We start from the raw sequence: 144,179 nt of genomic DNA on the forward strand, positions 1-144,179 counted from the left end.
TACTTTTTAAAAGTGATTTTAATATAATATATTTTATTTTTAATCAACACTCTATGAAATTCTTGCTCTAAAAGGAGAGTCAAGCCTTCAAAAATATTCCATAACTCAAGTCTCCAAAACTGAACAAACTCCCAGAAACTTATTGAATTCTAAAATCCAATCCCCTTCGTGTCACTCATAACCCCCCTGCAGCAGTAGAACCAGAGTCCACCTAGACAGCGTAATCTGTGTTTAAATGGATCTAATTACCTGCCAATAATAGATAGGAATTTGTTACATACCTCTTAGATGCGTTCGCCTTAAAAATAAAGGTAAACTGTTTAGTTCAGCTATACGAGACTTTGATCACTCCACGAGACTCCTTGAAACACATGTAAAACTATTATTAATAAATAACAAAATGATTGTAATTGATAGATGCGACATGAATATCATGCTTAAAAAAAAGTCAACTTAAATTTTAATAAAATGGAAACCCACGTTAAGGCTTTGATTTTCCCATTTTCATGAACAACCCTATTAATCTGTTTGTAAAATTGAAAGTTTTAAACAAAAAAAAAAAAAAAACAAAACAAAAAGTCAAAAAACGATAGTTGTCTTGAAAGAGACAGATAAACATAGAGAGTTAGTAGCTCAATCTTCAATGTTTAATGTTTTGCCAAAATCAAATCTCTAAATCCACACGCCGCCCGCCTTGTTTCACGCTCTCAACGTGATTGACGCCAACTCTCCTCTCCCCTCTTATTATTTTCTTTTTATTCATCCATACGATCTTTATTATAATATTTTATCTATTTTCCCTTTTTCTTTTAAATTTCCTCTTTAAATAATTTGCTTTTACTATATATGTACAAGGCGGTTCTAAAACTTTCTATCAAATGAAATTTGTTTTTTTAGTTTATTTGTGTATTCGATAAATAAAAAAATATGACAATTTTAAGAATTAATGATGTTACTTTTTATTTTTTATTTTTTAATGTTTGAGCTGTTAATGCTTTCTTTTATTATCAAAGAAAACGACATATGTGAGTAATGAGTAACTATTAAGTCAAATTTATTTAATGGAGAACGTAATATTTTTAATATATTAGATTTATGAGTGGATATAAGTGTTAATAGAGGAAATTATTTTTCATTCATAATTTAACTTGGGATTGGTGGAGAAGTATATCTAGCAAATTTCTGAATAGAGTGGAATAGAGGCTTTTGAGAATGGTGATGCAATTTTAGTGAGCAATGGTACTGGAAGGTTGGTGAAAAAGGTAAGGCGTAGATTGGAGGAGCCGCTGGATCCTGATGATCCTGTGGTAAATGATAGAGGTATGAAAGTAGACTCGGTTGGGTTCCAATCAATATCATGGAAAGATAAATTGTTAAGGGGTACTACCGCTAAAAAGGTGGATGCTAAAAAAGAAGATCATTTTCAATTGCTTAAGGGTGATGCCAGGACAAAGATAGTTGATGGTATCCCTACTATCACATTTTCGGAACGTGTACACCAATTTATTGCAAAACGAATGGCTCAAACTATGATTGTGAAATTACTTAGGAGAAGGATCTCCTATTTTACCATGGTGAATAAGTTGCAAGCAATTTGAAGGTCTAAACAATCTCTATAAGTCATTGATTTGGAGAATGACTATTTCTCAGTCAAGTTTCATAAATATGAGGATTATCTCGAAGTGTTGTCAGACGAGTTATGGAAAATTTTTGGGCACTATCTCACAGTTCGTCTTTAGACACCGGCATTTTCAACAGATCAAGATTACCCAAAGAATATGATAGTTTGGATTAGATTGATCGGATTGCCAGAAGGATTGTACACGAAGAGTTTACTCAAAGTCATTGGAAGTGCAATTGGCCTTATTGCGAAAATTGATCAGAACACGGATAATAACTTAATGGGACAAATTGCAAGGCTCGTAGTCTACATAGATTTGGGTAATCCGTTTGTTTCAAAGGTTAAAATTGACGGCAGAATTCAATGTGTGGAATATGAATCACTGCCTCTAGTTTGCTTCGGTTGCGAGAGGGTTGGTCACACGTACGATTCATGTCCACATAGAGTTGAACAAGGAGAAACAACTGAAGGAACAATGGTAGAGAATCATGGTAGAGGTGCAACGACGCAAGAAGATCGGAGGGAGAACAATTTGGGCCATGGATTTTGGTTGAACGCAAACAGCGTCAGAATCGCATGATGGTGGTCAAAGTAAAGGACGTTAACAGTGACTAGAAGGCTGAAGGATCTAGGTTTGAAATGCTTAGTGAAAATCACGAGGGGATAGAAGATAGTGAATCGTCTGATTTAAATGATAATAGGGGAAATTTGGATTCTGGGACGGTGATTGCGGGGATAAACGAGCTGGCTAAGGAGAAGACAGTTACTCAAATTAAGTCTAAAGGGTTTAAAAAAGAGAGTAATATGAGTAAAGATAAAGGGGTGGTTGCAAATAGGTTGCGGGCTAATTCAAATATTCTTAAGCCCAATAGTAAGCAAGTCTGTTTTACTGGATTAAATGAAAACCCATTCGATGATGGGTCAATGATAGGCTCAAGAATTTTGGACAAAGGGATAGACTCAATTGTTTTTCAATCGTTTGGACAGGGGTTAAACAAAAGGAAAAATATGGTAATGAAGATATTATATTTTAAGGGGGATTGTGGTGGAGTGGAGAATCTGGAAAGAACAACTAACAAAAATTAAAAGAGACAGTAGGAGAAGTTTTCGGACAATGTCCTGTTGTTACGCCCAACAATCTGAGTAGAAACACCGATCAAGGACGGATTCTCCTACCGGAAGGGGCCCCCACATCTCTTCTGATTTCTTAAGTGATAGACGGTATTGTCCAAGGTCTCAACCAGGAAATCCAAGGTGTTACGACTGTTGAATGGGGTGTGATGGAAGAGAACGGGGTTAAAGATGTAACTTTAGAGGAAGTTTTATCTGCGTGAAGAAGCTTGGGTATGTAATTTCATCTCTCTTTTTTATATGATTAATACAAATTTTAAGGCTTTCTTTTGGAACTACTAAGAGTGTGGTCCGTTAAGGTTTTGTAATTTCTTGAGGGAATATAAGCATGAGTTCGAGCCAGATTTACTAGCACTCTTTGAAGCCATAATCAGTGGGAGCAAAGCAGATTCAGTTGTTTCTAAAATGGGGTTTGATAATTCTTTTAGAGTTGAAACCATCAAGTTTTCTGGTGAAATTTGAGTACTTTGGAATGACAGTATAGGTATTGAGATTTTAAAAATTCATTTACAGTTTATCAATATGTGAGTTGGGGATAAACAAAATCATACATCTTTTTTGTGCATTGTTGTTTATGCTAGTCCCCATCGAAGCACGAGGAAACTCTTATGGGAAGATTTGGGAATGATTGTTGCAGATATTGAGCCATGGTTTATAGAAGGTGATTTCAACGCCATTTTGAGATGCGAAGAAATGCAATGTGGGTCTGAGTCCCATAAAGTAGGGTGTAGTAGATTTAATTCCTTTGTGTTTTAGCATAGATTGATAGATTTGGGATTTCAGGATCCTATGTACACTTGGAATATGGGGAATCTTTTTCAAAAGTTAGATCGATCGCTCTGTAATGATCATTGGCAAATGGTTGTTCCTAACACCTCTGTTCGTCACTTGTATAAACTTAAGATAGTTCATCGACCACTCCTGGTATTGGTTAATCCAACAAGGAGAAGAGAAGGGGAAAAACCCTTTCGATTCCTAGCCAGTTGGTTGGTAAATCCGAAATTTTGAGATGTTGTCAAAAAGTCTTGGAAAGATAACGACAATATTGTTAAAAATTTAGGGAATTTTACGAACTTGGTAAATGATTGGAATAAGGTTATTTTTGGAAATATTTTTATCGAAAAAGAGAAGCAATCAAGGAGTTCAACCGTGTTCAAAAAACCTTAGAATAATGCAATTCTATACATCTTCGATTGAAGAAAGTAGATATTCGGGTGGAAATTGAAAATATTTTAAGTCAAGAAGAGTTACTGTGGTTTTAGAAATCTAGGTATGAATGGATTGCTAGCGGAGATCAGAATACAAATTTTTTTCATAGTCGTACTTTAAGTAGGAGGAAACATAATAAAATTGAAGCACTTAAAATTGACGGATCAGAATGGTGCTTTGATGATAATCTCTTACAACGTCATGCTATAGAGTATTTTACCAGTCTTTATACTATGGATACGTATTCAGTAAATGACTTCCCTGTTAAGGGGCGATTCCCAAAATTAGAAGATGATCTTATTAGCTCTCTAAATGTTGAAATCAGAATGGAGGAGGTTTGTTAGGCCTTATTTAGTATGGCACCTTTTAAAGCACTGGGGGTTGATGGGTTCCATGTGAAATTTTACCAAGCGAATTGGGATATCGTGGGTAAAAATGTCTATACTATGGTTCATAAGGTGTTTATGAGGGGGAAGCTTGGATCCTGAACTTAATCGGACATTATTAGTTCTAATTCCTAAGAGTATTGGGACAAACACTATAAAGCAGTGGTGATTCGCCTTCGGAGGTTGATGCAAATTCTTGTTAAGCAAAATCAGTCCAGTTTCATAGCTTCACATTTTGGACAACATCATAATTGCTCAAGAAGCGATACATACAGTGAAGAACACCAAGAGTAAAAAGGGTTGGATGAAAATTAAATTTGATTTAGAAAAAGCTTACGATTGGGTTCAGTGAGACTTCCTCCATGATGCACTCACTGATGCTGGTTTGACGGAGTCTTTTGTAGATTTAATCATACGTTGTGTATCTTCGGTATCTATGTAACTTTTGTAGAATGGTACACTTTTTGAGACATTTTTACCAACCAAAGGAATGCGATAGAGAGACCTCTTATCTCCATATATGTTTGTTCTTAGAATGGAACGTTTAGGAGACCTAGTCGATGCTGCTAATAGACAGAAGCTTCGGGAACCACTAATGCTCTATCGACATGGTCCAGGTGTTTCACAGTTATTCTTCGTAGATGACTTATGATGCGGTCGTTGAAAGTACCAAAAAAATCTTATCCCTAATAAATAATGAAAAAGAATAGTAAAAGGAAAGTAGGCTGAAATCCTCAGGGACTAGATTTGCACAATATCTTATTCTGTAGAATCCCAGGCAGAGTCTTGCCCAAGACAACCTACGTTCCTGAAAAAAATAAAAAAATAACAGAATTAAAGGTTCAGATCTGGAATGAAGAATAAAATAAAAACAAAATTAAGAATATTGAATCGAAAATTTGAGAAATTGAAAATAGAGTTAAGAGAAAGGAAATTCTTATGGGAGATTCTAGCCTCCAGTTGTCTCGTTCCACCGTGGGTTCAATCTTCGACTTTTAGATGATCCTTCCCAAACCGAATAAGCCAGTTATAGTGGAAGAGAACGCCTACGACCACCAGCTCCAAGGATTTAGACTTACAATTTAGTGAAACCTGACTCTAGCCAACAATCGCTTCTGTGAGATCTTCTTATACTAGATCAACGCTTCTCAATGGCGAATCCCACGCCATTTTGTCTCTTGGGCTCGCCAACCTCTGACGCAGTAAGCTAACGAACCGACTGTGCAACCTTCCCAAAACATACAAAGCGGCTGCCTTTGCATACGTTAAAAAACTTACTTCTTAAAGGATATGGACAGAAGCGTCAGCCCCGTAGTGCGGAGAAATGATGAATACTCAGCGAGGAGGCTAAGTACGGATTCTAAGCCTCATGAACCCTTTTAGGAATTTTTGACAACCTTCGACTAGATGGGTTTAGTGGCTCATGGTTGTGATAGAAAAGAAAATAAATAAAATAAAAATAAAGATTTTATTGAAAAGAAATATGAAAAGAATAAAAGCCTAGACTTTTGGGGAGAGAGTGTTTACAGAAAAAGATGGGATCCCCTTTTGAGTCACTTCACCCCCTATTTATAGTGTTAGGGGAGATATTCTAATCCTACTTAAATTCCTAAAAGATAAATAAATTTAATTGAAGATAAATAAAGATAAAATAAAATCCTAAAAATAATCCTTAATAATTATTTTAATATTAATTATCCTAATATAATTAAAATAGAGTTTAATAGAATAAAATCTCTTCTTTTTGCATTTCAACCCTTGTATCCTCCATGCTTGCACTTTTAGCACCAACTTTTCCTTGTGTTGCACATTGACTCATTTTATCTCTAATTCACGCTTTTGGCCCTTGATTTTACTTTTGCCTCAAATTTAGTCCTTATGAGATAAAAGATCATAAACAGCTCAAATTAGCAGGATTATACTCAAAATAAATACATAATTAATACATAAAAATACGTTATTCTAGAGTGTTATCAACTTAGTATTCTTCTACAGAGCTTATGAGAAATGAGTGAATTGTATCTAACATGTTCTAGAAACTTTCTGTCATTACTCCGGCCATCGAGTTAATCATCAAAAAGCCTGAGCTTTTTTTCTAAAAACGTGAGGGAAGAGGAAGCTACAAGCTTGTGTGATAAAATTAGTTTTATTAGAGTAAATGATCTGGGGAGGTACATGGATGTACCTTTTTTTCACAATAGAGTTGGGGTTAACACGTTCCGGTTTATTTTAGACAAGTTCAAAATCGGCTTAATGGATAGGATGTTAGGAAGCTATTGTTAGCAGGGCGACTTACTCTAGTAAAGTCAATTCTGATGAGGATTCCTAATTACTTTATGGCTACGACAAGTATCCCAATTTTGATTTGTAAAGAAATTGAAAAAATGGTTCACGATTTTCTATGGGGGTCTTCTCACTCAGGTAAGAAACGATCACTTGTTAGCTGAAATGATTGTTGTAAACCTATGGTGAATAGGGGGTTGGGGATTCGAAGAGTACAAAATCAAAATAAGCTTTTTCTTTTGAAGATTGGTTATAACCTCATTGTGAACATTGAAGCATTATGGGTCCGAATATTGAGGAATAAATATAAGATTCATGGGAAAATTTCGTTGGATATTCGTCGCAGCAATTGCTTGCGTTTATGGAGATCTTTAACTAAAATTTGGGAGGAGGTCAAGAATGGTCTTATCTGGTCTGTATGTGATGGAAGGCTGATTAATTTTTGGAATGATGTTTGGGTGAGAGGTATGGAACCGTTAAAGCAAAAATATATTGGTTAATGGGAGATAGATGAGACAATTCGAGTTTGTAACGTTGTATTACCAAAAGAGGGTTGGAACGTACAATGGTTATCGTTCATTCTTCCTCAAAAAATTGTTGATCTCATTTTGGCTTGTAACATGCCATTGGGAGAGATGGGGTCTGATCAACTTAAATGGAAATGGATGTCAACATGAAAGTTCTCGCTTTTGGAGTCCTATAAATATCTTTTTCCTGTCAATGATCCATATCTCAATAAGCGACACAAGATAATTTGGAAAGTGGCTGCACATCAAAGAGTTTGTGTTTTTTATGGTTACTTGACAAAGATAGACTTCTAACCAATGAGGAACGAACAAGACGGGGTATGACTCAGATTCTTTATTGTGATCTATGTGGAAGTGCAATAGAATCTACAATCCATGCTATAAGGGACTACGGGTTTGCAAAAACTGTTTGGAAATCTATTGTTCCTAAACGTGGTTGGAGGGACTTCTTTAATTCAACTTTAGAGGTATGGGTGTTGTGGAATATCAAGAATGAAGGTAATTTTCTACTACATGAGGGTCAATGGGCTACTTTATTCTCGATTATCTGTTGGTTCATTTGGAAAAGCAGGAATGATTTTATCTTCAATAATTCTAATCGTAATAGTTGTGAGCTTATCACCTCGACAATGGCTTGGACAAAGTCACTGGAAATAAAAGGAGTAATGGGACAATTGTCGTGCAAGTCAATGACAATGAAATGATGGCAATTACCAACCTCTGGTTGGGTGAAGATAAAATGTAGATGACTCGGCATTAATGAGCAAATTAAAGGTAGCAGTAGCTGGGGTGATGAGAGGACCAAGTAGAGGCTGGCTAGTGGGCTTCAGAATGATAACAAGTATGTCAGATATCTTTAATATCGAAGTTAAGGCTGTTCTAGAAGGTCTGAAATTAGCTTGGGATAGAGGATTCAGGCAAATAGAAGTTGAAAGTGATAACTCATTTTTAATTAATGTATTGCAGAATGATCTAGCAGTAGTAAGTAGTATTGATGAAATTAGATTGATACTTGATTGGTACTCCAAGGATTGGCAAGTTAAGTTTCGATACATTCAGAGGGATAGCAATAAAGTTGTTGACCAATTAGCTAAAATGGACAGAGGCAGAGTTAATTGCTTGGTTATTCATGAAGATCCACCTCATTCTGTAAATTGTGAAAGGTTTGCTGGAGGAGGATATTCGTCAATCAATAATGGATAATGATAGAAGATGTTAAGTCTGTTTATTTAGACATGGTCTAATTTATTCTTGTACCAAAAAAAAAAAACTTGGGATTGGTATAAATGAAGAATTGAACATAGGGGTCAGCATTTGATCGTATCGAGTAAAATTTTTTTAAGTTAATCGAGTTGGTAAGTCTCATTTTATCTTCCTAACTCGATTTGTTTTTGAATCAAGTCGAGTTGAATGGAATGAAATTGTTCAAGTTAAATTAAAAAATTAAACAAGTCAATTTAAAATCTTGTTACAATATAACTAATTTCATATTAGAGCGCATAAATTTGAAACCATATATTTTTGAAAACTCTTTCAAAACAAATAAGAAAAAAAAGATACATTAATATGATATACTTGAATTCTTAATTTACTTATTTAGGTCTCAAAAATTATTATTTTAGAATTATTTTATATAATCTTTTAGATTTTTAATATTTTTAAAAATTTTTATAAATTTTTCAAAAATATAAATTTTAGAATTTTTATAAATAATTTGAATTTTAAAAAATATTTTTTTTTAATTTTTGTTGAGTGAAAGATCAAATTGCTCATTTTCAAAATTGATAGGGATCAATGTCATATTTGCACCAACCTGTTATTTGAGCTATTTGAATTGTAAAGTTGAACTCAACTCGAACTTAAAACTTGTATTACTTATTTGAGTTGACTCGAAAAAATCGATTAACTTGAAATTCAAAAAAATTTTCGAGTAAAATCGAATTTTGTTCACCACTACTTAAACATAACCCTTTTTTATCACTTTGATCGTAAAGTTTAAACTGTGTCGAATAAGTTAATGCATAGTGTTCGGGTAGAGCCCCACCTTATGGATCATGCCCAAAATTGTTCTGATTTAAGTTATATTCATTTTATGCTTTGTAATAATTAATTCTATTTATAGTAATTCTAATATATATTTTCTTTGAAATTTAATAACAACTTTTCAAAAAAAAATCTTCTACAATTTTAATTTGTGGTTCAGGTTTTTTTATATCTATTTTGTGATATATGATAATTATTTTGAAATTAATAATTATCCTTTTTTTAAATGTGAAACTTTCCAAATCAATGTGCTATATCTTCTAGCTGATTTCATGTATATCAAAGTCAAAAATAGGTAGCAAAATGTTTTTACATTCAAACTATCGACGTCCAAGATCTGGAATCAATTAACTTTCTATAGCATAAACTCCCTTTTTAAATAAAATTTTTTAAATGATTGATTATATATTTATTCCTATGCAATTCAGAAAGCTCAATTGATTGTTATTTTTGAATTAAGGGTCTAATTAATTGCATTTTTCAACCCGGAGCCAATTGATTTTCAAAAGGTTTTTTTTTTAGTATTTTAGCCTTTAGTATTATATATATTATATTGATTAGAAATGTAGAAAAATAATATATAATATATAAAAAAGTTTAAAAATATTTTTTAATTCTAAAATATATAGTTAAATTTCTAAAAGGTTAAAATAATATATAAAAATGAAAAAATATCATAAAATTTTAAAAAGCTACTTAAATTTCAAGTAATTGCAAAAAGAAACTTGAAATTTAAAAACAGTTTTAGAAATTCATAATTATATATTTTAGGATTTTTATAAAAAAATATTTTAAATGTTTGTAATAATGTGATTAATTTCAACTAATTTATTTTCAATTACTTTATTTTCTAAAATTATATTTTCATTATTTTTTATAATTATATGTTTTTTCTAGAATATATATTTAAATTTTTATATATTTTTATTTGTACATACATTTAATAAAAAAATATTTATTTTTTACATAAAGCATCATGGCTTTACAAACAGATATTTTTTTAAAATTTAAATAAATTAGGCAAAAATGTCGAAATAAAAAAAAACTAGAGAATTAGATAAAAAAAAATCTCAAATTTAGAGAAGTAAGCCAATTTTGAAAAAAGAAAAAATAAACACGTATGAGGAAAAGCCACAAAACACATTTTATTTTAATATATTAGGTCTTTTGGTCAGTTGTCAAATGGTAATGGTTTTATTTTTGAGTCCTAAGTTAAATATATTATTTTCAAAATTTTAAATTTACCTTTATAATTAATAACTCTTTTATGTATATAAATAAAATAATAAATATGTGATTATATAATAAAATATAAAATATTAATTAAAAAGATGAATTAAAAAACTTGAAAATAATATATTTATTAACAAAAATAAAAAATAATTAAAACAATATTAAGTAAAAATTGAATCAAACCCGAGATTCAAGGGCAAATTTATTAACATTTAACCATTTGACAAAAGAGTTAATATATTAAAAGAAAATACATTTTGTAGAGTGTGTTTTTCAAGACACGTTCTCTGTTTCTTTCTCCAAAATCGATCTATTTATCTAAACTTGTGAAATTCAGGACCTAATTCTTTATTTTTTTATTTCGACATTTTACCTAATTTTCCCATTCTTTTTCGTAATTTACCAGTTGATTTGGTGCCATTTGAAGAATATGAATAAATAATTTTACGAATTATTACTAGATACATTGTCGGTAAAAAAACCAAATTCTGTAAAACTAGAACAATGACAAGTATTACTTGTAATTTTTTTTATATATTTTTTGGATGTAATAATATAATTTTCGTAAGGTTATAATTTTAAAAAAGTATTTAAGTAATAATATAATAATTTATATGACAAATACCAAATAAAGCACCTCACAAATGACAAAACGCAATTCCCATATTTAATGAAAATATGAAAATCAAATCTTAGCTTGAGGTTGGTTATTCCATTTTTTGGGTCAATTCAGTCCCAATATATTTATATTTTTATTATAATATTGAAAAAGGGTACATGTGATGTCTACACATTAGACTATAACTTTAATCATTACTACAACCCAATTGTGCTACAAAAGATTATATTAAAATCAAATTGATTTTAAGTGTTTTTATACTACTTTATTTTTTATTTAAAAAATAAATTAATTAATTTTTATAAATTAGATAAAAAAAGTAAATTAATTTTTTTTGTTAAAAGTTTTATTCATATGTGCGGTTAAAAATTAGGAGATTGACAAAATAATGAGACAATGACATATGACATGTAACTCATGTTGACATAAAGACACAAATTTTAAATAACAAAAGCTAAAAAAATTTCTAAGTTTTTAGTAAAAAAAATCTCTTTAAGTTGATCTCTTGCTCATTATCTTATTGAAGTGTAAACATAGTATCAATTCCGTTGGGATATGATGTAGGAGAATGATATATCTATATATTCTGCAACCAGAAGCATCATTACAATGATTGAAAAATGTAAAATGTGATTTGTTGGAAATGTATGGAATAGACGAAACCACGATATCAATCAAAAGGGATATACTAACGGCATATTTGCAGTTAATATGACAAACACTGTAGATGGCTGTGGGTGCACATAAGTTTGCAAATAGATTGTTGATGGCTGTGGTTTGCACAGTAAAATTTACAGATGAATTGTCAATCCTTCTTCTATACCCCATGCAATGTAATATGACATAGTTATAATAGATTAATACGGTAGCATTTAATATACTTTTAATAGATTAATACGGTAGCAATCAATATGCTTATAAAAGTTCGGTGCAATAGAAAATAATATACTTATAACAGATCAATTCAGTAGTAAAATATATGCTTATCATGTGTTCGATTTAACGGTAATATACAACATGCTGAACATACAATAAGTAATACAGATGCAATAGGCATATATTGTTCACATATCATGCATATACAATAACAACTCCGTCATTCAGATCATGCATTCCAGTACTCATACTATCATGGGTTCAATTAAAGGAAATATAACTCTTAAAACAGTTCGAGGACTATCCAGGGACTAAACTAATCAAATCATAAAATTTTAGGTAAAACTGTAAAATCTGAAAGTTAGAGGTCACTTGGTTGTGTGTCCAGGTTGTGTGAGAGGGTTGAAGTCGTGTGGCCAGGCCGTGTAACAGATTGTGGCCGTGTGGTGAATGATGTAATTTCCTATAGTAGGCACACAGTTGTGTGCCAAGCCATGTGGAAGGGTTATGCCTGTGTGATAAGCGAACTAGCCTAGGGTTCCAAATGTACATGGCCGTGTGGTCCACAAGCTCGTGTGACCTTAATTCTAGGCACAATTTGCCTTAATTTGCTTGTAAAAGAACACATGCTTTTCACCGAAAACCCGAACGACGTCCCTTGCGATCAAATCTGGTCCGGTTCTCCTAAATAAAGTCTTTCAAACGATATTTACACAAAAATTAATGGTTGATTTCAAGATTAATCAAGATTTTTGAGAGATGTGTCAAGAACCGATAAAGATTGATTAATTGTTTCTTGGCAATGATCGGATTGCGATTATCGTCAATTACAAAATCAATGGAAGAATAATTAAATGAGAATGATTTAATTCGTGGAAGTAAATATGTTCAGCAACAAAAAGGATGTAAAATTTGATGCAAAGAGGAGGAAAAAATAGAAAGATGAGATGAAATAGGGAGAGAGAAAAAGAAATTCTATTTGGGGTTTGAAAAGAAAACAAAATCCTAATTCTATTGGGAAAAATTGGATTAAATAGCTAGATTTTAAGAGCCCTAAGAGTGGCATGGTAATTTCCCCTACTCTGCCATTAAATGGAAGGTACTTGGGAACTGTGTGGCTCAAACTTGGTTTGATTAAGGGGAAGAATAAATGCTTAATTATTGAGCTATTACCCATTTCTTATTAAGTGTTCACTCCAATAATATTTGTTTTAGTGTGGTTTCCACCCTACTTGGCTGAAAATAAAAAGAAAAAAAAATGAAAAAGAAGTATCTTGAACCTAAGATCTCTAAGAAATGCTTACATTAATTAACCATTAAATCTATTCAATTTCTTAATTATTTATTTCAATTAATCCCTTACGTTTTGGGGTGTGACACTTAAATTTTTTATTTATGTCTCCAACAACAAATAACAAAAATAATTAAATTTTACATTAACACATTATTTCACCTAAGTTCAGATAAAAGTGCCCCAAGTGCACATTTTATAGTAAGCCCAATAATTAAGTGCTAGGCAATAGCTTATAAATGTTTATATAAACAAAGAATTGTTTATTTAAAATTTTTATACTTTATAAATGTTACCAACGCAAGATTATTAATATTGCAAACTATTAACATGTTTTGATGTTGAACTTAATGCTATGGTTGTCATTAGTCTCATCTCTAACAATGCAACTCATAACAAAAAACTGTCTCTTGATTGATGGTCATAGGATCCTCCCTATTAAGTTTGAGCACACTTCTATGGAGCATATCTTCAAGGAGGGAAATACCAGTGTTGATGGCCTTGCAAGAATAGCAATTTTGAACAGCTATATGTATATGTTATGTACCCTTGACTAAATTTAGCCTCTTTAATGTATCAAACTATATTTTGAGTTATTGAATGTTATGTTCTTGACTTAAAATATCCATACAATGTTTCATATATACAGAACTTTCGCTTTTAGCTCTACTGTACCTTTAAGTTTGATCAACTAAAAAGTTTATGTAAACTCTCCAAGGGTTACTTGTTTCTAAAATTTAAAATTCACTATGAATAAACAATGAAATTTTATACATGTCCAATTGTCACGAGCAGTAGATCGAAGTCTGTGATAAATGAACACAAAACGTTTCATGAATGTTAATTGATTAAATGGAATTCATTTAACTCATTTGAATTGGTTTGATTCTTGAAGTCTTGGTGGCCCAATAAAACACTCCAATAAAACTAGATTTATCAGGGTTAATATTTATAAATTTTAAGGGATAAGATTGTATAAAGCTTAAATCCCGACTTGTAAAGAGACTTTTATCTTGACCATTGATGTAATTTAAACTGTATCGTTGGATTTGTGAGAACTTAACTATAAATAGATATATTCCCTTCATTTGCAATCACTTTATTGTTGAGTAATACAATACATTTAAAAACATTTATTCAAATACGTGGTGTGATTAATTTTCTTATAGCTTTTCTATCCGTGTTCCTATGTTTTGGACAATGTCTAGGTGTTGTTAGTTTGCTTTGATGATTAGTTGAAAAGTAAAATAAAATCCCCAACTAAATTTCCGACTTATTTGATTAACTATAGTACTCTTATCTATGAGTGACACATTGATCGAAACCTGGAAGGTTTTTAAGGTTGTTACTATTCTATAGCAACCTCCTGCCTACTACTTAATTACAACCCTCCCAACTGCTTTGTCCTATCAAACCCATCAAACATTATTATTGCCAATGGCAGCATCCCCAAAAGTAATCTGAACAAAACATCCAACCGTTTCTGCCTCATTACTCCCATGTGTCACACATCTAACGGTTGCTATAATGCTACAAATAGTTCAACATTTTACATGATGTTTGGTCCTATGTAAATCCCTTCTCGGCTTCTCCTCCTCTTAAGTTTGAATATTAAAAAAATAATCAGTGTGTTTTTTTTTTTCTTTGGTCTGTCTTGAAAATGGTGTGCTTTTGTTTCCTAGTGGACCAAAGGCATATGCTGATGAGCAGCAAGCCGGCAGCCGGGACATGCTTGCGGTGCCGCAGCGGAGCAAGTGTCGGGCTCATGAAAACGGTTACCCGTTTTTGTTATGTCCCAATTTATTGGAAATCTTGGAAGGCTATAATCTGCACATTTTGTGGAGCTGTTCTTAAATCATACAGATGATGAAGTTCACTGCTTTCTATTTGTGTTTCAAGTTAGTTAATTAGGTTTTTGTTCTTTAGATATAAAAAAAAAGGGGAAAGGTTTGTTTTGATACACAAATTTCTCTTTTTTAAAAAATTTTAAAATCGGGTTAACATGTAACTCATAGAATATATATATATATAATATGTATTATTTTCGTTGATTGTTATTATGTATTCATCATAAGTAAAATATTATCGAAAGTAATTAAAGATCTTGTAAATATATATTAAAAATTATATAGGTCATACGTAAAATGCTACTAAAATTGATTGAAGACCACCCTATAAATATGTGTATTGAAAGTTATATAGTCTGTAATGATCAAATAAAAGGACTGCTAAATGTAAAGAATTTTTGTTTTCAGAATATTATTTGACATATATATGGTTGTTGATGCACTAGACCAACAGTTGTGAAAAAAGATAGAAATGAGTGGTTTTATTCTTGGATTGAATCATTGGGTCGAATCCGGATGAATTATTACATATTTTATTATCAGTGATTATTTTCCTCAAAGCCTTAAATCCTTTTAGGTTGATGTAATGTGTTATTTGAACTAAAATAATATATACTAATTATTGAAATGTATATTATGGTATGATAAGATGATGTGAAATTATTAAATTTGAATTTAAAATGTAAAGAATAAAAAGATAGAAGCCCAAATGGGCCTAGAGGGCTGTATTACAAGGGCAATGTCCGTACATAGTATTTCAACAAAACACCACATTATATATAATTAGATCAATTCTTATGTTAAAGTTTGATCAATTTTTTGTCGAAACCTCAAAATCCAATTATCTAAACAACATTTTTGATTAGGGACTAGGAATTAATTAGTAATAATGTAATTAAGGAAGGACTTTAGTTCTAAACTCCAAGTTCTTGAGGTCCAAAGATAAAAATATGCAATTAAGAAGTAAATAAATAAAAGTAGGAGGATAAAGGTATGGAAATTATACAAACAAACTCAAAATAAAAAATAAAAAATAAAAAATCTTAACCAGAAATAAAAACAATGGGGCCATTTTGCTTGGCGGTGTTTCCTTCTCTGAAGACAGATGAAGCAACATAGCATGCTTGTAAACTTCTGCTGCATAAATTAGTGATTTGGGAGAAAGGCAAGCTTTTGAGTTAGTGAGAAGAAAATCCCAAAATTTTAGGTTATTTTATTTTAATATTTTCAAAAATATTAAGATATATCTTTAAAATATTAAGTAAGAGATTATGATTGTTTATATTTTCTAAAAGTAGGGTTAATATTTGGGACATTATTAACAAAGTTTTTAGATTTTATAAATAGAGTCATAGGATTAATAAATGTCCTATAGAGGGATAATAAAATGTTAAAAAATATTTAAAAAATAGACACATAACAATTTTTAAGGTTACTTTTGGAATGGAATAAAATAAGTACATTACTGGTATATTAAATATTAACTCATATATATATTGGAAAATATTTGGGACACTACCAATGGAGTATAGTAAAATATTAAAAAATAAATATATAAAAAAAAGAGACACAAAGAAATTTTTTTTAAGGTTATTTGTGGAATAAAAAAAATGCACTACCAATGTACATAACACGTGTCTATTTTAATTTCCTTTTCTAATATTCCCTTAGAACACATGGCAACATTTCACTCTTGCTTGTGGAGTTTTTTTTAACTTCATTAAGTGAATTAAATAATTTCTCATAAATTAATTTTTCGGAGGTTAAATTTTGTTATTAATTATTGTAATATATGTAAGTTGAAGATTTAGTATATATATATCAATTTGATTATTATGAATTAATGCATTTTTTTATTTTCGAAATTTTAATAATTGCATAAAGAGTAGGTTAAATTCATTAAGTTAACTTTTTTTTTTGTTTTAAAAATATTATGCGGTAAATATATTATTACAGTATTCACAAAAAAATCACATTATTTTATTTAATAAATTTAAAAAATTTTAAAAAATAAAAATAATTAAATTAATTATTAAAAATTAGATCCATAATTTATGAATAGTGGAAAGTTAATAGCATAATTTAACCTGAATTTTTCTGTTATTTTTTAAGTCATTATGGATATTGTAAGATAAAAAAGAAATTATTTTAAGAAAAAAAAAAGACTTATTTCCCTAAGAAGAAGAAAGGAAGTCCCAAACAGTTGTAGGGAAGATAATGTGACCCACATGGCATTTTGGCATCTTCCCATCTTTTGCTTGACAGTTCATTCTCCATTTTTCTTCTTCTTTTCCTTCTCCAAACATATATAGAAAAGGGGGAAAATATAATTATGATGATAGTTCCCTTTTTGTTTTAGTTTCAAATGGAGAAAAATATATAGAAAAGGAAAATTAAAATTATTTGTCTTGTTGAGTTGAGTGTATTAGTAATAGTATCCCTAAATATTGAGAATTTTATATTAAAGGTGTTTATATTTTTTAATTTAATTTTTAATTTTTTAAGTTAAATTTGACTTTTAGTTTTTTTAAAAGAGTCAAATTTGACTATCAACCATTTAGAAAGAGTTGAATTGCTGTGTTTTTAAGAGAAGAAATTTGGTACACTGCAAATGTTATTTTTAGACTCCACAAGCAAAATTAAGAGTTGACAAGTGTTTTATAGGAGAATGGTAGAATTGTAATACCCAATTTATGCCCGGCCCATATACATCACATATATAAACTAAATAAAATAAAATAATAGTCTAAAAGTCCAATTAACATGTCCAAATTACAACAGCCCAGTAAGCCCAAACCCTACTAGCCCTAAACAGCTTCCAGAAACCCTAGGGTTTCTGGAACAGACCAGGCGCCGCAACTCCCTCGCACAGCAGACCCAGCCGCCTCACGCCTCCAATCTCCTCAGTCAAGCACGCACACTGCCACGTACGCCTCCGTGCACCCCACCTGGCCCCCGTACGATCATACCTGCGCGCAAACAAACAAAGGCAGCAGAGACAAAGAAAAGAGAAAAAATCATTGTATTTCGTTTGGATCTATTTTTATTTCTATTCGGCTATAAAAAGAGCCAACAAAATCTGTAAAAGGTTCTTCCTTTTTTTGATATCAACACACGCATGTTGTATCACACACACACAATATCAAATAAAAAAAATCAAAAGACAAAAAGACTGAGTTTTCGAAGGTGATTTGCTTCTTCAAAGTTTTTTTTCTTTTCTTCTATCTTTCTGTTCTTGTTTCTTTTTTATACACTTAAATAAAAAGAGAAAAAGACGAGAATTTTACCTTCGCAAAGGCAAGCCGACGAGGCCCTGTTTACTCTGTTCAGATTGGAGTCGGAGGGGGTTTCACATTCGGAGGCGGCAGAGGGGAAGGATTCAATTTCTAAGATCTGCTTAGAGTGGCTAGGAGGTTAATGATTTAGGGTTTATTTTAGCCATTTGTATATCATTCGAAACGGCACCGTTTAGAGCCAAATCAGTGGCTCAAAAACGGCGCCGTATTGGCAACGCAATTCACCAACCCGATGACCCGACCCAGATGTGGCGAGATCCGCGTGCTCTGGCATGGGGAGGGATATTTGCACAAATGGTCCCTAGATTATTGTAGCGTGTTTAAATAGATCTTTTTATTTCCTTTAAATTTTGCCCGCATTTTATTATTTTGTTTTTAATTAAGTCCGCATAAAACGTTGCGTTTTGGGAGGGAGGAAATATTTTCTCATTTGGCCCTCCATGTAATTCGCGCGTTGTATTTTAGTCCTTTATTCTATTTTATTTTATTTTTTTAATTTCGTTTTGACTTCAATTTACTCCTTTTTGTTTGGATAATTTCTTCTATTGGACTTTATTAATCCATTCCTTTATATATATATATATATATATATATATATTTATTTATTTTTATATATTTGCTTTAAAATTTATTTTGATATTGTTATACTACTTCATATATTTAATCACCATTTTACGTATATACCCTATTTTGTGTTATTATTTAGTATTATTTTAAGTTTTTAACATTTTCATACAATACTATTTTATACCTATATACAATTGATATTAATTCATTTTACTAAACATATACGCATGTATAATATGTTATTGAGTTCATGTCGTATTTTTTTATTTATCTATACATACATATAATTTGTTTTTAAAAAAGGGACCCTATTTTAATTTATTTTGCTTATTTCAACTTTTATACATATATTGTTATACATACTATTATTTATACCAAGTTGTTCACTCCATGTGCATTAGTTTTAAATTAATACATGCATATTATTGATTTTTAATTCATTAGTTTTTTAAATGTTAGTATTTTCATGTAACCATTGCTCCTATGTATTGTATTGCTTATTTACTTGATTATTCTTCATACATTAGTGTATTTTTTTTAATTTACGAATTATCACTTCGCGTTGCACATTATCGCTCCATCACGCTTTACTCATTTAAAAGGTTACGTTTAATATCGTTTGAGTATCAAAACCAATTTATTCAAAAACTTTTAAGATAACGCAAAGTTCGGTATTTGGAATCTTCGAAAGAATTGAACCCTAACGTATTGGGTTTCAATTCTCCTCGTTGAATCTAAATAATCGAGAATACCCCTTTTAATTAAAACATAAATAAAGAGCTCATTCTCGGGAATTCTACATGTTGTGTCCTAACGCATTGGATATGAAATGTTGTTTTCTCGAGGCAAAGATTTTTCTAACAAATAAAAATAAAGGCAATATTCGATATTTAGGAATATTGTGAAATCGAGCCCTAACTTACTGGGTCTTGATTTTATCTTTTAACCCAAATAATCGGATGTTTTTTCTCAAAATGAATAGGTTTTAAAAGTCAAGAGATAAACTTAATTTTGAGAATTTTAAATGTCGCACTCTAACTTATTGAGTGTGACGATTTATTTCTTTGAAATAAGTGAATCTCATCCCCCAATTCATTTTACTCAAGTTTTCTTTTCAAAGGATCGTATCTTAAAATCTTTTCAAAATTTCAACATTAAGACATTAAACAATCGATTCGGTACCAATTTTGGGCGTTACGATGGTGCTAATCCTTCCTCGTGTGTAACCGACTCCCGAACCTGTTTTCAAATTTCGCAGACCAAAACCATTTTCAAGGTGAACTGACCACACCTTAATAAAGGGTCGGTTGCGACTCCCACTCCATTTTAAAAGGTCAATCCCGTTTTTTTTAAATTCAAATTAAAAATGGTTTCGACAAGAATATTTAAAAAATATTTATTTTAAATAAACAAGACACATATCAATTTTTCAAAGTTGCTTGTGGAATGAAAAAAAAATACATTGTCAGTGTACCAAATACTCACAAAATTTTTTATTGAGAATATTGACTAAAATTTTAAACATAGTAGCTTGCATGGTATTTCATTGTACTATGTTATTTTTTTTTAAAAAAATTATAAACTATATATATTAATTTTTAATTTTTTGAATATTTCAAAACTATTTGTTGAAGTGACATATATAACAAATGATGTCATATTAGCATGTAGTACTCATAAACTGTCATGTGGGTTGTCAAGCTAATATTGCTAAAAGTTTAATGTTTTAGTTAATATTTTCGTTAAAAAAAGTGAGTTGACTATTTTTAAAAGGTTGATGGTTAAATTTAACTAAAAAAATCTAAATTAACAAAAAATACAAATGTAGAAAACTACCAAAATAATATAAATTATTTATTATACAAAAGCATAAATGTAACCTTTATGGTTATTTTTCAAATTTATGAATAATAAAATTGAAATAATAAAATATTGACTTAAAAGTATTAAAAATATATTAAATATTTGTGTTTAAAATTTAATAAAAAATATAATGATAGTAATGTATATATGATTAATTAAAAGTAATTATATTTAAAAAATAAAAAAAATAGATGGACATGTTATTAAAGAGCTTATGTTAACTATTTACAAATATAAATAAATTGAATAAAATTTAAAATTCATATTTTATATCGAGTGAAACTTAGGTAACTATGTATATATAGTGTTGTCTAACCCAACCCTCCCAATGATCTCTAGCTAAAAATCACATGGATCTTTAAAATATTAAAAAAATTATTACTTATTTTCATAAAAAATTTCAAAAGTTAAATTTGTCAATTAAATATCTATACTTTTAAAATATCTGATATAATATTTATACTATCAAATCCTTCTTGATTTCGAAAAATAAAATCATTTATAATTTTGCATCTAACATTAACACTCTTAAATACAGGCCAAGGGCCTCGCCCCTTAAATGGTAAAACTACCATTTAATCCTTTCGTATTTTAAAAAATTGTAATTAGTATAATCGTAAAATTGCCTTATAATTATCTTTAAATTTATAATTCATTTCTAAAAAATATATTTTAAAATTAGAGTTATTATAATGAATTTTCTGTTAAGACCACATATAGATTATTGATGGGTGATACTTAGACATGTTCATAGGTCGGGCTTAAGCATGATATTAACACTCTATATGTCTAAGTCTGTCCCAGCTTGAAATATGGGTGTAAAAGTTTGCCCATATTTGCATATGGCTAACTAATCTCATTTTTAAGTTTGTCCATATTATTTTTAAAAAATAAAAAATACATATTTATATTATTTTAATTTAATATTTAATATTTAATCATTTTTTATATTTTTTATTTATTAAAAATTTATATATTTTTTATTGTTTACGTTATAGTAGTATTATATATTATTATAGATTTAGTTTTTATATGTTATAAATCACATAATACATATAAAAATAACATAATATAAATTATTACAAAATTAAAACGGATTGGGTCGGACTCAGGCCTTGAATGTACAAATTCGAGCCTGATTCATATTTTAGATGAATCTATTTTTTTACCTCAACCCTCTTCAATTTCGGACAGAATTTCAAACCTAAATAGATAACTCAACTCATGAACCGGTTTAGTGATATTGCTATCTTGAGGGATAAACACCGAGTTTCAATCGGAAAATTTTGGGGGACCACGGAGAGTGCGGAAATTCGTTTGGCTTGCTGCCCACAACAAGCTATTGACAAATGATAACAGGGCACGGAGGCACCTAACTGTTGATTCGGCTTGTAGTGAGTGTGGCCACCCAGTTGAGGACATGGATCACATACTGCGAAAATGTCATCCTGCAATTGGCTTGTGGAGCCAAAGAGTGAAGCTGGATAAATGCAAGAATTTCTTGAAATAGATTTATGTGAATGGATTCGGTCTAATAATACTAATCTGACTTGGTTTGCGATGCCAATTGAGCATTGGGACATCCTGGCTGGGATGGCCGACGAAACAACGATTTTTAATATGGGCTATCTGACTGGAATCGGTGGACAAAAGCATGAGAATGTGCAATGAATTTATTAAAGCCCTTCAGGACAAACAGGAATTATGCAATAAGGCATGTGAGAAGGGAGTGCAGGTAGATAGGGTGGAGCTAGCCACCTGAGGATTGGTTAAAGGTAAACACTGATGGAGCAAGGAAGACGAATACGGGCTTGGCTGCTGCAGGTGGTGTACTACGCGATCATAATGGGGGTTGGAAGGCTGGCTTTGCACGCAATATTGGGGTCTATTCCATAGTCCAAGCTAAATTATGGGGCATACATGGCGGACTTATCCAAGCTTGGAAGACGGGGGCTAGACGGCTCATATTAGAGACAGGCAGCTTAACGACGGTACAACTGATACAGAGGAGCGACCAAGAAGAATCGGCAAATGCAATTCTTAGAGAGATCAAGAAGATGTTGCGATGGAACTGGACAACTAACCTGATTCATACTCATCGTGAAGGCAACAGAGTAACTGACAAAATGGCTACTATAGCTCTTACCAAGGATCTCGGGATGTATTATTTTAGGTAGCTACTTGATGAAGCTCTACGGGTCATCCATGAAGTCTTTGGATGGAGTTACACTGCCAAGAATGATACATGTCTGTTTAGTTTTGTTCTCATTTTCTTTTTTTAAAAAAAGAAAAGAAATATATTTTAAAAATTATATTTAAAATTTTAATACTTTTTAAAAGTGATTTTAATATAATATATTTTATTTTTAATCAACACTAAATTCTTGCTCTAAAAAGAGATGTTAACATTAATGGAAGACAACATTAATGGCAAACAATACAAAGTGGTGCAAGTTTAGCACCCTAAAGTTGACTTTGAAAAAGTGGCATGGGATAATTTTTTTTTGGTCCTTGAGATAATGGGCTATTTATTGTTTGGTCCTTAAACCTCAACTATAAATAGGCCTTCTCATTTCTCATTTCAATTCATCCCAACCAATCTTTCTCTCTTAGTTTTCTCTCTTCTCCCATTTGAGAATTCTTAAGGAATTCTATTTGTTTGTAATACTTTGGAGATAGTAAAGTTATCATCTGGTGTTAGTGCCCGAGGACGTAGGTATAATTTACCGAACCTCGTTAAATCTCTTGTGTTCTTTCTTGTCCTATTTTTCTTTCAATATTTGAGGGTATAATAGTAGTATTTAATTGTGCTATTAAATTACTTTAGAAGTGATATTCTGTCTAAGGAAAGACTTGGTATTTAAGAGATCCATGTGATCCACCTCTCTTCCCTGGGAATTGAACTTTGTGTGATTTTTTAGTACAATAATTTACACGCTTCCGACCCTATTGGAACAACAAGTGGTATCAAGAGCCGAAGGTTAATCGTAGTATGCTCTGTGGTTGCAGTTTGAACTGATCTTCCACATCAGAAAAGATTTCCTTAGGTATATTGAAAGATTATGGAGAAAACGGTCGGTGTAGGAGCTTCAACATCGTCCATGTGGACAAGACCGACAATTGCAAATGCAAGATTGGCCGTGGAGATCTTTGATGGCACGGGCCATTTTGGTATGTGGCAAAGTGAGGTTCTAGATGCCCTTTTTCAGCAGGGTCTAGACATTGCCATTGATGAAGAGAAACCAGATGATGTACAGGAGAAAGATTGGAAGGCGATCAATCGGTTGGCATGTGGCACAATTCGATCATGCCTTTCTCGAGAGCAGAGGTATGCTTTTTCAAAGGAGACTTCTGCAAATAAGTTGTGGGTGGCACTTGAAGAAAATTTTTTGAAGAAAAACAGTCAAAATAAGCTCCACTTGAAGAAAAGACTGTTTCGCTTCACATACGTCCCAAGTACCACAATGAATGATCACATCACCAAATTTAATCAGTTAGTCACTGATTTGCTGAATATGGATGAGACATTCAAAGATGAAGATTTGGCTTTGATGCTATTGGGGTCACTTCCTGAGGAGTTTGAGTTCCTAGAAACTACTCTACTTCATGGTAGGAGTGATATATCTCTGAGCGAAGTCTGTGCGGCCTTATACAGTTATGAACAGAGAAAGAAGGACAAACAGAAAAACTCAATCAGAGATACAGAAGCTTTAGTAGTCCGAGGTCGTTCATACACTCGGAAGAAAACTCAAAAGGGGAGATCAAAGTCAAAGTCCAGACTCGAGAAAGATGAATGTGCTTTTTGTCATGAGAAAGGCCACTGGAAGAAAAATTGTCCAAAGCTGAAGAATAAGGGAAAAGCTGCTGTAGATGCTTGTGTTGCTAAGCATGATACTAGTGACTCTGAACTATCACTGGTTGCATCATCATCGTCGTTCCATTCAGAAGAGTGGATATTGGATTCGGGTTGTACCTATCATATGTCCCTAACCGGGAGTGGTTCTCTGATTTAGTAGAACTAAATGGAGGAGTTGTTTATATGGGCAATGACAATGCCTGTAAAACTGTTGGGATAGGTTCAATCCAATTAAAGAATAAAGATGGATCAACCAGAGTTCTGACTGATGTTCGGTACGTGCCCAGTTTGAAGAAAAATCTCATCTCATTGGGAGCCCTGGAATCCAATGGTTCAGTTGTTACTATGAGAGATGGGGTTTGAAAGTGACATCTGGCGCACTTGTGATATTGAAGGGCATCAGGAAAAATAACTTGTATTACTACCAAGGTAGTACAGTTATTGGAGCAGTCGCTGCAGCTTCCGGTAACAAAGACTTGGACTCAATGCAGTTGTGGCATATGAAGTTGGGACATGCCAGCGAAAAATCCTTGCAAATTCTGGCAAAGCAAGGATTGTTGAAATGTGCAAAGGCTTGCAAATTAAAATTTTGTGAGCACTGTGTTCTGGGAAAGCAAAAGAGAGTGAAATTCGGCACTGCTATCCATAATACAAAAGGTATTTTGGAATATATTCACTCAGATGTGTGGGGGCCTTCCAAAACACCTTCGTTGGGAGGAAAACACTACTTTGTTACTTTTGTTGATGACTTTTCCAGAAGAGTTTGGGTGTATACCATGAAAACTAAAGATGAAGTGCTTGGAGTTTTTCTTAAATGGAAAACTATGATCGAAAACCAGACTGGCAAGAAAATCAAGCGGCTTAGGACGGACAATGGAGGGGAATATAAAAGTGATCCGTTCTTCGATGTGTGCCAAGAGTATGGTATTGTTCGACACTTCACAGTTAGGGATACACCACAACAGAATGGAGTGGCAGAGCGCATGAATCGAACATTGCTGGAGAAAGTTCGATGTATGTTGTCCAATACTGGGTTGGGCAAGCAATTTTGGGCTGGGGCTGTGACATACGCTGGCCATCTTGTTAATCGTTTACCATCATCTGCATTAGAAAGAAAAACTCCTATGGAGGTATGGTCTGGAAAACCGGCTACAGATTATGATTCCTTACATGTGTTTGGAACCACTGCATATTACCATGTGAAAGAGTCAAAGTTAGATCCGAGGGCAAAGAAAGCTCTCTTTATGGGAATCACTTCTGGAGTGAAGGGATTTCGTCTTTGGTGCTTAAGCACAAAGAAAATGATCTGTAGCAGAGATGTTACCTTTGATGAATCTGCCACATTGAAAAATGTAGCAGATAAAGATATTCAGACGAGCAATACTCCACAGCAGGTGGAGTGTACTCCAAAACAGGTGGAGTTTGAGCAGATGGGGATTTGCCCAGTTAATAAGTCTAATTCTCCAGCCACAATGGAGGAATTAGAGGTTGAAGAGGTTCTGACCCAAGAACCACTAAGTACACCAGAACCAGTTGCAGTTGCAAGGCCACGGAGAGAAATTCGTAAACCTGCTCGATTTACTGATATGGTGGCCTACGCCCTTCCCGTTGTTGATGATATTCCTATCACTTATCAAGAAGCAATGCAAAGCTTAGAAAGTGATAAATGGAAAAGCGCCATGGATGAAGAAATGCAGTCTCTCCGGAAGAACAATACTTGGGAGTTGGCGCAATTACCAAAAGGTAAAAGGGCAATCGGATGCAAGTGGGTATTCGCAAAGAAAGATGGATCTCCTAGCAATAAAGATATTCGCTACAAGGCAAGATTGGTAGCTAAAGGCTACGCTCAGAAGGAGGGAATTGACTACAATGATGTATTTTCCCCTGTTGTGAAGCATTCCTCCATTAGAATTTTGTTGGCCTTGGTAGCATAGTTGAATTTGGAGCTAGCTCAACTTGATGTTAAGACGGCTTTCTTGCATGGTGAGTTAGAAGAGGAGATCTATATGACTCAGCCAGAAGGATACACAGATGCTGGTGGTAGAAATTGGGTTTGTAAGCTTAACAAATCGCTATATGGATTGAAGCAATCCCCGAGGTAGTGGTACAAGCGATTTGATAGCTTTATGAGAAGGCAGAAGTACACAAGAAGTAAATATGACAATTGTGTATATTTGCAGAAGCTGCATGACGGATCTTTCATTTATCTACTCTTGTATGTTGATGATATGTTAATCGCTTCGAAGAGCCAAAATGAGATAGATAAGCTGAAGGCTCAGTTGAATCAAGAGTTCGAGATGAAAGATCTAGGTGAGGCCAAGAAGATTCTCGGCATGGAGATAAGTAGAGATAGACCGAGAGGCAAGCTCTGTTTAAATCAGAAGCAATATCTGAAAAAGGTATTACAATGTTTTGGTGTAAATGAAAACACAAAACATGTAAGTACCCCACTTGCTTCTCATTTGAAACTTAGTGCTCAATTATCTCCGAAGACTGAAGATGAAAGAGAATATATGGCGAAAGTCCCATATGCTAATGCAGTTGGGAGTTTGATGTATGCGATGGTGTGTACGAGGCCTGACATTTCACAAGCTGTTGGAGTTGTGAGCAGGTATATGCATGATCCTGGAAAAGGACATTGGCAAGCTGTGAAATGGATTCTACGGTATCTTCGAAAAACCGTAGATGTTGGTTTAATTTTTGAACAGGATGAAGCACTTGGTCAGTTTGTAGTTGGATATGTTAATTCCGACTTTGCTGGTGATTTAGATAAATGTCGTTCAACTACGGGGTATCTGTTTACTCTTGCGAAAGCCCCAGTAAGTTGGAAGTCTACCTTACAGTCTACAGTAGCTGTGTCTACTACAGAGGCAGAATATATGGCAGTTACAGAAGCTGTTAAGGAGGCTATTTGGCTTAATGGATTGTTGAAAGACTTAGGAGTTGTTCAAAGTCACATAAGTTTATATTGTGACAGTCAGAGCGCTATTCATTTAGCAAAAAATCAAGTCTATCATTCAAGAACCAAGCATATCGACGTAAGATATCACTTTGTGCGGGAAGTCTTTGAAAAAGGAAAAATTCTACTTCAGAAGATTCCGACAGCAGATAATCCCGCAGATAATCCCGCAGATATGATGACCAAGGTGGTAACAACAATCAAGTTTAATCATTGTTTGAACTTGATTAACATCCTGAGAATTTGAGCACCTTCAGGTGTATGGCGCTCGAGAGTGCATTTGTAGGCACTACAAAAGATAACTTTATCGAATTTGGGGAGTTGAAGGAAGTGTGTGAAGATGTGATTATCCTAATCAAATCTTCAAGGTGGAGATTGTTAACATTAATGGAAGACAACATTAATGGCAAACAATACAAAGTGGTGCAAGTTTAGCACCCTAAAGTTGACTTTGAAAAAGTGGCATGGGATAATTTTTTTTTGGTCCTTGAGATAATGGGCTATTTATTGTTTGGTCCTTAAACCTCAACTATAAATAGACCTTCTCATTTCTCATTTCAATTCATCCCAACCAATCTTTCTCTCTTAGTTTTCTCTCTTCTCCCATTTGAGAATTCTTAAGGAATTCTATTTGTTTGTAATACTTTGGAGATAGTAAAGTTATCATCTGGTGTTAGTGCCCGAGGACGTAGGTATAATTTACCGAACCTCGTTAAATCTCTTGTGTTCTTTCTTGTCCTATTTTTCTTTCAATATTTGAGGGTATAATAGTAGTATTTAATTGTGCTATTAAATTACTTTAGAAGGGATATTCTGTCTAAGGAAGGACTTGGTATTTAAGAGATCCATGTGATCCACCTCTCTTCCCTGGGAATTGAACTTTGTGTGATTTTTTAGTACAATAATTTACACGCTTCCGACCCTATTGGAACAACAGGAGAGTCAAGCCTTCAAAAATATTCCATAACTCAAGTCTCCAAAACTGAACAAACTCCCAGAAACTTATTGAATTCTAAAATCCAATCCCCTTCGTGTCACTCATAACCCCCCTGCAGCAGTAGAACCAGAGTCCACCTAGACAGCGTAATCTGTGTTTAAATGGATCTAATTACCTGCCAATAATAGATAGGAATTTGTTACATACCTCTTAGATGCGTACGCCTTAAAAATAAAGGTAAACTGTTTAGTTCAGCTATACGAGACTTTGATCACTCCACGAGACTCCTTGAAACACATGTAAAACTATTATTAATAAATAACAAAATGATTGTAATTGATAGATGCGACATGAATATCATGCTTAAAAAAAAGTCAACTTAAATTTTAATAAAATGGAAACCCACGTTAAGGCTTTGATTTTCCCATTTTCATGAACAACCCTATTAATCTGTTTGTAAAATTGAAAGTTTTAAACAAAAAAAAAAAAAAACAAAACAAAAAGTCAAAAAACGATAGTTGTCTTGAAAGAGACAGATAAACATAGAGAGTTAGTAGCTCAATCTTCAATGTTTAATGTTTTGCCAAAATCAAATCTCTAAATCCACACGCCGCCCGCCTTGTTTCACGCTCTCAACGTGATTGACGCCAACTCTCCTCTCCCCTCTTATTATTTCTTTTTATTCATCCATACGATCTTTATTATAATATTTTATCTATTTTCCCTTTTTCTTTTAAATTTCCTCTTTAAATAATTTGCTTTTACTATATATGTACAAGGCGGTTCTAAAACTTTCTATCAAATGAAATTTGTTTTTTTAGTTTATTTGTGTATTCGATAAATAAAAAATATGACAATTTTAAGAATTAATGATGTTACTTTTTATTTTTTATTTTTTAATGTTTGAGCTGTTAATGCTTTCTTTATTATCAAAGAAAACGACATATGTGAGTAATGAGTAACTATTAAGTCAAATTTATTTAATGGAGAACGTAATATTTTTAATATATTAGATTTATGAGTGGATATAAGTGTTAATAGAGGAAATTATTTTTCATTCATAATTTAACTTGGGATTGGTGGAGAAGTATATCTAGCAAATTTCTGAATAGAGTGGAATAGAGGCTTTGAGAATGGTGATGCAATTTTAGTGAGCAATGGTACTGGAAGGTTGGTGAAAAAGGTAAGGCGTAGATTGGAGGAGCCGCTGGATCCTGATGATCCTGTGGTAAATGATAGAGGTATGAAAGTAGACTCGGTTGGGTTCCAATCAATATCATGGAAAGATAAATTGTTAAGGGGTACTACCGCTAAAAAGGTGGATGCTAAAAAAGAAGATCATTTTCAATTGCTTAAGGGTGATGCCAGGACAAAGATAGTTGATGGTATCCCTACTATCACATTTTCGGAACGTGTACACCAATTTATTGCAAAACGAATGGCTCAAACTATGATTGTGAAATTACTTAGGAGAAGGATCTCCTATTTTACCATGGTGAATAAGTTGCAAGCAATTTGAAGGTCTAAACAATCTCTATAAGTCATTGATTTGGAGAATGACTATTTCTCAGTCAAGTTTCATAAATATGAGGATTATCTCGAAGTGTTGTCAGACGAGTTATGGAAAATTTTTGGGCACTATCTCACAGTTCGTCTTTAGACACCGGCATTTTCAACAGATCAAGATTACCCAAAGAATATGATAGTTTGGATTAGATTGATCGGATTGCCAGAAGGATTGTACACGAAGAGTTTACTCAAAGTCATTGGAAGTGCAATTGGCCTTATTGCGAAAATTGATCAGAACACGGATAATAACTTAATGGGACAAATTGCAAGGCTCGTAGTCTACATAGATTTGGGTAATCCGTTTGTTTCAAAGGTTAAAATTGACGGCAGAATTCAATGTGTGGAATATGAATCACTGCCTCTAGTTTGCTTCGGTTGCGAGAGGGTTGGTCACATGTACGATTCATGTCCACATAGAGTTGAACAAGGAGAAACAACTGAAGGAACAATGGTAGAGAATCATGGTAGAGGTGCAACGACGCAAGAAGATCGGAGGGAGAACAATTTGGGCCATGGATTTTGGTTGAACGCAAACAGCGTCAGAATCGCATGATGGTGGTCAAAGTAAAGGACGTTAACAGTGACTAGAAGGCTGAAGGATCTAGGTTTGAAATGCTTAGTGAAAATCACGAGGGGATAGAAGATAGTGAATCGTCTGATTTAAATGATAATAGGGGAAATTTGGATTCTGGGACGGTGATTGCGGGGATAAACGAGCTGGCTAAGGAGAAGACAGTTACTCAAATTAAGTCTAAAGGGTTTAAAAAAGAGAGTAATATGAGTAAAGATAAAGGGGTGGTTGCAAATAGGTTGCGGGCTAATTCAAATATTCTTAAGCCCAATAGTAAGCAAGTCTGTTTTACTGGATTAAATGAAAACCCATTCGATGATGGGTCAATGATAGGCTCAAGAATTTTGGACAAAGGGATAGACTCAATTGTTTTTCAATCGTTTGGACAGGGGTTAAACAAAAGGAAAAATATGGTAATGAAGATATTATATTTTAAGGGGGATTGTGGTGGAGTGGAGAATCTGGAAAGAACAACTAACAAAAAATTAAAAGAGACAGTAGGAGAAGTTTTCGGACAACGTCCTGTTGTTACGCCCAACAATCTGAGTAGAAACACCGATCAAGGACGGATTCTCCTACCGGAAGGGGCCCCCACATCTCTTCTGATTTCTTAAGTGATAGACGGTATTGTCCAAGGTCTCAACCAGGAAATCCAAGGTGTTACGACTGTTGAATGGGGTGTGATGGAAGAGAACGGGGTTAAAGATGTAACTTTAGAGGAAGTTTTATCTGCGTGAAGAAGCTTGGGTATGTAATTTCATCTCTCTTTTTTATATGATTAATACAAATTTTAAGGCTTTCTTTTGGAACTACTAAGAGTGTGGTCCGTTAAGATTTTGTAATTTCTTGAGGGAATATAAGCATGAGTTCGAGCCAGATTTACTTGCACTCTTTGAAGCCATAATCAGTGGGAGCAAAGCAGATTCAGTTGTTTCTAAAATGGGGTTTGATAATTCTTTTAGAGTTGAAACCATCAAGTTTTCTGGTGAAATTTGAGTACTTTGGAATGACAGTATAGGTATTGAGATTTTAAAAATTCATTTACAGTTTATCAATATGTGAGTTGGGGATAAACAAAATCATACATCTTTTTTGTGCATTGTTGTTTATGCTAGTCCCCATCGAAGCACGAGGAAACTCTTATGGGAAGATTTGGGAATGATTGTTGCAGATATTGAGCCATGGTTCATAGAAGGTGATTTCAACGCCATTTTGAGATGCGAAGAAATGCAATGTGGGTCTGAGTCCCATAAAGTAGGGTGTAGTAGATTTAATTCCTTTGTGTTTTAGCATAGATTGATAGATTTGGGATTTCAGGATCCTATGTACACTTGGAATATGGGGAATCTTTTTCAAAAGTTAGATCGATCGCTCTGTAATGATCATTGGCAAATGGTTGTTCCTAACACCTCTGTTCGTCACTTGTATAAACTTAAGATAGTTCATCGACCACTCCTGGTATTGGTTAATCCAACAAGGAGAAGAGAAGGGGAAAAACCCTTTCGATTCCTAGCCAGTTGGTTGGTAAATCCGAAATTTTGAGATGTTGTCAAAAAGTCTTGGAAAGATAACGACAATATTGTTAAAAATTTAGGGAATTTTACGAACTTGGTAAATGATTGGAATAAGGTTATTTTTGGAAATATTTTTATCGAAAAAGAGAAGCAATCAAGGAGTTCAACCGTGTTCAAAAAACCTTAGAATAATGCAATTCTATACATCTTCGATTGAAGAAAGTAGATATTCGGGTGGAAATTGAAAATATTTTAAGTCAAGAAGAGTTACTGTGGTTTTAGAAATCTAGGTATGAATGGATTGCTAGCGGAGATCAGAATACAATTTTTTTTCATAGTCGTACTTTAAGTAGGAGGAAACATAATAAAATTGAAGCACTTAAAATTGACGGATCAGAATGGTGCTTTGATGATAATCTCTTACAACGTCATGCTATAGAGTATTTTACCAGTCTTTATACTATGATACGTATTCAGTAAATGACTTCCCTGTTAAGGGGCGATTCCCAAAATTAGAAGATGATCTTATTAGCTCTCTGAATGTTGAAATCAAAATGGAGGAGGTTTGTTAGGCCTTATTTAGTATGGCACCTTTTAAAGCACTGGGGGTTGATGGGTTCCATGTGAAATTTTACCAAGTGAATTGGGATATCGTGGGTAAAAATGTCTATACTATGGTTCATAAGGTGTTTATGGGGGGAAGCTTGGATCCTGAACTTAATCGGACATTATTAGTTCTAATTCCTAAGAGTATTGGGACAAACACTATAAAGCAGTGGTTATTCGTCTTCGGAGGTTGATGCAAATTCTTGTTAAGCAAAATCAGTCCAGTTTCATAGCTTCACATTTTGGACAACATCATAATTGCTCAAGAAGCGATACATACAGTGAAGAACACCAAGAGTAAAAAGGGTTGGATGAAAATTAAATTTGATCTAGAAAAAGCTTACGATTGGGTTCAGTGAGACTTCCTCCATGATACACTCACTGATGCTGGTTTGACGGAGTCTTTTGTAGATTTAATCATACATTGTGTATCTTCGGTATCTATGTAACTTTTGTAGAATGGTACACTTTTTGAGACATTTTTACCAACCAAAGGAATGCGATAGAGAGACCTCTTATCTCCATATATGTTTGTTCTTAGAATGGAACGTTTAGGAGACCTAGTCGATGCTGCTAATAGACAGAAGCTTCGGGAACCACTAATGCTTTATCGACATGGTCCAGGTGTTTCACAGTTATTCTTCGTAGATGACTTATGATGCGGTCGTTGAAAGCACCAAAAATATCTTATCCCTAATAAATAATGAAAAAGAATAGTAAAAGGAAAGTAGGGTGAAATCCTCAGGGACTAGATTTGCACAATATCTTATTCCGTAGAATCCCAGGCAGAGTCTTGCCTAAGACAACCTGCGTTCCTAAAAAAAAATAAAAAAATAACAGAATTAAAGGTTCGGATCTGGAATGAAGAATAAAATAAAAACAAAATTAAGAATATTGAATCGAAAATTTGAGAAATTAAAAATAGAGTTAAGAGAAAGGAAATTCTTATGGGAGATTCTAGCCTCCAGTTGTCTCGTTCCACCGTGGGTTCAATCTTTGACTTTTAGATGATCCTTCTCAAACCGAATAAGCCAGTTATAGTGGAAGAGAACGCCTACGACCACCAGTTCCAAGGATTTAGACTTACAATTTAGTGAAACCTGACTCTAGCCAACAATCGCTTCTGTGAGATCTTATACTAGATCAACGCTTCTCAATGGCGAATCCCACGCCATTTTGTCTCTTGGGCTCGCCAACCTCTGACGCAGTAAGCTAACGAACCGACTGTGCAACCTTTCCAAAACATACAAAGCGGCCGCCTTTGCATACGTTGAAAAACTTACTTCTTAAAGGATATGGACAGAAGCGTCAGCCCCGTAGTGCGGAGAAACGATGAATACTCAGCGAGGAGGCTAAGTACGGATTCTAAGCCTCATGAACCCTTTTAGGGATTTTTGACAACCTTCGGCTAGATGGGTTTAGTGGCTCATGGTTGTGGTAGAAAAGAAAATAAATAAAATAAAAATAAAGATTTTATTGAAAAGAAATATGAAAAGAATAAAAGCCTAGACTTTTGGGGAGAGAGTGTTTACAGAAAAAGATGGGATCCCCTTTTGAGTCACTTCACCCCCTATTTATAGTGCTAGGAGAGATATTCTAATCCTACTTAAATTCCTAAAAGATAAATAAATTTAATTGAAGATAAATAAAGATAAAATAAAATCCTAAAAATAATCCTTAATAATTATTTTAATATTAATTATCCTAATATAATTAAAATAGAGTTTAATAGAATAAAATCTCTTCTTTTTGCATTTCAACCCTTGTATCCTCCATGCTTGCACTTTTAGCACCAACTTTTCCTTGTGTTGCACATTGACTCATTTTATCTCTAATTCACGCTTTTCGCCCTTAATTTTACTTTTGCCTCAAATTTAGTCCTTATGAGATAAAAGATCATAAACAGCTCAAATTAGCAAGATCATACTCAGAATAAATAATAATTAATACATAAAAATACGTTATTCTAGAGTGTTATCAACTTAGTATTCTTCTACAGAGCTTATGAGAAATGAGTGAATTGTATCAAACATGTTCTAGAAACTTTCTGTCATTACTCCGGCCATCGAGTTAATCATCAAAAAGCCTGAGCTTTTTTTCTAAAAACGTGAGGGAAGAGGAAGCTACAAGCTTGTGTGATAAAATTAGTTTTATTAGAGTAAATGATCTGGGGAGGTACATGGATGTACCTTTTTTTCACAATAGAGTTGGGGTTAACACGTTCCGGTTTATTTTAGACAAGTTCAAAATCGGCTTAATGGATAGGATGTTAGGAAGCTATTGTTAGCAGGGCGACTTACTCTAGTAAAGTCAATTCTGATGAGGATTCCTAATTACTTTATGGCTACGACAAGTATCCCAATTTTGATTTGTAAAGAAATTGAAAAAATGGTTCACGATTTTCTATGGGGGTCTTCTCACTCAGGTAAGAAACGATCACTTGTTAGCTGAAATGATTGTTGTAAACCTATGGTGAATAGGGGGTTGGGGATTCGAAGAGTACAAAATCAAAATAAGCTTTTTCTTTTGAAGATTGGTTATAACCTCATTGTCAACATTGAAGCATTATGGGTCCGAATATTGAGGAATAAATATAAGATTCATGGGAAAATTTCGTTGGATATTCGTCGCAGCAATTGCTTGCGTTTATGGAGATCTTTAACTAAAATTTGGGAGGAGGTCAAGAATGGTCTTATCTGGTCTGTATGTGATGGAAGGCTGATTAATTTTTGGAATGATGTTTGGGTGAGAGGTATGGAACCGTTAAAGCAAAAATATATTGGTTAATGGGAGATAGATGAGACAATTCGAGTTTGTAACGTTGTATTACCAAAAGAGGGTTGGAATGTACAATGGTTATCGTTCATTCTTCCTCAAAAAATTGTTGATCTCATTTTGGCTTGTAACATGCCATTGGGAGAGATGGGGTCTGATCAACTTAAATGGAAATGGATGTCAACATGAAAGTTCTCGCTTTTGGAGTCCTATAAATATCTTTTTCCTGTCAATGATCCATATCTCAATAAGCGACACAAGATAATTTGGAAAGTGGCTGCACATCAAAGAGTTTGTGTTTTTTATGGTTACTTGACAAAGATAGACTTCTAACCAATGAGGAACGAACAAGACGGGGTATGACTCAGATTCTTTATTGTGATCTATGTGGAAGTGCAATAGAATTGTTGAAGTCAGCTCCCATGTAGCAGCAAAGGTGGCCATGCAAGGAACGTGCTTCAACAGCAAATTGATGCAGCAAGCTGAAGCTATTCATTTGGTTTCCTTAATTGAATGTTTTGTATTTAGTTAGGATCAAACTTAGTTGGTAGCTGCATTTTGATGTAATTAGGTGCTGAATGACAAGCTTAGGTAGAAGCTTTTTGTTTTTCAATCAAGTTTACCAAGTTACTAGGCATTTTAGTGGTGTTAGGTATATTAGTAGGTGATTACTTGTTTGTTTTACTTATTGACTGATATATGTAATGGCTTAATGCCTTGTTCATGAGTTAATGAAAAATATCAGCTCATTTTCATTCAATCTCTTTCTCTCTTTTCTGTTTTCACTTGCTAGCTTCATCTTTCTGTTTTTTCTGCTTCCGAGTTTGCTTCTTCACCAAGCCTCGAGGCTTACTACTCAAGCAAGGCTAGAAACAGCTTGCTGCTGCCTCTTGCACCAACAATTGGTATCGAGAGCTCTTGTCTTAGTGGACCTGTTGCTTCAAAACAAGGAACTTGATGGCTTCTTCAGGTTTTTCACCAGCAGCCCCACCAGTCTTCAATGGAGAAGGCTTTCACATATGGCTGGTCAAGATGAAGACTTACCTACAGGCCTTCGATCTGTGGGAAGTTGTCAACACAGATACTGAGCCAGCACCACTGAGGGCTAATCCCACAGTAGCTCAGATTAGGCAACATGCTGATGAGAGGACCAAGAGGCACAAAGCCATGTCCTGCATCCAGAACTGTGTGTCAGATGTCATCTTCACCAGAATCATGGCCTGTGAGACTCCAAAACAGGCCTGGGATAAGCTTAAGGAGGAGTTTCAAGGCACTGAGAGAACAAGGCAACAGCAGCTGTTAAACTTGAGAAGGGATTTCGAGAATTTGAAGATGAAGGAAGAAGAAACAGTGAAGCAGTACTCAGATAGAATTATGGCAGTGGTTAACAGCATAAGGCTCCTAGGTGAGCACTTTGATGAGGCAAGAATTGTGGAGAAAGTCCTCTCCACTTTGCCTGAGAGATATGAGGCCAAAATATCCTCTCTAGAGGACTCAAGAGACCTTGCTAGCATCTCTTTGACTGATTTAATCAACACCTTCTATGCTCAGGAACAAAGGAGAGCTAGCAGAGCTGAAGATCACCAAGAAGGTGTATTTCAAGCCAAGGCCAGAGAAACCTCGAGCACTAATGCTCAACGAGGCAAAAAGCCTTGGAAGAACAGGCCTAAGCCTGATGCTGCAAGGAGCAATGACCAGCCCTGCAGATATTGCAAGAAGCCTGGCCATCCAGAAGACAGATGCTGGTTTAGGCCAGATGCAGTATGCCAACACTGCAAGAAGAAGGGCCATGTTGAAAGGGTCTGCAAAAACAGAAGTAAGCCAAGGCAGAATCAACTTCAGCAGTCAAAGGTTGAAGCTCGAGTAGCTGAGGACAGTAGTGACCAAGAAGAACAGGTCTTTGCTGTTTCTTGTGTAGCTTCTGAGAAGAAATGCTCCAAAGGCTGGTTGCTGGACAGTGGTTGCACTAACCACATGTCACCAGATGCCTCCTTGTTTAAAACCTTGGACAGAAGTTATAAGACCAAGGTCAAGGTTGGAAATGGTCAGTTTATAAGGGCTGAAGGAAGAGGAGAAGTGCTGATATGTACTCCCACAGGTAATAAGATCATTCCAAATGTGCTGTTGGTACCTCAGATTGACAGAAACCTTCTCAGCATAGCTCAACTGCTCGAGAAAGGTTATTCTGTTGTGTTCAAGGATAAACAATGCCACATTACTGATCCAAGTGGATCAAGCCTTATGACAGTCACAATGACTGATAAATGCTTTGAGGTTCACTGGGCAAATGACTCAAACTCAGCATACACAGCCTCTGTTGAAGACTCCAAGCTTTGGCATCAAAGGCTTGGACATGCCAACTTCAGATCAATGGCTCGATTGGCCAAAGAGGGCATGGCAGAGAACTTCACCAGCTCAGTGGAGCATGATGATGTGTGTGAAGTCTGCCAAATGGGGAAACAGGCAAGACTGCCATTTCCTACAAATTCAGCTTGGAAAGCTACTGAAAGACTGCAGCTGGTGCACTCTGATGTATGTGGCCCGATGAGGACTGAATCACTCAGCAAAAACAGGTATTTCATCCTCTTCATTGATGATCTTACAAGGTTTTGCTGGATTTTCTTTTTAAAACACAAGTCTGAGGTAGCTCAAGTGTTTGTGAAGTTTAAAAATGCTGTAGAAACAGAAACAGGTTGCAAGCTGAAATCGATAAGGACAGACAATGGCACTGAGTACACTTCAGCTCAGTTTCAAGCCATTTGCAATGATGCTGGTATCAAACATCAGCTTACAAATGTCTACACACCTCAGCAGAATGGGGTAGCTGAAAGAAAGAATAGAAGTCTGATGGATATGGCCAGATGTCTGCTGTTTGAGAAGAAACTGCCCAAGACCATGTGGGCTGAGGCAGTAAACACTGCTGTTTACCTTCAGAACAGGCTTCCTACTAAAGCTCTTGCATCCGAGACACCTTTCGAGGCTTGGTTTGGTTTCAAGCCTTCCTTGGCACACCTGAAGGTGTTTGGTTGCCTGTGTTATGCACAAATACCAGCAGCAAAGAGAGACAAGCTCTCTAAAAGGGCTCAACCAGGTGTTCTAGTAGGCTATAGCTCAGTCAAAAAGGGCTACAGGGTTCTGGATCCCTTGATAAACAAAGTCCAAGTGAGCAGAGATGTCATCTTTGATGAGAAAGCCTGCTGGAATTGGGAGAAAAATGAGCCAGAAGCAGTTTCAGAAGACCTAGTGCCTAACCAAGCTGAACTTGAGCAGCTAGGACCTGAAATGGATGTTGATGATGTGCCTGTGAGAGGCACAAGGCCCCTAGAAGATATTTATGAAAGGGCACAGGTTGCAACAGCAGAACCTAGCAGTTTTGAAGAGGCTGAGGCAGATGAAGGTTGGAAACAAGCTATGGTTGATGAAATCAACATGATTGTGAAGAATCAGACATGGGAGTTGGTTGAAAAGCCTGCCAACAGAAAGACTATCGGTGTAAAATGGGTCTATCGAGTGAAGCACAATGCAGATGGAAGCTTAAACAAGCTAAAGGCCAGGCTAGTTGTAAAGGGCTTCAGTCAAAGGTATGGTCTGGACTACATGGAAACTTTTGCTCCAGTAGCCAGACTCGATACAATCAGATTGCTGATTGCAGTTGCTGCTCAGAACCAGTGGACAATCCACCAAATGGATGTCAAGTCTGCATTCCTCAATGGATTTCTAGAAGAAGAGATATACATCGAGCAACCCCCAGGTTTTATAGTGCCTGGTAAGGAACATTTGGTGTATAGGCTAAGAAAGGCCTTGTATGGCCTAAAACAGGCCCCTCGAGCCTGGTATGCTCGAATTGACTCATATTTGGTCAGTTTGGGATTTGAAAGGAGTGCTAGTGAGCCAACACTCTATGTTAAGAGGAATGGAGCTGAAACACAGCTTATTGTGTCACTATATGTTGATGATCTTCTAGTGACTGGAGGAGACAAGTTTATGATGGTTGATTTCAAAGCAAGAATGAAGGAAATGTTTGAGATGTCAGACCTGGGATTAATGACATATTTCCTAGGAATGGAAGTCAATCAAATAGAAGGAGGAATCTTCTTGAAACAAAAGACATTTGCCTTGAAAGTGCTGGCTAAATTCTCAATGGAGAATTGTAAACCAGTGAGCACACCAATGGCTATTGGCATAAAGCTATCGAGCCAGGAGGAACATGAATCTGTCTGTGAAACAGATTACAGAAGCCTTGTTGGGTGTTTATTGTATTTGACAGCAACAAGACCTGACATTCTGTTTGCTGTAAGCATGCTATCAAGGTTCATGCACTGCTGTAACCAGCAACATTACAAGGCTGGGAAAAGGGTGCTAAGATACATTAAAGGTACCTTAAACCATGGAATACAGTTTAGAAAGGCTGAAGAGTTGAAACTGATTGGCTACACTGATAGCGATTGGGCTGGTTCAAAGGATGACATGAAGAGCAGTTCTGGCTATGCTTTTACACTTGGCTCAGCTATGATTTGCTGGAGCTCAAGAAAACAGACAATGGTGGCTCAATCGACAGCAGAAGCAGAGTATGTAGCAGCTGCCAATGCTGTTAATCAAGCTATGTGGCTGAGAAAAATTTTGAGTGACTTGAATCTACAGCAGAATGAAGCAACTGTGATACATTGTGACAACAAGTCAGCAGTTGCTATTGCTAAAAATCCTGTCTTTCATGGCAGGACAAAACATTTCAACATCAAACTCCATGTGATAAGAGAAATGGAACAACCTCGAGAAATCGAGCTAATCCATTGCAGTTCTGAAAATCAGATTGCCGATATCTTCACAAAGCCTCTCGGTGTATCAAGATTTCTAAGCCTGAAGAGGAAGCTAGGAGTCTGCTGCATAGAAGCTGAGGAGGAGTGTTGAAGTCAGCTCCCATGTAGCAGCAAAGGTGGCCATGCAAGGAACGTGCTTCAACAGCAAATTGATGCAGCAAGCTGAAGCTATTCATTTGGTTTCCTTAATTGAATGTTTTGTATTTAGTTAGGATCAAACTTAGTTGGTAGCTGCATTTTGATGTAATTAGGTGCTGAATGACAAGCTTAGGTAGAAGCTTTTTGTTTTTCAATCAAGTTTACCAAGTTACTAGGCATTTTAGTGGTGTTAGGTATATTAGTAGGTGATTACTTGTTTGTTTTACTTATTGACTGATATATGTAATGGCTTAATGCCTTGTTCATGAGTTAATGAAAAATATCAGCTCATTTTCATTCAATCTCTTTCTCTCTTTTCTGTTTTCACTTGCTAGCTTCATCTTTCTGTTTTTTCTGCTTCCGAGTTTGCTTCTTCACCAAGCCTCGAGGCTTACTACTCAAGCAAGGCTAGAAACAGCTTGCTGCTGCCTCTTGCACCAACAAGAATCTACAATCCATGCTATAAGGGACTACGGGTTTGCAAAAACTGTTTGGAAATCTGTTGTTCCTAAACGTGGTTGGAGGGACTTCTTTAATTCAACTTTAGAGGTATGGGTGTTGTGGAATATCAAGAATGAAGGTAATTTTCTACTACATGAGGGTCAATGGGCTACTTTATTCTCGATTATCTGTTGGTTCATTTGGAAAAGCAGGAATGATTTTATCTTCAATAATTCTAATCGTAATAGTTGTGAGCTTATCACCTCGACAATGGCTTGGACAAAGTCACTGGAAATAAAAGGAGTAATGGGACAATTGTCGTGCAAGTCAATGACAATGAAATGATGGCAATTACCAACCTCTGGTTGGGTGAAGATAAAATGTAGATGACTCGGCATTAATGAGCAAATTAAAGGTAGCAGTAGCTGGGGTGATGAGAGGACCAAGTAGAGGCTGGCTAGTGGGCTTCAGAATGATAACAAGTATGTCAGATATCTTTAATATCGAAGTTAAGGCTGTTCTAGAAGGTCTGAAATTAGCTTGGGATAGAGGATTCAGGCAAATAGAAGTTGAAAGTGATAACTCATTTTTAATTAATGTATTGCAGAATGATCTAGCAGTAGTAAGTAGTATTGATGAAATTAGATTGATACTTGATTGGTACTCCAAGGATTGGCAAGTTAAGTTTCGATACATTCAGAGGGATAGCAATAAAGTTGTTGACCAATTAGCTAAAATGGACAGAGGCAGAGTTAATTGCTTGGTTATTCATGAAGATCCACCTCATTCTGTGAATTGTGAAAGGTTTGCTGGAGGAGGATATTCGTCAATCAATAATGGATAATGATAGAAGATGTTAAGTCTGTTTATTTAGACATGGTCTAATTTATTCTTGTACCAAAAAAAAAAAACTTGGGATTGGTATAAATGAAGAATTGAACACAGGGGTCAGCGTTTGATCGTATCGAGTAAAATTTTTTTAAGTTAATCGAGTTGGTAAGTCTCATTTTATCTTCCTAACTCGATTTGTTTTTGAATCAAGTCGAGTTGAATGGAATGAAATTGTTCAAGTTAAATTAAAAAATTAAACAAGTCAATTTAAAATCTTGTTACAATATAACTAATTTCATATTAGAGCGCATAAATTTGAAACCATATATTTTTGAAAACTCTTTCAAAACAAATAAGAAAAAAAGATACATTAATATGATATACTTGAATTCTTAATTTACTTATTTAGGTCTCAAAAATTATTATTTTAGAATTATTTTATATAATCTTTTAGATTTTTAATATTTTTAAAAATTTTATAAATTTTTCAAAAATATAAATTTTAGAATTTTTATAAATAATTTGAATTTTAAAAAATATTTTTTTTAATTTTTGTTGAGTGAAAGATCAAATTGCTCATTTTCAAAATTGATAGGGATCAATGTCATATTTGCACCAACCTGTTATTTGAGCTATTTGAATTGTAAAGTTGAACTCAACTCGAACTTAAAACTTGTATTACTTATTTGAGTTGACTCGAAAAAATCGATTAACTTGAAATTCAAAAAATTTTTCGAGCAAAATCGAATTTTGTTCACCCCTACTTGAACATAACCCTTTTTTATCACTTTGATCGTAAAGTTTAAACTGTGTCGAATAAGTTAATGCATAGTGTTCGGGTAGAGCCCCACCTTATGGATCATGCCCAAAATTGCTCTGATTTAAGTTATATTCATTTTATGCTTTGTAATAATTAATTCTATTTATAGTAATTCTAATATATATTTTCTTTGAAATTTAATAACAACTTTTCAAAAAAAAAATCTTCTACAATTTTAATTTGTGGTTCAGGTTTTTTTTATATCTATTTTGTGATATATGATAATTATTTTGAAATTAATAATTATCCTTTTTTTAAATGTGAAACTTTCCAAATCAATGTGCTATATCTTCTAGCTGATTTCATGTATATCAAAGTCAAAAATAGGTAGCAAAATGTTTTTACATTCAAACTATCGACGTCCAAGATCTGGAATCAATTAACTTTCTATCGCATAAACTCCCTTTTTAAATAAAAATTTTTAAATGATTGATTATATATTTATTCCTAAGATGTTATTGGGTGTCATGGGTGTAACATCTTCAATTATAAGCACCCAATTTTGCTTTACATCTGTATCAACTTCTTTTTTACTTTTCTAAGGGCTACTCTGAACGGGCGAGAAGGTAGTGGTGAGATTAGATAATATTGTAGCGTAAGATAAAAAGATTGCTAAACACATCACATTAAAGATAAACACCATCTAAAAGGGTCCTAAATTAAATTAAAAAAAAGTTATTAACAAAATTAAATAACCATGTATTGTGGCAATTGCCAATTCACTCTACTTCTCTAGATCAGTCGTAATCAATATTTTGTTATCAATTAATCATATAATTTGCATTGTGGCATCTCTTTCAATTTCAATGTTAAGTAAATCAATCTTCTATAAAAAATCAAAACAATTTAATCATTATCAATTTCGAATATAAGCAATTAAATACAATTAATCACAATGTTAATGATTTTGTCGATTTTACATTTTTATTAGTATAATAACAGATTTAGCTTTTAAAGTTTACATATTCTGTTAATTTGGTCTGACTTAACAAATTTAGCCTATAACTGTCATCATTTGCACAAAATATATAAACATCAATAATTAAATTTGTTATTACACTAACAGAAATTCTATACAATTGATGGAAAATATTAATATCGTGATTACTTGTCTTTAACTATTCACTTTCCAAATTAATAAAGATTAAAACATAATATAATATATATTAAGAGAAATTGTTTGAAAAAGAATGTCAAAATATGAATCATTGTGATTTGAAAAGTAAGAGAAATTCGTTGTAGAAAACAATGTATCTTACTCATAACAAAAGTCCAAAAGATTATGTTAAGAATAAAATAAAAAAGAACCCCCAAATCCCAAATGGTTTGAAAGAATTGACTTGTAATTAGATAGATGGTTCCAGCTTAAACACCTAGAAAAATTGTGCAACAAAATAATTTTAAAAATGATATTTTTATTTAAAAAATAAATAGCAAATCTTAGAGTTAGAAATAAGAAATAAGAAAAAAAGAAAATTTGTTTTTATATAATTAAAAAAAGGAAGCAGATAGGGACGTTAGTGATGGTGGCCATGTGCGCGATGCGGCGGATTTTAAACATAATAATCAGACCTTTTTCACGCCAATTTTGAAGGTTTATTTATATTCCGTTAACAATGTTTTGTTGACGTCGTTAACTCCTCTTACAAATTCTTTCAAATATCATTTTTATTTTTAGATTAAATTATGTGAGAGTAATTATTTTTTTATTTTTTTTTAAATTTAGAGTCGCAATTACTTGAAAAGATCAAATGTATCTATGAAATTAAATTATAAATTTATACTAGAATTCAAATACATATTAAATATTTAGATTTTACTTTCAATTGAATTATATACTAATTTTGAGATAAATGCATTATTTTATTTAAAATAATTAAATTAATATTATATAAAGTAATTAAATTAGATTACATGTTTGTTAATAATAATTAAAAATTTTTAATACTAAACATTGTTGGAAAACGTAAAATTGATAAAATTTGTATTATACAATCAAGGTGATTTGAAAAATTAACATTGTGTTTAGTTAAATTTTCTAGTGTTTTTAATCAACAATTTCTCAAGATCTTATACTTATAAATCTTTTTACTAAAAAAAGAAAAATCCAACTAAAATTCACTCATCATGAGGATAAGGGTTATTATATTCAGCTTTCGCTTATAATTTAATGGTTAGAGATGTCGACCCTTTAAAATTTATTTGGATTCGACGTGCTTTATGGTTTGTAGGAATAACCTTATGTTCGCTTCCATTCCCATATTTTGCTTCACTTTTATTTTGTATGTGTGGTAGTGGGACATGTTTTGGTGGTTTTTGATGGGGAACCACCACTATAAGTATTCCCAAGCATGAAGTACATAAGCATTAAAAATAAATTCTGAAAATATTCTATCTAGTGAGATTTTCGAGTGCTTAGAAGATTTTTGGTGGTTTTCAGTCTTTTGTACGGTTAAATTTGACGACCTTGTCGGTAGTTTGACGTGTTCGACAATGGTATTATATCATTTGAATTTTAACATTTGATTCAAACAATAACTGAAAGCATTTATATTTGATCTTTCTCGCTGCTTTATAATATAAAACGTCATTTATGCTTACATTCAAGAGAATAATTAAAAGATGAACCATCATCGTTAATTTGATATGACTAAATGTAGGGTTGAGTTTCCAATCCACTTTGGATCTTTATGTGATTATGTTGCTCCCTTTTCTATCTTGGTTGAAAAGCTTGCATACCCTGTTCGCACATGAACAAAAAGATAATACGCATAAAGAGTCTTGAAATTGTGTCCGAGCATATTGTCTATCAAGTTTCAAATTCTCTTACTTTGATAATATATGTCTTCTCATTTGTAAACTCAACCACAAATATAGTGACAAAAAAATTATATTTAAATTTCAATTATTATCGATTCAGTTCTATTAGTCGACAAAATAACTTGTATTTGGTGAAGGTTTTTATACTAAAAGTTAGATTATATTTTGCTTTTCTGCTTAGAAAATAGATAAAATAGTCCTTGAATGTTAGATCAATGAGCAAATTAGTTCTTTTTGTTAACAATCTTATTAATTTTTATAATTAAAAATTGGAATTTATGACGGAATAACCAGCAGTGACATGTGGTCTGCCATGTGTACCTCATGCTGACGTACATAAACTAGTTTTTAATAGTAAAAATGGATGAAATTTTTAAGCATACATGGATTAATTTGACCATTTTTTTAGTAGAAAGGGAAGAATGCAATCCAACTCCTAATACAGGGACCTTCATGATACTTTTACCATTCCTATTCCTTACTCATTATTTTACTTGTTCATGGGCTGGACCACTCGTTCAAGCTTGAAGACTTGCTTGAAATTTGGGAGGATTTGGACAAAAAAATTTGGTCCATTTAAAATATGGGTCGGACTTGGACTTGAACATTAAAGGCTCAAGTCTGACTCCACCCGACCCATTTTTAAATTAGTAATGTTTTATATTATATTATGTTATTTTTATATATTATGTAATTTATAACACATAACAATTAAATTTATAGTAGTATTATATACTATTATAATGTAAACATTAAAAAAGTTAAGATAACTATATATAAAAGTATTAATTATTAAATTAAAAATAATATAAATATATTTTTAAAAAAATTAAAAATAATATGGGTGGACCTAAAATGAGCTTAGGTTAGCTATTTACAAATACGGACGGGCTTGGGAAAAATTTTAGGCCCATATTTCGGGTTGGGCCAAGTTTGGCCAAGATAAAGTGTGTTAATATCATACATAAGTCTTTTTGGAAATTTGACAATGAACGTTGATGTCTCTCTCTCGACTCAAAGTAATGAACGACCAGGATCTCCTATCTCATATGGGGTAGAAAGAGCAATAAGAAAGTAAAAAATAAGTAGAACGATATTGTAGATCCAATGGAAGAGACTAGCATGGAGACTAGAATGTCATGGAAGGATACTCTAATGGCTAATCTACATTTGAATGATGAGCAATGGACACTGTCATCTGATGATGAGTTCAATGTTTTAGACAATGATGATATTGAAGTCCTAGACAGCGATGTTCATGTGTCCTATGATGGGCCTTATTTGGAAATCTCTTTTTCTAAACGTGTACATGACCTTTTCGATAAGAGCATGGCGAATGTGGTTATTATTAAGCCGCTTGGTAGATCTATTGGGTATAGAACTTTGGATGGAAGACTCAAAAGCCTGTGGAATCTTCAAGGAGATTTCAAATTGGTTGATTTAGACAATGATTATTTCATTGTGAAGCTAAATTCACCCAAGAGCTATAAGAGAGTTTTGATGGAAGGATCATGGATGATATTTGATCATTATATCATGGTACAACCTTGAAGTATATATTTTTCAACCAAAGAAAAACATCCTACAAAAGCTATTGTATGGATTAGATTGCCATGTCTCCCATATAAGTATTATACTAAAGGCATGTTAAGGGTTGTCATGGAGGTGTTTGACATAGTGGTGAAAGCAGATTACAATATGACAGATGAGAAACGTGGGCGATTTGCTAGGATTGTAGTGGCTATTGATATTGATAAACCACTAAGATTATGGGTTGGAATTGATGGAGTTCCTCAGGCTATTGAATACGAAGGCCTACCTACCATATGCTATGATTGTGGTACATATGGTCATACTCATGAATCATGTCTAAAGAAGGCGAAAGAACATGAAACACCAGAGAAGAATGATGTTAATGTGAAGAATAATGGTCAAAAGGAGGCAACAAACAAGGACAATGACCAAATTGTGAAAGGAATAGAAGGAAAATCCTTATATGGTCCATGGATGCAAGCTCCATCTCGTAGAAGAAGACAACCTAATTCGAGAAAGTATGGCACGAAAAGAAAGGAGAATGTTTTAGAAAATCATGGCAATCAAGGTTCAAGATTTACTACAATCTCAAATTTGGAGAAGGAAGAAAACCACATAATTTAATGTGCAATGGCAATGAAGTCGAGCTGTAACGGTTGATTTTTAGTAAAATTGGAACAGTGACTTTGGGATCACAAATTTAGCCAGTAAACATTTATTTTATTATTATTTTAATGTTTATGGTATGTTAATAGGGTTGTATAAAAATTTCGTTAAGAAATTTTGACGTTTGCATGCTTAATTAAGTGAAAAGAACTAAATCGTAAAAAATGTAAAAGTAGAGTTCTAGCAGCTAAAGGTATCAAATAGCTATGAAACTTTAAAGTGAAAGGACTTAAATGGTAAATATACCATTGAGATAGTTAGTGGACATTCATGGATTGGTTTTATTGAAATTATTAAAGTTTTTAAAGGTTATTTTGGTAATTAGGTAAATTTAACAAAACAATTTCTATTTTTTCATTCATTTTCTTATTTCACCAATTTTAAATACTAAGAACACTATTTTAGGATTTAAAGCATTCGACCAACTCTCTTCGCTTTCATGTAAGTGAGATTTGTCCATTTTTAACGATTTTTATGTTTTTGAAGTCGTAGCTTAATCTTAGCTAGTCCAGGGACTAATTTACAAAATTTTTAAAGGTTTAAGGTTTTTACATGAACATTTTTGCATGGTTTTTTGAAGTTTAATGGAAGAATATGAATCTTTGTTGTTAAATAAACAAGTCTTGTAAAGTGATTTTTGATGAAATTATCATTTAGGGACTTATTTGTAAAAGTAGTAAAATACCATGATAAATTTGTGAAATGTTGAATTTTATGAGGTTTTATAAGTTCCTAGGTAAATCAGATAGCATGAAATGTGGATGAAATTGCATAAATGTCAATTTACGAGCTTAAGGACTAAATTGTAAAGAAGTTAAAATATTAGGGGCAAAAGTATAATTTTACAAAAGTATGAATTTTGGACTAAATTGAATAGTGTGAATATTAAATGGATTGAATTTACTTATTTAGATGAAGATAAACCTTGTACGGATCTTGATTGAGGAAAAGCTAAAGCCTTGGATTAGTGATCTAGTTCTTATGTCTTTGTAATCAAGGTAAGTTCGTATGTTTAAATAACGTTTTAATGTTATTTTGATATATATGCTATTGTGATATTTATCACGTCATGAAACGATGGGATTCCAACAATGTTTCGATGATTATCAAGCCTCGTTTGAACCTTAGGAATATATAGGATACAAATGACATGTCATTAGGGTTACCATGTTCCGGGTGTTGGTCCTGAATGTTCTGCCGATGGATGAGTTCTGGCATTCGTTGCGGATACTCGTCAGCTTATGTGAGCGGCATCATGTAGCTTATATTCCGACTGCCAGCTTGTGTGAGCAGACCCATTTTATAGCTTGAGTGAACAACGATGTAAAGGAAAAAGAAAAAGAATGGTTTTGACCATATGTTTAGCACAATTTGTGTGAGTTTTCCCGCGTATCCAATATTATTCTAAGTGGTTCAACTAGCAAGTAAAGGGAAGGAACGGTAAGTGTACTAATCAACTATGTTATGAACTTATGGAAATGTATGAGATGAAAATGTTCAATGTATGCATATTTATGGTTATGGAAAGTATGAATTCAATGATACTATGTTCACGTAAATTTTACCTTACCATGTGATAGTTTAATTGAATTATGTGTTAAAGCACTAACTATTGTTGTTGATGATGCTTAGGCTTGTACCAAGCTATTGGTTGGATTGTATCATGTTTAATTTTAAAGTTACGCATTGAAATGGTAAGTTATGTTCATGTTTTACGAACTTATTAAGCAATATATGCTTACATAGTTTTCTTTCCTATGTTTATAGATTATTGGACGCTAGATCAATTTGGAAGCTCGTCGGAGACCTGTCACACTATCCAACGATTATATCGGTAGTTTTAATATTTTGGCCAAGTTTATAATGACATGTATAGGTGGACTTATGTTTAATGGCTAGTTAATGTTTATGGCATGTAAATATTACTTTGAATTTGTGGTACTTTTAGTTCTTTTGATTCTTTGTGGTTGGGTGATAATATGGTCAAGTTGATGCATGATTTTATGACCAAAGTGGTAAGTGATGGTATGTTTGAAATATGGTTAATTGTGGTATGTTTTTGTATGGAAATAAGTTAGATGTGTATGGTTGATGTATGGACAAATATGCATGTGTTTAGACATATTTGATGATTTGTGATTGAGGTGATTTATTGGCATATTGGTTGTATGGATTAATGGTATAGTGAATTGGTTATTTTATGCATGTTTTGGGCATGTTTTAATGTTTTAGTCATATGTGCAAATTGTGTTTAGGTACATGCTTGAATTGGGTGAAGGAAATGGCTTGATTTTAGCCAATTTCTTGTCCACATGGTCATGCGACACTACCGTGTGTCCTCTATAGATTTTATAGGTTGCAATTCAGATAGTTACACGGCCTGGCACATAGGCGTGTGGCTTGTCCGTGTGACCCAACTCAAAGAGTTACACAGGGACGGACATGGGCTGGGACAACGGCTGTGTGTCCTTATTTCAATTATTACACAACTTGAGACACGCGCGTGTGTCTTAGCTGTGTGAGTCACATGGCCTAGCCACACGACTGTGTGATCCCTACAGTTTTAAATTTTCTAACTTTTTCCTTAAATTTTCAAATGATTCAGATTTAGTCCCAAATTATTTCTAAATGATTCTAAGGCCTCGAGGGCTCGAATAAGGGGCGATATGAATGTATATAAATGGATTATGCTATGTTTATTGTAATGTTTGGAAATGAATTTTTTAGGTTATGTTTTTACGGTAATACTCTATAACCTTATTTTGGCGACGGATACCAGTTAGGGGTGTTACACGAGCAATCAAGGGGTGATAATAAGACAAGTTCTGGATCTAAGAATAATTGTTGATCCTAATAGAACTAAAGCTATGGGGAAAGGAAAGAAAGTCGAATCTCTTACTATGAAAAAGAATTTTAATGTTTTTAAGAAGGGTCCTACATAGAAAGTGAATGATGGAAGTGGGTCTAGTGAAAGAAAAAGAAACAAGCTTAAAAAGTGGTATACATCGGGCTGTATCGATTAAAGAAAGGAGGCTACGAGTTCTATCTCCATGCAAAATCTCAAACAGGATACGTTAAATGACATGCAAAATTCCTTTACACCTTATGAAGCCCATGTTAATTCTATGTAGTTTAGGGTTAAAAAAAGAACTATAAGGCTCATAAACCACCTAGCGATGAGACGAATGATGACCCACAAGTTAGAGAATGGATAAAGGCCATGACTAATGAAATAAAGAATGTGAATGATGATAATAAGTCACTTAAAGAATTAGACACGGGTGATGATGATATTGCTCTTGAGGGAGCAATGGAGATGTAAGTCTGTCTCTTTTTTGTTCTAACCTTTTTTAAATGGTTAAAGTTTTTTTCTGGAATGTTCAAGGTGTAGCTAGCTCGAAATTCAATCGTATCTTGAAGGATTTTTTAAATTTTCATAAGCTGAATATAGTGATTCTCATGGAAACTTAGGTAAGTGGCTGTAATGTTGACAAGGTTATTAAGAAAACTGATTTTAAATACTCTTTTCGTGTTGAAGCACATGATTTTTCTAATGGTATATGGGTGTTATAGGGAGATGATATATACAAAGATTTTGGATGTGGAATTTCAATATATTCATCTGTCTTGTATCAATGTTTTTAATAAAAAGAAATGGCTTATTAATGCTATCTATGCTATTCCGTCGTCTTCTAAAAAGAATAAACTTTGGCACTCCCTCTCCTATCTTACTTTGAATATAACACTTCTGTGGATTCTTGGTGGGGACTTCAACACTATTTGTTCCGTAGAGGAGCGTGACGGTGGTGTTGCCAAGAAGAACTGGAACCAAAATATGTTTAGTGACTTTATCTTTGACACGGGTGTTGTTGATCTCAGATTTAAAGGGCTAAAGTTTTCCAAGCGTTGGGGTAATCTTCACCAAAGACTCGATCATGGTCTTGATAATGATCGATGGGTTAATGAAAACCCAAATACAACTATCACTCACTTGGAATGTATTGGTTTGGACCATCAACTGTTTTGTTAAACTCAGTGGCTTTGACAAATCAGAGTAAACATCGTCTATTTCGTTTCATTGTTGCATGGCTGAAGCCTGAGCAATTTGTTGAATTTCTCCAGTGTAATTGGAGAAAATGAGCTAATATGATTGTGAATCTTGATAATTTCAAAGAGAAGCTTCATGATTGAAATTTCAACATTTTTGGGCATGTAGGTAGGAAGAAGAGAGAAATCATAGCTAGACTTGGAGGAATTGATCGTGCATTAGGAATAAGGTACTCCCAATTTTTTGTCAACTTGGAAAAATAGTTGAAGAGAGAACTAGATGTTATGCTTGCTTATGAGGAAAGTATTTAGTTTCAAAATTCATGCTCTAAATGGATAATTGATTGTGACAAAAATACTCGATTTTTCACATAAGTGCTACTAGTAGGAGGAGGCAAAATACAATCACTTCCCTCAAGCTATCAAATAGGGAATAGTGTGAAGACTCACATATTCTGCAACATATGGTGGTGGAATATTGCAAAAATCTTTTTTTTTTCTAATGAAGCAACTGTGGAGACCCTTTATGATATAAGAGGTATGTTTGCTCCCATTGATGTTAATGAACGCAATATTCTTGTGCGACAAAATACAAATGATGAAATTAAAACTGTGATTTTTGACATGCAACCCCTAAAAGCATTGGATATTGATGGCTATTTAGCTTTATTTTCTAAAAGATTTGGGATTGGATTGGTGATGATATTTGTAATTTCGTTCATGATAGTTTTAACAATTGCCATTTTGATCCTTGGGCTAATCGCACTTTGCTCGTTCTTATACCAAAAATGGAGAGCCCAGAGTTGATTCAGCATTTCTGTCCTATTAGCTTGTGCACGATCCTCTATAAAATAATTGCCAATACCATCGCCAATCGGTTAAAACCTTTTCTTCTAAGGTGGGTACAGCTGAATCATATTAGTTTTATTCCTGGCCACAACATCATTGATAATATAGTGATAGCACAAGAGATTATTCATTTTATGCGGTTGGAAAAAAGGGAAGGTCGGTTGGTTTGCCATCACGATAGATATGGAGAAGGCGTATGGTCGTCTCAATTGGGATTTTATTGAGGACACATTCATAGATTTGGAAATCCCAGGGTCGAGACACCAACTTATCATGCATCATATATGTTCCTCTTATTTGTAGGTTTTATGGAATGACACCATGACAAATTCTTTTACTCCATCTAAAGGAATCCGACAAGGCGGTCTATTATCTCTGTATACTTTTTTATGCATGGAAAAGCTAGTTCAGGCTATATCTCTTGAAGTAAATAATAGAAGATGGCGACCTATAAAATTGGCCAGGGATGGCCCACCGCTGTCCCATTTATTTTTTACTGATGATTTGATTCTTTTTGGAAAAGCTTCATTGGAGCAAATGGAGGTCATCAAAGGAGTTTTACTGTTTTAGGTCAGAAGATTAACAAGAATAAAACTTTGATTTATTTATCTAAGAATGTAGCAAGTTGATTACGAGAGGACATTAGTGCCGAATTAGAAGTTAAGGTAATGGATGATCGAGGGTGCTATCTTAGGGTTCCCTTATTTCACCAAAGGGTTACGAGAGAATCATTATTTTTTATTCTTCAACGTATGCATATAAAACTTGCAAGATGGAAGGCACAAACTCTTTCACTACCTGGGAGAATAACATTGGCCAAATCTATTCTTACGACTATTCCTTCATATGTTATGCAATCCACCACTATTCCTAAAGGAATATGTCTTGAAATGGAAAAGTTGATTCATAACTTTGTTTAGGGTTATGCAACGGAGAAAAAAATAGTGTCGTTAGTCAAATGGGATTCCATCTGTCAATCAAATACAAAAGGTGGGTTAGGCCTAAGGAATATGGAGAAACAAAACAAAGCTTTCATCATGAAAGTCACTTTCAATTTGGTGCACAAGAAGGACCAATTATGGGTGAAAGTTTTGCGATCAAAATACAAGTTGGAAGGTTTCCTTCCTATATATTTGTATAAGGGTGCTTGTTCAAATTTATGGCAAGGTATCCACGTTATTTGGGACCATGTACGTATGAACATTATTTGGAATGTGGGCAATGGACATAACGTTGATTTTTTTAGAGATGATTGGATTCAAGATTATGGTCCACTAGTGAAAAGGATTGATGCAGTGCAACAAAGGCCGAATGCTTACATAACGGTTAGTTCAATGACAAATTAGTATGAGAATTAGGATTGGAATAGAATTGATGATTGGTTATCTGTAGATATTAAACGACTAATTGTTGCAATAAAGCCTCCCTCATTAACTGATGTTGAGGATTTTCTGAGATGGATTTAGGATAGAGGTAGACAATTTTCAGTAAAATTTGCATATGAGCTCTTAGCTGAAGAACATACATTGATAGAGGATCGTAGATGGAAACTGATATGGGCTCATCGTGGCACTCAATAGGCTCATGTTTTCTTGTGGCTTGTTGGTAAGGAGAGTTTGTTGACAAATCGAGAAAGACAAAAAACGCATATGACGAATGACCCATCTTGCCCAATCTGTGGAGACACTATTGAAGATATAAGTCATGTTCTACGCACTTGTTTTACTATTGCAATGACCTGGTCGCAATCTGTAAAGAATGAAAAGCTTGAAGAATTTATGTTTATACCAATTAAAGATTGGGTCTTCATGAACCTTGCTGACCCCAAATATTTCATAAAGGATGTAGATGATTGGGACATTTAGTTTGGAGCAGTGTGTTGGGTTTTATGGACCCGTAGGAACAAAATGATTTTTGAGAAAGAGTTCATTGAAAGTGAAAACATACGTGAAACAAGTTTGAGGCTGTGGACTGAATGCCGCAGAAACGTCCAAGCTGCCCTTATGGAGAAAAGAGAACATAATATTAAAATAGGCCGGAGACCATCGCCACTAGGTTGGCTAAAGGTAAACACTGATGGTGGTTTGACAATCAAAGGCAAGATTACTACATGCGGAGGTGTTATTAGAGATCATTTAGGAAGATGGTTGGCGGGCTTTGCAAGAAATATTGGCTCAAATTCTGTTCTGAATGCTGAACTATGGGGAGCTTACATGGTCTGAGTATGGCATGGATTTTGGGGACACAACAGCTAGTTCTTGAGAGATTGTTTGACAACTGTTAATCTTATCGATCAATGGAATCTGGAGCCTTCTTCAAATGCTGTGATCTGTGCGATACATCAAATGTTATAGAGAGGATGGATTGTTCGTCTAGAGCATGTTTATCGAGAGGCAAATGGTGTAGCCGATGCATTGTCTACTGGTGTAAAAACAATGGATCTTGGATATCATTTTTCAATGAACCTCCAAAAGAAGCTAAGTTGACTTTACATGCTGACAGCGTGGGAATCACTTACACAAGGATAAGTAGTAGCCATTATTCTTTTCCTCTATTATGTGTAAAAAGAAATCATACATAAGCCTGATCTGTCCCATAAACACCTTTGTTCTTTACCCTAATAAAAAGAAATGACAAATTTTAAAATTATATATGAATTTTGATTCAATGTGCACTTTGATACATGGATTTTAATTTGGTACAATTATACACATAAAAATTTAGTCATGGTTCAAATGTGTAAATGAAATTTTAATTTTTATTCAATCATACACATTTTAGAAAACTAAGTACACCAAATTAATTTTATATTGAATAAATATAATTATATGTATATACAATATATACATAATTATAAGGAATGAATAAAATCAAAATTCATTTACAAAAATACATGTTAAATTAAAATTTATATATAATTTTAATTTTAATATTTATCAGTAAAAAATATATATATCTCCCCACCTTTAAAGTGGTTAAAGAACATCAATTAAATATAACACGCCAAACGGTCCCTACAATTTCACATTTTCACGACTAAAGACCGTTAAGTTAACTGCCGTCAACTTCTGTCACCTCCAAAACCGCGTTAAAGTGGGGTCTCCTTTGATCGTTTGGTCGCAGGCTCATCAACCATTCCTTTCCTAGTTCCATCTAATTTATTATTTAAATTGTTTTTCTTTTTCACTTCAAAATTTTAATTTCCCATTTTTTTATAGAAAAATAATTATGTGAAGCATATAACAATACACTGCTTCACTTAGAGGACTTTCACGAAGCTTTCTGATATTAAAATAGCAAGGCTTGCGAAAAGTTACTAAGTACACAAAAATTTCTAACCTTTTATTTTAAAAAATATACTGAGAAAAAGAGAGAGAGATAAACAGCTGGTTTTTCATGGCAAGTGATACATTCCCAGGCTGCTTCAGATACATTGAAAATTTACCATTTCCTTATAAACAAGTGGGGTACTCTTTAGTTTTCTCTGTAATGACAGCCTAATCAACAGCCTGGAAAAGTGTTATATGCACTGCAGAAGCAGCTTGCACCTTTCTTTTCTTTTTTTGTTTTTAAAGGTTTCTTTTTTTTTATTTTTTTTTCTTGGTGATATTCTTAATAGCTCAACTTGGGAGTTTTTGTCTTTGAGAAAAAAAAACCCCATTGTTGTTTCCCATTTTGGCTTCATTTGTTAGGTAAGGGCATTGATAAAGTTTTGATCTTTGTACTAAAGTTTATTTCATTTTTGCTTTATGTTGTAATGTTTATTAGCATTGGGGTTAATTAGATCCCAGTTTTGCAAAAGATATGAACTTTGAGGGGGTTGAATTATTGCGACTTTAAGGAGTTCTTTTTTTTGTGGGATTTTTGGGGTTTCTTTAGATCTTAGTTTTACTTGGTTTGTTGATTTAGGCATTTGAATTTATTGAACACAAGTTGAAGATGAAAATGGGGAATTTGGTGGCTTTGGTTTTAGCTGTTGTGTTGTTTGAGTATTTGGGGGGTGGAATACAAGCCTCATTCACACCTGTTGATAATTACTTGATTGTTTGTGGTTCTTCAAAAAATGTTACATTCCAAGGTAGAACTTATGTTCCTGATTCAGGCCATTCTTCTCTTACCTTGAAGAGTGCAAGGTCTGTTGTTAGTTCTAATTCTAGTGTTCCATCTTCGATATATCGATCCGCTCGAATCTTCTCCGCCGTTGCTTCTTACAAGTTTGATATCAAGCAAGAAGGTCGGCATTGGGTCCGGCTTTACTTTTATCCTCTTCCAAAATCAGGCCAGGACTTGACGTCAGCTCCGATAACGGTTGCCACAGACGATTTTGTGCTCTTGGGCAACTTCACTTTTGAGAACTATAATGGTTCTTTTTTGTTCAAGGAGTATGCAATCAATGTGACTTCAGATACCCTGACTCTTACCTTTGTTCCTTCGAACAATTCGGTTTCGTTTGTTAATGCCATTGAAGTTGTTTCCATCCCGGATGCAATCCTGCCTGACCAGGCATTAGCTCTGAACCCCTCTGCTCCTATTAGTGGTCTTTCGGAATTTGCCATGGAAACCGTTTATCGGTTAAACATGGGAGGGCCATTGATCACTGCTGAGAACGATACACTTGGAAGAACATGGGAGAATGATGTTAAATATCTCCATGTAAACAGCTCTGCTCTGAATGTTTCGGTCAATCCGGCTTCTATCAAATATACAACTTTGGTTACGCCTGAAACAGCGCCAAATTTGGTCTATAGCACTGCTGAAGTCATGGGTGATGCAAATGTTCCTAGCATGGCCTTCAACGTGACTTGGGTCTTACCTGTTGATCCAAACTTCAGGTATTTAGTTCGGGCACATTTTTGTGATGTCATGAGTTCATCTCTCAACACTTTGGTTTTCAACGTTTACATAAATGATGATATTGCTGTTACAAGTCTTGATCTCTCATCATTGACTGGTGACCTGAAGGTGCCTTACTTTAAGGACTTTATCTCCAATTCTTCAGTAGAATCCGATACTTTGACTGTCAGTATCGGTCCAGATTCAATGGCAGACATCACAAATGGAACTATGAATGGATTGGAGATTATGAAAATCAGCAATGATGTTGGAAGCCTGGGTGGGGTTTCTTCTGTTAAGAATCTCCTTCCGGAATCATCCTCGAAGAAGAACAAGATATGGATAATAATCGGTTGTATTGTTGGAGCTGTAGGTGCAGTGGCATTAATCGGATTCTGTTATTGTTGCCTGGTGGCACGGAAGTCGAAAGATACTCAACAAGGACATCCATGGTTACCTTTGCCCTTGTATGGAAACTCGCTGACCATGACCAAAATGTCCACAACATCGCAGAAGAGTGGAACAGCAAGCTGCATTTCATTGGCTTCCTCCAATCTTGGCCGCTTCTTCTCCTTCCAAGAAATCCTTGATGCTACCAACAAATTTGATGAGAGCCTACTTCTCGGAGTTGGTGGTTTCGGAAGAGTCTACACCGGAACCCTTGAAGATGGGACTAAAGTTGCTGTCAAAAGAGGTAACCCCAGATCCGAACAAGGTCTTGCTGAATTTCGCACCGAAATTGAAATGCTATCTAAACTTCGCCATCGCCACCTTGTCTCTCTTATTGGATATTGTGATGAAAGATCGGAAATGATTCTTGTTTACGAGTATATGGCTAATGGACCCCTTAGAAGTCATCTTTATGGAACAAATCTACCTCCTCTGTCATGGAAGCAACGACTTGAAATATGTATTGGTGCTGCTAGGGGACTTCATTATCTTCACACTGGTGCAGCCCAAAGCATTATTCACCGTGATGTGAAGACAACAAATATTCTCTTGGATGAGAATTTTGTAGCCAAAGTAGCAGATTTTGGTCTTTCAAAAACTGGTCCAGCTTTAGATCAGACACATGTGAGTACTGCTGTTAAGGGTAGCTTCGGTTACCTTGACCCTGAATATTTCCGGAGGCAGCAACTTACAGAGAAGTCTGATGTGTATTCATTTGGGGTTGTTCTGATGGAAGTTCTCTGCACTAGGCCAGCTTTAAATCCAGTTCTCCCGAGAGAACAAGTTAATATTGCGGAATGGGCAATGACTTGGCAGAAGAAAGGTATGTTGGATCAAATCATGGACTCTAATCTGGTGGGGAAAGTGAATCCCGCTTCTCTTAAGAAATACGGAGAGACAGCTGAAAAGTGCCTGGCTGAGCACGGCGTTGACAGGCCATCCATGGGAGATGTATTATGGAACCTTGAATATGCTCTTCAGCTGGAAGAGACTTCATCAGCACTAATGGAACCAGATGATAACAGTACCAACCATATCCCAGCCATTCAGACACCACTTGAGCCATTCGATAACAGTGTGAGCATGATTGACGGTAATTCTGGCACTGATGATGATGCTGAAGATGCCGCTACTAGTGCAGTATTTTCACAACTCGTAAATCCTCGTGGAAGATAGACGGTAATTCCGGCAATGGACATCCTGCTTAAAAATCTGGTTCTCCTTGCTGGCTTTGCTTGAGAGAATACTTGGAAAAATCCCAAGATGTTTAATGAAGGTTTTTTTTTCTTACAATTATTCTGTTATTTCTCATCAAATTTTCATCCATAATATATTTAGTTTGTAATATAGTTGAGTGATGGTTACCAATTATATCCATCCGAAATTTGCATGTAATGTACCATAAATATCCATTATTGTTGATTTAATTCATGTTACTATTACACAGTTACCCGATAAGGAATATATCTCATTTGTTCTCTGCTCACTGCATGAGTTCACAATTTATGGCTATTTTAGTTATTTTTCTTGTGAGATAAAAGAGGAATTTTATTGCATATTTATTTTATTTGATGAACTGCCAAATTGGATTTACTACAGAACATTCGACACTGGATCTTATCATATTCAGACAAACTCAAAATCAACATATCCTTAAACTGCAATCCAACCTGTCATTCTAAAAAATGCATGATTTATCTCCTACAAACTATTCCACTCCCACTAGAGGCTCTGCTGGTGCAGTCTAGAGGGCTGTAGTCCATCAGCGATGAATCTCTTTGGTCCGATGCTCTGGCTGGAGGAAATTTACAGGTATAACAATCGGCAGTGAGAAGTGATGACGTTCGATATTTGTCTTCTCCTCCAACTATTGGCATTGCCGTGCCTGGTTTTGCAGGGTTCATGAAATCCGGCTGATAAGTCCTACCAAGTACTCCTTCAACTTTCGAAGATAAACCGTAGAACTTGAATTGCAGCTCTAAGTGAGCAAAACAGTCGTCAGAGGGTATTTGGTAGTTATGAATACGATCATCTTCCCTGGTCACCGGCACCACATTTACTGAAATCTCAGCAATATCAGGTAAAGTCACTAAGACACTATTCTTGTCAGATGTTCTCTCCACTGTAAGGTCACTTTCCGGGGATTTCCATGATGATAAATGGCCTTCCGGTACGACAATTACGTTCCCATTGTAAGAGAACCTCAGATGGTCAAATTCCTCATCCCAAGTTGCTGCACGTTTGGCCTCAAGAGAAAAGGTTTCGGATCCAGAGAGGACACCAATTGCTTGAATCCAAGTATAATCCCGGGTTCGGCCTGCTGGCCTTAGGCCAATGAACCTGCCATTAATTTGGAGGTTAGGATCCGATACCAAACTGAAATGCTCATTGCTCTTCCCGTGGAAATAAAACACGATGCCATCACCGCCGATGAATCTAGGATCCAAGCATGCTGCCCCAGGGGCATTGCAGTTCGGCTTCCTATCTACAATCACGAAAAAAAAACCAGACATTGTATCAACACTTTAAATAAGTTCAACATGAAATGATTAATCTGTTTTTTTTTCCTGTTTACTTTTGCATTCAGCTTTGCATATAGGGGAATCGCAATTAACATAGCAAACTTTTGCCTTCCGATCCGACGGCTTCGTCGATGGGCATTGAGACGGGCATGTCATCGTCTTGAGAAAGCAAGGACTCCTACGTGAAAAGCAAGTCCTACGTTCTGGAACACCCTGCCCATGAATCTGCACCGATGCTGCTGATATGAAGAGAAACAAAATAATCAATGAGGAAGCATTGCTAATGATCTTCATTTTTTTTTTGTTAAAAGAAGCCTAAACTCCACAAGGTAGCCTTAAAAGTAAAAACCCAACTTTCAGAGATTTATAATCTCTTCTGAGAATCTTTACTTATCCTATAATTTAGCAGCTTTTGAAGCAAGAACATGGTCTCATTGTAGCATTCACAGGATTGTATAGTTTTGGTCAATGCTTTGGGATTCGTATTTGTGATTTAAAAATTGGCTGTTGACAATCTCTTAAGTTGGTCTAGGACTAGGATGGATTCATTGTTGAGTGACTTGTTTTTGGTCAACCCCATGTGGGATGGCTTGAATACCTTTCTAAACCTCATTGGCAATTTTAAACAGAATTTTCAGCAAGGAACATTATTTGATTGCAGTCATTTCATTGGGCTATCTTTCATATGAATTATATAAATATCAACTAGTACATGCATCGATAAATTTGGTTTTGAATTGTGGTTTCACTCAAATTGGGTTGTTTGTTTATTGAAAATAGTTTCAAGAAAATGATTTTCGAAAAATGACTTAATTTCTTGAAAAAATTAATATTTTTTGGTGTTAGATGAATATATGCAAAATATTTTCTATTTTTGTTGAGAGATTTCTTAAAAATATTTTATAAAAGTTATGAAACAAACATACATCTGCGATTTTCTTATCTTTTCATTGTTTAATTGAGTTTATTTTATATTTATAAATTTATATTTTACATTATTTTTGCATATATTAAAAATATTTTGTTAAATTCAGGCGTCATTTTTTAGTTATATGACTACTAATTGAGTATTTTTTATTTAAAAAAGTGACATCAACAAAATTGACAAAAAAAATTTATCAATATCAACAATTGAACTTGATATTCAAATCTGAAAAGAAGGATTAAATTCTTGAAAATAAAAGTATAAAGGCTAAATTGCAAATTTGTAAAAAGTACATAGAATTATGACATATTTTAACTTTTATACTACAAAACATTTATTATTAATATATTTATAATTGTAATAAATATTTATTATATAATATTAATATTGAATATTTTCAATTAAAATAAATTCAAAGTATTAAATAATTTATTAAAATAATAAATTATATCAATAATTTATTATATGAATAAATATAGATAATAAAATATGTATTTTTAATAATATTGAAAAATATAATATTTTAAATTAAAATATTAAATATTTTTAAAAATAAAAATAAAATTTATTATCAATATAATAAAATTAAACTTGATTTAATTTAATTTTTATATAAAAATAAAATTAAATATTGAGGAGCTCTTTTCCATTGACTAAGTTCTTTTTAAATTATATTTTACTATTTTGTGAATTAAAAATCATTAATTAATTGTGTATCAAATTTTTAAAATTCACAAATAAAATTAAAAAAATTTGCTATTGAAAATATATTACGTATAACATCAATAATTTTTCTTTAATAGCACAATCTAAATGAGGCAGCTAAATAAAGGTAAAATATTATTAACTTCTTTATGGTATAAAGGATGACTTCAGTCTTCCATAGAAACTGAGCTTCTTAAAGGAAATCCATTGGTCAACATCTTTTACTAAAAGATTAGATATATATGTGTTACATAAAAGACGGTATCTTGAAAAAAAAAAGGTTACATAAAAGACAATATATATGAATGAAGAACCATTTAGAAATGAAAATATTGAATTATTGTCAGTCTATATAGCTTAAGCTTTCATTATTTTAACTGATAACAGCTACCATTCCATGACTTTATTTCTTGCAAACAATGCCATATCCAGCTGAAGCCCCACGGGTGCAGTCGAGGGTGAGAATTTCAGTCTGAGATGTGGTCTCTTCATTTGAACCAGTTTCTGGTGAGAACAAGCATGTTGAACAGTCTGGAGAAAGAAGTGAAGTTGTCCTATATTTATCTTCACCGCCCACAACAGGCATTGCCACACCAGGCTTGGCCGGGTTCTCGAAATCGGGCCTGTAAGTCCTTCCAAGGACTCCATCAACATTAGGGGAAAGGCTAAAGAACCTAAACTGCACTTCCAAGTGAGCAAAGCAGTCATCAGAAGGTACTTTGTAGTGGTGAACCCTGTCATCTTCTTTGGTCACTGGAACTACATTCACCATAATCTCTGCTGTGTCCTTTAATGTTACAATCACACTGTTCTTGTTTTCTACTCTCTCAACTTTCACTTCCTTTTCAGGGGAGTACCAACTTGAGAGTGCACCTTCTGGGACAACTAGTTCCTCCCCGTTGTAACTGAACTTTAGATGGTCCACTTCACTGTTCCATGTTGCAGCCTTAGTAGCCTCAAGTGAAATGGAGTGAGAGTTGAACAGGATTCCAAGTGCTTGAATCCAAGTAAAGTCCCGAGTTCGGCCTGCGGGGCGGTGGCCGATAAAGCGGCCATTGATTTGTAGACTGGTATCAGACACCAAGCTGAAGTGCTCATTGCTTTTTCCATGGAAGTAGAAGACAATGCCATCACCACCGATGAATCGGGGATCGTAACATGCTGATCCAGGACTATTGCAGTTTGGTTTCGATCTAAAATCACGAAAGAAAACATAAATTAAACTTTAACATGTATATGAGACGCTTTAAAATGAAACAGAAGAAGGTGATCTTACATTTGCAATGTGATTTGCAGACAGGTGAATCACAGTTAACATGGCAAACTTTAGCCTTTCGGTTTTCATAGCTAGTGCTTGGACATTCATAGGGGCATTGTATATACTTTCCATAGCACCGGCTTGCCGGATTGCTGCAATAAACAGAATCTGCTTTTGCTTGAATCACAGTTGAAACAAAGATGATGAGAATGATAAAGAAAGAGCTGCTTCTTATCTCCATGCTTCAGTTAGTAGAAAGAAACAAGAATTATGATTCAAATGATGTGACCAACTCCTGGATTTATTGTCCCTATATATAGTGTTGGAACTGCTGTGTTTCGTAGTATTATCTGTTATATTTTACTAGCAATGTTGTATAATGTTTGCACTAAAATTGAAGCATGAACATGGGATATATAGGAACCTTTTGAATGCTTTTATCTTAAGGATTGAAGTCAGGGCTCACCAATGTAATCGATTATAAATAATGAAAGGATAAAAACTGTTGCTTCGAGGATAAAACATTAATTTGTCCCTTTACTTTGTTCTGAAAAAGTTGAACATTTCTTTAATTTATTCAGATTCAGGATTTAAAGACAAAATATGTATTCTGCAAGTACACTGCATCCTCTTCAATGTTCAAATTAATTTTATAACGCCAGAAATAGGGGTATATTTTCTCAAATTGAAAGTCATGGAGCTGCAATATCATGAATGTATGCCAACTATTAAATTAGAATTCCCCTTGTAATTTCGCCAACCTTTTGTTAACACCATATCTTACACATGATAGTGCTCGTCGAGGCAAGCAACCTCTGCTGTAAGGCTCAGTACACTCACTTACAGGTCCTAGTGGTGGCACAAATGTAATGGGTTATACTAATGTCACATTCATTTATTATTTTTAGTAACTCATATTTCCACGCACACATACAAAAATTATATTGCCTCATTTATTTCCAATTCATTATCTGTTTGCATAATGGTAATGAGAGATCTTCTAAAATTTCAAGCCTTATAATTAAAAACATCATGAGTGAGTTTAATCCAAATTTATTATGATGAAGTTAATTTTGGTCGAATTTGTTATTAATTTAGTATTTATAATGATTATAACTATTCGTTATTCAAATACATCTATAATATAATATAGACAATATTAATAAATATTAACCATATAGATAATATTTTAGATGGGTATGATAAAATATCAAACCAACTTAAAATTTTACATGCGTGATACGTACAAATATCTTGGCAAATTCAATAATTAAATTGTTAAAATATTAATCATATAAAAAATTTCGAAATAATGTAAAACCACTTTAATTTTACATGGACGTGAGTGGATCCCTCCCTATTGTTGATATAATAATGGTTGTAGTTATTTATCTTATCACCCCTAAAATGGTAAATTTTTAATTTAGACCTTTTATAATTTATAAAATTTTAAATTAGTAAGGGTAAAATTGTACTTTTTCTCCCCAAAAATAATAAAATTTTGATTTAACCCTTTAAAAATTATAAAAATGTAGGCTATTAAACTGATGAAATTGTATTTTTATTATTGTAAAAATATACAATTTAATTCCAGCCTCCTCCCCTAAAAAATTTTTCTGACTCTGTCACAACATATTTCCATTTCCACATACACACAAAAAAAATGTAGATGTCCTTCACATTGAAATTTAGAAACATTTTTAGAGATAGACTTGATGAATTGAACAAAATTTAGAACACACAAATTTAAAATCCACGAATATAATTAAACATCATTTTAACGATTTTATTATAGTGAGATTTCATCAGATCTTTTTAAATCAATGGTTGAAATAAAAAAGAAAAAAAAATCCATCGATGATCATGCTACGTAGGATTTGTATTGAGAAACATTAGTTTATCTTTGAACTAATTCAACCAGTTTCAACATTAAAAAGAATAGAAACTAATTTCTAGAGAAAAACAGTTTATTTGGTAATTGATTTAATAGGTTCCAATCACTAACGCAATTTTTTATTTTCTAACTATACTTAATCGAACAGCTACAACTTTCTTATTTCTATATTTTAACCATGATAAATCTCACGAAATCTCACTATAATAAAATCCCAAATTAAATATTACTTTGGCCACATTTTAACTAGCACATTTTTGTTAACCATGACTAAGATCAACTGTTGAAACAAAAGCGGAAAGTTCATATTATTGAGTCACTAATTGGAATATAAGATATCTCCTTAAGAATGTAGGATACTAAAGGTGTAGTAATTTAGGATTGACTGATTCGTAATTAGTAGTTATGTTATACATCAATAACTTGAGACTCGAATCCTAGAAAAGATCCAAGCCTCTAACTCATGACCTGACCACGAAAGGATAACAAGGTGAACCAAATTACAAGGTAAGGCTACAGACCCAGCTCGTAGGAACCTTGCGCGAGATCAAAGGGCAGGATCTCAGGTTCAACTCGCAGAACCAACTCGCAAGATAAGGTTACAGACCCGTCTCGGGGGGACTTAGGGAAGGTCGTAGTGTAGCACCCCTAACCCATATCTGTCGCTGGAACAAGGTTACGGATGCATTACTGGAATAAATAGATCAAATATAGATATTTCATATTATTTAACATTTATATCAGATATTATTCATAAAGTATCTTATATGAGCCCTCGAGGCCCAAAACATACATTAGAAATAAGTCGGGACTAAACCAGGTACTCAGAGAATTTTTAGCAAATTCTTAACATTTTTCCAAGGTACAGGGGACACACGTCTATGTGGTCAGGAGATTACTATAGAACAAAGGAAAATAAAACAGAGTAAGCATTTAATGCTTAGTAAGTTCGTATAGCAGGAGATTAACTTACCATTTACTTCATATTTCTAATAAGAAAATAAACATGCTCAAACCAATTTGGCCAATTGCCTAAACACATATCCTCATCAAGTTTGTTAGTCATGTAATTCACATAAACACCAAGAAACATGAATGAGCTCATCAATATTTAATTTCCACATACAAGTATTCATCACTTCAAGTGTCCATGAACATGTACATATCATATCTTTGTATTTCAAGTATTTCTCATAATAATTCATCTTGAATTCATATCATCTCATATCGAAACTTTACCCGTTAAATCATTTAAAATATAGATGGATACAAGGGTAGTACACATAAAGTGTACAAAGCTGTAAACCTGTCAATTCATATTCGGGAGTGCTTATACGAGCACATAAACTGGAAGCTCTCTCTCGAGCCATATAACGGGAAGCTCATGTGAGCCATGTAACAGGAAGTTTATCCGGGCTGTATAACAGGAAGCTCATAAGAGGCATATTCAGGAAGCTCCGGATAGCCATATATAGGGAAGTTCAAGCGAGCTATATCGGGAAGCTTCGGAGAGCCATTAATTAGGAAGTTCACAAAGAGCCTTTAAACAGAAAGCTCACGAAGGGCCCTATATCGGGACACTCATAAGAGCTGCAGTGTGTCCACAACACATGCAGGATCACAATCGATCGGGATGCTCTGAAGAGCTATTATCGGGAAGCTCGCAGAAACCATATAGCAGGAAGCTCGAGAGGGCTAATAACGGGACGCTCTTTCGAGCTGTGGTGTGTTTGCAACAGATGCAGGACCACAACCAATTCGGGAACCTTGTATTTGTAACAGCCTGATTTTTAGCGATGTCAAAAATAGTGGTTCGAGACCACCAAATTTGGTAAATAAGCTCGTATTTTTTTATTATTTAATATTTATGAGCCAAATGTAGTTTTTAAAAGATTTTTAAATTAGTAATTTGTGTATTATAAGATTTTATTAGGTTAAGTGATTTAGAAAAGAGGTGTCGAGATCTTGGTCCTATAAACCGAGTCGTAAATATTTAGAAAATAGGGTTTAAATAAAGATATCAAGTTGTTAGTTGGGATTCTAGAATTAAAAGAATTTGTTGTACTGGTCGATCGAGCTCATAAAGCTGAAGAGCTGAGTAAAGAGAAAAAACAAGCTGAGATTGAAGCCTAAACTTTAAGTAAAAGCTTTACCGAAAAGTTATATCAGTTAGCTTCAAAGAAGTCAAAGAAAGATCATGACCGTTCTGTTACTTCTGTGGGATATTCTGGGAGAGACAGAAGTATTCAACATTCTAATCCGAGATTTCAGGCTACATCTGTAGTAAGTGCAGACAGTGTTGGAAATCCCAAACCCAGGTGTAAACACTGTAATAAATTTTATTTTGGTGAGTGTCGTATGAAGAGCGGAGCTTGCTTTAGATGTAGATCTTATAACCACTATCTTAGAGATTAACTAGAAAAGCCTGAAAATGATACTATTCAATCGTCAAAATTGAGTAATCCTGCTACAAAAGGGAGACCGTCTTGTAATCCCGATATTGTGAGTAGTAGCTGAGGTATAGCAAAAGATTCAACTGTCAAATCTGAAGCATGAGCACCAACAAGAACATATACTATTTGTGCACGTAAGGATGCTTCTGAACCTGATGTGATTACTGGTACTTTTTCTCTTCTTGATACTGATATAATTGCTTTAATTGATCCTAGTTCAACTCATTTATATATCTGCACGAATTTAGTGAATAATAAAAATTTATCTGTTGAGTTCACTAAATTCATGGTTAAAGTCTCGAACCCCCTAGGTCAGTATGTAAAGGTGGATAAAATCTGTAAGAATTTTTGTTAATGATACGGAGTTACTATTTTTCGGCTGATTTAATGTTATTTTCATTTGATGAATTTGATGTGATTTTAGGTATGGATTGGTTGACTCAGCATGATGCCGTGGTAAATCGTAAACAGAAGTACATTGTATTGAAATGTCAAGATGATGAATTACTATGTATTGAATCTAATAAATTGGATGGTTTGACTAATGTAATATCAGCCATGTCAGCACTGAAATATGTCAGGAAAGGGTGTAATGCTTACCTTGCTTATGTGTTGGACACTAAAGTATCTGAATCGAATATTAAATTAGTGCCAGTGGTATGTGAATATTCTGATGTGTTTCCGGAAGAATTACCCGGATTACCACCGGATAGAGAAGTGAAATTTTCTATAGATCTTGTTTCTGGAACAACACCAATATCAATAGCAACTTATAGAATGGCTCCAACGAAATTGAAAGAGTTGAAAACACAGTTGCAAGAATTAATTGACAGGGGTTTTGTATGACCTAGTTCTTCACCTTGGGGTACACCGATTCTATTTGTAAAGAAGAAATATGGATCGTTGAGATTGTGTATAGATTACCGACAGTTGAAAATAAGGTTACAATCAATAATAAATATCCACTGCCTCGTATTGATGACTTGTTTGATTAGCTGAAAGGTGCTACAGTGTTTTCGAAGATTGATCTTCATTCTAGTTACTATCAAATACGAGTGAAAGACTCGAATGTACCGAAAACAACCTTCAGAACCAGGTATGGGCATTATGAATTTCTTGTGATGCCATTTGGTTTGACTAATGCACCTGCAATGTTCATGGATTTGATGAATAGAATTTTTAGACCGTATCTGGATAGATTTGTGGTGGTATTCATTGATAATATTTTGGTATATTCCCAAGATGAAAATGAACATGTTGATCATTTGAGAATTGTACTACAAACTCTACATGAAAAAATAGATGTATGCTAAATTCAGTAAATGTGAATTCGGGCTTCGAAAAGTTGGTTTTCTGGGACATATAGTGTCGGCTGAAGGCATTAGAGTGGATCCGAATAAAATTTCAGCAATTGTTAATTGGAAACCTCCGAAAAATGTGTCTAAAGTCAGAAGTTTTCTGGGATTAGCCGGTTATTATCAGAGATTTGTACAAGGATTCTCAATGATAGCTTCTCCGATGACACGGTTGTTGCAAAAAATGTGAAATTTGAATGGACTGATAAATGTCAGCAAAGGTTTGATCGGTTGAAAGCCCTATTAACTGAAGCACCAGTTTTGGTTTAGCTTGAATCGGTAAGAAATTTGTAATTTATAGTGATGCATCATTGAATGGTTTAGGCTGTGTTTTGATGCAAGAAGGTAAAATAATAGCCTATACTTTTAGACAGCTTAAGCCACATGAAAAGAATTACCCGATGCATGATCTTGAATTAGCAGCTATTGTGTTTACACTGAAAATTTGGCGACATTACTTGGTGAAAAATGTCACATATTCACAGATCATAAAAGCTTAAAGTATTTGATGTCGCAGAAAGATTTAAGCTGAGACAGCGCAGGTGGCTTGAATTATTAAAAGATTATAATCTTGTTATTGATTATCATCCGGGAAAGGAAAATGTGGTTGCTGATGCTCTGAGTAGAAAATCTTTGTTTGCCTTGCGAGCTATGAATACTCGATTGTCATTGTTTGATGATGGTTTAATCATGGCTGAGTTAAAATTTAAATCGATGTTTCTACAACAGATCTGCGAAGCTCAAAAAAATGATAATGAGTTACAAGCTAAATGAGTACAGTGTGAATCAGTTTCTGATTCAGAATTTTCGATTGGACCCGATGATTGTCTGTTATTCCGAGATAGAGCCTGTGTACTGAAGAATTCAGAGCTTATACAGAAGATTTTGTACAAAGCTCATAATGGTACTATGCCTGTGCATCCGGGGAGTAATAAAATGTATAATGATTTGAGAAAAGATGTACTGGTGGTCGAGAATGAAGCGTGATATTTTTGAATTTGTATCTAAATGTTTGATATGTCAGCAAGTTAAAGTCGAACATCAGGTACCTTCAGGTTTGCTTCAGCCAGTGACAATACTGGAATGAAAATGGAAAAAAGTTACCATAGACTTTGTGTTGGGATTGCCCCTATCTCTGAAAAAGAAAGATGTCATTTGGGTAATCATTGATCGTTTGACAAAGTATACACATTTTATTCCGGTACGTATGGATTTCTCCTTGGATAGATTAGCGTAATTGTATATTTCTAAGATTGTCAGGCTGCATGGAGTTCTAGTCTTCATTATTTCAGATAGAGATCCACGATTCACATCCCGATTCTGGAACAAGTTGCAAGAAGCTCTAGGTACGTGGTTACATTTTAGTACTGCATTTAATCCTCAGACAGATGGTTAGTCAGAACGTGTGATTCAGATTCTCGAAGATATGCTTCGGTGCTGTATATTGGAATTCGAAGGCAATTGGGAAAAATATTTGCCGCTAGTCGAATTCACATATAATAATAGTTATCAGTCAAGTATAAAGATGGCACCGTATGAAGCTTTGTATGGACGCAAATGTAGAACTCCATTGTATTAGACTGAGCTCAGTGAGAAAAAGATACATGGAGTTGATTTGATTCGAGAAACTGAAGAAAAAGGTGAAAATGATCCGAGATAGCTTAAAAGCAGCTTCTAATCGACAGAAATCCTATGCAGATCTTAAAAGAAAAGAAATAGAATTTCAAGTTGGCGACAAGGTATTCTTGAAAGTTTTACCTTGGAAGAAAGTTCTTCGGTTCAGCCGTAAAGGCAAATAGAGTCAACGGTTTATTGGGCCGTATAAGATCACTAAAAGAATCGAACCTATTGCGTACCGATTGGCATTACCACCAGAAATTGGCAGGATTCATAATGTTTTCCACGTATCTATGTTGCGACGATATTGGTCAGATCCTTTACATGTTATTTCTTCGACAAAAGTTGAGATTCGGCCTGATATGACTTACTGTGAGGAACCGATAAAAATTCTGGCGTGTGAGATAAAAGAATTAAGAAATAAAAAGGTAGCTTTAGTAAAAGTTCTTTGGAAATGACACGAGATAGAAGAAGCTACCTGGGAACCGGAAGAAACAATGAGAAAGCACCCAAACCTTTTTACTGGTAAGATTTTCGAGGATGAAAATTCTTTAAGAGGGGGAGAGTTGTAACAACCCGATTTTTAGTGATGTCAGAAACAGTGGTTCGAGACCACCATATCCAGAAAATAAGCTCGTAAATTTTTATTATTTAATATTTACTAGCCAAATGTGGTTTTTAAAAGATTTTTGAATTAGTAATTTGTGTATTATAAGGTTTTATTAGGTTAAGTGATTTATAAAAGAGGTGTCGAGATCTCGGTCCTATAAATTGAGCCATAAATATTTTTACAAATATTTGCAGGGTGTCATTAAGGTAGTATTAATGTTTCGTTAGAAAATTTTAACATTTTGGTAGTTAATTAATTAAAAAAAGACTAAATTGAAAAAGGTGCAAAACTTGCTAATTAAAGAAATAGTGATTAAATAGCCTAAATAGTAAATAAAGGAGGACGAAAAGGGCAATTGAACCCACATGGGATGGCTGAGGCAGCTTAAGTATAGAAAAATCAAGGAATTGATGTGAAATAAAGGCAAAATTGTAAATTTTAACAAATTTAAGTGAAATAAAAGGGAAATTGAAATTCTAGACATTTTCATCATCATTTTTTAGTTATAAAGCAGCCATTGAAGAGGATTTAAGCTGGTTTTTCAATATTTGCTTCATGTAAGTTTAATTCTTGCTCTTTCCTTGAAATTTTTATGTTTTGAGACTTTTACAATTAGGTTCAACTAACCATTTCATCAGTTTTGGATTTTATTGAAAGTTTTGGAAGATGCAATTGATAATTTTATATGATTTTAGTTATTAGATGATGAAATTGAGATGTTGATGGATATTTAAAGGTATTTTATTAAAGGATTTTAGATGAAATCATGATTTAGGGATTAAATTGAAAAGTTGTTAAATTCATGGAAAATTTTGAAATTTCATGGAATTCATGGGTTGCTATTGATATATATGAAAATATCTAGGCTTGGGATAAGGATTTAAATTGCATGAATTTCATTTTCCAAGCCTAGGGATGAAATCGTCATTAATTAAAAGTATATGGTCAAAATGGTAATTTTGCCTAAGATGTGACTTGGATTGACTTGAATATAAAATGTATTAAATTGATGTTAAATTTACTCGTATAGATCCGGATAGATAAAAAACGGAGTTAGATCGTGGAAAAGAAAAAGTATCGGATTAGTAGTTTACAAGTCACGAACAATTGTCGAGGTAAGTTCGTGTAACTTAATTGTGTGTATTTATATGCTTATATTGAGTGTTGAATATCTAAATTGTGTAAATGTCATATATGTGTTTGTAATTGATCTTATAACTGAAAATCCCTGATAAATAAATAAGTCCCGTTTGAATAATGAGATTCGATGGATACAGGGTTCTGTTTCCTGAAATGGTAGTGTTCTTGCATATGTTGCGGATGTACAATAGCTTGAAAGAGCGTCCCGTTATAAGCCCTCTCAAGCTTCCCGTTATAGTATTCTTGTGAGCTTCCCGTTAAATGCTCTTTGGAGCATCCCGATCGAAAATTTTGACGTTTGGGCACTCAATTTAGTCAAAAGGACTAAATTGTAAAAAGTGAAAAAGTTGAGTTCTATATGTTAGAGATGTCCAATTGTTATGAAATCTTAAATTGGAGGTCCTTATATGGAATTAGACCATTGGTTAAGTTTATGGACAAAAATGGACATGGTTAGACATGTTTCCAAATTTTTTCATTAAGGGCATTTTGGTCATTTAGTTATTAAAAAGAATTAAAAAAAATTAAAAGTCAATTTTTGTCAATCTTCAACCCCTTGGCCGAAAATTGCATGGAGAAACCATGTCTAGGGTTTTTCAAGCTTCTAAGCTCGATTGTAAGTCCGTTCTAGCCTCATTTTTGATGATTTTTACGTTTTTGAAATCATCGTAACAAGATCTAGCTATTTCTACCATTATTTTGAGCTAAGGTTTTTTTTTAATAATTTACCCATGGATGACTTGCATGTGTTTTGATGTTTTATGGTAGAATATGAAAGTTTGAAGTGTAATAAACAACTTTTACTAAGAGATTTTTAGTGAAATTGCATAAAAGGACCTATTTGTAAAAGTTGTAAAATGTGTAAAAATTGCGGGCTGCTATAAGAGGGAATATGAATCGGCTAGGCTTGGGTAATGAGAAAAATAAGTACTTTTCATTTTACAAGCCTAGGGGTAAAAGTGTAAATATGACAAAGTTTAGGGGCAAAATGTAATTTTTGAAAAATATTATTTTTAGGCTGGATTTATTATTATAATGATTAAATAAGTTAAATGTGATGTTTTAGATCAAGAAAAATAAGGTTCGGATCTAGATCGGGGAAAAACAAGTAATTGACGAATAAGTCATTTTCACTGATTTTGCTTTTGAGGTAAGTTTGCATGTAAATAATGTATCGTTTTTACTTATGCTTTCATATTTTGATATATTTTGTGAAATGCGGTTGAATATTTATGTATTTGACAAAATATCGACAAGTGAGAAATTTATCGGTTGAACCTTAGGAATAGAATATGATACAAGTGACATGTCACTAGAGGCCTATGTGAAAACTATGTGAAATTGTGACTAAGTGAATCCAGGTGCTGGTCTTATAAGTTCTACCAGTGGCTGGGTAATCCGGCATGTGTTGCAGATACTTGACAGCTTGTGTGAGTAGCACTGTGTAGTTACGAATGACCGACAGCTTGTGTGAGCAGACCCGCGAATGTGAATAGCTCGAGAACAAGCCTATGTGGGATAAGTGATGTGAAGTAGCTTTGGCTACAAGTGTGGCACTATGTGCAATATGCCGATGTATCCGCTAATATTCCGATATGTTCAACGGGAAATGACTAAGAGTAAATGATTGTGATATTGTGATAAATGAGTGCAGGTGCATGTGTATATATATTCATGAGCAATGTGCTCGATATGTGATCGAATTTTGGTAAGGTTGATGTGGAGTAAGTATGACTATGAAGACTTGTAAATATTTAATAATGACTAGCTATTGGAATGGCTAGCTATGGACATGCTTGGTGTTATGTATGTGTAAATGAAAGTTAATACAAAGAAAACATGAAAGAGTAAAATTAGTAATAAAACAATTTTGGACAACAGAGACAATCAAAATTTTATGAGAAAATTGTGAAAATCGAATTAGAGGTTGAATAAGATATGAAATTAAAGCTTATTGAGTCTAGTTTTACATATAAGAAATGGTGTAAGCAAGAGAATTTCATATTATGAGATATTTGAATTTTTATGAGACAGGGTCAGAGTGATTTCGGAATCCCCTGTTCTGACTTTAGAAAATCATTAAAAATTGTATAAAAATAATTATGAGTTATAATTTATATGTTAAAAATTTTTAATGAGTTTATTTTCAATAGAAACAAACGGGAACATCATCCGAATCCCTTATAAGGAGATAATTAATTTTTAGTGAAGAAGGATTGGAACTGTCAGACAACAAAACAGGGATGACTTTAAAGAATAAACTGTACTTATTGGCTAAACCATAAATTCTGAAAATTTTATGAAAAGAAGATATATGAGTTTAGTTTTAGAGAAATTTAGTGGATCTCAATTTGGAGTTCCATAGATCAATATATAAATAATTTAATGACTATGACTCGCGTAGACAACTTGATATGAACGTGAGTGAATAGTGAATCTATGTGCAAATATGATTGTATTATCTTGAGAACACATTATGAGGATTGATAAAAGCATATTAATAAATTTTTTATTATTTACATACCAACTTACTAAGCTATATGCTTACTCTCTTTTCTTTCCCCTGCCTTATAGTGTCACCAAGCTAGCTCGGGGTACGGAGATCGTCGGAGATCCATCCACACTATCAACACTCTTTTAGTATTTTGAAAGCAATATTATGAATTATAGCATGTATAAAGGACTTGGTTATTTTGTTATGTGTCATAATTGATTTGGCCAAAAATGGTGGCCTATGTTATTTGATAGTTCAATTTGTATAAGGCCATTGATGTTGGCTATTATTGGTTATGTTTAAATCCGGTAATGCCTCGTACCCTGTCTCGGCGTCTGACACAGGTAAGGGGTGTTACAGGAGCTACCGTTATAGGCTCTTTGTGAGCTTCCCGTTATATTACCCGGATAAGCTGTTCGTTACAAGGCTCAATGAGCTTCCTGTTATAGTGCTTGAGAGAGAGATTTCTGTTTAAGTGCTCATAAAAGCACTCCCAGATATGAATTGAGGGATTTATAGTATTGTACACTTCAGGTGTACTACCCAAGTATCCATCAAGATTTCAAATGATTCAACGGGTGAAATTTTGACATGAGAACGTGTGAAATCAAAATGAAACTATTATCTGTATATGCATGAAATACTTGGAAACTCGATACCTGATGAGCTCATCCTTATTCTTGTTATTCACATGAAATACAGGACTAACATGTTTGTTGAGGTTATATGTGTTAGGCTAATTGCCAAATTGCTTTGGATGTATTATGCATTTTATTATATAAGCAAATAAATGGTAAGTTAATTTCCCGTCATATGAACTTACTAAGCATTAAGTGCTTACTCTGTCTTATTTCCTTTAGTTTATAGTATTCAGAGGCTCGTAAAGGTTGGAAGCTGGTTGGAGCTACATCACACTATCCCCCGAACTTTTCGGTATATATATATAAATAGTAAACTAATTTTGGTAATAATGGCATGTATAGGTTAAATGTTACAATTGATGGCAATTTAATGTTGGTTGAAATTAGCCATTGGAATGACTATTAAATGATATGTTTTGATATGTAAATAGTCTTAATATGTTTGATGAGTATGTTTAAATGGGTGAATGAGGAAAATCATATAAGTATATTGGATATTAGTTTATGATAGTGTATTTGGTAAAACATGTTTATAAGTATTAGGCTATCTTGGTAAGTTGGACATTTGATTATAGGTATTAATATATCATGCATAAGATGTGAATTTGGCTAGGTTTAAATGTCTTGAATTGACTCTTGAATGTGTTTAAATGTTTATATAGGTGGTAGGTGAAATTGGGTGAAGAATAAGGCTTGGAAATGGCCTTATTTTGTCCACACGGGTAGAGACATGGGCGTGTGTCTCAGTCGTGTGTGACACACGGCCTAGCACATGGGCGTGTGTTCTGGCCGTGTGTCTCCTACATCTTAAAATTTTAAAACAGGATGCTCAGAATTGATCACACGGCCTGGCACCGGACGTGTGGCTTGGCCATGTAACCCTTGCACTTAAATGTATTGCAAGTCAGAGAGTTACATGGGCTGGGGACACGGCCGTGTGCCCTACTTCAAATACCACACGACCTAAGACACGGGTGTGTCACTTGGCCGTGTGGCTCACACGGGAGTGTCCCTTGCACCTTGGAAAATTTTGAAATTTCACGAAAAATTCTCTAAGTTTTTGATTTAGTCCCGATTCAATTCTAAAGTGAAATTTAAGCCTTGAGGGCTCTCATAAGGGGCTTTATGAATAATATCCGACAAGGATGTTAAATATGAAATGTCTGTATTTAATATGTTTATTTCGGTAATACTCTATAACCCTATTTCGGTGACGGATACGGGTTAGGGGTGTTACTGTATCCATCGAATCTCATTTATCCAAACTAGACTTATTATTTATCGAGCATTATGGGATATGTGATTAATTTCATACATATGGTATTTATAAAATTCACATATACAAAATTAAATTCAAACATATAAATATACACAATTTAGTTACACGAACTTACCTTGACAATTGTTCGAATGAATTTAACATCAATTTATATTCAATTCAGTCCATTTCGTATCTTAGGAAAATTACCATTTTGCCCCTATACTTCTAATTAATTACGATTTCGTCCCTAGGCTCGGAAAATGAAATTCATGCAATTTAATCCTTATTCCAAGCCTAACCAATTTTTACACGTAACATTTGCAGCCAGTGTAATTCATAAAATTCATAATTTTTTATGAATTTTAAAACTTTATAATTTAGTCCCTAAATCACAATTTCATCAAAATTCACTTTACAAAAATTGTTTATCTATCAACAACCTTTCTTTTTCTACCATAAAACTTTAAAATTCATGCATACTCATCCATGGAAAAACTATAATACCTTAATAAATTTGCAAATTAATCCCCGAGATAGCTAGATTAGATTATTACGATCTCGGAAATATAAAAATTACTAAAAACGGGGAAAAGAAACATACCTAATTAAGCAAAATAAGTTGTCTTGAGCTTAGGTTTCCATGGCTAGGGCTTCATGTTTTAATTTTTGGAAAGATGCTAAAAATGATGATATTTTCATTATTTTATCATTTATCATCTTTTATTATTTTCACTTTCCAATTTCATCCTTTTCTTTAATTAATTTTCCATGGATGAATCATTTTTCTTTAATTAATTTTCCATGGATGAATCATCATACTTATCTACTAACTTCTCTTAATGGTCTATTTGCCATATAAGGACCTTTAATTTTGAATTCCATAGCTATTTGATACTTATAGCTTCTAGAACTCAACTTTAGCATTTAATGCAATTTGGTCCTTTTATCAATTAAACATGTAATCGGTAAAATTTTCTTAATGAAATTTTCATACGACATTCTTATCATAATGCAGATCATGAAATAATATTAAAATGATTTTCCTTCCTGACTTGGATTTGTGGTCCCAAAACCATTTTTTCGATTTCACTGAAAACGGGCTGTTACATGTAGTCTCACTTCGCATGTGCCCAAGGAATTCGCAAGAAGTGCCACGTGCTCCACAAGCCACCCGACACATGTCTAGTAGGTACGGAGCTCGTCCAGAATGCTAGTCTTAGGAGCAAAAAGGACTATGTGCTCCGTAGATACGTGCCCAACAAACTTGGAGTTCGCAAAGAATGTCAGTACTAAGGACAAAGAATGTCAGTACTGGAGGAGCAGAGTCAAGACAAAATAGTGGGGACCTATCATGAGCTATAATAATACTAGTAGCAACATGTATAAATACCTACTAGTGGATTATCTCTTTAGATAATAATTTGCATATATAAATTTATTTTTTAAAATTGTATAATCAAGTGTTTATTTACTTTGTGTTTTTACGCATTTGCCATTTGTAATATAACAACACTCCAAACAATAACCAGACCTTTCAATGACTATTACTTATTTTTATTGTCTTCATTTGGATCAATTTAAATTTGAAAAGGGAGTTGGATTTATACTGGTGGGATGATGATGTGACGTTAAAGAACCCTCGTATGATACGTTGAACCCGACCAATTTCTTGAATTTCTTATGTAATACTTTGAATTTGATCATCCACTCAATGCATATATGTGTGAATATAGGTTACATAAAAGATAATATATATGAATGAAGAACCATTTAGAGATGAAAATGATGTTCTCAGAGTCTATATAGCTTAAGCTTTCATTATTTTAACTGTTAAAAGTTACCATTCCAGGACTTTATTTCTTGCAAATAATGTCATATCCAGCTGAAGCCCCACGGCTGCAGTCGAGGGTGAGAATTTCAGCCTGAGATGTGGTCTCTTGATTTGAACCAGTTTCTGGTGAGAACAAGCATGTTGAATAGTCTAGAGAAAGAAGTGAAGTTGTCCTATATTTATCTTCACACCCACAACAGGCATTGCCACACCAGGCTTGGCCGGGTTCTCGAAATCGGGCATGTAAGTCCTTCCAAGGGCTCCATCAACATTAGGGGAAAGGCTAAAGAACCTAAACTGCACTTCCAAGTGAGCAAAGCAGTCATCAGAAGGTACTTTGTAGTGGTGAACCCTGTCATCTTCTTTGGTCACTGGAACTATATTCACCATAATCTCTGCTGTGTCCTTCAATGTACAATCACACAGTTCTTGTTTGCTACTCTCTTTACTTTCACTTCTTTTTCAGGGGAGTACCAACTTGAGAGTGCACCTTCTGGGACAACTAGTTCCTCCCCGTTGTAACTGAACTTTAGATGGTCCACTTCACTGTTCCATGTTGCAGCCTTAGTAGCCTCAAGTGAAATGGAGTGAGAGTTGAACAGGATTCCAAGTGCTTGAATCCAAGTAAAGTCCTGGGTTTGGCCTGCGGGGCGGTGGCCGATAAAGCGGCCATTGATTTGTAGACTGGTATCAGACAACAAGCTGAAATGCTCATTGCTTTTTCCATGGAAGTAGAAGACAATGCCATCACCACCGATGAATCGGGGATCGTAGCATGCTGATCCAGGACTATTGCAGTTTGGTTTTCGATCTAAAATCACGAAAGAAAACATAAATTAAACTTTGACATGTATATGATACACTTTAAAATGAAACAGAAGAAGGTGATCTTAAGTTTGCAATGTGATTTGCAGACAGGTGAATCACAGTTTACATGGCAAACTTTAGCCTTTTGGTTTTCATTGCTAGTGCTTGTTCATAGGGGCATTGTATATACTTTCCATAGCACCGGCTCGCCGGGTTGCTGCAAAAAACAGAATATGCTTTTGCTTGAATCGCAGTTGAAACAAAGATGATGAGAATGATAAAGAAAGAGTTGCTCCTTATCTCCATGCTTCAGTTAGTAGAAAGAAACAAGGATTATGATTCAAATGGTGTGATAAACTACTGCATTTGTAGTCCCCATATATAGTGTTGGAACTGTTGTGTTTCGTCCTATTATCTATTTTTGTTTTTTACTTGCAATGTTGTCTAATGTTTGAACTAAAATTGAAGCATGAACATGGGATATACAGGAACCTTTTGAATGCTTTGATCTTAAGGATTGAAGTCAGGGCTCACAAATGTAATCGATTATCAATAATGAAAGGATAAAAAAACTGTTGCTTTGAGGATAAACACTGATTTGTCCGTTTACTTTGTTCTGAAAAAGTTGAACTTTTCTTTAATTTATGCTCAAGTGATTCATTCAGATTCAGGTTTTAAAGACAAATCTGTATTTTAGAAGAACGTACACTGCATCTTCTTCAATGTTCAAATTAACATATGGCTATCCCTTGGATTAAATTAAAATGTTAATAAAATTTTGATAATTTGCCTGCTGTTATTGTAAGAGATGGTGTAGGTAAAAGTACCATGAAAGCACCTATAATAGGAATCAAATTGAATTTTTCCCCTTTACTTAAAACAATGGGCAAATAAGTCCCTATCCGTTAGATCAAAGAGCAAACTGGTCCTACTATTAGAAATTTATCAAGTTTTATTGCTAAAAACTGGTGCATATATGTCAACATGAGGTACACGTGACATGTCACATGTCACTTCCTAGTTATTCCATCAACCACGCCAATTTTTAACAATATAAATGAATTATTTTTTTTAACAAAAAAAATTTATTCTTTGATATAATATATAAAGACTAATTTACTCATTTTTTTGACTAGAGAGACAAAATACAATCCGAAATCAACTATAAAAAATTAAAATTTCATTAATTTATTCTTTAAATTAAAAATTATAAAGATATAAACTATAAAAAATTAAAATTTCATTCGTCCCATAAAAATTGTTCTTGATTCGCACTGTATATATATATAGGAAGGTTGAGATTAATAAAGCAACTCCAAAATCAAACATCACATGAACGTACAAGCAGTCTGGAGCCAAAAGAAACACTTCCACAACAAGCCTTTCTTTTAGATACATGGGAAGGTAATCAAAACTCATAAGAACTACTTATAGCAGACACATAACATAATTCTCCAGAAAACACAATCATGGACAACTAATGCAACTTCATGATCTGGTTTGCCCACTTATTATTATATTCCATTACAATTTCGCCAGCGGATCCTATAGCTTTTCCACCACATTTAAGGTTGAGGTGAAAACTAATGGCAGTTTCGGTTATACTTGGGTAGACGGGGCTTCTTCTTAGGAGGAGATGGTGTAGGCAAGCAGGATCTATAAAAAATTATAAAAATTAATTTTTATACTAGAGTGAGCCTAGACAACCAATTGTCCAGATTCGTTTTAGACTGAATTTTTTTTTCAAAATTATAGAAAATTTATTTTATTTAAGTTTTATAAATTTTTAAAACATTATTAAAATTTATAAAAATATTAAAATTCAAAAAAAATAAAAATTAATAAAAATCATTTAAAAGTTAACTCCAAAATTTATTTATATATATTTTCTAAAATATTTTTTTGAACTTTATTTAATATTTTGATAAAATTTAATAAAATTTTAAAAATTTATAAAAAACAAAATTTAAAACGATTTTTTATAAGTTTTAAAAAAAATTTTAAAAAAAATTTAAGTATAAATGAAACTGGACAACCATTTATCTAGGTTCATTTTAATGAAAATTTAACTTTTAATTTTTAAAAAATTTTGTTTTTTTTTTATTTTGTTGATTTCTGCAATTGTCATTGATTGGAGTAGCATGTCAACATCGTTAACGGCCACATCAGAATTATAACGATTAAAGATAATCAAAAAATTTAATTGATACAATTTGAAAATTTACTTATTATATACGTTTTTCATTAAAAAACTTAATTAATTTTTTCGTCAAAGTTAAAAGGTTCATATACGTTTTAGCTTATATATAATTAAATGAATGGATAATCCAACACAATACATCAAAGTTCTTATCTATATAACGTTGATAACGTTAAATGTTATTTGATTGTAATTTAACTATATATATATATATAAAGAGAGTGGAAGCCATGAGAATGCATAGTATCACTAATCATACTTTTATTTATTTATTAATGAGTTGGATAGTTTGGGCCTACTTCTTTTTCAAAGATAATTTGATACCAACTACAACGAAAAAGTGAAGGTGAAGTTTATTTTTCAGATATTTAAATTAAATTTAAATTTTAAAGTCGTTATTGTCGAAATTTGAGAGGGTTTACCTGAATATCATTCTAATTTAAATAAAACTAAATTTAAATTATAAAATAGATAAAAAATACTCGTAATTTGATCAAGTTTGGACAAATAAATTATTATTCACTTTATAATAAAAGGGTAATGATGCCCTCATGGTCTGTAATTTCCAATGGACTTACGGCCAAATCCAAGCTACTAATTTTTAAGAAATTTTATATTTGTTTTAATAAATTTTGTGATAAATATCAAAATTACATATGAATTTTGATTTAATATATAATTTGGTACATAAAATTTGTGTATATTACTGTACTTTTAAAAACTAATTGAATATAAAATTATAAAATCCTAAATCCATCTATAAATCTTAACGTTGCATTTAAAAAAAAAAAGTTAAACTATGTCATCAATCTCTGTATTTTTCACTAAGTTAGAATTCAATCCCTATATTTTTATTTTTACAAATTTAGTCTCTTTACTTTTTAAATTTCAAATTTCTAGTCAAATTGTTAACGCTATTAACTTTTTTTGTTAAATTTGTTAGCATGATATTTTGAAATTAAACAAAAAACTGTGTTGTAATAAACTTTAATTTAACAAAATAATTTTAATAGTATTTATAATTGGACTTAAATTTTAAAATCTGAAAAATATAAAATCAAAGCATTAAAGTTTAAATTTATAAAAATACAGGAATTTATTAGACATTTTAACCAAAAAAATTATGATCAGAAATTTTCTGTGGAACTCTAAAAAATTACGGAATGTTAGATAAAACCAACAAAATTTACAAAGGGAGGACTGAGGAAATTTCCAAGACAGGCAATAACTGCACAAAAGAAATTTCCATAGATTTTTGGCTATTAATTAATAATTATTAAATAAATTTGGGTTGACCTCAAGTCTACTATAAAGCAAGTGGATGAGGCATTAATTAAAAGTGTACATTTTATTGACCATTTCATAGTTATCATATGCTTGTTGAAACGTAACTTTCGAAAACGAAAGATTATGAAATTTGGGTAGCAAAAGCAATTAATGAGTGCATTAAAATTTAGGATATGTTTTTCCTTTACCTCTTTTATCTTATTACGTTTGGAAAAATTAGAAAATATTTGATACTCTGTCGGTAGAGTTTTTGAATTTTACAAACATAATTAGAAATTGATAAGTGTTCTATAAAAATATAGTAAATTATTAAAAATATATATTTAAAAAAATCATACATATTAGTAAAGTTATGTCATTCAATAAAGAGAGAATTTTGTGCCGTTATAAGAATAATAAGTTGACATGAGAATTGTTGTCAATGTAAGACGACATGAGTTCGAGTGTGCTGAAGTGTATTATCCTCTTAATTATGGGCTAGGGAGGGGCTATGGATAATTCTAGACATTATGTCAAAAAGAGCAGATATGATCAGAACCTATAATGAATTTTTTAAATAAAAAAACAACTCTTGCTAAAGTAAATTATATAAAAAAAGAAATAAAATATGAAATGGTATAAAAATAATATTATTTAATTAAAATACATATGACGAATTGAAGCTTATAAAAACTCATAACAATTTAAATATATGAAAGAAAAATACCAACATATTATGAATATATTCTTTAAATTGACTCATTATTAAAAATTATGCAAATGAATTTAGATACAACATAATACCAACACACGGATCATTCTATAAATTGAGTTCTACGATAGCTTATGCAACACAAAATATGATGCAAAATTAACTTAAACAAATCATGTATTCAAAAGCACGTAAAAAATTATAAACAATTAGGGCGAAATCAAAATTTTTTTTTTATGGATGCATGCTTAAGTGGTATGTTTTTACGATAATAAAAATGTAATATTATTATTTTAATATTTATATTTTTATAATTTTTTAAAGATTAAATTAAATTTTTATTATTTTTAGGGAGCAAAGTATAATTTTACTATTATTAATTTAAAATTTTATAAACTATAAAAAGGATAAAAAAATTATTTTAAGAAGAGTCGGGCCCTACCAACACCTATTCGATCCGCCCTATATACAACAAATTGTTAGCATGTAGAAATATATTTATAATATTTTGAACCCACGAAAATAACACAAATATAAATATAGTATGAAAATAGCATAAATAGATAAGCGTGGTAAAGTCGTCCCTGTTACAATATTTCTTTTGTGTCATGAACATGGTAGTCAGTACTGTATTGGAACTGGTCGAACCAACCGATATGTATCGTTTTGATCTTAAACTGGTATTCAAATAATGTTTGTTCTATTTCAATTAAAATTTCGTTGTGTTTCTGTCATTTCGATGTGTTTCGTTCCGTTTCAGTCAATACCAACTTATATAAGTGTATACAAATTTTTGATAGTTTAAATTAATTTTTAATTTTTTTTATCTTAACTATTTTAAATTCCTATATTTATATTTAAAATTAAAAGCTATTAAATTAAATTATTGTACATAATTAAAAATTTTAAAATTTATTTATAAATAAATATATTTATATGGATGTAATTGAGATATATTTACATGTATATATAATATATAATTTATTTTTTATATTTATTAAGAAACTAAAAAGTTAGACTATAATTATATATATGGAAAATATTTAAATGTATATATAATTTATTAAGAAACTAAAAATGATGCTATATATATATGTGAATATTTTAAAACATCGATAAACCCATAACGATACACCGAAATATGCAAGTACCGGTACATACCAATACCAAGATAAAAATAGTATATCCACCGATACGGTTCTGACTACCTTAGTCTTGAATCTACTTGTTAGCTTTTGTTCAATAATCATAATTAATCATATTCAATATATATTATTTTAATAAAAAATTTGGCACATTGATAAATTTTTACGTACTTTTTAATAAATTTGCCTATTTATAATATTTTTCATATATTGGATTCGAAATTTTTATGTCTAATTAATGATGTTGAAAGTCGATTAAGTATTACCTCGATTGGCATAAGCATTGTTGCCAGTGTAGGAAGACGTGGGTTCAAGTGCGTTAAAGTGTATTATCTTCCTATTTAAGGGTTGGAGAGGGGCTATGGACAGTTTTAGGTATTGTGTAAAAAAGAATAGATATGACCAGAACCTATAATGAGATTATATGATATATCATATAAGAATTACTAAATATTTGAATTATTTTACTTATTTATTATTTCTTTATTACAAATTATCAAATCAAATATTATAATATCATGTACAGTAAGGTGCGGGTATTTCTCTGATATTTATAATATGAAAATACCTTGTTTAAAAATTTTACTTAGCGAGAGTTTGACATTGTTGGTAGAAATCTTGAGGGTATAATATTGAATCCCATCATATAGAATTTGTGTGAACTGATTAGTGGATTAATGAAACCATCATGTTCTTGATTGAATCTTGATTACTAGTTATTAAAAGTCGTAAGAAGCCATGAAGAAGAGCTCAAGAGAACTAGTTATTGCAGCCGCACTACATTGTAAAACGAAGTACATAGTCTTAAAAGAACACAAATCATGGTCAACTAATGCAACTTCATGATCTGGTTTGCCAACTCATTTATTATCTGCATATGTTTATATATATTCCATTACAAATTCGCCAATGGATCCTATTCCTTTAGCTTCTCCAGCACATTCAAGGTTGAGGTGGAAATTAATGGCAGTGTCGATTATACGTGGGTATACAGGGCTGCTTCGTGGGAGGTTGTATGCAGGATTTATAAGGCATTCCACGGCCACATGGTACAGCAGGTTTATTCCTCCTAGGAGTGTTAAACACTGGTCGATCATTGATGTCTGCAAAATTAACAGCCACATAATTCTGTGTTGTATATATAATTAAAACCATTCATAAAATTGGAAGTCATAAACTTGTTGATGTAATTACGTACCCTTCGCCACCAGTTGTCGAGCCATGGTTGAAGTAGGGATAAAGAGATTGGAAGCCAGGAGAATGCATACCATCACTAATAATGCTTTCATTTTGGGGGGTATATTGTTGTTGTTAATAGTAGGTAGTTTGTGTTAAGGATGGCCCTTCTTTCGACTACTATTTATAGGTCGATATCTCAAGTGTGTTGTGGCTACTTTTCAAAGATAATTTGTTAATAAATTATTATTCACTCTATAAAACTAGCAAAATTGACAAAGGGAGGACTGAAGAAATTTCCACGGCAGGCAATGGGTAATAGCTATTGTCCCTTTCAGTTTCACTTTCTGTCTTTTTATGACCCATATTTCCACACACAAATCAAATTTGTAGCTGTTGTCGCTTTCATTATTCTCTCACTTGGAAAATTAGAAACATTGTTAGTGATGGACTTTATGGATTGAACAGGTAAGGAGAAAATTTATTCGTAAAATTTATGTTTACTGACATATAAGGTATAAAAATATAATTTGTTGGATTGCATTTATATTTATTGGGTCTAGTAATAAAGAGTTTGATGTGTTTTTAGGTTTGGATTTTATGGATGAAAAAACCAATACCAAAAAAATTTTACCCTCTATTTCAGAACTCAATTTAATGAAAAAAATCTTGTTCAACAACAATTATTTTAGAAAGAAAATAGACTTTTATTATACACTTGATAAATTGATTTTTAATTTCTAATGATTTGATTTTAATTTTTCTTATAATATTTATAATATATGAAAATATAATTTATTTGATGGCTCTTATTATACAGTTGATATCAACTTTTAATATGCAACTATTTAATTTTAACTACAATTCAATTTTGTCAATGAAAGATAGCAACATTCACCCTAAGTCTCAAAGGTTGTATGTCAGATCATGATAATATGGACAAATATATTAATTACCGAGTACTATACCAACAACAAATAAGAAGCAAACATAGGACTATGAGGTATTACTTATCTCTCATCTTTACCTTTTTCATTAAGTTATATACTTTTACTCTCTCCATAATTATGGAGAACAATCAAAGTGTCAAAACCGACACCCCTTAATGATACGGGGTTGCGCGCGGACCAAGATCGAGTTGCCAAGTCACGAGAAACTCCTACGAAAACTCTAAACAATTAGATCTGAAACGAAACAGAAAATTAAAATATTAGATTTTTAAATTTTCAGATCTGAAATAAAATCCCCAAAACAGTAAAGAATCAAATAGAGAATAGAAATAAGTGTTAATAAGGAATCTTGAAACCCTAGAAGAGATTGCGATTCTGCCTAATTGAACACCCAGATAGTTTTCCCCAAATTTCGGCAATCTAATTTCTCCCAAAAAGAGTATGGATGAATCGGCAAGAACCCTAGAAATTGGGGATTTTTGGGCTAATTCCTTAAGATAGAAAAAGGCTGAAAACACAATAAGAACAGAAAATAAATTAGATAAAGATTCGGCACAAGCAGAAATAAAGAAAGAATTGACAGTAAGAAATTAAAAGATAAGTCCTAAGAAGCCTTGAAATCTCGAAAGATCTCACAACTCCCTTCAAACGGCTCTAATCTCCCCTCCAAAGAATATCAATGGCAAGAAGAAGGTTGAAGATGGCTCCCACAATCACAAGATTGTTAAAACAACTTCTAAAGAAAACTCAAGAGAGAAATCTTGGAGAAAACTCAAAGAAAATTCTGCTCTCAACAAATCTGAAATTTTAATAATAATGATAAGTGTTTAACAAGGTGGACAGCCATGCCTTTAAATAGGCCTTATAACTAGTCCTAATCTAATTAGAAAACTAAAATAAAAAAAACTCCTAATTATTTTAATATGGAAATTCGGTCAAAGGTCATTTTATTTGGGACTCTTGGACTGAATATTGACATAAAAATTTAAACTAAGTAAATAAATAAATAAATAAATAAAAATAAAAATAAAACTTTACAACTTGGGCCACTTTGACAATTTGGCCTGATTTTCAACTAAGTATGGATGGATTTCTTGATTGGGCTGGGAATTTGCTTATTGGGCCTCGCCTTCAAGAATTTGGGCTTTTGTGACTCGTATCATTCCCCCCTTCCTCAAAAAGATTCGTCCTCGAATCTAAAAAATCAAATGAACTCGACTTTCCTCTATCAAACGGGACTAATGGCAATTGAGTCCACTGAGAAGAATAGCCATGAGATAGTAAATAGCAACGGAAATAAGCTTGTAGTCCAATCATAAGCATAATAGAACAGGTATAACGCATGTGAATGGACAGATTCAGATTACCATGCAAACAATCTAATTTACTCACCACTGCCTCGTCAAATATTTGAAACAAAGATGGACATGTTTTAAGGCATTCAGTCGTCTCACATTGTTCCCACAAACCATGAATAAATTGCGAGTAATAAATCAAATGGTAAACATAATCGTCACAAGTAGGTATTTGAAAAGATTCACATGGTTCACAGAGTTGCATAATCATACCATGCATTAATCGACGGTCTATAGATTCACTCACACATGCATTATCAAAAACAAGAATCTTTTTATCAACCATCAAAACAGATAGATCATCAATAAATAAAATAGGACAGTCAAGCACGTTTCGATCTAAGTGTTCATCAACACGATCTTTATCACTATCCGAGGAGTACAAAAGTGTTTCAAAGGTTTCAAGCATCTTACCTCAATAAGCAGAAGAATAAGGGTCGATTTTACCTTTTTCATTTAAAACAAACCTTCGCTCATCGGGGGCATAGTGTAGTCGAATCTCCGTTGTTGAGTTAACCTTTGTCAAATGGAACTCAAACTTCATGTACAACCACATAAGCTGTTTAAGGCACGAATATAAATTGAAAACAATTTGGAAAATTTCGTTACCTTATTCTCCAAAACAGATTTGGACAAATTCGAGGATTTTACACAAGGTAAATCAAGAGAATAACAAATCACGCTTCTTTTCGTAATGACTTTATCAACCACAATCGAAGAGTAACAATTAATCAGATCAAAATGAGGGGATCTTTTAAGAACTAAGTCACCAAAAGTTTTATCAATAATTTTCAAATCTGCACTGGACTCGGTTTCTAAAATTTCCTTACCTCGCTTACCTTCGGGATCATGTAGTGTGATTTCATCTTTGCTTAAGTTGATCGTATGAAAGCGTCTTTCATTTGAGAGGTATTGAAGTTGAAAGTTATCTTTCGATCTTTCGGGAACCTGAAAAGTAGCAACACAAGAAAAATTCATATCTTGGTTAGTGGAAACATTCCTCACTACCCTTTCCACGTCTTTTTCTTTTGTTTCTTTTTCTAATTCATTTTCTCTTCTTTCTTCAATTTCTTTTTCACTCTCAATCTCTTTTTGCTCTTTTTCATTCTCTTTTTCTTTTTCCTCACTTGTTTTAACAGAATTTTTCAGTTTGATTTGGTCCTCATGGACTTGTTCTAGAGTGAGCGGCACTAAGGTGAGTTTCTTTCCTTGATGCTTGAAAGAATACCTATTGGTACGACCATCGTGAGTGACTTTTCGATCTAGTTGCCACGGTTCTCCTAGCAACAAATGGCAGGCTTGAATAGGCATTACGTCGCACACAACTTCGTCTTGATACTTACCGATAGAAAAGGCGATGCGCACTTGTTGAGTGACCCTAAATTGGCCTTCGTTGCTAAGCCCTTGTAGTTGATAAGGTTGTGGATGCTTGGTAGTGGTTAAGCAAAGCTTTTCCACCATCGTCGTGCTGGCTATGTTCGAGCAACTTTCACCATCAATAATAACTCTACAAAGCTTACCTTGTACGTGGCAGCGAGTATGAAAGAGATGTTCTCGTTGCTGCTCGCTCTTTGGTTTTGCCAAAGATGATTGTCCATGATCATGACAATCATCATCCATTCTAGGGTTGCACCTATGGGGCTGGTTATCCCTATCTTCCTTAATTGGATCTCGATATTGATGTTTTTGATTCACTCGTACCTTATTCAAAGTAGTATTCAATGCTTGAAGTGTAGCATTTATTTGTGTGATTGCAGCAGTATGTCTGTCTAACTGTTGTTGGACTTTCATAAGTGCATCATTATTATCACCTTTAGACATCTTCAAAACCTGTAAAAAATAAACACTCAACACTCAAAAATAAAAGTTATCAAACTTCACCATTAATCACTCAAAAAGAAAAATCAAATTCTCAATGAGGTCGAATTCAATCTTGTGAGTTCTTTATCAGAGTTTATATCAACCAATTAGAGAGTGTGAACCAAACTACCAAAGAATCCTAATTTGCACTAGGATGCCAAAAACTGACGAGACACCAATTGATTCGTGTTGCACCGAGGAAGAATTGGGCACACGTTTAAATCCTACTAACACAAAAAACAAGAAGGTGTTAGATATTGTAAAGGGAGAATAAAAAGCAAACAAATGAAAACCTACAGCTAAGAATCAATAAAAATTGTTGAAAACAGAAAACCCGAAAAACTGCGGAGTAACTTGACAACTTCGTTCGAGGTGTTCCCGATCTCAAAAATCACAAAATTAAATCTGGAATGTCTTCAAATATTGAATTTTTGATCTGGAAAATTTGGGCACCAAATTCAACCCGCTGAATATTTTTTTAATTTTTTATTGGATTTCGTATTTTTTCAATTTTTTGACTTTTTCGACTTATTTTTTTGCAATAAAATATTTTTTTTATTCAATAACAGTGCCAAAAATATGTATGTAAAATTTCAGATCAATCAGAAAACGTTTACCCACTCAAATGAATTTTTTTCGAAAATTTTTCTGGGTAAAACTGCTGTTTGTAATTTAAAAAATAGAGATCAGTTTAGAAATCAACCAAGAACACCCAAAACGCCCAAAATCTGATACCAAATGATACGGGGTTGCGCGCGGACCAAGATCGAGTTGCCAAGTCACGAGAAACTCCTACGAAAACCCTAAACAATTAGATCTGAAACGAAACAGAAAATTAAAATATTAGATTTTTGAATTTTCAGATCTGAAATAAAATCCCCAAAACAGTAAAGAATCAAATAGAGAATAGAAATAAGTGTTAATAAGGAATCTTGAAACCCTAGAAGAGATTGCGATTCTGCCCAATTGAACACCCAGATAGTTTTCCCCAAATTTCGGCAATCTAATTTCTCCCAAAAAGAGTATGGATGAATCGGCAAGAACCCTAGAAATTGGGGATTTTGGGCTAATTCCTTAAGATAGAAAAAGGCTGAAAACACAATAAGAACAGAAAATAAATTAGATAAAGATTCGGCACAAGCAGAAATAAAGAAAGAATTGACAGTAAGAAATTAAAAGATAAGTCCTAAGAAGCCTTGAAATCTCGAAAGATCTCACAACTCCCTTCAAACGGCTCTAATCTCCCCTCCAAAGAATATCAATGGCAAGAAGAAGGTTGAAGATGGCTCCCACAATCACAAGATTGTTAAAACAACTTCTAAAGAAAACTCAAGAGAGAAATCTTGGAGAAAACTCAAAGAAAATTCTGCTCTTAACAAATCTGAAATTTTAATAATAATGATAAGTGTTTAACAAGGTGGACAGCCATGCCTTTAAATAGGCCTTATAACTAGTCCTAATCTAATTAGAAAACTAAAATAAAAAAACTCCTAATTATTTTAATATGGAAATTCGGTCAAAGGTCATTTTATCTGGGACTCTTGGACTGAATATTGACATAAAAATTTAAACTAAGTAAATAAATAAATAAATAAATAAAAATAAAAATAAAACTTTACAACTTGGGCCACTTTGACAATTTGGCCTGATTTTCAACTAAGTATGGATGGATTTCTTGATTGGGCTGGGAATTTGCTTATTGGGCCTCGCCTTCAAGAATTTGGGCTTTTGTGACTCGTATCATTTAATTTACCCTTGAGTCGTGCAGATCGAGTCAAACCCCTTGAAGCACCTCAACAAGCCTGATTTACAACAATTCAAAGAAGACTAATATTTGGGGCTACCTTTGAGAACGAAGCGAAAATCCATGGCTTAATCTTCCCAACTCGATAAGCTTCAAAAATATTTTTGAAGTTTTTGACAAGTTCATACTTTTTCCAATGGAGATTTCAGTTTCATAAAATTTCACAAATACATTTATCTCCATCTTTTTGGTTTATCGAAAGTTCCTCCATTTTTAGTTCCATAAAACTTTCATATTTGGGTTTCATAAAGTTTCCCAAACACATTTATCTCCATTGTTTGGTTTATTGAAAGTTCCTACAAAAGAGTTTCTTAAATTTCTCATCTTTGGGTTCAAAAAGTTTTCTAAGCAAATTCAATGAATCTCTATTTTTTGGGCTTATTGAAGCTTCTACCTTTAAACTTGATTTTTGGGTTTCTTAAAGCTTTCATCTTCGGGTTTTATTTAGCTTCCCAAGCACATTCATCTCTATATTTCGGGTTTATTAGAGCCATTTTTTATTTCTTAAAGTTTTTTATCTTTGGTTTCCATGAAGTTTACCAAGCACATTTGGTCTCCATTTATGACTTTCTTGAAGCATCCTCCGTTTTTGGGTTTCTTAAAGCTACCTTCATATTTGGGTTTCCTACAGCTTTTCCAATATACTTTACAATCGCGTCTGTAGCACAGATTTTGCAATCAAAATTTCGTAGTCCATCTGCAATTACGATTCTGTAGCACAGTAGCGATGATTCTATAGTCCAAATTCTGTAGGCACGATCTACAGTCACGTCTATAGTCTAGTTTCTTCAGTCACGATTGTATCAAGATTCTGCAGTCACGTTTGTAATCTGCAGTGATATCTGTAGTCCAGATTCTAACCACGATTTTGTAGTACATATTTTGAGGTTATGATTATGAGCTTATCATTCTAAGGGTGAGTTTGGATGGCCAGTGCGTTTATCTGCGGTTAGTGTAAAAACAGCGGTGGCGGTAAAATTAGATACTGTAGCGATACTGTAACGTGAGACAAAAAGTAAGCTAAACGCACCGCACTGCACTCAATCGCCCATCTAAACCCACCTAAGGCTACTCTTAGACTATATAGAAAAACTCATATCAAACTTGTGATACCAACTTAAATGGTAGAAGGACCAAAAATTCAAATTTCAAAAACGTTAATAATTGAATAAAAAATTTTTAATTGAGTGATCAAAATAAAAATACTCTCATGAACTTCATGTAGCTTACCTAATAAAAATACTAGAAAGATAGGAAGGTTGAAATTTATAACAAAGCAACTCCAAAATCAAACATCACATGAACGTACAAGCAGTTTGGAGGTAGCTTGAATTATCAAAAGAAACTCTTCCAGAGGAAGACTTTGATTTCGATACATGGGATGGTAATTGAAAGCCTTAGGAAGCCAATGATGATGAGCTCATGATAACTCGTTATTGCAGACACACTACATATGATGAAACAAACTACATAATAGTCTTGAAAAAAACACAAATCATGGGCAGGTAATGCAACTTCATGATCTGGTTTTTATATATTCGCATTACAATTTCGCCAATGGATCCTATAGCTTGCCCATTACATTCAAGGTTTAGTTGGCTACTCTTAGCAGTTGTGGCTATAAAAACAGGGTGAGTTCATAGAAGGAGTTCCAGGTCCGCAGTATTTATAAGACTTTCCACGGCCACAATTTCGAGGTTCATTATGTTCACCCGCCGTAGCAGTGGTAAACACTGGTGGATCATTGATGTCTGCAAAATTAACAGCCATATATTTCCCATTTTATATAAATATAAGGCTAAAGTGCTATATAAGCGGATAAAGGTATATAAGCCCTTGAACTTTTGCAAAAAAATCAATTAAGCCCTCCGCAGAAAACGTACTCAATTAAGTCTTCAAACTTTCAAATTGCATCAAATTTTTATTTATAATTTTGATAAATTTTAATAATATTATTTATTTATTTATTTATAATTTTAAAACATAAAATTTATAATTTTTTAAAAATTTTAAGTCAAAATCAAATTGGGCAAGCATTTGTCCAGGTCATTCTAGTAATTTTTTTTTACTTTTTTTGAATTTTTTATTTTTCAAAAAATTTTTTATTTTTATTTTGTTGACGTCAGCAACTGTCATTGACATGGAGCGCCATGTGAGCGCTATTGATGGTCACATCAATACTGTAACGGTTAAAGATGATCAAAGGACTTAATTGATGCAATTTGAGAATTTGAAGGTTTAATTGTATACACTTTTTACGGAGGGGCTTGTTGATTTTTTCGCAAAAGTTCAAGTGCTTATATACTTTTAGCCTATATATAATTAAAACCATCCATATGTAAAAAAAACTTAATAGAATTGAATAATCAACACAACACATCCAAGTTCTTATCCATATAATGTTTAACATTATTTGATTGTGATTCAACTTTACTATACTAATGTTATATATATTGCTTTAAGATGGAAAATAAATGAAAAATAGAATAAAAGTGTTAAATTTGTTGGAAATGTGACTTATCCTTCTAGATAAGTTATAAAAAAAAATCAATATAATCAGACATGCAAAACACTCAAATTCAAAACTATTTAATAATAATTTGACTAGTTATTGTATGCGTATACATGTAAATATATTGCTTGATTATATAAAATAAAATTGGAGATTTCTATAGAAGTAATAAACTTGTTGATGTGATTACTTACCCTTCTCCCCCAGATGTCGAGCAATGGTGAAAGTAGGGATAAAAAGAGTGGAAGCCAGGAGAATGCATACCATCACTAATAATGCTTTCATTTTGGGGGGTATATTGTTGTTATTAATAGTAGGTAGTTTGTGTGAAGCATGGCTTTTCTTTCGACTGCTATTTATAGGTCGATATCTCAAGTGTGTTGTGGCTACTGTTCAAAGATAGTTTGATAATAAATTATTATTCACTCTATAAAACTAGCAAAATTGACAAAGGGAGGACTGAAGAAATTTCCACGGCAGGCAATAGGTTATAGCTTATTTCTGTTTTTTTTTTAATAATTTTATTATAAGTTCTGATTATATCTGTTTTTTTACACAATGTTTAGAACTACCTATAGTCCCTCCCTACTCATAAGGATAATGCACTTCAGCGCACTCGAACTTACATTCTTTTACATTGAAAATAATATCCATACCAATCGAATTAAAGACTCAATCAGCTACCTTCTATCTTTTTATGGCCCGTATTTCCATACAAAAATCAAATTTTTAGCGGTTGTCACTTTTATTATTCTCACTGGGAAAAATAGAAATATTATTAGTGATGAACTTTATGAATTTAAGATGTAAGGAGAAAATTTGAGGATCAAATTTATGTTTAATTATATACAATCTATAAAAATATAATTTGTGCGATGTCATTGATATTTGTTGGGTCTAGTAGTAAGGAGTTGAATACTTTTTTGGATTTGAACCTTGTAGATAAAGAAAACAATTTCAAAAAAACTTTAACCTCCATTTAAGAACCCAATTCAATTCAACTTCAAATTTAATGATCAAATATTAAAGGATCTCATGAAAAAAAATCTTGTTCAACAACAACTCTTTTAGAAAGAAAATAGACTTTTATTTTATAGTTGATATATTAATTTCTTATTTCTAATGATTTGATTTTAATCTTTCTTATCATATTATAATATATGAAAATATGATTTGATGGCACTGATACTTGTTGGGTTCAGTAGTAAGGAGGTCAATGCATTTTTGGGTCCTAACCTTGTAGATGAAGACAACGACACTAGAAAAACTTTACCCTCCATTTAAAAACCCGCCTTAATTAAACTTCAAATTTACTTATCAAATATTGAAGGATCTCAAGAAAAGAAAATCATTTTCTACAACAATTCTTTTAGAAGGAAAATAGGCTCTTATTGTATAGTTGATGTATCAATTTCTACTTTGCAATTATTTGATTTTAGTTACATTTCAATTTTGTTAATGAAAGATAGCAACATCCACCCCAAGTTTCAAATGACTTGTTAGACCATGATAATAAGGACAAATATATTAATTGTTAAGCATTACTAACTCGTACAATGTGGGATCACTTCTTACACCAATACTAAATAAAAAAGCAAGCTTGAGGACCAATCATAGGACCATGAGGTATTACTTGTCTCTCATCTTTATCTTCTTCACTAAGTTAATATACTTTTACTCTCTCCATAGTAATGAATCCTTAATTAACTTAAGTATCAAAGAACAATTAAAATGTCAAATCCGATGCCCCTTAGCTTACCCTTAAGTCATGCAGATCGAGTCAAGCCTCTTGAAGCACCTCAACAAGTTTGGTCTACACCAACCCAAAGAAGACTCTAATATGTGGTGCTAACTTTGGGAACTAAGCGAAAACCCATGGATTAATCTTAACAACCTATTAAGCTCCAATTCTTTTCCCAAGTTTTTGTCTAAGCTCCTACTTTTTCCATTAGAAATTTTATAAAACTTTCATTTTTGGATTTTAGAAAGTTTCTCAAACACATTTATCTCCATTATTTTGGTTTATCGAAGGTTCTACTTTTTCAATGTCGGTCAACAATTGATCCAAATAAAAAATGTTTTTTTCATATTTAAATATTTAATATTATAACTTTCTATTTTTAATTTAATTTAATGTTTTTATTTTAAACAAAACTAATTGTCATGTGAAATTTTTTCATTGACCAAAACATGCCACGTGGCACTTTTTCATTGGTCAAAGTTGTCTAACAGTTTTTTTAACGTTCGTTGTAAAATGAACCGAAAATAGAGGAAATTGATACTTTAAGTACCAAATTGAAACCAAAAAAAAAAGGTACTAAAGTAAAAAAACAAACAAACAGATATGCTTTAAGAGCTAAATTGTAATACCCCGGAATTTGAGGTTAGAAGTTTTGAGGTTGTGGTTAGGGTCATTGAATAGGTCAAGCAATTGAGTGGATTTTCGCGTTATAATGTCAAAATAAGCTTGTTGGTTCAGTGGTGGTGAATGTGTTAGTTTACCTTTATATTTTGGGTTCAAGTCCTCATGTGTGTTTTGAGGAATTAATTGGTTTTGGTTATGGTTTTTAATTTTTAAAGGTTTACTTTTAAAATTTGAAAGAGGAGGTTTTTTAGTTTCACGTTCTTTTCCATTTCCCTTTTTTTTTGTTCTCTCTGTTATTTTTTGGTTCTTTCCCCAAATTTCAGTTCTTTTGATTTCTTGTTTTGTCCGTTTTACACTTAAGTTATGTGTTGTCTGTCAAGGCTGATCATCCTCGTGTGTTTCGTTTTATCGAAGGTGAAGCGAATAGGTTTTGCTCATGAGGGTTTATGATAGAATTGATTCTATTTCTATTATTTGTTAATTGAAATTCTTATAGTTTAAGTTTATGTGTGAAATTGAGGTTTCTGAACAGTTTGGTGAGAGTGAATCGATCGGTTCTTGGTGCTTGACATCGTGTTCTAAGGTGTGTGTTATGAAATGGTTTAACTTCGGTATCGAGTTGCGGTGGAATTCGATAATGTCTTGTGTGTTTCTAAAATTGGTTATTTGAAGTATCATATTGTTACTGAATTGCATGAAATTCTTTATGTTTTGGCATAATTCTGGGTTACCAAGGGTTGGGGATCATTTTGACATCAAAAGCATGATTTTCAAGTTGTTTCGACGTGGTTTCATGACCACACGGGTGGCCACAGAAGCCTGTGTTATACACGGGCGGTCCACACGGTCGTGTGCTGTACACAGGCGGTCCACACGACCGTGTGTAATTGGGAATTTAAGGTTTTTGATGATTTTTGGTACCACATGACCTGGCCACACAGGCATGTGTCCCCACACGGGTGTGTGAGATCTCCATACGGTCATGTCTCCTCTGTTTTTCATTTTTGGCACTTTTGGACAGTGAGTTTCACGGGCAACTCATACGACCATGTAAATTGGTCACACGGGCATGTGTCTCCTCCACATGGGCGTGTAGGCCTCTAAACGGCCTAGACATTTCCACACGATTGGGGCACATGGCCATGTGGCCCTATTTTGTAGAATTTTTGTTTTGAGTCATAAACTGTCTGTTTTATGTTTCTATGTAATCCGACCCTCAGTCAAGCCTCGGTAAATATGTTTGGGATTCGATTTAGTTTGGTTCATGTATATGTGTGTTTATAGGCTTTAATTTTATTGCTCATTTATGTGATGAATAAGTATGATTTTATTATTGTTGTTGTAACTGAATATTAGAATACAAGTGTAATCCAATCTGAATCTGTTCAACTGGAAATGTTAATATTCGTTTCTGTATGTTGTCAGTGTAATGTGTGCATTGTTGCATAGCATGAAAATTTTAGGATCTGGTTATGAAGAGAAGGAAGATAGACTTAGTAGCTTTAACTGCGATACTTTTGTACAGCAGTTTACCGTACTATCCTATACGTATATCAGCTCAGCTAAATACAGTTTCTCAAGTGGCATAGTTCCACATTGTAGTATGTAGGATGAACCTATTATGGTTCTATATGGTGCGCAAGGTGGACGAGCCTACCATAGCCCTAATGTGGTGTGTTGGATGGACGAAGTGGTGTTTGGTTGGTGGGGTGGGATTTTTGAGGTGTTACATAAATTCTGGGGTGTTCGGGTGTTACATAAATTCTGAACTAAGCCTTTTTTATTTTATAATAGCAGAAAAAACACATTTTTTTTATCATATTGTATTATTGATCCCAATTAATCTTATATCAGATTTAAAAGATAAATGAAACAATAAGTACTATAGTCTATATCCATATTTCTTCCTTTTCCCTTCACTTGGAAAATTTTATATAAAAAAAATGCCATTAATCCAAGACTTTTTGCGGCGAATTTTAGTATAAATGTCACTATATTTATGGTGCCAAAATATTCACATGAAATTGTTGTGAAGCAGGTGATGAAACTTGAAATTAGTGACGTTTTATACAGTAAACGTCGCAACTTTTGTCACAATGGGTGGTGTGTTACTTTGAAACGCAGCGGTTAAAAGTAATACATGGCGACATTTTTTTCTAAAAGCACCACTAGTTATGCCATTGTATGTAGAATTTGATATAGTGCTTGGTCTCTCTCTAATTCTAATATTATCATTGATATCTCCACTAAGATCTTAAGTGATTCTTTTTGACCCCTGAATAATAGTTGGAGTTGTTCAATGTTGTTATCTAAGTCATCATTTAGATCAATAATATTGGTTTCATAAGTATACAATAGGCATTTCAACAATATTTTTTTATACAATGCTTAGAATTATTTATAATCATTCCTCAATTCTTAAATGGGAGGATAAATACATTTTAGTGTGCTCAAATTCACGTTTTCGTGTACTAGTAACAATGACAATACCAACGTTAACCAAAATAAGACTTAATCAACTTTTGTAATAATGTCTTTAATGCTTGATGCAACGGTGACTGAGTCAAGCACTAGTGCAGTTAATAAATTATTATTTAATTTTCAAATTAATATCTAATTTTTATAAAATTTTGGCTATTAATTAATTATTATATAATTCTTCTCAAATGATAGAAATATTGACTGACATCAAGTCCATTCACTAAGATATGTTTATTGATAATTTCAAAGTTATCATATTGTAGTTGAAAGAAAAGTATCGAAAATGAAATATCAAGAAATTTGGCTGGCAAAAGCAATAAATGAGTGCATTAAAATTTACTACTTATTTTTCACACAAAATAATTATAGCTCTTTTCTTTTTCTTTATGCACATTAGAGGCGTTAATAGGCAAGGTTGGATTTTATATTTTTTTAAGCTTGGCCCGACTTATAATAAGTACTTGATTTATAGTGGTATCAAAAAATACGATTTCGAGACTCTATTTTCATCAACCGAGTCCGTAAATATTAAATAGGGATATTTACGGAGTTAGTGTATAAATGAATTGAAATTGGATTAAATAATTTATTCAAAATTCTGGTTAATTAAGACTTAAGAATTAAATTCGCTATAAATTTTTAATTAGGAAAATACTTGGGGACTTAAATAGCGATTATCCATAAGACTAAAACAGTTGATAGACCAACTTCAAATATACGATGGTGGGATGTGATGTTAAAATGTCTTTAGATTAAATTAATTAATGATTAATGTTTAATTAACTTAATTAATTAAGTATAATTATATATGTACAAGCCCAATTTCGCCCGGGCCTAAACAAACAAAACAGGCCCATACCAGCAAAACCCAAAACAAAACAGCAGACCCAAAATTAAAACAAACTTAACCCAAACCCTCTACCCAATTACAACCGGCCCAATAACCCAACTACCCAAATAGCCCAAATCAGAAAAACAAACAGCAACCCTAACCCTAGGTCTTCTGACACTTAACCTACCAGCCGCCACCGCCGAACGTTAGTCACCATCGCCCATTGTCCTCACCTGCTCCACCTGCAAACACGCAAGCAAAAAAGGACAAAACAGCAGTAGAAACAATAGAAAAATTGTAAAATGGCTATTTAAAAGCCATTCAAACAGATCTAACAGAGGGGGGAATCGGTTTTAAAAAACCAATCTTTGCATCTGTAAAAGGTCTCTTTTTCACAAACATTCAAGAAATAAAATACAACATTTTCAAGAAGATATATTTTCTGTTTAGGTATTTACTTAGGTTATTTTACTCCTATTTTTATTTATTTTTTATTTTATATACAAAAACAAAAAGAAAAGGGAAAAAGGAACTCACAGGGACTCGCTCCGTCTTCTCGCCGTCGGAGGCTCCTTCTCCGGTGACGGAACAGATTGAAGAGAGGCATAGCGGCCCTTTCCCCTTTATTTTCGGTTGTTTTGAGGCTAGATCCTAACTTAGGGGGTCGAGATAAAAAAATAAGTTTTTTTGCATTCGCCGGCCACCGTGCGCGGCGGCGCCGACGCCGGCGACTGGTATCCGGCACGGTGGCCATTGGTCGGGTTATGAACTAAAGGGGAGAGGTTTTTTTTTGACTGAAAGTTGTTTTTTTAGGGGGAAGCAGATAATGAAGCTTTTAAAAAAAATTTGATTTATAAAAGAATAAAACGACGCCGTTTTAGGCCCTAGCTCCAGGCGCCAAAACGACGCCGTTTAGGAGCCGACCCGATCTACCCGACCCGCTCTAGGCCAAGATCCGCGTGTTTTTGAGCGGAAGGGCTAATTCCGTTTTCAGCCCTTCTGCTCTTTAATGATTTTGCAATCAAGTTCTTTTTGTTTTTTAATTTCGCCATGCAATATTTTTTTCTTTACAATCTGGTCCGCTTTGAAGCTATGCATTTTGGAGGGACGGGATTATTTCCCTGTTGGTCCTCCTTCTTTCAGCGCGCGTTACAATTTAGTCCCTTTTCTCCTTTTTTATTTCGATTTCGCCCCGAATTTTTGGCTTTTACTTCGGTTTAGTCCCTTTTTTAGCAATTTTATTATTATTATTATTATTATTATTATTACTTATCATATTATTATATAATAGCTTAAATATACATACACGTATACCTTTTTCTTTATAATTTATTTAATATATAAATACTTTTTTATATGCATATCTATATACTTTTTCTTTCTTTTTCTCATGAATATATTTTGTATATTGAAATATAGTTTCCTTTATATATATTTTTAACTTATTTTTATATATCTCACATGTACATATTTATCTACATATCTTTTTATAATATTTATACGTATTTATGCATCTTATTTATATGTTACGGTTTATTATTTCACATATTATCGATTCATTCTTTTTCTTTATTTTATTTTTATTATTGTCCGTATTATTTTTATATTTTTGTGTGCATTATGATTTTACCATGCATAACAACAATGTAATTTGCTTTCACATTTTTTTACTATGATTTTCGTGTTTTATTTTACTCGATATAACAAAATTTGTTTTAAAAATGGCATTTCGTGTTTAGATTCGAGAAGATCGTACCCTAAGTTACTGGGTTTCGATTTTCATGATAAATCTAAATGCACGAATCTTTTCAAACTCAAGTTTTAAATGATCTCAGGATTTAAAAAAATCACGTCCTAACTTACTGGTTGTGATTCATTTTTTTAAAATCCGAGATAGCTAAAAAATAAACATTTTTTACGTATCGGGAATTCGAGACATTGTGTCCTAACTTACTGGATATGATTCTCTTTCTCGATTAACGTGAAATATGATTCCTTTCCCCAAAATTTGCATTTTAATACAAGGATCGCGTTTTTAAAATTCTTCAAAGTTTTCAATTTTCGACATTAAGACATTAACTAATCAACTAGGTACCAATTTTGGGCGTTACGAGGGTGCTAATCCTTCCTCGTACGTAACCGACTCCCGAACCCGTTTTTCTAAATTTCATGGACCAAACTTGTTGTTTTAATAAAGCTAAATTGTTTATTAAAAACAACCACTTTTCAAGGTGACCCAATCACACCTCATCAAAAAGGATCGATGGCGACTCCCATTTTCGTTTTCTTTTTTTAAAACCCAAGTCGACCCCGTTTTCATCCAAAAAATGGTGTAAACAGCTTGGCGACTCCACTGGAGAAGTAAGATTCAAGAGAGTCAAGCCACGAGTTGATTATTTCTTTTCTTTTTGTTGAAAGTTGAAAATCTGATTTAAATTTACGATCCTCTCATTGCATTTCATTTGTTTTGAGTTATGGTTTTCATCATGTTTCGTATTCTAAATTTTTATATCTCTGCACATTGCATTGCATGGTCGTTGGTCACATCTTTTAAGTGGGAGTGAGAAACTACGCCTTCGTGAGGTTTTCACCTCCGCATAGGATAGTGAATCGCTTCCGGGATACATCCGTACCTATGTCTTTGTGAGATTTTCATCTCCGCATGGCCATAGGGACATGTATCCCCCTGAATTGAACTCGATCCGCATGAGCCTATAATGGGTGAGAATCGAGGAATCTGCTGGTTCGGGTACCTTTACTTTAGAATTAAACCACATGTAGAGCACCTTAGGATCCCACCCTAGGTAGAACTACTTCAAATCCCTAGTGGTTACCCGACTAGGTACTTTTGTTTTCCTTGCTTGTTTATGTTTCCTACTAACCTCTCTTGTCATGTTTTGACTGAGATTGAATTGCATTTTCATCTTAGGAAGGAGATATTGATTCAAGTTTGATTACTAACTTAGAAAGCTTGTCATGGAATACGGGTTCCTTGATAAAGTGGAAGACAATACGCTTGCCTGACTATATTTTGAGAAACACAAGAAGAGCGATGAAAGAGTTCGTGGCCTTGCTTCGTGGCCTGAGGATTCAAGGCGATCGTCTGAGAGCCTTCGACGTTCCAACACCCTTAGTGAAGCTGACGAGCCTTACGAAGATGGGTAGATGGTGGATCGCGACCAAGATCAAGAAAAGGAGCTGGCAATGGCATCTATTGGCGAGATTACCTCAAACGTGCAGATAAAGAAAAAGATCGATATTGTCTCTTAGAATATAAGGGCGAAACCGTACATGCCTCTGCTTTATATAAAGGAATTTGCTTTCTAGAAAAGTTTTCTAAATATAATTGAATTAGATTCAATGTCTCTTTAGGCATTCATTTCATGCATTTGCATTACATGCATTAAAATCCATTAAAAGAGTCTAATTGAATAAATTTATTTCAGCTAACCTGGAAAACCAACCAACCCAACACTCTTACGGTATCCAAGCAAAGGTTAGAAAAATGGAACGAAGGTTGGAAAAATTAGAGCGAATGCAAATGCAGATACAGGAGCAATTGACTGAATTTCAACAGGAGATGAGAGATCAAATGCTAGAATTACGGAGAACCATGATGAGCAAGTTCAACCGATTGCTAGCTGGAAAGTCAAAAGAAATGAAAGACTCGGTGGTTTACTTTGGGGTTGATAATGAGGATCTTGCCTATTCCTTAGATTGTACTCCGACAAGTGTCCAGGTCCAGCCAGATGGGCGCCCACAAGGGGTACTCTTTACTATCGGATCCCAATATTATCAGACTGGTACATCGACACCAGTGAATTACCTGACAGGTCCAGGATCCAATTTGAGGAATAATTTAGCTAATCCTATTGCTAATCTAGAAGAAAAAAAGCAGATGAGGGTAGAGTACCCAGATACTATAAAGGTCCCAGGGAAAAAGGGGAATAAAAGGGATAATGCAGGCGGACGTAACAAGGGCCACTCAAAACCAATCACTGTGGGCAGGCCAAAGACAGAAACCACCAGCCATCAGAGCCCTTTAAAGCAAGAATCTGGAGTGAAACCAGGTACTGAAAAGCTCCAGTTCACACCAATTCCGATGTCATATAAGGAGCTGTATCAAAGCTTGTTCGATGCGCATGTTGTTGCTCCTCATTACTTGACCCCTTTATAGCCTCCGTACCCCAAATGGTACGACGCGAAAGCACAATGCGACTACCATGCTGTAATTACGGGGCATTCAATAGAGAATTGCATTGCCTTCAAGAAGCTAGTCGAAAAATTCATCAACATGGGTATTGTCAAGTTGGGTGACTCATCTAGTGCAGAAAGCCATCTACCCAATCATATTGATAATGGGATGAATGCGATGTATGAAGCAATGTTGGCAAGTGTTCACATCAATGGCATATATGAGGACAGAATTGAAAAGGAAACTTGTTAGATGACCCGCCCTTATAAATTTGGGAGCATTCTAAGCGATTGGACTGCAGAAGAAATCCTTGTAGTTTTTAGAGCTTATTTAGAGTAATGTTCAGAACATTTTTATTGTTTTTAGCCTAAAAGTGATAGAAATTCCTTTGTGAAATAGGCTAATGTCTGAAGGTCATTATTCTAATAAAATACATCTTTGCATTCCTTTTTGAGCCAATATTCTTTCATTCTTTTTGAATAATTATTTCTGATTATTTCATTCTTTTGGATTTTCTCCCACATCATTCATTCATTCATAATCATATTATATAAATAATTATTCATAAATTTATACATTCTTTTGTATATTCTTTGGTACTTATTATGAGTCCTTAGGTATCAATGACATGAATGAAACTGCTGCAAACTCAGATTTTCCACTTGAGCGAGGCATGTGTTTAGATGGATCTCATGACTTTGGAAATGACATAGATCGTAGCTTATCTCCAGACTTGTTAAGGAGGGTGGAACAAGAAGATAGACACATTCTACCTATCAAGGAATCATTAAAAATTGTGAGCTTGGTGAATATTAGAATTGACTTAACCGTAAAGACGAAGCAAGACCTTGTTGAGTTACCTCTAGAGTTCAAAGATGTCTTTGTATGATCATACCAGGATATGCCCGAATTAATCGCTGATAATAAAATCTGCACAGCAGCACGTTTTCAGAAATTTGCAGTGAACGATGCGATTCTTTGTCAGGGCAAATGCCTTTCTCGTTGACTCAGCATAGCTTTGCCCATTTGAAGTTGAGCTTCCATCTCTTCAAGTTCTATGGGATTTTATCCTGATTAAAGAGGGAGATCAAAAGCTTTCTATTGTAGTTTTGCCCCAGAAGGTTCTATGAAGGAAATCTGATCAAAGAAGATCCTTTGAAAGGGATAACAAGGACTTGCCTAACCCTATGAGTTTAGATTCTAAAAAAAAGGGCAAAAATAAGGAAAAGAAAAAAAAAGAAAAATCAAAGTCAAAAGAAAAAAAGAAAAAAAGATCAATCAAAGTCAAAAATAAGAGAAAAAGAAAAAAAAAGAGAAAAGGAAAAAGAAAAGAAAAAGGAGAGGTCAAGGCGAAAACCCGCAAAGGGCGCTTTGACCAAAGGTGGATTTGAGTTGAAAACCCAAAAAGGGTGACTCAAATTTTGAGCGAAATGGGGCATGGACATCACCATTATTGAAGACTTCTAATGGGCATTGCTTTATTTTTTGTGAGGCTACTTCATGGATCAAGGTCATCCTATACCGATACAGAATTTTAGAGAGGATGACATTGAAAAATGCATTAGACTTAAATGATAGCACGATAACTAAGGTCTGAAATCAATTCAGAAGCAGATACCACGTTTTGTCACTGAATTACCTAAAGGTGAACAAGGACTGGCATGGGAAATTACTATTTGCCCTCATTGGTTGTCAAACATCTGTATTGGGTTAACACCTCTCTTTTTGGTTTACAGGATTGAGGAAGTTTTACCTATTGAAATCCCCTCATTTCTTGTTGAAGGGATCTAATCGCGATATGATCAGTTGGCCCTAGGAAAAGGTTTAAAAGCTATTCATCAAGGTCAGATGTACCAAAAATAGATGATACGAGCCCATGACAAACAAGGTCGTCCTAAAGAATTCCATAAGAGGGCTGGATGTTGAAAGAAGATCCTTCCTCAACGAAAGGATTCTAGAGGGAAATGAATGCCAAACCGGGAATGTTCCTATGATGTAAAGATGACCATTTTTAGAGGTGTACTGATCTAGAGTGAGATTGCTAATCCTATAAACTCGGATCCAGTCAAGAAATACATCATTTAAAGAAGAATAAAGGACCAAGGTGAAAACTCGCAAAGGGCACTTTGAGTAAAAAAATGAAAAGTGAAAAATGAAAAATGGAGAGGCTAAGGGGAAAACCCGCAAAGGGCATCTTAGGCCAAAGGGGATTTGAGTTGAAAACCCGAAAAGGGCGGCTCAAATATTGATCAGAATAGGGCATGAGGTGATCAGAGCAATTCAAATTTTGATCAGATTGGGGTATGTGGTGATCTTGTTATACCTAAATCAACAAGAAAGGGTAGGCGACATCTTGGGGCATCGACAAAGCAATGTAGATCTCCTAAACACATGTCAAACTCAGAATGGTCTTCAGAAAGTTTGTACAAAAAAGCTCAAGCTGTGATATCTGGGGCACCCAATTCTCATATTATTGAATTTGGTATTCTTAGAATACTTCTTTCTTTTCCAAGATACATGTTCCAATCAATTCTTCTTTTTATTCTTGCTATCCTTGATAATTTATTCATTTCGAGCTATGCTCTCAAATCAATTCTATTTTATCTATCGTTATGATCTTTTGCAAGTATGTTGCATTAGAATAATGATTAATAGACTAATAATACTTTTGCAATGGAAGTTTTGCATATTACTCTAAAAGTTTCTAAATAATAAAGGAACCTGAAATAGGACTATTGTTTAGAACGCACCAAGTTTAAAGGATGGAAAAATAAGAAGGAAAAGTTTAAATTAAGACTTTCTCTTTGGATTTTGTTGTCAAAAACATTGATTGAACAAAATGACAAGATGTCGTGTTGGTGACAAAGCTTCAATGAACAAACAAGCAATGATCACCGAGTGATAAGAAAAGGTTTTCTCGGAGAAGAAAATTTTGCAATTGTGCATGAGCATTTGATATGACACACTGGGAATGGTGTAGGAGACCAAAGAGTTTCACATTCTGTATAATTGACTTATGATAACAGAGGATCGAGAAAAAGGCCAGGTCTTTCTATCCTTGGGTTATAGAGGGAGAAAGATTATTCAAATTTTGTATCCAGTGGATTGAACCTTGAAGATTATAGTGGGGGCAATCCGACCAAGTAAGAGATGAGCATTACCAACCGGACAAGATGGCATTCAGATGCGATGGTAATAAAGCCTTATTTAGCAAGGGGCAATAACAACTCAAACATTGAAAGATCATTTTCAATTTGCATTCATGCATACACATTTAGCCAGGATATTTTGATTCATTTTGATCATAATCACTAGGCATAAATAGGTTCATATAGGTCATGTTCCCTAGAGAACAGACCAATGAAGTTGCAGATCTTGCTTTTCTGCACTGACTGCGAAACAGATCGAAGAAACCATAGATTGCAATTCAAAGATTGAAGCCACAACGGTGAATTTTACTCCCAGGAAATGCAGCGGAGCAGATTGAAGCTACAACAGCGAATCTCACTTCCCTGACATTGCAATTCAAAGATTGAAGCCACAACGGTGAATCTTACTCCCAGGCGATGCAGCGGAGCAGATTGAAGCTACAGCGGCGAATCTCACTTCCCCGACATTACAATTTAAAAGATTGAAGCTACAACAGTGAATCTCACCTCCTTAGCGATGCAGCGGAACAGATCGAAGCTACGACGGTGAATCTCTCTTCCCTGACATCACAGTTTAAAAGATCGAAGCCACAACGGTGAATCTTACTTCTAGGCGATGCAGCGGAACAGATTGAAGCTACAATAGCGAATCTTGCTTCCCCGACATTGCAATTCAAAAGATCGAAGCCACAACGGTGAATCTTGCTTCCAAACGGTGTAGCGGAACAGATTGAAGCTACGACGGTGAATCTCACTTCCCCGACATTGCAATTCAAAAGATCGAAGCCACAACGGCGAATCTTATTTCCCAGGCAGTGTAGTTGAATAGATTGAAGCTACAACAGTGGATCTTGCTTCCTCGACATTACAATTCAAAAGATTGAAGCTACAACAGTGAATCTTACCTCCTTGGCGATGCAGCGGAACAGATTGAAGCTACAACGGTGAATCTCACTTCCCCGACATTGCAATTCAAATGATTGAAGCCACAACAGTGAATCTTACTTCCCAAGCGATGCAGTGGAGAAGATTAAAGTTACAACGACGAATCTCACTTCCCCGACATTGCAGTTCAAAAGATTGAGGTCACAATGGCGAATCTTACTCCCAGACGATGCAGCAGAGCAGATTGAAACTACAACGGCGAATCTCACTTCCCCAACATTGCAATTCAAAAGATTGAAGCCACAACAATGAATCTTACTTCCCAAGTGATGCAGCGGAGCAGACTGAAGCTACAACGGCGAATCTCACTTCCCCGACATTGCAATTCAAAAGATTGAAGCCACAACGGTGAATCTTACTTCCCAAGTGATGCAGCAGAGCAAACTGAAGCTACAACGGCGAATCTCACTTCCCCGACATTGCAATTCAAAAGATTGAAGCCACAATGGTGAATCTTACTTCCCAAGTGATGCAGCGGAGCAGACTGAAGCTACAACGGCGAATCTCACTTCCCTGACATTGCAATTCAAAATAGTGAAGCCACAAGGGTGAATCTTACTTCCCGAACATCATAGTTAAACAGATCAAAGATGGTAGATTTTACCTCCCTGTTACTACAGTAGAGTACATTGAAGCTAGTAATTCTATCTCCCTGGTTGGCAGTGGAATAGATTGAAGAGGCAACAAGTCTTATCTCTCTAACATTGCAGTGCAGCAGACTAGAACCACAATCTCATCCCCTTGAAGTTGCTGCAAAGAAGATTGAAGCTACAAGTCGGATCTTGTTGAAGTGCAGTGGAGTGGATTGAAGCGACAAGACACAGTAGACTGGAATGAGGCTACCTGAAGAAGAGAAGCGTCAAGAGAAGTTGAGACTCGACGAGCCCGGGAAAAATTGGTCTTTCTTAGTCTTTGCCCTGTTCTCGTTACACGACAACGAGCAAAGAGGGGCAGCTGTACAAGCTCAATTTCGCCCGGGCCTAAACAAACAAAACAGGCCCATACCAGCAAAACCCAAAACAAAACAGCAGACCCAAAATTAAAACAAACTTAACCCAAACCCTCTACCCAATTACAACCGGCCCAATAACCCAACTACCCAAATAGCCCAGATCAGAAAAACAATCAGCAACCCTAACCCTAGGTGCGCCGCACCTAGGGTCTTCTGACACTTAACCTACCAGCCGCCACCGCCGAACGTTAGTCACCATCGCCCATTGTCCTCACCTGCTCCACCAGCAAACACGCAAGCAAAAAAGGACAAAACAGCAGTAGAAACAATAGAAAAATTGTAAAATGGCTATTTAAAAGCCATTCAAACAGATCTAACAGATGGGGGAATCGGTTTTAAAAAACCAATCTGTGTATCTGTAAAAACATTCAAGAAATAAAATACAACATTTTCAAGAAGATATATTTTCTATTTAGGTATTTACTTAGGTTATTTTACTCCTATTTTTATTTATTTTTTATTTTATATACGAAAACAAAAAGAAAAGGGAAAAAGGAACTCACCGGGACTCGCTCCGTCTTCTTGCCATCGGAGGCTCCTTCTCCGGTGACAGAATAGATTGAAGAGAGGCATAGCGGCCTTTTCCCCTTTATTTTCGGTTGTTTTGAGGCTAGATCCGAACTTAGGGGTCGAGATAAAAAATACGTTTTTTTACCTTCGCCGGCCATCGTGCGCGGCGGCGCCGACGCCGGTGACCAGAATCTGGCACGGTGGCCATTGGTCGGGTTATGAACTAAAGGGGAGAGGTTTTTTTTGAGTGAAAGTTGTTTTTTTAGGGGGAAGCAGATAATGAAGCTTTTAAAAAAAATTTTGATTTATAAAAGAATAAAACGGCGCCGTTTTAGGCCCTAGCTCCAGGCGCCAAAACGACGCCGTTTAGGAGCTGACCCGATCCGCCCGACCCGTTCCAGGCCAAGATCTACGTGTTTTTGAGCGGAAGGGCTAATTCCGTTTTCAACCCTTCTGCTTTTTAATGATTTCGCAATCAAGTTCTTTTTGTTTTTTAATTTCGCCCTGCAATATTTTTTTCTTTACAATCTGGTCCGCTTTGAAGCTATGCGTTTTGGAGGGACGGGATTATTTCCCTGTTGGTCCTCCATCTTTCAGCGTGCGTTACAATTTAGTCCATTTTGTCCTTTTTTATTTCGATTTCGCCCCGTATTTTTGGCTTTTACTTCTGTTTAGTCCCTTTTTTAGCAATTTTATTATTATTATCATCTTTTATTATTATTATTATTTATTATTATTATTATTGTTACTTATCATATTATTATATAATAGCTTAAATATACATACACATATACCTTTTTCTTTATAATTTATTTAATATATAAATACAAAAAATATAAAAACCAAATAAATAAAGCCAAGAATTATAACCCAATAATAAACAAAAAATGGCCCAAATGTCATTAGCCCAATACCCATTGCAAACCCTAGCCCAAATAACCTAAACCTAACAGCAAACAAAATCTAGCAGCCTCCAGCACAACATCCAGTCGTCGCACGACTCTGAACCAGCCCTCCGCCACGTCTGCCTACAAAACGGACTAGGGGAGTCCAATACCAACACAAACGCAGTGTAAAAGTAGAGAAAATAGAAAAATTTCGAGCTATAAAAGGCCCCGATTCTATGTATGATTTTTTACGAATAAATAAAAAAGGAAAACGGAGAAATCAAGTCAAGTACCAGTCTTTTACAAAGGTAGTTTTTTTATTTCGGCTTATTTATTTATTTTTTCTAAAGAAAACAAAAATAAAAAGGTTAAAAATTGTACCTTTATTGCGGAGGAGGTGCCGATTCCGATGAAAATTCGCGTTCCATGGGTCCGGGGATTGAAAAAACCAAAAAAATGGCGACTTTTCATTTTTCGGCCTCCGTGGGCAGCGGCCACCGCGGTGGTCTGACGACTGGATATTGGCCGGAGAGGGGAAAGCTGAGAGAGAGTTGAGAGAAAAGAGAGGTTTTTTTTAAAAGGAGGCTACAAATGTATTTTTAGGGTTTTTTTTACTTATATAGACACCCCAAAACAACGTCGTTTTGGGCTTGGCTTTTGATGCCCAAAACGACGTCGTTTCAGGCCTTTGACCCGGGCGGTGACCTGACCCAGGGGAAGGATCCGCGTGTTTTTGGAATTTGAGTTATTCACCCTTTCTGTCCTTTTGCTTTTTTGGTTTATTTTAATTTAGTCCTTTTTTCTTTTATTAATTTGACCATTAAACTTTTACGTGTTTCAATTTAGTCCCTGGCTCGCTAGAAGGGACATGTGTCCAGGGAATCGGGCTATTTGCCCATTTTGTCCTCAACCTTTGCGCGCCATTTGACTTTAGTCCTCTTTATTTATTTATATATGATTTTTACCCTTTAATTTCATTTTTTGTCCCGATTTAGTCCCAAACCAGTTAGACTTCAATTTATTTTTGTCGATTATTTATTTATTTATTTATTTATTTTAAATTGTTCTATTATTATTTACTTCAGTTTTTTTATATATTATGCATTTTAAACTATATTAAATTATTATTCATTTATATATCCATATGTTATTGGTTTTAATTCTAGTTGTATTTTAAATTTCGTCTATATATTATTTATTATAAGCTATATACATTTTCTCCTAAAATTATTATTACTTATTTTATATTTTCCTATAATATATATACCACATCTTTAAATACCTTTATATATATGTATTATGTTATGTATGTGTGACATTTTTTTTAAATGATTTTATTTAAACTTGCTCCATATATGTTTTCTTATTTTGAATTAATTTGCATACTCGTTGTTTCTAAAAAGGGGTTTTTTTTAACTTGTTCTTATAATATATTTGTTGACACCATTTTTTTATAAAACGGGGTTGACTTGGATTTTAAAAATGAAAACAAAAAACGGGAGTCGCCACCAATTCTTTTTGATGAGGTGTGACCGGGTCACCTCGAAAAGTGGTTGTTTTTAATAAACGATTTAATTTTATTAAAACAACAATTTTGGTCCACGAAATTTAGAAAAACGGGTTTGGGAGTCGGTTACAAACGAGGAAGGGTTAGCACCCTCGTAACTCCCAAAATTGGTACCTAGTTGATTAGTTAATGTCGTAGTGCCGAGGATTGAAAACTTTAAAGAGATTTAAAATACGATCTTTTATTGAAACATTTGTATAAATCAAATTACTCGTTAAGACTCTCCCATTTCAGAAAAAGAAAACGTCACACCCAATGCGTTAGGGCACGATATTTTACCTCTTCAGAAATGAGCTTGTCTAAAAACTTGCACAATATAATTTAAAAGGGTATTCAATTGTTTAAGTCATGTGAAAATATTGCAACCCAATACGTTAGGGCACAATTTCTCAAAATATTAAACATTGAATATTGCATTTTTTAGAAAAATCCTCGTCTCGAGAAAACAACGTGTCATATCCAATGCGTTAGGACACAACGTATTGAATTCTCGATAATGAGCTATTTATTTATGTTTTTGTTTTAAAGAGCACTCTCGATTATTTAGATTCAACGAAGAAAATTGGAACCCAATACATTAGGGCTCAATTCTCTCGATGATCCCAAATACCGAGTATTGCATTTATTTTTCATTTTTTTGACAAATCCGAGTAAAAGGATGTAACGTAACAACAATGATGATAATGTGAGTAAAATAATACAAGCAAAGGCTATAAAATAAAATAAAATACATAAAAAGACAAACTAATAAAGTACACCATAACAACATACAAACAATAATATTAAAGCATTCATTCTAAATAATGTGAATACAAATAAAGAAAAAATAAAAAAATGAATAAGATGATGTAAATGTAAAAGATGCATACATATGTATACATTTTAAAATTATTATATATAAAAATGTAAACAAGCAAATGCATATACATATGCGTATATATATATTATAAAAGGGGTACAAAAGTATGTTTTTATATACATGTATTTATAAAATGCGTATAGATATATATAGATGTGCAAATATATGTGTATAAAAATTATAGAATATAAAAAATATGTATATATATGTTTGTATGTATATAAAAATAAGTTATAAAAAAATGTACGTGCATAATACATATATGTATATATATATAGAATAGAAATAGAACTAAAAAATAATATAAAACTAATTAATATATTAACAAAATAGTAACAAATAAATGAAAGGAAAATAAAACTAATAATAATAATAATAATAATAATAATTGCAGTGATAATAACATTAAAATAATTAACTAAATAATAAAATTGCTGAAAACACAGACTAAATTGAAATAAAAACAAAAATACTGGGCGAATTCGAAATAAAAAAATGAAAAGGATTAAATTGCAACACGTGCCAAAAGAGAGGGACCAAAACAATAAATAAACCAAAGCCCCAAAACGCGGCGCTGCAATGGACTAAAATGTAACAAAAGTAAAACCATACAGCTAAATTAAAATAAAATAAAAGAAGGAAAAATGACCAAATTGCAACACGTTGCAAAAGCGGAAGGACCGCGCACGAAAATAACCTTTTCTTAGAAAACACACGGATCCTTGGCGGAGCGGGTCGGGTCGGCCCGATCCAGGGTCAAAACGAAGTCGTTTTGGGGATTAAGGACGCCAACCAAAACGGCGTCATTTTGTTTGGCTATAAAAGCCAAAATTTTTTCAAAAAAAAATCATTCATTCCTTCTCACACCAAAAAAAATCTGATATGCTCTCCCCCTCCCTTTCTCTGCTCCTCTCTCCGGCCAAGGGCCTGCTCATCGCTCGTCGCGCCGTCTGCCGATCGCCGGTGCCAGCGCCGCCGTGTGCGACAGTGCGTGGCGGCCAGCAAGTGGACGACTCTAGGTGCGGCGCACCTAGGGTTAGGGTTACTTTTTTTTGTTGTTTTCTGATTTGGGCCATTTGGGTAGTTGGACTTTAGATTTTGGGCTTGAGATAGCTGGGTCTGTGATTGGGGTATTGGGCTAATGTTTTGGGTTTGGCCCCCGGGTAAATTTGGGCTGTACAATATTTTTTTTTAAATTTCTTTTACATTGTTTGCTTGATGTTGTTTTGTATTATTTAGATTTTCCCACTATTCATCTCATTTTGGTATGAATTTAGATATTAAAATAACTTGTTATGTGGTATATGAGATTATGGTCTTTATGTATATTGTATTGCTTATTTGTATCTATTGATTCTTAATCACCCATTAGCATGTATTTTAGCTTACGAACTATCATTTCATGTTATATATCGTTATCTCATTGTGTTTCATTTGTAAAAAGGGATTATGCTTCATTAAGACATTAAAATCATTTTATCCGCAAGTTTTCAAAATATTCGGCGTTCAAGATTCTCGAGAAGATTGTATCCTAACTTACTGGGCTTCAATTTTCTCCGTTGAATTTAAATAGCCGAGTATCCTTTTTTCAATAAAATCGTAAACATTTTAAGATTAAAACTTACTCTCGGGAATTCAAAGGGTTGTGTCCCAACTCACAGGATACGACATTTTGTTATCTCGAGACGAGATTTTTTAACAAAAGCAAATTAGTGTGTGATCGTCAAAACTTCAAAGAATCGTACCCTAACTTACGAGGTTTCGATTTCTTCATAGAAACAAGATGACCAAACTTTTTTTTAGTTTTCAAATTAATTAATTTCAATAAAGATTTTAAAAGGAGAATCGTTTTTTTAATCTTTTTCATTCGACCTTAAGACATTAAATAATTAATTCTGTACCAATTTTGGGCGTTACGTGGGTGCTAATCTTTCCTCGTACGTAACTGACTCCCGAACCCATTTTCTAAAACTTGCAGACCAAAATCATTTTTTAGGTGATCCAATCACACTTCAATAAAAGGTTGTTGGCGACTCCCAATTTTCATTTTTAAGTCGACAACTAATTTTTGTTTTTTAAAAAATGGTTTCGACATTCATAATGCTTAAAACTATTTATAATCCTTCCTCAACTTTTAAATGGGAGAATAAATGCGCTTCAACGTGCTTAAAGTCACGTCCTCATGCATTGATAACAATGACAACATTAATGTTTACTGAGCTAACACTTAACCAACTTTTTTAATAATGTCTTCTATGCTTAATGCAATGGCGACCAAATCAAGCACTAGTGCAATTAATAGATTATTATCTAATTTTCATATTTATATCTAATTTTCATAAAAAAAATTCTATTATCTAACTATTATATAAATCTTCTCAAATGATAGAAATATTGATAGAAATCAAGTACATTAACTAATACATTTTTATTGATGATTTCAAAGTTATCAAATGCTAGTCGAAACAATAATATCGAAAATGAAAGATCATGAAATTTGGGTAGCAAAAGCAATTTAATGATTGCATTAAAATTTACAACTTATTTTTTCGTACAAGGAATTATAGCTCTTTTCATTTTCCTTATGCACACTAGACTTGTTGGTTGACTGGGTCGGATCTGATTTAGATCGAACATAAGCATGTTATTAAAATATTTTATACTTGTTTAAACTTAACCCGGCAACCCGGCATATAATAATCCGGTTTCGGAATTCAACCACGATTTTGTATTACATATTTTGAGGCTATGATTCTGAGGTTACTATTCTAAAGTTACTCGGAGACTAATTTTATTATAATGTCAATAAAAAAACTTGCATCAAACTTTTCATACTGACTTAACAGTAGGACTAAAAAATTAAATTTCAAAAAGATTAGTAACTAAATTAAAAAAGTTTTAATTAAGTGACAAAAATAAAAATAATCTAGTAATTGAAAAACGTAGTTTACCCAATAAAAATACTAGAAAGGAAGGTTGAAATTTATAATAAAGTAACTCCAAAATCAAGCATCACATGAACGTACAAGCAGTTTGGAGGTAGCTTGAATTATCAAAAGAAACTCTTCCAGAGGAAGACTTTGATTTAGATACATGGGAGAGTACTTGAAAGCCTTGAGAAGCCAATGTTGATGAGCTCATAGTAACTCGTTATTGCAGGCACACTACATATGATGAAACAAACTACATAATAGTCTTGAAAAAAACACAAATCATGGGCAGGTAATGCAACTTCATGATCTGGATTTTATTTATTCGCATTACAATTTCGCCAATGGATCCTATAGCTTGCCCATTGCATTCAAGGTTTAGTTGGCAACTCCTGGCAGCCGCGACCGCGTTTATAAACGGAACAGGGTGGGTCCATAGAAGGAGTTCCAGGTATGCAGGATTTATAAGGCTTTCCACGGCCACAATTTCGAGGTTCATTATGTTCACCCGGCGTAGCAGGGATAAACACTGGTGGATCATTGATGTCTGCAAAATTAACAGCCATATATTTCCCATTTTATATCCATATCAGGCTAATGTGCTATATAAGCGGATAAAGGTATATAAGCCCTTGAACTTTTGCGAAAAAATCAATTAAGCCCTCTGCCGTACTCAATTAAGTCTTCAAACTCTCAAATTGCATCAAATTTTTATTTATAATTTTGATAAATTTTAATAATATTATTTATCAATAATTTTAAAACATAAAATTTTTATAATTTTTTAAAAATTTTAAGTCAAAATCAATTGGGCAAGCATTTGTCTAAGTCATTCTAGTAATTTTTTTTTACTTTTTTTGAATTTTTTATTTTTCAAAAAATTTATTATCTTATTTTGTTGACATCAGCAACTGTCATTGACATGGAGCGTCATGTGAGCGCTATTGATGGTCACATCAATACTGTAACAGTTAAAGATGATCAAAGGACTTAATTGATGCAATTGGAGAATTTGAAGGTTTAATTGTATGCACTTTTTACGGAGGGGCTTGTTGATTTTTTCGCAAAAGTTCAGCTGCTTATATACTTTTAGCCTATATATAGTTAAAACCATCCATATGTAAAAAAAAACTCAATAGAATTGAATAATCAACACAACACATCCAAGTTCTTATCCATATAATGTTTAACATTATGTGATTGTGATTCAATTATACTATACTAATGCTATATATATTGCTTTAAGATGGAAAATAAATGAAAAATAGAATAAAAGTGTTAAATTTGTTGGTAATGTGACTTATACTTCTAGATAAGTTATAAAAAAAATCAATATAATCAGACAATGAACGCAAAACACTCAAATTCAAAACTATTTAATAATAATTTGAGTAGTTATTGTATGCGTATATATGTAAATATATTGCTTGATTATATAAAATAAAATTGGAAATTTATATAGAAGTAATAAACTTGTTGATGTGATTACTTACCCTTCTCCCCCAGATGTCGAGCCATGGTGAAAGTATGGATAAAAAGAGTGGAAGCCAGGAGAATGCATACCAACACTAATAATGCTTTCATTTTTGGGGGTATATTGTTGTTATTAATAGTAGGTAGTTTGTGTGAAGCATGGCTTTTCTTTCGACTACTATTTATAGGTCGATGTCTCAAGTGTGTTGTGGCTACTGTTCAAAGATAGTTTGATAATAAATTATTATTCACTCTATAAAACTAGCAAAATTAACAAAGGGAGGACTGAAGAAATTTCCACGGCAGGCAATAGGTTATAGCTTATTTCTGTTTTTTTTTAAATAATTTTATTATAGATTCTGATCATATCTATTTTTTTACACAATGTTTAGAACTACCTATAGTCCCTCCCAACTCATAAATAGGAGGATAATGCACTTCAGCGCACTCGAACTTACATTCTTTTACATTGGAAATAATGTCCATACCAATCGAATTAAAGACTCAATCAGCTACTTTCTATCCTTTTATGGCCCATATTTCCATACAAAAATCAAATTTTTAGCGGTTGTCACTTTTATTATTCTCACTGGGAAAAATAGAAACATTATTAGTGATGAACTTTATGAATTCAAGATGTAAGGAGAAAATTTGAGGATCAAATTTATGTTTAATTATATATAATATATAAAAATATAATTTGTTCGATGTCATTGATATTTGTTGGGTTTAGTAGTAAGGAGTTCAATACTTTTTTGGATTTGAACCTTGTAGATAAAGAAAACAATTTTAAAAAAACTTTAACCTCCATTTAAGAACCCAATCCAATTCAACTTCAAATTTAATGATCAAATATTGAAGGATCTCATGAAAAAAATCTTGTTCAACAACAACTCTTTTAGAAAGAAAATAGACTTTTATTTTATAGTTGATATATCAATTTCTTATTTCTAATGATTTGATTTTAATCTTTCTTATGATTTCATTAGTAAGTAGGTGGATGCATTTTTGGGTCCTAATCTTGCAGATGAAGACAACAGACATTAGAAAGACTTTACCCTCCGTTTAAAAACCCAACTTAATTAAACTTCAAATTTATTTATTAAAAATTGAAGGATCTTGTTAGAATTGTGTGACCCAAATTCTAAGAGATTGCTTGCAAGTCAAGTTAAACAAAAATATATTTTCTTTCTAGAAGATTTAGTATTTATTAGTATAATATATTTAGCATTTATTAGTATAGTTTATTTGACTTACTAATTTAGCCTATAAATAGGCTCCTTTACAATCTTAGAATTAAGAGACACCCATTAGATTAGAACTCATAACACATTCAGAGAATTTTGTGTTTACGTTTGAGGGTTCTTTGTTTTTCGGGTTTTCGGGGTTTAGTTTTTATCTCCATCTTTTGTACTCTTCATTCTTTTGCCATTATAGTAAATTTATCTTTGCCCGTGGTTTTTTATCCTCTTTTGAGGGGTTTTTCCACGTTAAATTTGTGTGTTCATCTTCTCAATTTCTTCTACTATTTTTACTTGTTCGTTGCTTAATCGGGACGATCCTAACAGATCTCAAGAAAAAAAAATCATTTTCTGCAACAATACTTTTAGAAGGAAAATAGACTCTTATTGTATAGTTGATGTATCAATTTCCACTTTGCAATTATTTGATTTTAGTTGCATTTCAATTTTGTTAATGAAAGATAGCAACATCCACCCCAAGTCTCAAATGACTTGTTAGACCATGATAATAAGGACAAATATGTTAATCGTTAAACATTACTAACTCGTACAATGTGGGATCACTTCTTACACCAATACTAAATAAAAAGCAAGCTTGAGGACCAATCATAGGACTATGAGGTATTACTTGTCTCTCATATTTATCTTCTTCACTAAGTTAATATACTTTTACTCTCTCCATATATAGTTATGAATCCTTAATTAACTTAAGTATCAAAGAACAATTAAAATGTCAAATCCAATGCCCCTTAGCTTACCCTTGAGTCCTGCAGATCGAGTCAAACCTCTTGAAGCACCTCAACAAGTTTGGTCTACACCAACCCAAAGAAGACTCTAATATTTGGTGCTAGTTTTGGGAACTGAGTGAAAACCCATGGATTAGTCTTAACAACCCATTAAGCTTTAATTCTTTTCCCAAATTTTTGTTTAAGCTCCTAATTTTCCATTGGAAATTTTTTAAAACTTTCATTTTTGGATTTTAGAAAGTTTTTCAAACACGTTTATCTCCATTATTTTGGTTTATCGAAGGTTCTACTTTTTCAATGTCGGTCAACAATTGATCAAAATAAAAAATGTTTTTTCATATTTAAATATTTAATATTATAACTTTCTATTTTTAATTTAATTTAATGTTTTTATTTTAAACAAAACTAATTGTCATGTGAAATTTTTCATTGACCATAATATGCCAGGTAGCACTTTTTCATTGGTCAAAGTTGTTTAACAGTTTTTTTAACGTTCGTTGTAAAATGAATCAAAAATAGAGGAAATTGATACTTTAAGTACCAAATTGAAACAAAAAAAAATAGATACTTCAGTAAAAAAAAAAGGTATGCTTTAAGAGCTAAATTGTAATACCCAGGAATTTGAGGTTAGAAGTTTTGAGGTTGTGGTTAGGGTCATTGAATAGGTCAAGCAATTGAGTGGATTTTTGCATTTTAATGTCAAAATAAGCTTGTTGGTTTAGTGGTGGTGAATGTGTTAGTTTACCTTTATGTTTTGGGTTCAAGTCCTCATGTGTGTTTTGAGGAATTAATTTGTTTTGGTTTTGGTTTTTAATTTTTAAAGGTTTACTTTAAAAATTTGAAAGAGGAGGTTTTTTAGTTTCACGTTCTTTTCCATTTCCTTTTTTTGTTCCCTCTGTTATTTTTTGGTTCTTTCCCCAAATTTCAGTTCTTTTGATTTCTTGTTTCGTCCGTTTTACATTTAAGTTATGTGTTGTCTGTCAAGGCTGATCATCCTCATATGTTTCGTTTTATCGGAGGTGAAGCGAATAGGTTTTGCTCGTGAGGGTTTATGATAGAATTGATTCTATTTCTATTATTTGTTAATTGAAATCTTATAGTTTAAGTTTATGTGTGAAATTAAGGTTTCCGAATAGTTTGGTGAGAGTGAATCGATTGGTTCTTGGTGCTTGACATCGTGTTCTAAGGTGTGTGTTATGAAACGGTTTAACTTCGGTATCGAGTTGCGGTGGAATTCGATAATGTCTTATGTGTTTCTGAAATTGGTTATTTGAAGTATCATATTGTTACTAAATTGCATGAAATTCTTTATGTTTTGGCATAATTCTGGGTTACCAAGGGTTGGGGATCATTTTGACTTCAAAAGCATGATTTTCAAGTTGTTCTGGTGTGGTTTCATGACCACACGGGTGGCCACACAAGCCTGTGTTGTACACGGGTGGTCCACACGGTCGTGTGCTGTACACAGGCGGTTCACACGACCATGTGTAATTTGGAATTTAGGGTTTTTGATGATTTTTGGTACCACATGACTTGGCCACACAGGCATGTGTCCCCACACGGGTATGTGAGATCTCCATACAATCGTGTCTCCTCTGTTTTTTTAATTTTTGGCACTTTTGGATAGTGAGTTACACAGGCTACTCATACGACCATGTAAATTGGTCACATGGGCACGTGTCTCCTCCACATGGGCGTGTAGGCCTCTAAATGGCCTAGACATTTCCACACAATCGGGGCACATGGCCATGTGGCCCTATTTTACAGAATTTTTGTTTTGAGTCATAAACTGTCTATTTTATGTTTTTATGTAATCCGACCCTCAGTCAAGCCTCGGTAAGTGTGTTTGGGATTCGATTTAGTTTGGTTCATGTATATGTGTGTTTATGGGCTTTAATTTTATTGCTCATTTATGTGATGAATAAGTATGATTTATTATTGTTGTTGTAACTGGATATTAGAATACAAGTGTAATCAAATCTGAATCTGTTCAATTGGAAATGTTAACATCCGTTTCTGTATGTTGTCTGTGTAATGTGTGCATTGTTGCATAGCATGAAAATTTTAGGATCTGGTTATGAAGAAAAGAAAGATAGACTTAGTAGCTTTAACTACGATACTTTTGTACAGCAGTTTACCGCACTATCCTATACGTATATCAGCTCAGCTAAATACAGTTTCTCAAGTGGCATAGTTCCACGTTATAGTATGTAGGATGAACCTATTATGGTTCTATATGGTGCATAAGGTGGACGAGCCTACCATAGCCCTTATGTTGTGTGTTGGACGAACGAAGTGGTGTTTGGTTGGTGAGGTGGGATTTTTGAGGTGTTACATAAATTCTGGGGTGTTGGGGTGTTACATAAATTCTGAACTAAGCCTTTTTTATTTTATAATAGCAGAAAAAACACATTTTTTTATCATATTGTGTTATTGATCCCAATTAATCTTATATCAGATTTAAAAGATAAATGAAACAATAAGTACTATAGTCTATATCCATATTTCTTCCTTTTCCCTTCACTTGGAAAATTTTATAAAAAAATGCCATTTGTTGAAACCATTTTTTTTGAAAACAAAAATTTTAGTTCTCGTCTTTAAAAAATAAAAAAACTGGAGTCGCCATCGATCCTTTATTTAGGTGTGATCGGCTCACCTTAAAAAATTATTTTGGTCTACGAATTTTGAGAAAATGAGTTAGGGAGTCGGTTACGCACGAGGAAGGGTTAGCAACCTCGTGTCGCCCAAAATCGGTACCAAATTGATCATTTATGTCTTAGTGTCGAAGGTTAAGAAGATTTTAAAATCAGCTCAAATGATGGAATTTGAAAAAGGATAATCAATTGTTCAAGTCATGTAAAGTAATCGAGTCCCAATACGTTAGGGTACAATTCCTCATAATCCCCGAACTTTGAATATCACTTTTATTTTGTACGAAAATCTTCATTTTGAAAAAGTAACATGCCACACCCAATACGTTAGGGCACGACAAGTTAAGTTCCCAAAAATGATTTTTATACTCATGCATTTTGAATAAAGAACATTCTCGGTTATTTAAGATGGACAAAGAAAATCAGAACCCAATACGTTAGGGCTCAATTTCCTTTGAAAATCTCAAACTTCGAATAGTGCTTTTATTCAAAAAAAAACTTTGAATCAAGAAAATAACTTTGATGTATGGTTAAAACCAAAATATATTTCAAAAAGGGTGTGTTAAAAGTTAATGTACACTATGAAAAAAACTTTAATTTAAAACACATATGAATATGTATCTACAGAAAATACATATATATATATACAATATACAAGTGATCTGAAGACATGTGCACGCATGTATTAAACACACATATATAAGTGTTCATATAAAAAAGAAGGAATAGAATACATTAAACAAAAACACCAAAAAAAATGCATGTATATAAATATATGAAAATAAAATAAAAGTATAAAGATATGCACATGCGCATCTATTTACAATAAAAAATAAAAAATAAAAAGTATAAAGTATATGTGCATTGATAAAGTACGAAAATATGTATATGTACATTAAAATACTTTTATGTATACATATATGTATAATAAGCATACAAATAATAGAGCATATATAGAGAGAGAGAACCAATGTTAAAAAAAACTCCAAAAAAAATATAAAAGTGTATATATATAAATTAGGAAGTAAAAATTGAAATAAAAAATATAAGAAATATAATGCAAACGTATATTACAAAAAACATATGTACACAACTATGCGTATGTGTAAATGAAATAATAATAGTCATAATAATATTAATAATAACAATAAATAAAAATAAAATAAAATAATGTAGCATAATTATGATAAAAACAAAAGAAGGATTAAATTGAGTTAAAAACAAAGAAATGGGGCGAATTTAGAATAATATTAAAAAAAAGATCAATTCGAACGCGCGAGCAACAATGGGAGACTAAAAAGGAAATTATTCCTTCCCTCCCAAAACGCCACGCAGTGAGGTATCAAATTGCAGCAAAATTAAAATCTGCGACCCAATTTAAAAAAGAGAAAAACAGGATTTAATTGAATCGCGTTGCAAGAGGGAGGGGCCAATTGCGCAAATTCCCCATTTAACAAAACGCGCTGATCCTTCGGGTGGGGTCGGGTCGGTTCAACGCGCGGATCCTTCACCCCCAAAACGGCGCCATTTTAAAATCAGTATTTAAATGAAAAATATTAAAAAAACCATTTTCATCATAAAAATAGTAAAAAAAACTGCTGCCACTCTTTTTGCTCTGCTAGGGTTTGGAACCCTAGCGTCCTCGCGCCGCCTCTCAGGCGATTCGGTCGGTCTGAAATCCGGCACCGATTCCGACCCCAACTCAGGTAAGTTTTCTTTTTTCTTTTTCTTTGTTATTTTAAATGAAACAAAATGAAAAGTAAAAGAAAATGAAAAAACATATGTAAAACGATAGACACTGTCAACAACGAAAAAGCAATCACCTTTAAAGAACAAGTTTTTCACTATTTTTTTCTCTATTCTCGATTATTTATCTTTTTAGTGTACAAGTTAGGCTTTTATAGCCTCAGAAAACTACTTTATTTTACAATATTGGGACTTTTTTAGTCCGCTTTTGCAGGTGGTTGTGGAGAGCACGGCGCGCGTGGAGGCCGAAACTTACGACGGCTGAAGGCTGGGCGTGGGAGCGGCGCGCGTGCAAGGTGGCTGCCTAGGGTTTTTTTTTACTTAGGTTTTCTTTAGTTGCTGAGTTGGGCTAGGTTAGTTTGGGTTTTAGGCCATACGGGTTATTGGGTTTGGGCCTAGGCATTATTGGGCTTGTACAGTTGCCCCTCTTTGCTCATTGTCGTGTAACAGGAATAGAGCAAAGACTAAAGACCCAATTGTGCCTGGTCCTACTGAGCCTCGATTTCTTCAGTGCAAAATGGCTTTAAATAGCTTCATTCCTTCCTACTGCATCTTCATAAGTAAAGGAACTAATGCTTCAATCCACTCCACTGCAATGTCAGGGAGATAGGCTTCGTACGTTGTAACTTCTCAAAAAGAATAAAATTTGCTATCTTCAATCTGTTTCACTGCAACTTCAGGAAGATAAGACTTGTAGCTTCAATTTGTTCTGCTACAACTTAAAGATAAGTCTGATGCGATCTGCTCTACTACAACTTCAGAGAGATGAAATCTACGGTTTTAATTCACTCCATTGCAACTTCAATAAGATAGGATTGGTTACTTCTGTCTGTTCCACTGCAACTTCAGGGAGATAAGACTAGATATGATTTGTTCCCTGCAACTTTAGAGAAATGGGATCTGCTGTACTTGATCTACTTCACGCCAATACATGAAGACAAAATCTGCTCTCTTCGATCTACTTCACACCAGTATGGGAAAACAAGATCTGCTGTATTTGATCTGCTCTCTTCGATCTACTTCGCCACCAATATGGGAATACAAGATCTGCTGTATTTGATCTGCTTCACGCCAATACATGAAGACAAGATCAACTCTCTTCGATCTACTTCGCCACCAGTATGGGGAGACAAGATCTGTTGTCTTTGATCTACTTCACGCCAATACATGAAGACAAGATTTGTTATCTTTCAACCTGCTCTACTGTTGCTCAAGGAGATAAGGCTTTATGATTTCGCTGATCTGTTCTCCGTGGAACATGACCTGTATGATTCATTTTGTGAACCTAATTATGTCTAGTGATTTGGATGTCATGATTAGAATGAATCAAATGCTCCTAACTAGACATGAATGAATGACATTTGAATGCAATGTCATGGAAATGATTAATTAATGTTAAATGTCGAAGTTGTCATTGCTCATTTAGACTTCTATTGTGACAGCAATGCTTCGGCAAAACTCGAAAATTCTTGATTTGGCTTTTACTCTCTAGATATCTCCACCTTTTATCCCGGTGAAGTCTAAACAATAGTCCTGTTTCAGGTACCTGTATTATTTAAAAATTTCCCAAAGTAATATGAAAAACTTCCTTTGTGAAAGTTTTATTAGTCTATTAATCGTCACTCTAATGCAACATGCTTGCGAAAGTTCATAACGATGAATAAAACAAAATTAATTTGGGAGCATAGCTCGCAATGAGTTGTCAATAATAGAGGTCTAAAAGAGGAATTGACTGGAAACACTTATATTGAAAAAGAATGAAGTGTTTTAGAAACAACAAATTCAATACAAATACTATGAACCAGTGCCCCAGATATCTTTGCATGAATTTCTATATACAACTTTCTGAAAACCCTTCCGAATTCAACATGTGTCTAGGAGTTTCACAGTACTTTGTTGATGCCCCAAGATGTCGTATATTCCTTTTTTGCTGATTTAGGTACAACAAGATCACCACGTGCTTCAATCAAAATTTGAGCCGCCCTTGTCAGGTTTTTAACTCAAATTCCCTATGGTCTTAAGGTGCCCTTTGCGGGTTTTCACCTTAGCCTCTCTATTTTTTTTTTTTGGAATCAAAGCACCCTTTGCGGGCTTTCACCTTGGTTCCTTCCCCTCTTCAAGTGAAGTATCTCTTGATCAAATCTGAATTTACTGGATTAGGCAAGTTTCTTCCATCCATCTCAGCCAGGATCAGGGCTCTTCTAGAAAAGGCCTTTTTTACAACATAAGGACCTTCCCAATTCGGCATCCATTTCCCTCTAAAATCCTTTTGTAGAGGAAGAATTTTTCTCAAAACCAGGTCCCCCTCAGGAAATTCTCTGGGACGAACCTTTTTGTTGTAGGCTCGCATCATTCTTTTCTGGTACATCTGACCATGCTGAATAGCCTTTAGCCTTTTTCCCTCTATCAAGTTCAACTGATCGTATCGAGATTGAACCCATTCTGCTTCATCCAATTGTAGCTCAGTCAAAACCCGGAGAGAAGGGATTTCGACTTCGATGGGCAAGACTGCCTCCATACCATAAACCAAGGAGAAAGGCGTTGCCCCGGTGGAGGTCCTAATTGATGTTCGATAAGCAAGGAGGGCAAACGGTAATTTCTCGTGCCAGTCCCTGTAAGTCTCAGCCATCTTCCCCACAATCTTCTTTATATTTTTATTGGCTGCTTCCATAGCACCATTCATTTTTGGGTGATACGGCGAAGAATTGTGATGTTTGATCTTGAATTGACTGCAGACTTCTGTTATTGTGCTGTTGTTCAAATTCAACGCATTGTCGGATATGATTCTTTCAGGCATTCTATATCGACATATGATTTCCCTTTTCAAGAACTTACTGACTGATGATTTTGTAACGTTAGCATACGAAGCAGCTTCTACCCATTTGGTGAAGTAGTCAATAACGACAAATATGAAACAATGCCCATTGGAAGCCTTCGGCGATATTGGCCCGATGACATCTATACCCCACATGAAGAAAGGCCATGGAGAAGTCATGACATGGAGAGGCGAAGGAGGTGCATGCATTTTATCACCATAGATTTGACATTTATGGCACTTTTTGGAATAATTGATGCAATCCCCTTCCATGGAGGACCAGTAATACCCGAATCTCATTATCTGTCTAACCATTGTGAACCCACTGGCATGCGTTCCACAGATGCCCTCATGGACTTCCTCCAAGATTTTCTTTGCTTCCGCGGCGTCCATACATCTTAACAGTAATTGATCTTTTCCCCTCTTGTATAAGACCTCCCCATCTAAGACGTAATCAATGGCTAGTCTTCTCAGAGTTCTATTTTCATTCTTCGTTGCTTGGCCAGGATACTCACGATTTTTTACATATCGTAGTATATCTTGATACCAAGGACTATCATCGATTTCTCCTTCTTCGATATTGTAACAATGAGCCGGGTCCTCATAGATACTCATTTGGATAGGCTTCATGTCCTATTGTCTGTTCACCTTGATCATGGAGGCTAGAGTCACTAGGGCATCCGCCATTTGGTTCTCGTCTCGCGGGAGATAGTAAAAAGTGATGTCCTCAAACTCCTTAATCAATTCAAGGACCAACTTTCGATAACTAATTAATTTGGGATCTCTCGTTTCCCATTCACCCTTGAGTTGATATATCACCAATGCTGAATCTCCATAGACCTCTAGCACTTTGATTCTTTGTTCTATAGCTGCACGAATACCCATGATACATGTTTTGTATTCTGCCATGTTGTTTGTACAATCAAAATCCAATTTGCAAGTGAAAGGATAATGATCACCATTCAGGGATACTAGGACTGCCCCAATTCCGTTGCCCACAGCATTCGAGGCTCCATCAAAGTTTAACCTCCAACCGTGACCTTCTTGTGGATTCTCTTCAGTAGCCGCTATACACATCAGGTCTTCATTTGGGAAATCAAAACTCAACGGCTTGTAGTCCTCCAAAGCTCTACTAGCTAGAAAGTCAGCAATTGCACTCCCTTTCACAGCCTTTTGGCTCACATAGACAATATCAAATTCAAACAGTAAGATCTGCCATCAGGCCATCCTCCCATTCAAAACAGTCGACTCCATCATATACTTTAACGGGTCTAATTTTGAAATTAGCCAAGTCGTATGGTTTAACATGTACTGCCTTAATCTTCGGGTTGTCCAAATCAAGGCACAACATAACTTCTCAATAGGCGAATATCTCATTTCACAGTCAGTGAATTTCTTGCTGAGATAATATATCACCCTTTTTTTTCTCCCCATTTCATCATACTAGCCTAGCACACACCCCATGGAATTATCAAACACTGTCAGATACAATATCAGCGGCCTATCCGGGCTAGGTGGTGACAGCACTGGAGTATTAGACAAATATTGTTTCACCTTGTTAAAGGCTTCTTCGCATTCTTCATCCCAAGTACCAGGATTATGTTTATTCAGAAGATGAAATATAGGGTCACATTTCTCGGTAAGTTGCGAAATGAACCTAGCAATGTAATTTAGTCTTCCAAGGAAACCTCGAACTTCTTTCTAAGTGCGAGGTAGAGGTAAATCCCGTATTGCCTTGACTTTGTCTGGGTCAATCTCGATTCCCTTCTCACTGACTATGAAGCCTAGTAACTTTCCTAACCTGGCCCCAAAAGTGCACTTCGCTGGATTAAGCTTGAGCTGGAACTTTCTTAACCTTAAGAATAATTTTCTCAAGACCTGTACATGTTCGTCCTCCATTTTAGACTTCGCGATCATATCATCAACGTAAACCTCGATTTCCCTGTGCATCATATAATGGAAAAAGGCTACCATGGCTCTTTGGTATGTCGCTCCTGCATTCTTTAATCCGAACGGCATTACTTTATAACAAAACGTCCCCCATAACATAATGAACGTAGTCTTTCTCATATCTTCAGGATGCATCTTTATTTGATTATACCCAAAAAACCAGCCATGAAGGAAAATAATGAAAAGCCTGACGTATTGTCTACCAATATATCGATGTGGGGTAATGGGAAATTGTCTTTTGGACTAGCCTTGTTCAAATCCCGATAATCCACACACATTCGCACTTTTCCATCTTTCTTTAGAAATGGTACGATGTTGGCCACCCACTCAGAATACTTGACTTCTTGCAGAAATCCGGCATCATACTGCTTCTGGACCTCCTCTTTTATCTTCAACACGATATCAAGCCTCATCCTTCTAAGCTTTTGTTGCACTGGCTTGCAATCTTCTCTTATAGGTAGGGGTGTTCATTCGGTTAACCGACCCGAAATAGAATTAACCGAATTAACCGACCTTTCAAAATTTTTAACCGTTAACCGAACCGAAATTTTTTTCAAAAAAAGTAACCGAACCGAAATTTTTTCGGTTAATTCGGTCGGTTAACCAAATTAACCGAAAATTATATGTTTTTTTATTTTTGGTTAAAAATTAACCGAATTACCCGAATTAACCTAATTACCCGAATTAACAGAATTACCCGAATTACTCGAATTAACCGAATTAACCTAATTGAATCATACATAATTAAATTACTTTTAGACTTTTATACTTTAGTTTTAATTTTAGTTTTAGAATTTTATTTTTATTTATTAAATTATTTGTAATTTTTATGATTGGGTTGGATTGGGTAATTGGGTTGGGTAATTGGGTTGGATTGAATACTTGGGTTTGGATTGGGTTTTGGTGAATAGTGGGCCTATTTATATATTATAATTTTATTTATTAATTTTTTCGGTTAACCGAAAAAATTTGATTAACCGACCGGTTTCGAATCGAAATAACCGTTAACTGAAAAATCAAAAAATAATTAACCGACCCCCGATCGAAAAATTCGGTTAACCGACCGATTAACTGAATTCGGCCGGTTAACCGAATTTTTTCGATTTTACTCGAATTTTGCACACCCCACTTATAGGAAGGCGATGGACTACAATGTCGGTACTCAACCCTGGCATATCTTGGTACGACCATACAAACACATCCTTGAACTCTCGGATAAACTCGATGAGGTCTTGTCTTGTCTTTGCAAATATATCTGATCCGATCTGATCCGATCTTCACCTCCTCCAAGCTCACAATTTCTACTGATTCCCTGTGAGGTAGGATTTGCTTCACGGCCCTTTCTACCATCTTCAACAAGTTAGGAGACAAACCACAGTCTTCGTCATCTTCAAAATCATACGATCCCTCTAAACACATGTTTCGTTCAAAAGGAGACTCTAATTTGTAAGAGTGACATTCGTATCATTGATATCGTAGGACCTGTTATAGGTATGAAAAATAATATGGATTCAGGAATTTGTCTGGTGCAATATGGTCATGAATGAAATGCAAGTGTAGTTTGAGAGAAATTTAAAATAACTGCTCTCGTGGAAAGAAAGATTTACTCCAAAAATGACTGCAAAAATGAACTTTATTAAAATAACTATTTTTTTAGACATGAGCCTATTTCACAAAGGAATCCTTATCACTTCTAGGCTAAAAGCAATAAGGGTGTTCTGGACATTACTCTAAGGAAGTCCTAAAAACTACAGGTATTTCTTCTGCAGTCCAATTGTTTAGCACACTTCTCGGCTCATAAGGGTGAATATCCAGCAAAGTTCTTCCTCCCGTCGCTTCTTTATACACGGCATGAATATTTTCTAACTCTGTGTTAATACTTCTGACTCATGGCATTCCTTGATAGATGAATACTCCCGATACAAAAGTCTTGGATAGGTGGGGAAAGGTCATGGGCTCCCATTTGACTTCATCACCTGTCAAACGAGCCATTCTTCTCTCTCACTTCTTTTCTTGATCTATCCTCCTCTGCCTAGCATCTGGCTTGTATCCTAAGCCAAAACGGTACTGCTTGTCCTTCAGCACTGGAGCCTCAACTTGGCCCTGAAGATATTTCCCCAATCCTTTCTCTGGCAAGGCTCCCTTTCCAACTATTAATTGAAGACCCATCTTTGTGGTCTTTGATATTCTCGGCGTTGGGATCTTGTTTCCCTCAAGGATGAATGTTGCATTTACGAACTCCAAGGATCAGAAAGAGCACTCAATTGCATCATCACTTGCTTCCAAATAAGGCGCAGTATTGGTCACAGATTCAATAATATCTTCTTCAGCATTTATTGTCACTAGCCGACCCTCTAACACCAGCTTCAGTTTTTGATGTAACGATCACGGTACCGCTCCTGCTGAATGAATCCATGGCCTTCCTAATAGACAATTGTAAGAAGGCTTGATGTCCATAACCAAGAAGTCCACCTCATAGATAGTTGGGCCAATTAACAAGGGTATGCCAATTCTTCTCATGACCCTCCTCTCGGTGCCATCAAATGCTCTCACTACATTCTGGCACGACTTCATATGTGAACTATCCACAGGTAGCCTGTTGAGCGTGGATAGGGGCAATACATTTAATGCCGATCCGTTGTCTACCAGCACTCCTGGTAATGTGTACCCTTTGCACCTTGTAGTGATGTGCAAAGCTCTAGTAGATCTCATACCCCCAGGTGGTATTTCATCATTGCTGAAAAAGATGAAGTTATCAGCGCTTATATTACCGACCAATCGATCCAACTTGTTAACAGAAATGTCGGCTACATAAGTTTCATTTAGCACTTTCAACAGTGCATTTCGATGTCCCTCCGAGCTCAGGAGTAAAGCTAATACAGATATGCGAGCTGGTTGTTTGTGTAGCTATTCCACAATGCTGTACTCGCTATGTTTTAGAAACCTCAAGAACTCTCTAGCTTCTTCCTCTTTTATTGGTTCATTGACCAATAGTTTGGGTTCAATCGCATTCTTCTTCTTTCCAGCTGAAACTTCTTCTTTTGTTGGCTCTATTCGAGCTTTCATCTGATCGTAGCATTTTCCACTATGAGTATAGGAACCTTCATCTTGATCCTCCTTCAAAATGCTGATTACATCCTCCTGCCCTGGAATTGTCACATTACAATCATAATTCCAGGGAACTTTCTTGTTATCCTTATACACGAAAACGGAAGGTTTCTAAATGATAACCTTCGGTATTACTCGTACCTCAACCTCACTGTTCTTAGGCCGCGAGATGATAACCACAGGATGGTTAGCTTTTGGAACTCCCAATGCCGACTCTGATGCACATATATGACTCTCCCTCTGAACTCCTTCACAGAATTCCATCTCCTTATTATCCATCACACCCTGTACCATGGCTCTGAACTCTGTACACTCTTGGATTTCATGCCCCATTTCATGGTGGAACTCACAGTAGTTCCCCCTCCTTTCACAGCTTCCTTCTACAGCAATTAGTTCCCTTTTTACCATCTCATTCCAGACCCATCTCAAAGGAGTCTTCACATCCGCAATGTCTGTCTTAATCCTTCTGTTTTCGCCCATCATATTTATTCCACTGTCAGTATGGTTTGGTAATGGATTTTCTGCTTTAGCTGCTTCATCGAATTTAACCACACCCATACCAATGAGTCTTTCTACCAATTTTTTAAAGGCAGTACAGTTTTCTATGGAATGCCCCATAATTCCCGCATGGTAATCGCACTGTGCATTTGCATCATACCATTTGGGGTACGGGGGCTGTAAGGGTTTCAGATAGAAAGGGGAAACTACGTGTGCGTCAAATAAATTTCTGTATAGTTCCCTGTACGACATAGGAATTAGCGTAAATTGGGGCCTCTCAGTATTTTACCTTATACCGGCTTCCTGTCTTGACGAGCTTTACTGACTGGCAGCCACCTTTCTTAGCTGACTCACTGTCATTGACTTCGAGTAACCCTTGCTGTACACGCTCACGTTGTTCACCTCATTTTCCTTCCTCTTCGAGGCCGATCTTCTGTTACTCTCTCCCGCATCGATCTTCCCACTCCTGAGGCATTCTCAATCATCTCGCCATTCATGACTATGTCAGGAAAGCTTTTTGTGGCACTTCCTAACATATGTGTAATGAACGGTGCCTTCAGGGTGTTAATGAACAACATGGTCATTTCCTTTTCCAGGAGCGGTGGCTGAACTTGGACCGCGACCTCCCTCCATCTCTGTGCGTACTGCCTGAAGCTTTCACTCAGTTTCTTATCCATGTTTTGAAGGGTGATTCTATCAGGAGCCATGTCTGTCACATGACTATATTGCTTCATGAACGACTGTGCCAAGTCCCTCCATGAACCAATCGTGGCACGACTCAACTGATTGTACCATTTGGATGCTGCCCCTGCAAGGCTGTCTTGGAAACAATGTATCAAGAGTTGGTCGTTGTTAACATATTCCGCCATTCGTCTGCAGAACATGGTGATATGAGCTTCTGGGCAACTTGTCTCATTGTACTTTTCGAACTCCGACATCTTAAACTTATGAGGGAGCACCAAGTCCGGAACTAAGCTTAGCTCTTTGGTATCAGTGCCTCGATAACTTTCAGCAACCTCCATTGCCTTAAACTTCTCCTCGAGCCACTTGCATCTTTCCTCTAACTGTTTCGGTAACTCCTCATTTATTCTTTCCTTCTCAACCACTTCATCAAAGTCAAGAATGGCAGAGTTAATAGGATTATTTTCGGGATTAGATCCCAGTCCAGCTTGGAAGCTCGAAACACCAGCCCGAAACTATTGCGACATGATGGTGACAGTAGATTTACGCGGGTATTCAGCTTGAGTTCACACGTGTGGAGGGGTGAAACCTGGAGGATAGAGGGGTTCATCCTCATTACCCTCTTCAACATTTGCCATGAGGCCCTTTCCTTTATCACTTCCTTTAGTTATCAGTTGGGTTAACTTCGCCACTATATCATCTTGGGATTCTCACATCTTCTCAGACATCTCTTGTTTCATCTTGTCTAACCGCTCTTGCACCTGTAGCTGAAGTCAGTCTTGCATCTCCTTCTGACACTGTTCGAGTTTTTCCAATCTCTGATCCATATCTTTTATCCTTGCTCGAGTGCCGTATCGGTGTTGGGTTGGTTGGTTGGTTTCCAGGTTAACTGAGCAGTGATTTTGACTTATTAGGATTAAATAAAGGTCTTTAATGCATATAATGCGATGCTAATGCATATGATGCGATGCATGAGATGAATTCAAAAAAGGCGTTAATTATAATTCAATTCCACTCAGAAAACTTTACTAGAGAAAAAATTTCTTTACATAAAATGGCTATAAATAAGGCTTTACCCTAACACTTAAAACTTTAATCTCCCTAAGTAATGATGCCAACTTCTGCCCCTGATCTGATTCTGATTCGTACTTCATACTTAGTATATCAGCTTGTATTGCCAAAGTTTGCAGGTGCTCAGCTACCCCTCAAATTTGAACCACAGCTTATCCCATAATGTGATCCCTTTTTGTAACTTGATCCTAGAGATAGTGAAGCTGTTCACTTTGATGATCTTCATTTGCTTCCAGATGTTCAATCCTGGCTTCACAGTTCTGTAATGCCATCTCTAATCCTTCTACTGTTTCTTCATTTGCTCGATCCTGCTCAAGCTTGCTTGCAACTCTATCACAACATTGCGATTTCGATATTGATGAATAGTTTCTTCCAGTTTGGCCACCCTAGCTTTTAATTCATCCCTTTCATTCTGTCTTTCTGACAAACTCCTCTCGAGGGACTTATTTTGCTTTTGAGCCTCCTGAAATCTCTTTTCCCATCTGCCAGTCTTGACATTTTCTTCTTGAACCTCTTGACACCACTGCTCTGAGGTTTTTCCCAACCCAGCAGTTCTTACTGACAGACGTAATCTCTTATAATCTATCTTCAAGCTATTCAAATCTTCCTCGACTTTGCGCTTCCCTTTTCTCAGGCCTTTGGTTTCCAGCTTCTGAACATCTATGTCCAACTTTAAATTCATCTTCTCCTTCATTTGCTCTATCTTCCTTTCGAGCTCTGAATTTTTTCTTTCAAAATCTTGCCTTATAATTTCTAGCTCGGAAGGGACAACTCGTACATACTTTTCTACTAGTTGACTGTCTCCCTGATTTGGCACAGGTATATTGTCATTGATCCTTCTGTTTAGCCACTCGATATATTCAGGAGTTGTTGATGGACCTACTGCCAACCTTTTCAATCGGTGAGTCTGCCTCCAAGCATTAGTCATTTCTCGCATCTTCCTCTTGTAACCATCACATTTATACGAGAATTCACATTGAGCTAATCATTGGGTTGTAGGTACGAACTGCCTTGACCTATACTGTCTCAGTACTAATAACGGTGCATAGCCAATGGCCCCCCAAATCCCAAGTAAAGAGACCCAGTCAAAATCTCCACATCTATATAAGATCTCATCTGGCAGCATCCAAGGAGCTCTCCATTCAATATCCTCCTTTGAAGATTTTGAAGAGTTGCCATCCATTTTTCCTCTGAGATATCATCCTGCCTCGGTAATGCCACTATTTCCTTCAAGGGTGAATAATTTTCAGAAAAAAACTCGATAGGAAACCTTATCCACATTCCAAAAGTGACTGTGAAACCATGCTAAAAGGAGCTGTGTGCATCCAACGAATCTACCCTCACCTGCTCTTCGACATTCATTCAGAGATCTGAAGGTTTCTACCAAAATTGCTGGAACCGGTGTAACCCCCTTATCAAGACGGTCAAAAAGGTCAGTGACTACTTCATCAATATGTCCAAAGGCTTTAGGAAAGACAACTAAACCATAAATACCCAAGGCAAAGACATCAACCTTCTTCTTCGTATCTGAGTGTGTTAGAATTAAATCTCTTAGGTTCTTCCAAGGAATGCATTTACCGTCTCCCTTTTGTTTGATTTGTACTAAGACCCATTGCTCACTCATCCCCGTAATATTCATAAATTTCTTCAAAAAGGTTGGAACATTAGCAGCTCTCGAGTAGGCTTTATCTACTTGGATCTTCGAACAACGAAGCAAGGCCGTATATTCCTCCTCCGTAGGCACTAAGTCAACTTTTCCAAAGGTAAAGCAACTATAAGCAGGATTCCAAAATTGGGCTAAGGCACGAAACAAGTGCTAACCACCTTTAAGTCGAGCAAGTAAGGTAGGTCTCCATAGCTAGAGTAGAAGAGCTGCTTAATTTCATCATTCCACCAGTCCCAAATTTCCTTTAGTTCATGTAGGCTATTCTGAGTCACGCTAATACGAGTGAAGTCCCACAACTCTGACACATATCCCTCGGCCAAACTATCACATTTCTCTTGATGTATTGTCTCACACCAAGTTTGGACAGCCGCATTATCTTCCACCTTATCAAGAAACCCTTTTTCCATGATAAGCTTTCTATCTAGCAACCGAATATGAACTAACACCCTTTTAGGATGAAATGTTATGCAATCATGATGTCATGCAATCAAAACAAAAGAAACCCAAGTCAGTATCACATATAAAGATATAATCCAATACAAACATGAAATAGTAGGAAACACTTAATCAGGAATCCACTAGGGTTTTGGGATAGTTCTACCTAGGTCAAGTTCCTAAAGCTCACTATATGAGGTTTAGTTTCTAAAGTAAGGGTACCCGAACCAGCAGATTCCTCGATCCTCACCCATTATAGGCTCATGTGGATCGAGTTCAGTTCAGGGGGATACACTTCCCTATGGCTGCACGGAGATAAAAATCTCACGAAGACATAGGTACGGATGTATCCCGGAAGCGGACCACTACCCTGCACGGAGCTAAAAACCTCACAAAGGACTAGTTTCTCGCTCCCACTTAAAGGGTAAAATGCAAAATGCAAATGCAAAGTTGCCAACATACCATGATGAAAAATCAATGAGCGCGAAGGGAACTCATGGCTTGACACATATAATCAGTTTATGGCTCGACTCCAAAGACAAATATAATCAGTTTATGGCTTGACTCTCTAATATCCCTAGCGGAGTCGCCAAGCTGTCGAAACCATTTTTTTTTAAAACAAAAATTTTAGTTCTCGACTTTAAAAAATAAAAAAAACTGGACTGGCCACCGATCCTTTATTTAGGTGTGATCGGCTCACCTTAAAAAATTATTTTGGTCTACGAATTTTGAGAAAACGAGTTCGGGAGTCGGTTACGCACGAGGAAGGGTTAGCACCCTCGTGTCGCCCAAAATCGGTACCAAATTGATCATTTAATGTCTTAGTGTCGAAGGTTAAGAAGATTTTAAAATCAGCTCAAATGATGGAATTTGAAATAGGATAATCAATTGTTCAAGTCATGTAAAGTAATCGAGTCCCAATACGTTAGGGTACAATTCCTCATAATCCCCGAACTTTGAATATCACTTTTATTTTGTGCGAAAATCTTCATTTCGAGAAAGTAACATGCCACACCCAATATGTTAGGGCACGACAAGTTAAGTTCCCAAAAATGATTTTTATATTCATGCATTTTGAATAAAGAACATTCTCGGTTATTTAATATGGACAAAGAAAATCAGAACCCAATACGTTAGGGCTCAATTTCCTTTGAAAATCCCAAACTTCGAATAGTGCTTTTATTCAAAAAAAAAACTTTGAATCAAGAAAATAACTTTGATGTATGGTTAAAACCAAAATATATTTCAAAAAGGGTGTGTTAAAAGTTAATGTACACTATGAAAAAAACTTTAATTTAAAACACATATGAATATGTATCTACAGAAAATACATATATATATATATACAATATACAAGTGATCTGAAGACATGTGCACGCATTTATTAAACACACATATATAAGTGTTCATATAAAAAAGAAGGAATAGAATACATTAAACAAAAACACCAAAAAAATGCATGTATATAAATATATGAAAATAAAATAAAAGTATAAAGATATGCACATGCGCATCTATTTACAAAAAAAATAAAAATAAAAAGTATAAAATATATGTGCATTGATAAAGTACGAAAATATGTATATGTACATTAAAATACTTGTATGTATACATATATGTATAATAAGCATACAAATAATAGAGCATATATAGAGAGAGAGAACCTATGTTAAAAAAAAACTCCAAAAAAAATATAAAAGTGTATATATATAAATTAGGAAGTAAAAATTGAAATAAAAAATATAAGAAATATAATGCAAACGTATATTACAAAAAACATATGTACACAACTATGCGTATGTGTAAATGAAATAATAATAGTCATAATAATATTAATAATAACAATAAATAAAAATAAAATAAAATAATGTAGCATAATTATGATAAAAACAAAAGAAGGATTAAATTGAGTTAAAAACAAAGAAATGGGGCGAATTTAGAATAATATTAAAAAAAGATCAATTCGAACGCGCGAGCAACAATGGGGGACTAAAAAGGAAATTATTCCTTCCCTCCCAAAACGCCACGCAGCGAGGTATAAAATTGCAGCAAAATTAAAATCTGCGACCCAATTTAAAAAAGAGAAAAACAGGATTTAATTGAATCGCGTTGCAAGAGGGAGGGGCCAATTGCGAAAATTCCCCATTTAACAAAACGCGCTGATCCTTCGGGTGGGGTCGGGTCGGTTCAACGCGCGGATCCTTCACCCCCAAAACGGCGCCATTTTAAAATCAGTATTTAAATGAAAAATATTAAAAAAACCATTTTCATCATAAAAATAGTAAAAAAAACTGCTGCCACTCTTTTTGCTCTGCTAGGGTTTGGAACCCTAGCGTCCTCGCGCCGCCTCTCAGGCGATTCGGTCGGTCTGAAATCCGGCACCGATTCCGACCCCAACTCAGGTAAGTTTTCTTTTTTCTTTTTCTTTGTTATTTTAAATGAAACAAAATGAAAAGTAAAAGAAAATGAAAAAACATATGTAAAACGATAGACACTGTCAACAACGAAAAAGCAATCACCTTTAAAGAACAAGTTTTTCACTATTTTTTTCTCTATTCTCGATTATTTATCTTTTTAGTGTACAAGTTAGGCTTTTATAGCCTCAGAAAACTGCTTTATTTTACAATATTGGGACTCTTTTAGTCCGCTTTTGCAGGTGGTTGTGGAGAGCACGGCGCGCGTGGAGGCCGAAACTTGCGGCGGCTGGAGGCTGGGCGTGGGAGCGGCGCGCGTGCAAGGTGGTTGCCTAGGGTTTTTTTTTACTTAGGTTTTCTTTAGTTGCTGAGTTGGGCTAGGTTAGTTTGTGTTTTAGGCCATACGGGTTATTGGGTTTGGGCACAGGCATTATTGGGCTTGTACAACATTAATCCAAGACTTTTTGCGGCGAATTTTAGTATAAATGTCGCTATATTTATGGCGCCAAAATATTCACATGAAATTGTTGTGAAGCAGGTGATGAAACTTGAAATTAGCGACGTTTTATACAGTAAACGTCGCAACTTTTGTCACAATGGGTGGTGTGTTACTTTGAAACGCAGCGGTTAAAAGTAATACATGGCGACATTTTTTTCTAAAAGCACCACTAGTTATGCCATTGTATGTAGAATTTGATATAGTGCTTGGTCTCTCTCTAATTCTAATCTTATCATTGATATCTCCACTAATATCTTAAGTGATTCTTTTTGACCCCTGAATAATAGTTGGAGTTGTTTAATGTTGTTATCTAAGTCATCATTTAGATCAATAATATTGGTTTCATAAGTATACGATAGGCATTTTAACAATATCTTTTTTTTTATACAATGCTTAGAATTATTTATAGTCATTCTTCAATTCTTGAATGGGAGGATAAATGTGATTTAGTGTGCTCAAATTCACGTTTTCGAGTACTAGTAACAATGACAATATCAACGTTAACCAAAATAAGACTTAATCAACTTTTTTAATAATGTCTTTAAGGCTTGATGCAATGGTGATTGAGTTGAGCACTAGTGCAGTTAATAAATTATTATTTAATTTTCATATTAACATCTAATTTTTATAAAATTTTGGCTATTAATTAATTATTATATAATTCTTCTCAAATGATAGAAATATTGACTGACATCAAGTCCATTAACTAAGATATTTTTATTGATAATTTCAAAGTTATCATATTGTAGTTGAAAGAAAAGTATCGAAAATGAAATATCATGGAATTTGGCTAGCAAAAGCAATAAATGAGTGCATTAAAATTAACTACATATTTTTCCACACAAAAGAATTATAGGTCTTTTCTTTTTCCTTATGCAAATTAGAGGTATTTATCGGCAAGGTCGGATTGGGTTTAGGTCGAATTTAAGCATGATATTAATATATTTTATATTTTATATTTTTTTAAGCCTGGCTCGACCTATAATGAGTACTTAATTTCTAGTGGTGTCAAAAAATACGGTTTCGAGACTCCATTTCTGTCAACCGAGTCCGTAAATATTAAATAGGGATATTTACGGAATTAGTGTATAAATAAATTGAAATTCGATTAAATAATTTAGTCAAAATTCTGGTTAATTAAGGCCTAGGGATTAAATTGTAAAAAATTAATCGCTATAGATTTTTAATTAGGAAAATACTTGGGAACTTATGTAACAGCCCGATTTTGGGCCTAGTCGGAATAGTGGTTTCGGGACCACAAATCCGACAAGGGAAAATATGGTTATTATTATATTTTTATGATCTACAATTTCACGGAAAATTTTCGTAAAAATTTCGTTCGAAAATTTCGACGTTTGGGCACTCAATTTAGTCAAAAGGACTAAATTGTAAATAGTGCAAAAGTTGAGTTCTATATGTAGAAGTATCTAATTGATATGAAATTTTAAATTGGAGGTCTTTATGTGGTAATTAGACTATTAGTTAGTTGATGGACAAAAATAGACATAAGAAATGAGAGAAATAGATTTTTTTTAAGTGGGGGCATATTAGTCATTTGGTAATAAAAAAAATAAAATGGGAAAAAGATGACAAAAATCATCATCTTCCTCATTAGTTGCTGCCGAAATTTGAAGGAAGCCATAGCTAAGGTTTCTTTGCTTTCTCAAGCTCATAGTAAGTGCATCCTAGCCCCGTTTTTAATGTTCTTCGCATTTTTGGAATCCTCGTAACTCGGTTTAGCTTATTCTAGCAATAATTCGTGTTAGGGCTCATATTTGGAAAAATACCCATAGGTGAAATGTGTTTATTTTGCTGTTTTATGGTGGAATATGAAGCTATAAATTATGTTAAACAACTTTTGCTAAGCGATTTTAAGCGAAAACGGGTAAATAGGCATAATCAGTAAAAATAATTATTGTTCATAAGTGTATGTTAGAGTGAGAATTTGATGTTGCCATAGAAGGGAAAAATGTTCAGCATGTCATAAAACCTAAGAATAAGTGATGAAGTTTAATTTCCGAGCTTGGGGACAAAAGTGTAATTATGCAAAAGTTTGGGGGCAAAATTGTAATTTTTCAAAAAGTTGGGTGGTGGATTATTTTAATGAATGTGAACATTAAATGAGTTAAATTTGCTATTATAGATCAAGAAAGACGTGAAGATTATCTCAAACGAGGAAAAGAAAAGATAGTGGAGTGAAGTGCAAAATTACGATATTTTACACCGAGGTAAGTAAACACGTGACTTGATGTATTATTTTGACATTAATTGATATATGTTGAGATTTATTTGGAATTAAAATAAATGTTTGGCCATATCCTAAAAATGTTGTTAAATCGGGAAAGGTGGTAAAGAGTTGCAATATATGATTTATGGGTTGAACACTCGGAATAAGCCGAAGTATGTTGTACATAAAGGGGTTGCTGTGTGCTGATTCCCCGATTCATTGGTGGTGCTATGTGCGATATCCACCGTATCTTTGAAATGTGAAAGGGGGTTGCTATGTGCTGATTCCCCCGAGGGGTTGCTAAGTGCTGATTCCCCGGTTCATTGGTGGTGCTAAGTGCGATATCCACCGTATCTCTGAAATAAAAAGGGGGTTGCTATGTGCTGATTCCCCCAAGGGGTTGCTAAGTGCTGATTCCCCGATTAAGTGGTGGTGCTAAGTGCGAGATCCACCAATAACGGTTAACATTCCGAGTGCTCAACGAAAAAGTGTGGAAGGTGAATATTGCCATATGGTGGAAATTTTTATGGGGCAAATATTGAGTTGGATACTAAATCGATCCATGTATGAGATGGGAGAAAATATCAAAAACAAAAAAAGAACGATTTAGTTATAAACTGTGTTGAACAACAGCAGATGGGTAACTTTGAAAAATCACCATAAATGGTGGAAAATGAATGGGAAGCTGAATAATATATGAAATTGAAGCTGAATGTGTCTATTTTCATATGAAATAAATAGAATAAGCAAAAGAGTTGTATTTTTGGAGATATCTGAATTTTTACTGAAACAGGGCTGGATTGATTTCGGGATCCCCTGTTCTAACTTTGGAAAATCACCAAAAATTGTAAAAAAATAATTATGGTGTGAAATTTATATTCCTGGATTCCTTATTGACTCTATTTTTAATAGAAACAAGCGAAACCATTTTTAAAATTTTGTACAGAGAGTTAAGTGAATTTTTTTGAGGAAGGGTCAGAACCGTTGGGCAGTGAAACAGGGGAAGTTTTAATGAATAAACTGTACTAATTGGATGGGTAAAAAATTCTGAAATTTTTATGGTGAAATGGTATATGAGTCTAGTTTCAGGGAAAATTTACGAAACTCAATTTGGAGCCCTGTAGCTCCGGATAAAAATAAATTAGCGACTATGACGCAGAAAAACAGTTTGCTGGAAATTGCCTAAACAATGAAGTTATTCATGAATAAGTTTATATTTTGGTGTAGTTATGTGAGTAATTACTTATTTATCATGTGTTTACTTACTAAGCTATATGCTTACTCGATTTTATTTTTCCCTTGATTATAGTGACTTCCGACAACTCGGAAATTTGGAACGAAGTCAGACAATCATCCACACTATCCTTCACACTTGGGGTATTTTGCTACTATCGTTCCGGAAAATTATGGCATGTATAGACGACCTATGAAATATGGAATCATCATGTAAATATATGTTATGGTTTGATTTAAAATGTGGTGTTCATTAATAGTTAAATTGTGAGTATTATTATAAATGAGTTTGGTTGATATATATATATTGGATTGTGATTTAAATTTGCAGGAGGTTTAAGCAAAATTAAGCAGAAATGCTGTCGAAATTTTTTTAAAAAACTTAGTAATACCTCATACTCTGTTCCGAGCCGGAATACGAGTAAGGGGTGTTACATTTTAGTGGTATCAGAGCTACGGTTTAGTCGGTTCTCGGACCAATAAAATATGTGTGAAAGTCAGTCTATACATGCCATCAATATATTGTGATAGTGTGATGATTTCTGACAATTTAAAATTTTGTTTTATATAGTAAATGGATCCTAATCGAAGTATGGCAGATGATGTTGAAAGTAACACGCCGGTTCCCGCACAAGGGACCGCGCATGAAGAGAGTAGACATGAGACACATGGACAGGATGAGGCTCGAGAAGCCTTCCTCCGAATGATGAGTGATTGGTATACAGAATATGTCCGTGTAAATCCGAATGTTCCACCTCCTCCACCCCCTCCTATTCCTCCGCCGGTCCCCGTAGCTCCACGAAGTGCTGAATTGGTGAGATCAAGTAAACCACCCGTTGATAGAATTCGAAAGCATGGGGCTGAAGATTTCAGGGCCAATGTTGATGATGATCCGGAAAAAGCCGAGTTTTGGCTTGAAAATACTATCCAGGTATTTGATGAATTATCTTGTACTCCTGAGGAATGTTTGAAATGTGCTGTGTCTTTATTGAAGGATTCGGCACACCGTTGGTGGAAAACATTAATAACGGTGGTTCCAAAAGAAAGAGTTACTTGGGACTTCTTTCAGGAAGAATTCAGAAAGAAATATGTAAGCCAACGGTTTATTGATCAGAAGCGCAAAGAGTTTCTCGGATTGAAACAGGGCCGAATGTCAGTAGCAGAATATGAACGGGAGTTTGTCCGGCTTAGTAAATATGCCCAGGAATGTGTGCCTACGAAGGCTATTATGTGTAAAAGATTTGAAGAGGGGCTAAATGAAGACATCAGATTACATGTTGGAATTTTAGAGTTAAAAGAATTTGTGGTATTAGTTGATCGTGCTTGCAAAGCTGAAGAGCTGAATAGAGAAAAGAGAAGGGTAGAGATGGAAGCTCGAGATGTAAGGAAGAGGTCAATGGGCAGAACATTTCAATCTCACCCGAAGAAGTTTAAAGGGATGGATCCACGACCAACCGGTTCAGTTGGGTATTCACGCAGAGACCGAGGGAGGTCATATTCCGGAACTACAACTCGAGCTACCTCAGTGGCAAGTGTGGGTAATGTAGGAAACACCAGACCTGAATGTCAACAGTGTGGCAGGCGACATACTGGTGAGTGTTGGGGATTTAAACGAGCTTGTTTCAGATGTGGTTCCCAAGAGCATTATGTAAAAGACTGCCCTGAGAGAATAGAAG

General features: G+C 34.2%; 6 protein-coding genes, 4 long non-coding RNA genes and 1 pseudogene across 10 annotated transcripts; 5 read left to right on the top strand and 6 right to left on the bottom strand.

Moving 5' to 3' along the window:
* The first annotated feature begins 2,672 nt into the window (after window positions 1-2,672).
* LOC107917028 (uncharacterized) lies at window positions 2,673-3,730 on the top strand. The gene is made up of 2 exons (XR_001689675.2): window positions 2,673-3,236; window positions 3,334-3,730. It is a non-coding gene; the product is annotated as an uncharacterized lncRNA (long non-coding RNA).
* An 11,045-nt stretch (window positions 3,731-14,775) lies between these two features.
* LOC107917562 (uncharacterized) lies at window positions 14,776-15,283 on the top strand. Its single transcript, XM_016846891.2, has one exon. The coding sequence runs from the start codon at window positions 14,880-14,882 to the stop codon at window positions 15,084-15,086; it is 207 nt and encodes a 68-aa protein (XP_016702380.1). The 5' UTR covers window positions 14,776-14,879; the 3' UTR covers window positions 15,087-15,283.
* Window positions 15,284-30,977: 15,694 nt separating this feature from the next.
* Window positions 30,978-32,196, top strand: LOC107917030 (uncharacterized). Its single transcript, XR_001689676.2, has 2 exons — window positions 30,978-31,702; window positions 31,800-32,196. It is a non-coding gene; the product is annotated as an uncharacterized lncRNA (long non-coding RNA).
* A 9,179-nt stretch (window positions 32,197-41,375) lies between these two features.
* LOC107917190 (uncharacterized) lies at window positions 41,376-41,819 on the top strand. Its single transcript, XM_016846566.1, has one exon. The coding sequence runs from the start codon at window positions 41,376-41,378 to the stop codon at window positions 41,817-41,819; it is 444 nt and encodes a 147-aa protein (XP_016702055.1).
* Window positions 41,820-55,806: 13,987 nt separating this feature from the next.
* Window positions 55,807-59,310, top strand: LOC107917729 (receptor-like protein kinase THESEUS 1). The gene has a single exon (XM_016847016.2). The coding sequence runs from the start codon at window positions 56,481-56,483 to the stop codon at window positions 58,998-59,000; it is 2,520 nt and encodes an 839-aa protein (XP_016702505.2). The 5' UTR covers window positions 55,807-56,480; the 3' UTR covers window positions 59,001-59,310.
* A 60-nt stretch (window positions 59,311-59,370) lies between these two features.
* Window positions 59,371-60,863, bottom strand: LOC107917730 (uncharacterized). Its single transcript, XM_016847017.2, has 2 exons — window positions 60,400-60,863; window positions 59,371-60,309 (listed from the first exon to the last, which is right to left on the bottom strand). The coding sequence occupies exons 1-2, from the start codon at window positions 60,638-60,640 to the stop codon at window positions 59,519-59,521; spliced, it is 1,032 nt and encodes a 343-aa protein (XP_016702506.2). The 5' UTR covers window positions 60,641-60,863; the 3' UTR covers window positions 59,371-59,518.
* A 1,516-nt stretch (window positions 60,864-62,379) lies between these two features.
* On the bottom strand, window positions 62,380-63,491 carry LOC107917575 (uncharacterized). The gene is made up of 2 exons (XM_041086925.1): window positions 63,249-63,491; window positions 62,380-63,166 (listed from the first exon to the last, which is right to left on the bottom strand). The coding sequence occupies exons 1-2, from the start codon at window positions 63,473-63,475 to the stop codon at window positions 62,380-62,382; spliced, it is 1,014 nt and encodes a 337-aa protein (XP_040942859.1). The 5' UTR covers window positions 63,476-63,491.
* A 14,977-nt stretch (window positions 63,492-78,468) lies between these two features.
* Window positions 78,469-79,636, bottom strand: LOC121213799 (uncharacterized; annotated as a pseudogene).
* Window positions 79,637-85,410: 5,774 nt separating this feature from the next.
* On the bottom strand, window positions 85,411-86,070 carry LOC107917101 (uncharacterized). Its single transcript, XR_001689700.2, has 2 exons — window positions 85,859-86,070; window positions 85,411-85,763 (listed from the first exon to the last, which is right to left on the bottom strand). It is a non-coding gene; the product is annotated as an uncharacterized lncRNA (long non-coding RNA).
* Window positions 86,071-93,107: 7,037 nt separating this feature from the next.
* Window positions 93,108-94,646, bottom strand: LOC107917582 (uncharacterized). Its single transcript, XR_001689758.2, has 2 exons — window positions 94,512-94,646; window positions 93,108-93,556 (listed from the first exon to the last, which is right to left on the bottom strand). It is a non-coding gene; the product is annotated as an uncharacterized lncRNA (long non-coding RNA).
* A 32,708-nt stretch (window positions 94,647-127,354) lies between these two features.
* LOC121213540 (uncharacterized) lies at window positions 127,355-129,084 on the bottom strand. The gene is made up of 4 exons (XM_041086327.1): window positions 129,008-129,084; window positions 128,456-128,663; window positions 127,681-127,891; window positions 127,355-127,590 (listed from the first exon to the last, which is right to left on the bottom strand). The coding sequence occupies exons 1-4, from the start codon at window positions 129,082-129,084 to the stop codon at window positions 127,355-127,357; spliced, it is 732 nt and encodes a 243-aa protein (XP_040942261.1).
* Window positions 129,085-144,179: the final 15,095 nt, after the last annotated feature.

The sequence above is a fragment of the Gossypium hirsutum genome, chromosome D01 (genome assembly GCF_007990345.1).
Source record: "Gossypium hirsutum isolate 1008001.06 chromosome D01, Gossypium_hirsutum_v2.1, whole genome shotgun sequence".
Lineage (NCBI taxonomy): Eukaryota > Viridiplantae > Streptophyta > Magnoliopsida > Malvales > Malvaceae > Gossypium > Gossypium hirsutum.

Bases quoted from the DNA above. Each gene is read 5' to 3' on its own strand.
- LOC107917562 (XM_016846891.2), top strand. From the start codon at position 14,880: ATGGTGTGCTTTTGTTTCCTAGTGGACCAAAGGCATATGCTGATGAGC.
- LOC107917190 (XM_016846566.1), top strand. From the start codon at position 41,376: ATGAGCAAATTAAAGGTAGCAGTAGCTGGGGTGATGAGAGGACCAAGT.
- LOC107917729 (XM_016847016.2), top strand. From the start codon at position 56,481: ATGAAAATGGGGAATTTGGTGGCTTTGGTTTTAGCTGTTGTGTTGTTT.
- LOC107917730 (XM_016847017.2), bottom strand. From the start codon at position 60,640: ATGAAGATCATTAGCAATGCTTCCTCATTGATTATTTTGTTTCTCTTC. The intron at 60,310-60,399 runs GTAAACAGGAAA...TCGTGATTGTAG, and splicing joins ATGCAAAGCTGAATGCAAAA to ATAGGAAGCCGAACTGCAAT.
- LOC107917575 (XM_041086925.1), bottom strand. From the start codon at position 63,475: ATGGAGATAAGAAGCAGCTCTTTCTTTATCATTCTCATCATCTTTGTT. The intron at 63,167-63,248 runs GATCACCTTCTT...TGATTTTAGATC, and splicing joins AAATCACATTGCAAATGTAA to GAAACCAAACTGCAATAGTC.
- LOC121213540 (XM_041086327.1), bottom strand. From the start codon at position 129,084: ATGAGGCTTGATATCGTGTTGAAGATAAAAGAGGAGGTCCAGAAGCAG. The intron at 127,892-128,455 runs GCAATACGGGAT...GTGAGCCAAAAG, and splicing joins TTGACCCAGACAAAGTCAAG to GCTGTGAAAGGGAGTGCAAT. The intron at 127,591-127,680 runs GTGATCATTATC...GTATTCGTGCAG, and splicing joins AGTCCTAGTATCCCTGAATG to CTATAGAACAAAGAATCAAA.